This window comes from Budorcas taxicolor, chromosome 18 (genome assembly GCF_023091745.1).
Source record: "Budorcas taxicolor isolate Tak-1 chromosome 18, Takin1.1, whole genome shotgun sequence".
Taxonomy (NCBI): domain Eukaryota; kingdom Metazoa; phylum Chordata; class Mammalia; order Artiodactyla; family Bovidae; genus Budorcas; species Budorcas taxicolor.
In genome coordinates, this window is record NC_068927.1 from 65,087,012 (window position 1) to 65,201,310 (window position 114,299).

Consider the following 114,299-nt stretch of genomic DNA (forward strand, 5'->3'; position numbering starts at 1 on the left):
TAAGTGATATCATGTGATATTTGTCTTTCTCTGACTCTTCTTCATCTGAAATTATTTCATGACTGTGAGTGGAGACTTTGCACACACAACACTCTCTCTGTTTCTCTCTCTTACTCCCTTTCCAACCCAAAGACCACACATGTACACAAAGATAACTTGTGTAAAGGTGACTGTGGTGTTCTTTTGGGAGGGGGATTTGTTCTGCCTAAACAGGTGGACCACCTTGCTTCCTAGATACTCAGATGAACACGAAATATGTCAAGTGGAGACTTCCAAGCTCCAGGATGCTTGAGTAAGGGGCGTGTCCACAACATCAACTCCAAACTGGAACACAATGGCCCAGCTGTTTCAGGACGCCAAGGGCAGACATACACCCAGTTCAGCTGTTGTTCATAGACAGGAAAGAACCTCAGTAAGGGCAGCGATTCCACACCATTGTGCTGGGGGTGGGGGTTGTTAACATTAGTGATGCTCCCTAAGCAATAAATCAGGTCTCCTCTTGATCATTATGTATGCAATGGAGTAACAGTACAGTCACCCGTCTTAAAATGTCCTTTTATTTCCTTAATATCATGTTTCAGAATTGATCTGTATTCTTTGTCATTTCAGTTTGTGCATTTTTACTGCCATGTAGTGTTTCATTGCAGACATATAAACCACAAATTTTTTAAAATATAAATTTATTTATTTTAATTGGAGGTTAATTACTTTACAATGTTGTATTGGTTTTGCCATACATCAACATGAATCTGCCACAGGTATACACGTGTTCCCCATCCTGAACCCTTCTCCCTCCTCCCTTCCTGTACCATCCCTCTGGGTCGTCCCAGTGCACCCCTCCAAGCATCCAGTATCATTCATTGAACCTGGACTGGCGATTTGTTTCATATATGGTATAATACATGTTTCAATGGCATTCTTCCAAATCATCCCACCCTCGCCCTCTCCTACAGAGTCCAAAAGACTGTTCTAGACATCTCTTTTGCTGTCTTGCATACAGACTTTTAAAAATTAAAAAAATGTATTGAAGTGTACTTCATTTCTGCTGTTCAGCAAACTGATTCAGCCCAAAATGTATGTTCTTTTCCATTATGATTTATGCCAAGACATTGAATAAATTTCCCTGTGCCATACTGTAGGACCTCATTCTTTATCCATTCTATGTATAAATAGATTTTGTCTGCTAATCCCAAGCTCCCAGCCCTTCCCTCCTTGGCAACCACAAGCCTGTTCTCTATGTCTGTGAGTCTGTTCCTGTTTCAATGATATGTTCCTTTTAGATTCCACATACGGGTGATATCACATGAAAATTGTCCTTCTCTTTCTGTCTCCTTCCATTCATATGTTAATCTCCAGGTCCATCCATGCTGCTGCACATTGCATGATTTCATTCTTTAAATGTCTGAGTGGTGTCCATTCTCTGTGTGTATAAGCATATACATCTTCTTTATCCATTCATCTCTAGATGGAAAATTAGGCTGTTCCCATGTCTTGGCTATTGTAAGTTTTGCTGCTATGAACATAGGGGTGCATGAATCTTTTCAAGGTATAGTTTTTTTCCAGATAAATGCTCGGGATTGGAATTGTTGGATCATATGGAAAGACTACATCATGAGGAACGCTGGACTGGAAGAAACACAAGCTGGAATCAAGATTGCCAGAAGAAATATCAATAAGCTCAGACATGCAGATGACACCACCCTTATGGCAGAATGTGAAGAGGACCTAAAAAGCCTCTTGAGGAAAGTGAAAGAGGAGAGCGAAAAAGTTGGCTTAAAGCTCAACATTCAGAAAACGAAGATCATGGCATCTGGTCCCATCACTTCATGGGAAATAGATGGGGAAACAGTGGAAACAGTGGCAGACTTTATTTTTTTGGACTCCAAAATCATGGCAGATGGTGACTGCAGCCATGAAATTAAAAGACGCTTACTCCTTGGAAGAAAAGTTATGACCAACCTAGATAGTATATTCAAAAGCAGAGACGTTACTTTGCCAACTAAGGTCCGTCTATTCAAGGCTATGGTTTTTCCTGTGGTCATGTATGGATGTGAGAGTTGGACTGTGAAGAAGACTGAGCGCCGAAGAATTGATGCTTTTGAACTGTGGTGTTGGAGAAGACTCTTGAGAGTCCCTTGGACTGCAAGGAGATCCAACCAGTCCATTCTGAAGGAGATCAACGCTGGGATTTCTTTGGAATGAATGATGCTAAAGCTGAAGCTCCAGTACTTTGGCCACCTCATGCGAAGAGTTGACTCCTTGGGAAAGACTCTGATGCTGGGAGGGATTGGGGGCAGGAGGAGAAGGGGACGACAGAGAATGAGATGGCTGATGGCATCGCTGACACGATGGACATGAGTCTGAGTGAACCCCGGGAGATGGTGTGAACAGGGGGGCCTGGTGTGCTGCGATTCATGGGGTCACAAAGAGTCGGACACGACTGAGCGGCTGTACTGAACCTAACTGAACTGATGGAAGGTGTTTTTAGTGTTTTTGAGGAACTGTCATACTGTTTTCCACAGTGGCTGCACCAGTTTACACTCCCCCAACAGTGTAAGAGGGTTTCCCTCTTCTCCATACCCTCTCCAGCATCTATTATTCATCAAGTGTCTAAATATGGCCATTCTGATCGTTATCAGGTGGTACCTCCTTGCAGTGTTGATTTGCCTTTCTCTACTAATTAGCAATGCTGAGCATCTTTTCATATGCCTGTTGGCCATCTGTGTATCTTCTTTTAAACCACAGACATCAATTGTGAGAGTGACATCTATGGATTTTGTCTAAAATGAACGACACCTCTGCTAAAGTTTCACGAATGTGCTCTGAGTCCAACCTCACATTGTTTGTCAAGGGACAGAGTGATGAGGTCTTTAGGAAAGGAAGAATGACTTTATTTGGAAAGCCAGCAGACCAACGATTTTGTGAACTTGTGCCCCAAAGAATCATCTTACCTGAGTTAGATGGGCTTTTTGGGGATGGAGAGGGATAGTCAAACAGTGTTTGCTGACTGTAAAATAACCCTAGCCCATGGGGAAGAAAATTCCAAGGAGAAGAGGGAACAATACAGATTAAGCACCCACGTGTGAACTCACACTTTCACACTTAAACACACACACACTAAAAGGGGAGGAAGTGTGGCTGGTTGTTGCAGTGCCTTAATTAACTAGTTAATGTCTGTGCTGGCTCTTCGTCGCTGTGCACAGGCTTTCTCTAGGTGTGGGAAGGGGGCTGCTCTTTGCTGTGGTTCAGGGTCTCTCATCGCCGTGGCTTCTCTTTTTTGAGCACCCGCTCTAGGCACATGAGTTTGTGGCCCACGGGCTTAACTATCCCGAGGCATGTGGAATCTTCCCGGTGCCAGGATAGGGCCTGTGTCCCCCACATAGGCAGGCAGATTCCCAACCAGTGGACCACCAGGGAAGTCCTGTTGCAAGCTTTTTTTCCCCTTAATTTATTTATTTTTAATTAAAGGACAATTGCAGCACTGTGATGGCTTCTGCCACACATCAGCATGGACCAGCCATTGCTGTACTTACGTCCCCTCCACTGTGGAATCTTTAATCCTGGAATCCTTTTTCTTGAAGCTGTCCATGCAGGTCTGGTCATAATGTCCCTTTAGGCCCCTGACAAGACAAAAGGTTCTGTCTGTTCTGCCACTTTTTATCTCTATACGAATAGAAAAGTGTTATACAAGTTCAGAGCCTTGAGAATAGCTTAGGCCCTCAGTCGTGTCTGACTCTTTCTGTTCCCATGGGCTGTGACCCACCAGGCTCCTCTGTCCCTGGGGGTTCTCCAGGCAAGCATGCTGGAGTGGGTTGCCATTTCCTTCTCCAGGAGATCTTCCCAACCGATGAATCGAGCTCAGGTCTCCTGCGTTGCAGGCAGACTCTTTATCCTCTGAGTTACCAGGTATGCCCACCAGTAACATAATATGATTCAATATTTCCTCCCTCAATTAACATTGCCATTGTTTTCCATTTCCTTTAACATGGACATGGTGGGATTTGGTATCATGTTTTCCATATAAGTGTACCAAAACACTGATGTGAAATATACCATAAATTTAAAAATAGAAGTATGAATACAATGCTAGATTTCTAATTTTAAAAAAAGATATGCCATATGACACAGCAATCCCACTGCTTGGCATATACACAGAAGAAACCAGAATTGAAAGAGACACATGTACCGCAATGTACACTGCAGCACTGTTTATAATAGCCAGGACATGTAAACAACCTAGATGTCCATCAGCAGATGAATGGATAAGAAAGCTGTGGTACATATACACAATGGAGTATTACTCAGCCATTTAAAAGAATACATCTGAATCAGTTCTAATGAGGTGGATGAAACTGGAGCCTATTATACAGAGTGAAGTAAGCCAGAAAGAAAAACACCAATACAGTATACTGACACATATATATGGAATTTAGAAAGATGGTAATGATGACCCTGTATGTGAGACAGCAAAAGAGACACAGATGTGTAGAACAGACTTTTGGACTCTGAGGGAGAGGGAGAGGGTGGGATGATTTGGGAGAATGGCATTGAAACATGTATACTATATATAAGAAACGAAGCGCCAGTCTATGTTCAATATAGGATACAGGATGCTTGGGGCTGGTGCATGGGGATGATCAAGAGATATGATATGGGGAGGTGGGAGTGGGGTTCAGGATTGGGAGGTCGTATACACCCGTGGCGGATTCATGTCAATGTATGGCAAAACCAATACAGTACTATAAAGTAAAATAAAGTAAAAATAATTTTAAAATAAATAAATAAATAAAAAGAACAAAAAAGATATTCAACAAGCAGCAAAGATTTACTGTATAGCACGGGACTATAGTCAATATCTTGTAATAACCTAAAATGGAAAATATTCTGAAAAATAATGCATGCATGTTTGTATAACTGAAAATCACCTTGCTGTGCACCTGAAACATTGTAAGTCAACTACACTTCAATAAAATATGTATATGATGAGATTAAAAATGGAACCAATGAAATAAATAAATTTCAAAATGAAATGAAAGAAAATGAAGTCACTTAGTCGTGTCTGACTCTTTGCAACCCTATGGCAGGCTCCAATGTCCATGGGATTTTCCACGCAAGAATACTGGAATGCATTGCCATTTCCTTCTCCAAACAGTGCAGGCCAACTGCAGCATCCTCCCTGATGGTCTGTGTGCTCACTCTCACATTCCAACTCTGCATACGGTGTATTCACATGGGCACCCTGAAGAGTCTCAGCCCAGATGGTGAGTTTGTGGAAGGTCCCTGGAAGGAAGTCAGAGGCTGAGTCCCAGGACCTCCCCACCCCTCACTCCCCAGCTCAGCTCAGGAACCCTTCCAGGTTTCACCAGCATCACTCTAGAATCCCCGTGCCCCGACCTTTCCCAACACCAAGTTCCTGGGACTCAAGAGAGATATGGGTCCCAGGAGACCCGGGAGAACACACCTGCATGGTTCAAGGTCCCTTGGCCCAGACTCAGCCCTGGAAGTGAGAGATTTGCCACTGAAAGCTTGGGCTGATTCTCTCCCCATCAGGATCCCTGGCCCCTCCAGGTGCCCGAGCCCTGTGGTTCCCCTGACCTGGGGGCAGAGTGGGCATCCCGTGCCCTCCTATGGTCCTCTCACTGCCTTGCCCATCTGGCCTAGGAAGAGAAGCTCAGAGTGGATGGAAGGCATGTCTGCAGCTCTGAGTGCCCAGCTGTCCCCGCCCCCATTCTGTACAGATGAGGAGGCCACAGGGCCCTAGAGGAAAAACAGGATGTGGTCCCTGGGGGGCTGCCGCCCTTCGGGGTTCCCACGGCCGTGGACTCGAGCAGGGGGCGGCCCCTCAGTGGACCCGGTGCCCATGTCTCCAGGCAGGGCTCAGGAAGCATCTCAGCCCAGACCTGAGGTCTCAGCTCTTTCTCTTTCTGCCCAGTTGGGGGCCTGTTCTAGAGGGTGGGACCCAGGTTCTTGTCCTTAGTCAGCCTGGACAGTCTGGCTCCAACTAGGACTCAGAACTTTATTTTCCCAATTCCCTCCAGAAATGGAATTTACTTCTCATTTTCAGTCAGTCCACAAATTTTTTTTTTGGAAATTTTATTTATTTTTTAAATTTTTTTATTTTATTTTTAAATGTAAATTTATTTAATAGGAGGTTAATTACTTTACAATATTGTATTGGTTGTTTTTTCCATTTACTTAGATTTTATTTGATTTTTTCCCACAGTTTCATCATCTTCTAGACATAGATATGTACATATTGTGTTAGATTTATAGTTAAGTATTTCATTTTTTGGTGCTATTGTAAATGGTATTTTTAAAAATTTCAGTTCTAAATACCTGAAACCAACTTAATATGTTTCTTTCAACTTTACAATGTTGTATTGGTTTTGGCAGACATCAACATGAATCTGCCACGGGTGTACACGTGTTCCCCATCCTGAGCCCCCCCTCACACTTCCCTCCCCATACCATCCCTCTGGGTCATCCCAGTGCACCAGCCCCAAGCATCTTGTATCTTCCATCAAACCTGAACTGGGGATTTGTTTCACATATGATATTATACATGTTTCAGTGCCATTCTCCCAAATCATCCCACCCTCACCCTCTCCCACAGAGTCCAAAAGACTGTTCCATACATGTGTGTCTCTCTTGCAGACTCACATACAGGGTTATCGTAACATCTTTCTAAATTCCATATATATGTGTTAGTATACTGTATTGGTGTTTTTCTTTCTGGCTTACTTCACTCTGTATAATAGGCTCCAGTTTCATCCATCTCGTTAGAACTGATTCAAATGTATTCTTTTAAATGGCTGAGTAATACTCCATTGTGTATATGTACCACAGCTTTCTTATCCATTTGTCTGCTGATGGACATCTAGGTTGCTTCCATATCCTGGCTATTATAAACAGTGCTGCGATGAACACTGGGGTACACGTGCCCCTTTCATTTTTGGTTTCCTCGGTGTATATGCCCAGCAGTGGGATTGCTAGGTCATAAGGCAGTTCTATTTCCAGTTTTTAAAGTAATCTCCACTCTGTTCTACATAGTGGCTATACTAGCTTGAATTCCCACCAACAGTGTAAGAGAGTTCCATTGTCCTCTGGAAGATAATCCCTCAGGGATTACAACAATGGAAATCAGTTTTTAACCTACAGGAAGTGAAAACGCCATTCTCTGCTATGAGCCCACCTCCCCCTGGGTCAGATGACGCTGTGCTTCCCTCCTTCAGACTTACGATTGTGGGTAGAACACCAGTGACAGCTTGGCTCTTCATACTTTGTGGGTAACCAGTGATAGACAAGAACAGCGAGGAAGATGCTGGTATAGATGAAGGCTACGGAGAGCCTAAGGAGAAGGTGCAGCTGGCTGGAGTGGCCTTGAGGAAGCCATGCTTCTGCCAACAAGCCAATGTAAGAAGGTCTGCTTTCGTTGCATACACCCTGCCCCTACACACAGGAGTTACTGTATCCTTGTGTCAAAGTGTGTCAGCATTTCTCAACCTGATCAGTATGGTCTCCACTTCCCAGGATGCCGGGGTCCAGCCCCAGTGGATCCAGGGAATTCGAAGGTGGGGACGGCATCGGTGTCCTTGGAAAAATACATATTTAATCACAGATATATAGAGAGATTAGAAACGGATAGTAAGTAGGAAAATTAGTGGAGAAAAAGAGGCTGAATAACTTGGATTACGTGGAATAGCATCCATGCTCCAGATGGGAATTCAGCCAGAAAAACAGGGAGCAAGAAAGAAACGACATGGGGGAATCAGTCTTTCTGGAAACTGATCCAATTTCTTTATTTTGGGGTTTGCTTATATACCTTTTGTTACACATAGGGATGAATACAGAGTCACGTGGGGATCAGCAGTCCTGACCTTTATCAAAATCAGGTGCTTCACATAAATGTATAAAAATAAGTCTTAGGGATATTACATCATCTTCTGGCCATGAGTGAGACCTGCTGACATTTTATGATCCTTTCTTTCTGATAACCAAAAAACTTATTTCTTCCAAGGGTGTTTTTTCTTAAACCAGGCACCACCCTCCAAATAAAGTTACATTCCTATAGGGTGAGGGTGTAGTGAGTTACAATCAAGAAAGGAATTTATTTAACCCAAGGTTAACATGATTAATCTTAAAGGTTAATACTTATTTCTCCTATATGCTTAAAGGTTAATACTTATTCCTCCTATATGTTAGTTATGCTCATTATAAGGGCAGGGAACATGGAGATTTAGCAGCAAACATCAGCCCAACAAATGAAAATCCTTTCGCCAATGCTCCCCTTAAGATCTATTTAGTCTTAAGATAGTGATCAAGTTACATTTTTACATAACAAGGACACAGTGATTTATAACAAAGTACAGTGATCTATTACAAAAGAGAAAATCCATTAACTCAAAAAGTCTAGTATTGCTAACATCAAAAACTACTATATTTCCTTTTCTATATTCCAAATACATTGATTAATATATTCCCAGGTGCCTAAGGATATGGAGGCCTGGCGGCAATCATTGACTCAACAATGAGAAAAGCCCTATGCTAATTAAGACTCTGAAAATACTCCAAAACTCTCTGTGCTGTTCATGGTTACACACAAGCTAGTCTGTCAGCAGAGAGGTTTGACCTGAGACATCCTTGTCCCACCCAGGGGAGGGAATGAGCAGCAATTATTGACACAACAAATGAAAACCCCTTCACCAATATAATTCCTAACCAACCCACTATACCAATAATTTCCAACTCCCCCAAAGAATTTGCCTTTAGTAAGTCTAAAACATCTCATGCCTCTCAGATTGGGAGGCTGTAAATAATCACACGTGGCCGGACGAACCTATACAGGCGGGCTAGATAACCTTCAGAGGAGTCCGTAAGCTGAAACACTCCTGAAAAATTCCTGTCACGCCCAGGAATTTTTATTGCATTGGAGCTGCACGTTTACTCCTTCTCCAAGAGAAACGGTTATGGGGGAGAGCCCCCCATAAAGTCAGAGGTATAGGTGACAGCATAAAACAGACTCTGGTTTTGGGGTAGATGCTCGGGAACAGGGGGTTTCCTGAGGCTTGATCACTCCTTCGAGTATGCCAAGCCTCCTTCCTCATGACCTTTGCCATGGGCGGAGTTCCTCACGCTGGCCCCCGGCACCAGGAGGCACCAAGGCATCCAGGAGAGATGCTAGCAGTGGATGGAGTAAGGAGGCCATGCAAGACCAGCAGCAGCCTGAAACCAGGTCCCCCAGGCTCCCATGCAGCTTTTCTCTGCTACCCCGTATGACAAGGCATGGTGCTTTTGCATGAATGGGGACTGCTTTAATCCTCCATACATTTCCCCCTCCACCCACATATGCCTGGAATGGAATCCTCAAGAAGACATGACACTTCCATTTCTGAACTGTGGAATGTTTAGTTCATAAAACACTAGCAGAGGAATAGGGCATATTGAAGGTGCTTCTTAAAATCCTCCCCTTGTTCCTCCATCCTTCCCCAAAGATCCTGGTGGAGGGAGGGTGAGCAGCTCCCTTAGCATGGGGTCAAGTCACTCTGTCTCTCTTTGTTCAATGTAGAAATTCCCAGTCCTAGAGAATCAGAAACTCAATGTCCCCTCTGGTTCTAATACAGACCATGATCTCAAATGCTGACATGACAGGGACTTTGAGGAGCCCAAAGTCACAGAGCTGAGAGGTGGGAGAACCAACACTCACACAGGAACCCTCTGTCTTCTCAGAAATTTGCTGAGATAGGAGACCGTCTTGCTTACCTTCTGTGGTGTGTGGATCCGTGGTTGATGGGCAAGTACTTGTAGAAGATCCTAGGGGAGAAAAGCCAGAAGGGGTGAACAGTAACCTTCCTCGCCCCACCAAAGGAGGACTCTTGTTTGTGGAAGGTTGACCTGCTGCCTGTCCTGACTCTGTCATCCCTCAGAGCACAGATGGGGTAGGGGAGAGCTTCTCATCCCTCACCGTGAATGCGTTGAGTACACCCTCCATCCCAGAGAAGAGATGGTGGAAGGAGGTAGGAAGGATATGCCTGACAATGGACGACAGCTGTAAGCAAGAGATATCCTCTCTGTTCCGGGAATGAGTATCAGTGCTCCTCAAGTGGAAAATCACCTGTATGTCAGAGGTGCTACTGGGAAAACATTAAAAGAAAGTGTACAATGTAATCTCAATCCTCCCGAATAAGCCCAGCCTCTCCTCCTCCTGGGTCTACCCTGACCCTTTTCTTTATTTGTCAGGAAAGATAGGACTCTAATGTGGAGCATCCATAGTGGTGGTGGAAGAGGGTTGAGATGCCACATACCATCTGTCTTCCTCTCTGGTTCTTATTGCCTTCATTTCTCCAGAAGCCCTAAGTTCCCCTGACATCAGCACAGAGAGCTTGAGAAGGAGCTCAGTGATATAGGAAGATATTATGGGAAAAGCCAAACGGCCTTTTGGGCCACCGCAATGTGATTTAGAATGTCAAAGCCTTTGCTGTGTGGATCACAATCAACTGTGGAAAATTCTGAGAGGGGTGGGAATAGCAGACCACCTGACCTGCCTCTTGAGAAATCTGTGTGCTGGTCAGGAAGCAATAGTTAGAACTGGACATGGAACAACAGACTGGTTCCAAGCAGGAAAAGGAGTACATCAAGGCTGTATATTGTCACCCTGCTTTTTTAACTTATGTGCAGAGTACATCATGAGGAACGCTGGACTGGAAGAAACACAAGCTGGAATCAAGATTGCTGGGAGAAATATCAATAAACTCAGATATGCAGATGACACCACCCATATGGCAGAAAGTGAAGAGGAACTAAAAAGCCTCTTGATGAAAGTGAAAGAGGAGAGTGAAAAAGTTGGCTTAAAGCTCAACATTCAGAAAACGAAGATCATGGCATCCGGTCCCATCACTTCATGGGAAATAGATGAGGAAACAGTGGAAACAGTGTCAGACTTCATTTTTTGGGGGGCTCCAAAATCACTGCAGATGGTGATTGCAGCCATGAAATTAAAAGACGGTTACTCCTTGGAAGAAAAATTATGACCAACCTAGACAGTATATTCAAAAGCAGACATTACTTTGCCGACTAAGGTCCGTCTAGTCAAGGCTATGGTTTTTCCAGTAGTCATGTATGGATGTGAGAGTTGGACTGTGAAGAAGGCTGAGCACCGAAGAATTGATGCTTTTGAACTGTGGTGTTGGAGAAGACTCTTGAGAGTTCCTTGGACTGCAAGGTGATCCAACCAGTCCATTCTGAAGAAGATCAGCCCTGCTATTTCTTTGGAAGGAATAATGCTAAAGCTGAAAGTCCAGTACTTTGGCCACCTCATGAGAAGAGTTGACTCATTGGAAAAGACTTTGATGCTGGGAGGGACTGCGGACAGGAGGAAAAGGGGATGACAGAGGATGAGATGGCTGAATGGCATCACTGACTCGATGGACGTGAGTCTGAGTGAACTCCAGGGGTTGGTGATTGACAGGGAGGCCTGGGGTGCTGTGATTCGTGGGGTTGTAACGAGTCGGACACGACTGAGCGACTGAATTGAACTGAACTGAACTGAACTGAAAGCATGGGACTCTTCATAGGTTATCCAGGCAAGAATACTGGAATAGGTTGCCATTTCGTCCTCCAGGGGACCACATTTTACCAAGACTCTTCACTATGAGCCTTCAGGCTTGGGTGGGCCTGCACGACTGGCTCATAACTTCCCTGAGGTATGAAGGCCCCTTCACCACTACAAGGCTGTGATCCATGAGAAGGAGATAGTGAAGGACAGAGGAGTCTGTCGTGCTGTAGTCCATGGGGTTGCAAAGAGTTGGACATAGCATAGTAACTGAACAGGAACAAGAAAGCATGGGCCAGGAAGAGGTTCCTCACCTGTGACAGACAGGAACAGTGGGTCGCTGGAGTCTGACCATGAGTAGGGAGAGCACGTGAAGAGGCCGTAGCACCTGTAGACCCCGCTGTGGGCTGGGTTCCCAGGACCCAGAGGGAACTCTGCCTGGAGTGCTCCATGGGTCCCCACCCTCCAGTGAGTGGGCACCCAAGGTTATCCCCATCCCTGAGCAGATGGAACTGGTCAAAGGCACTCTCGGAGCTGCGGACCAAGGTCATGTTCTCTCCTGACGTCACCACGGGGCCCCCCTGGGCTGAGATTGAGTGTTTCCTGGACAGACCTGGAAAGAGGAGACCTTGATCTTAGAGCACAAAGTGACTCGAGTCCTAAATAGAGGACTAAAGCCCGAAGTGTGCGACAAGAGAGGCACTGCAGTGAGAAGGCCGCCCACCACCAGGAGAGAAAGCCCCACAGCAAGGGATACCCGGCACAGGGAAACATTCAGAAATACCTTTAAATATGGGGTGTCATTTAAAATCCTCTTGAACAAATTAATAATTTTTAAAATGGATTGTCATGTACTGTCTGTTTTAAAGAAAGAGTAAATATCTATATGAATAAATGAATCACTCTGTTGTACAACAGGAATTAACAACATCTTAAATCAACTAGACTTCAACAAACATAAATAAAAAATAAATTTAAAAAATCAAACATGCGCGGTTCTCTTGAAATAAATAGAACTTACTAACTTCTGCTGGGATGATCAGAAAACACGGCATTGACCCAGAAGCAGAGATTATGGAGTGGAAATTGCCAGAAAATCATTCGATCTTTGGCCATCTCATTCTTCAGGGCGTGTTCAGGGCTGCCATGCCCACCCCCAGGGGCTGGAAGGGACTCCTCAGTGGGAGGGTTGAAGGGACCTCTCTCCCCTCCTCTTTGTGCAAAACGACATGTTAAACCAAGAGGCTGAGCAACGTCAGGGTGTCGACCTCCATCTCGATCACCCAGGGCCTGGACTGCAGGGCGTCTGGTACCATATGTGCTGCTGACAGAGGAAGGGAGCTCTGACAAGAAAGCGGGAAACCAACTGCTTAACCACCCATCGGTGGCGGCCTGAGCGGGGAACTGCCCACGTCCCTGCTCTGGTACATTTTTCTCCGTTGGTTGTTCTTTCACGTTCTGGCTCCTTCGCTCTGTCACCGGCTCTGTCTTCCCCTTAGCACACGGCAGGGACTCTGTTCTCTTTGCCCTTCTGTGTTCACACCTCCTCTCTCTCTGCTTTGTTCCCTCTCCCGAGTTTGTGAGTGTCTCTGCACGCCTGTCATTCCCTCCCGGTACTGATGCTGGACTGGACACCAGACTTTCTGTGACACAGAGAGCAGAAGGGACTGGTCTGGCCACACTCACCTGTGATGATGATGTCCACGGAGTCGCTGGGGGCTGACCACTCATAGGGGGAGTGTCTGAGAGAGCCGTAGCATCTGTAGGTGCCCGCACTCGCCAAAGTCATGAGGCCAAAGGAGAAGTCAGCTGGGGCATGCCCACCAGTGAACGTCTCTCCACGTCTCTGGAAATGCCCTGTGCTGCTTTTTCTGTGCAGGATAAATTTGTCAAGCAGCATCGATGAGTGACAGCGGAGGGTCACATTCTCTCCTGCACGAACGAGGGGGCCTGGGTGGGCTGAGATGGAGGGTTTTGTGGACACACCTAGGAGCAAACAGCTTGTGAGCTTCAGTGAGTCACCACACCTCAGCGCTACCCCTGACATCTTAAGGTGTGAAAAACCTCCCCATGAAGCAGCAAAGCCAATTACCCTTCCTGTGTGTTCTGTTGCATTTTCTTCAGCCTTGTTCTCGGGCTCTGGCTCACGCTTTTCTGTTTCTCTTTGCTCAAGACCTCCAGCCTCCTCTGTGTTTATTCTAAGCTCTTGAGCTGTTGGATCTGCTCTCAGCTTCATGCATGCATATTCGGACACTTCAGGCCTGTCCAACTCTGCAACCACATGAACCATAGCCTGCCAGGCTCCTCTGTCCATAGGATTCTCCAGGCGAGAATACTGGAGTGGGTTGCCATGCTCTCAGCTTCATCCTGTCCCGAATATGTGTGGTGGGGAGCTGGGTGGTTCTGACGATGCATTCCCTGGCTCCGTTCACACTCATTTAGAATGTGAGTGATGACTGGCAGGAGATTGGAAAGGAGGTGGAGAAAAAAAGGAACATTTCCCCATCTGTGACCATCACCACATGCCTCTGGAGACATTCCTGGGACTCCTCCCTGAGGCTCCAGCTCTTTCATATGTGATTACAGCTCCTTACTGGGTGGCAGGTGCTGGATCAGGGTAATTCCCTATCCTCCCTGCTGGCAGGCAGCGGCAGCATCCTGTCTAACTAATGCCTAGGGAGGCTCCTCCTTCCTTTGCCAGAGCACCCCATCTATTCAACACCCTGAGTTTAAGCTCTCAGAGTGGGTTCTCTTTCCTGGTTCCTTCCTGACTGGAAATCCTGACTGAATCTTAGACCTCATAAGGAACTTGGACCTAGGATGGGATTGCCTGTATAGATGGCTGTCCCAGGCTGGGCTGGACCCCTGCTACCAGTGACCACAATCTGCAGGGGGTCACTGTGTCTGGATAACCCAAGGAGAGACCTGGAGAATCCGGAACATGTGTAGGACCTGGCATGTTCTTTGGTCACTGGGCCAAGGGTGAAGGTGTTGAAATGATTTCCATGAGGCTCAGTCAATCTGGCCCCATCTGTTTTGAACAGTCTGAATATCTTAAATGGAGAACGGAAGTGACACTGAAGAGTCACAGTCTGTCCTAAGGGAACCATGGGGCTTGGCCAGGCTGACAAAGAGGGCTTGTCATATTCACCTAGGAGAGAAGGAGTCACAGGTTTTGAGAGGAAACTAGGAATGGTCCCCTCTCCCCACTGGTCTTGTTGGAGTGCTTCCCCTTCAATTCTTCCAAAGCACCAACCCTAAAGTGTATCACCGTGATTCTCAAGGACACTTGGGACTTCAGGTCAGACAGAGACACAGTCAACCCAGGACAGACATCTCGGAGATCCTAAGAATATAATTCTCAGCAGCAATTCTTATCAGGAGAAGAACAACTCCTTGGGTTGACAAAATGTTGAAAACTCTCTCAAAACACAAAACACTGTGGATTCCTGGGTGGTCCGGTGGTTAGGACTCAGTACTTTTTCTGCAAAGGGCGCGGGTTGGATCCCTAATCATGGAACTGAGATCCTGCATGCTGTATGATGCAGGCAAAAGAAACCTCACCAAAAAACTGATGCATGGAAAAGAATGTAGAGGGCTTCCCTGTTGGATTTGTTATAGCTCACACGGTAAAGAAACTTCCTGCAATGCAGAAGAGCAGGGTTCAGTCCCCAGGTAGGGAAGATCCCCTGGAGTAGGAAATGGCAACCCCGTCCAGTATTCTTGCCTGGAGAATCCCATGGATAGAGGAGCCTGGTGAGTTACAGTTCATGGGGTCACAAAGAGCTGGACACGACTGAGCGACTAACAGTAACAGAGGTAACAAGTGAAAAAGCCACTTGACTGAAAAGAAGGAAATAAAGCTTGAACCTGGCTCCTTTGTTAGCTACCCTACATCAAATGTGTGACAAGGTCCAGGTGGCCCTGCCTGAGAAGCAGACCCTTCCTTGGGCTCAGGTCCAGTGGGCTTCCTGCAGACCCTGTTGTTAAGGCCCAGCTGGAGATGACATGAGCCAGCTTGTAGGGGAGGGTCTGTGGGCTGCAGCCCCCTCCTCCCCTCTCATGATAGAAATGGCCCTCAGTGGGCCTAACTCCCAGGTCCCAGACTTCACACTGTGCCTTCAGTTCCAGAGTCCAGAGCTGGGCTAACCTCTGGGGAGAGTGAAGATGAGTATCAAGGCCAATAGGAGGACCTGGGATCCACAGGGCACGCGGTTCTCAATGTACTGACAAGGGTCTCACCCTAGTCCCCCTGTGTCCTCTGCATCAACCGCTACTGCTCTGCTCAGCACAGAAATAAGGGATGGGGAGGACTCACCCACAGCTGCCCAGATCCTCAGACTCACACAGAATCCTAGAAGGAAAACCACGTCAGAGATGGCTTATCCCGATGGACCCTACACTCTTTGCACCGTCATGCAGGGAACCTGGTCAGTGGTGCAAGGACCCCCCGATTTCCACCATAACCCGCTTCAACCGTGTGTTTCTGGACTCACTGAGACTCAGGAGGCTGAGGAGTGTGGGGCACATGGCTCTGCTTCTGTGAGACAGGAGGCAGAACTGAGCAAAGCTGACAGAGTCACAGGATGCAGAAGCTGGGCAGTGTTGTTGGTACCGTCAGCCTGGTTCATGTCACATGGGAAGATGGCCAGCCTCTTCTCATGCTAGGGGTGGAAGTCTGACTAGAGCCGCATCATGGAGAGTGCCTCATGACCCGATCATCCATTTTTGTTTCCCTAAACACTATAAACCTAAGAGGATTCGAACAGATCTTGCTGCCTTTAGGAAGTAGTAACTCTGATTCAGTATATACCATGCAGGATGCTTTTCCCAAGCTCATGATAAATCTCATTCACCTTAACTCTTCACAGAAGAGAAACCACATGTTCCCACCTCATATGTCAGGCTCAGTGCAGGTTGCCAATTAAAGACTCATTAATACAGACTTTGATTCTGCATTCTTATGAGAGGAACAGACCTGTGTATTATGGCTCTTTGAAAATATGAAAAAATCCTGCACTGTAATATATGTGATTAAGGAACTAACTGTGTTAGTTTCAGGTGTACAGCAAAGTGATTCAGTTATACATATACATGCATCTCTTGCTTTTCAAATTCTTTTCCCACTTAGGTAGTTACAGAATATTAAGTAGAATTCTCTGTTTTATCCAGTAGGTCCTTGTTGGTCATCCATTAAAATATAGCCGGTGTATACGTCAATCCCAAACTTACAATATAACCTCCCCCTGACACTATCCCTCTTGGTAACCGTAAGTTCATTCTCTGTGAGTCTGTTTTGTAAATAAGTTCATTTTTTCAGACGTCACAAGTAAGCGATATCATGTGAAATTTGTCTTTCTCTGACTCTTCTTCATCTGAAATTATTTCGTGACTGTGAGTGGAGACTTTGCACACAGACACTCTCTCCGTCTCTCTCTTCCTCCCTTTCCAACCCAAGGACCACATGTGTACACAAAGATAACGTGTGTAAAGGTGACTGTGGTGTTCTTTTGGGAGGGGGATATGTTCTGCCTAAACACGTGGACCACCTTGCTTCCTAGATACTCAGATGAACACGAAATATGTCAAGTAGAGACTTCCAAGCTCCAGCATGCTTGAATGAGGGGCATGTCCACAACAATCAACTCCAAACTGGGACACAATGGCCCAGCTGTTTCAGGACGCCAAGGACAGACATACACCCAGTTCAGCTGTTGTTCATAGACAGGAAAAAACCTCAGTAAGGGCAGCGATTCCACACCATTGTGCTGGGGGTGGGGGTTGTTAACATTAGTGATGCTCCCTAAGCAATAAATCAGGTCTCCTCCTGATCATTATGGATGTAATGGAGTACAGTACAGTCACCCTTCTTAAAATGTCCTTTTATTCCCTTAATATCATGTTTCAGAATTGATCTGTATTCTTTGTCATTTCAGTTTGTGCATTTTTACTGCCATGTAGTGTTTCATTGCAGATCTTTAAACCACAAAATTTTTAAAATATAATTGTATTTATTTTAATTGGAGGTAAATTACTTTACAATGTTGTATTGGTTTTGCCATACATCAACATGAATCCGCCACAGGTATACACATGTTCCCCATCCTGAACCCCCCTCCCTCCTCCCTCCCTGTACCATCCCTCTGGGTCATCCCAGTGCACCAGCCCCAAGCATCCAGTATCATGCATCAAAGCATCGAACTTCGAATGGTGATTCATTTCATATATGATATTATGCATGTTTCAGTGGCATTCTCCCAAATCATCCCACCCTCACCCTCTCCCACAGAGTCCAAAAACTATTCTACACATCTCTTTTGCTGTCTCGCATACAGATTTTTAAAAATTAAAAAAATGTATTGAAGTATAGTTCATTTCTGCCGTTCAGCAAATTGATTTAGCTCAACATGCATATTCCTTTCCGTTATGATTTATGCCAAGATACTGAATAAATTTCCCTGTGCCATACTGCAGGACCTCATTCTTTATCCATTCTATGTATAAATAGATTTTGTCTGCTAATCCCAAGCTCCCAGCCCTTCCCTCCTTGGCAACCACAAGCCTGTTCTCTATGTCTGTGAGTCTGTTCCTGTTCCATTGATATGTTCCTTTTAGATTCCACATACGGGTGATATCACAGGAAAATTGTCTTTCTCTTTCTGTCTACTTCCATTAATATGTTAAGCTCCAGGTTCATCCATGCTGCTGCACATGGCATGATTTCATTCTTTAAATGTCTGAGTGGTATTCCATTCTCTGTGTATAAGCATATACATCTTCTTTATCCATTCATCTCTAGATGGATAATTAGGGTGTTCCCATGTCTTGGCTATTGTAAGTTTTGCTGCTGTGAACAAGGGGTGCATGAATCTTCTCAAGGTATAGTTTTTTCCCAGATAAGTGCTCAGGACTGGAATTGTTGGATCTTATGGAAACTCTGTTTTTACTCTTTTTGAGGAACTGTCGTACTGTTTTCCACAATGGCTGCACCAGTTTATACTCCCCCAACAGTGTAAGAGGGCTTCCCTCTTCTCCACACCCTCTCCAGCATCTGTTATTCATCAAGTGTCTAATGATGCCCACTCTGATCGGTATGAGGTGGTACCTCCTTGCAGTGTTGATTTGTCTTTCTCTACTAATTAGCAATGCTGAGCATCTTTTCATATGCCTGTTCGCCATCTGGGTATCTTCTTTTAAGCCACAGATATCAATTGTGAGAATGACGTCTATGGATTTTGTCTAAAATGAACGACACCTCTGCTAAAGTCTCATAAATGTGCTCTGAGTCCAACCTCATGTTGCTTGTCAAGCGTCAGAGTGATCAGGCCTTCAGGAAAGGAATAGTGACTTTATTTGGAAAGCCAGCAGACCAATGAGATCGTGAACTTTTTCCCCAAAGAATCATCTTACCTGAGTTAGAGGGGCTTTTTGGGGAGTGAGAGGGATGGTCCAACAGTGTTTACTGAGTGTAAAATAACCCTAGCCCATGGGGAAGAAAATTCCAAGAAGAGAGAACAATACAGATTAAACACCCACGTGTGAACTGACACACACACACACACACACACACTAGAAGAGGAGGAGGTGTACCTGGTTGTTGCAGTGTTTTAATTAACTAGTTAATGGCTGTGCTGGCTCTTTGTCGCTGTGCACAGGCTTTCTCTAGTTTTGGGAACGGGGCTGCCCTTTGCTGTGGAGCAGGGTCTCTCATCGTTGTGGCTTCTTTTGTTGTGGAGCACCCGCTCTAGGCACATGGGCTTGTGGCCCATGGGCTTAACTGCCCCAAGGCACGTGGAATCTTCCCATTCCCGGGATTGGGCCCATGTCCCCCACATGGGGAAGCAGATTCCCAACCACTGGACCACCAGGGAAGTCCTGTTGCAAGACTTTTTATTTATTTTTAATTTTAGAACAATTACAATACTGTGGTGGCTTCTGCCACACATCAGCATGGACCAGCCATCGCTGTACTTATGTTCCCTCCACTGTGGAAATCTTTTAATCCTGGAATCCTTTGTTCTTGAAGCTGTCCATGCAGGTCTGGTCATAATGTCCCTTTAAGCCACTGACAAGACAAAAGGTTCTGTCTGTTCTGCCACTTTTTATCTCTATACGAATGGGAAAGTGTTACACCTTTCAAGTTCAGAGCCTGGAGAATAGTTTAGTCCCTCAGTCGTGTCTGACTCTCTGTGTCCCATGGGCTGCGACCCTCCAGCCTCCTCTGTCCCTGGGGGTTCTCCAGGCAAGAATGCTGGGGTGGGTTGTCATTTCCTTCTCCAGGAGATCTTCCCAATCAAGGGATTGACTCAGGTCTCCTGCATTGCAGGCAGATTCTTTATCCTCTGAGTCACCAGGAAAGCCAACCAGTAACATAATGCGATTCAATATTTCCTCCCACAATTAACATTGCCATTGTTTTCCATTTACTTTTATCATGGACATGGTGGGATTTGGGCATCATGCTTTCACTCTCAGTGTAGCATAACACTGACGTGGAATACACCATAAATTTTAGAATAGAAGTATGAATACAATGCTAGATTTCTCATTAAAGATAAAAAGATATGCAACAAGCAACAAAGATTTACTGTATAGCATGGGGAGCGATAGTCAATGTCTTGTAATAACCTAAATTGGAAAATAATCTGAAAAATAATGTATGCGTATTTGTATAACTGAAAATCACCTTGCTGTGCATCTGAAACATTGTAAGTCAACTACCCTTCGATAAAATATGTATATGATGAAATTAAAAACAGAACCAGTAAAATAAATAAATTTTAAAAGAAAATGAAGTCACTCAGTCATGTCTGACTCTTGGCAACCCTATGGACTGTAGGCGGGCAGGTTCCAATGTCTGCGGGATTTTCCAGGAAAGAATACTGGAATGCATTGCCATTTCCTTCTCCAAACAGTGCAGGCCAACTGCAGCATCCTCCCTGATGGTCTGTGTGCTCACTCTCACATTCCATCTCTGCATGGGGTGTGTTCACATGGCACCCTGAGCTGCCCAAAAGAGTCTCAGCCCAGATGGTGAGTTTGTGGAAGGTCCCTGGAAGGAAGTCAGAGGCTGAGTCCCAGGACCTCCCCACCCCCAATCCCCAGCTCAGCTCAGGAGCCCTTCCAGGTTTCACCAGCATCACTCTAGAATCCCAGTGTCCCGACCTTGCCCCCCACCAAGTGCCCGGGACCCAAGTGAAATATGGGTCCCAGGAGACCTGGGAGAACCCACCTGCGGGGTTCGGGGGCCTCTGGCCCAGGCTCAGCCCTGCAAGTCAAAGATTGCCACCGAAAGCTTGGGCTGATTCTCTCCCCGTCAGGATCCCTGGCCCCTCCAGCTGCCCGAGCCCTGAAGTTCCCATGAACTGGTGGCAGGGTGGGCGTCCTGTGCCCTCCTGCAGTCCCCTCCCTGCCCTGCACATCTGGCCAAGGAGGAGAAGCTCAGAGAGGATGGACGGCATGTCTGTAGCTCTGAGTGCCCAGCTGCCCCCACCCCCGCCCTGTACAGATGAGGACATCACGGGGCCCTAGAGGACAAACAGGATATGGTCCCTGGGGGGCTGTGCTGCCCCTCGGGGTTCCCACAGCCGTGGACTCGCAGAAGGGGGCGGCGCCTCCATGGACCCGGCTCCGATGTCTCCAGGCAGGGCTCAGGAGGCATCTCAGCCCAGACCTGAGGTCTCAGCTCTTTCTTTTTCTGCCCAGTCTGATCACCTACTCTAGAGGGTGGGACCCAGGTTCTCATTCTGAGTCAGGCCCTGACAGTCTGACTCCAACTAGGACTCAAAACTTTATTTTTCTAGTCCCCTCCAGAAATGGAATTACTTCTCATCTTTGGTCAGTTCATAGATTATTGCAGACCACCTACTGTGTACCAGGCATTGGTGCCACACAGCAGAAATACATCCATGACCCAGGTAAACCCATCTTCTGTACTTGAAGAACTCAGATTGTGCAGAATGCAGGCATCAAATGCTAATAGTCAATCATTTTCTTAAAAGAAATATGAGAATAACTGGGGTTCATGTCTACACTGTCAACATTCAAAACAATGAAGATCATGGCGCATCTCGTCCCAGCACTTTGTGGCAAAAAAAAAAAAAAAGTGAAGAAGTGGAAACTGGCATAATTTCCTTTCCTGATTTCCAAAATCACTACTGACAGTGGCTGCAGCCATTAAATTAAAAGACACCTGATCCTTGGAAGAAAAGTTATGACAAACCTAGACAGCATATTAGAAAGCAGAAACATCATTTGCCGACAAAGTTCTGTATAGTCAAAGCTATGGTTTTTCCAGTAAGCATGTACAGATGGGAGGAAAGAAAAAGTCAAAGTGAAAGTTACTCAGTCATGTCCAACTCTTTGTGACCCCATGGTCTATACACTCCATGGAATTCTCTAGGCCAGAATACTGGAGTGGGCAGCCTATCCCTTCTCCAGGGGTCTTCCCTACCCAGGAATCAAACTGGGGTCTCCTGCATTGCAGGAGGATTCTTTATCAACTGAATGGTCAGGGAAGAACTACAGATGTGAGATTTGGTTGTAAAGAAGGCTGAGTGCTGAAGAACTGATGCTTTCAGACTGTGGTGCTGGAGAAGATTCTTGAGAGTTCCTTGGACTGTAAGGAGATCAAACCAATCAATCTTAAAGGAAATTGATCCTGAATATTCACTGGAAGGACTGATGCTGAAGCTGAAGCTCCAATAATTTGACCACATGATGCAAAGAGCCAACACATTGGAAAAGACCCTGATGCTGGGAAAGATTGAAAGCGGAGGAGAAGAGGGTGACAGGATGAGATGGTTGGATGGCATCAATGACTCAATGGACATGAGTCTGAGCAAATTCTGGGAGATAGTGAAGGACAGAGAAGCCTGGTTGACAGTCCAGGGGGTCGAGAAAGTCAGACATGATTTAGTAACTGAACAACAGCAACGTGTACACTGTAATTGAGGGAATAGCTGTTTGAAGAGGCAGAGAGCCATGAGGTAGGAGCGAGTACATTCTAGAGAGACAAGGACATTCCTTAGAACCCTGGGGACACAGGGACTTTCTGAGGGGGAGCAGGGGGACTTGGCGGTTGTCATGTCAGCTGTTATCCGCTCTGCAAGGCCGTTCAATTTTATTTTTAAGAGAAATGGAATATATAAGCAAAAGACTATGATAAAAATTTATGAAGGTCATATTATATTAGCTGCTATAGAGAAAAGGGAAGTGAGGGAAAATTGCTTGGTCGCGTCCAGCTCTTTGTGACCCAATGGACTATACAGTCCGTGGAATTCTCCAGGGCAGAATACTGCAGTGGGTAACCTTTCTCTTCTCCAAGGGATCTTCCCAACCCAGGGACTGAACCCAGGTCTTCCACACTGCAGGCAGATTCTTTACCAGCTGAGCCACAAGGAGAGCATAAATTAAAAAAAATTTTTTAAAGAAATAATGCTTGATCTTCAATATCTCAATATGGGTGTGTCAACCAGCATTCTAAATGAGTTATGTGGATTTTTCATATTAAAATTACCCCTTTGATAAGGCAAAAACCCATTAACAAGTGATAGAAATGATAGAGTTTACCTTTGTGTCTACTTCTGATTGGGAGTAGAAAAGGAACTTGAGTCTGAGTGTTCTCAAAAGAGCTGATATGAGAGAGCACACAAATGTTAAATGGCCCATTTTCTTAGTGTGTGTGTGTGTGTGTGTCTGTGTGTGTGTGTTTGTGTGTGGTGTAACTGTACCATTATCATTTGGAGGGAAGAAGAGGTGAGAGCTGAGGTTGGGAGGTTTACCTCTGGAGGACCATGAACAGGACTGAATTCAGATAGAAGAGTTTGGAGTTGGCCCTGAAGATGGTGGGCACCATGGAAGGATTCGGGGCAGAAAGCAGATTCTGAAATGGAAGTTAGAAAGATGAAATGTGGAGGGTGAACTGGAGATGAAGTGTGTCTCTGCACCTCAGAACCCAGGGAGGTTATGGCTGGGACCCAGGTGTGGCTGTGGGCTGGACTATGGGGGTGGAGAGGACGGCAGGGGTCAGTGGGACCCTGGAGGCTGAATTCTTTTACTGTGTGATTGAATACAAGATGTAAGAGTCGAGGAGTTGAGTGTGACCTTCACTCCCCACCTTGGTTGGGTGGAGGCACCAGCGATGCCCTCAGAGACCTGGCGAACCAAGGGGTGGGGGAGTGAGGAGGGCTGGGGAGTTTTGCAAAGTACACTCTGCTCTCACAAGAAAGCACAACTCTTCCTCTTGGGCCCAGAGGGCAGGCTTTACTTCTCCCAGTGACAGGCCAGTGTCTGTAAAAAGCAGATTGTGTCTCTGTCCCCTTGAGGGGAAGCATGTGAGTCATTTCTGTCTCTTCAAGGCATCCTGTGATGTTGCATGTTGCTCTCCTCTTCAACCAACGGAGACTCAGGGTTAGACAAGAATGGTCCTCGTCAGAGCTCCTGATCCAGGACAGACGCATATATTAATACATATGGTATACTTCCATGAAGTGACATAAGAAAGGAAGTAGCCTGCTAACGTCATCAACCGCCTCAGGAAGTGGTATTGCCACCACTGAAATCTATTGATCGATCGATCTATCTATCTATGCATCATGGAGAATGGAATGCAAACCACTCCAATATTCTTGCCTGGAGAATCCCATGGATAGAAGATCCTGGCAGACTACGGTCCAAAGGGTCACAAAGAGTTGGACACGACTAAGAACATGTATCATCTATCTACCCAGTTTCACTGAGTTATAATTGACTTGACTTACATATATTATGAAATGATTACACTTTCAGATATATTTATTGCACAGCAGTGTGGTATATGCTCACTCACAGTAGCAACAAGAAACGAAGCCCCAGCACGTCTTCATTTCTAGCGATCCTGACATTTCTCTTAGTAAAACAGTTCTTGGGCAGTTTAGTTCTAAGCCGGGAGGAAGATCACACACAGAGAGGTCAATGAGCAACGAAGGCTCCGTGGAGCTTGATCTTCACCCCACTTGCCAGCTCAGTTCACACCGGGGGCCTCATGGTGTTATCCTGTTCAGCCCTCTGCTTGGTTGAGCCAAGCCACACTGTGCCACTAGTTGTTAATTTAAAAGATTCTCAAATCCTTTTTTCAGTGAAAACAAGCAAAAATAAACAATAAGCCCAAATATCTATGGATTAACTTAGCACATGCAAAGACTCCTTGGGGCAAGTGTTCCCTCTGCAGCCCTCAGTGATCTGGAGTGGAATGTGCAGTAGAATTCTCTGTGGTGAGGGGACTTTTTAAACATCTGCTCTGTCCAGCACCATGGCACCTGGCCACATGATGCTACTGAGCACTTGAGATGTGGTGGGTGATTCGCTTCATACATGATATTATACATGTTTCAATGCCATTCTCCCAAATCATCCCATCCTCCTGGTCCGATGCATGATACTGGATGCTTGGGGCTGTGCACTGGGACGACCCAGAGGGATGGTATGGGGAGGGGGGGAGGGAGAGGGGTTCAGGATGGGGACCACGTGTATACCTGTGGCAGATTCATGTTGATGTATGGCAAAACCAATACAATATTGTAAAGTAATTAGCCTCCAATTAAAATAAATAAATTTTAAAAATAAAAAGAAATGTGGTGGATGTGACTGAAGAACTGAATGCTTTACTTCATATACGTGTAGAGTCATTGTCTGTACTGTGTGGCTGGGTAACTACTTTATCGGCCAGCGCAGACCCAGACTGAGGGAGATCTTGTTGTCCTGTTTCTACCCCTGGAACTCCAGCACCCTCAGTGCACCTGGCTGGGTAAGAGCATAAAGAAGCACGCACTAGCTCTTTAAGAGGCCAGCCAGGAAGTGACGCATATCACCTCTACCGGAAGCCTATTGGCCAGAACAGACACGCGGCCCCGCCCACCTGTAGAACCTGCCTGGGGACTGTGGTCAGGAAGAGGAACAGAGCTGGAAAAAGTGGTAGGCACTAGAAAAATGTACCATAATCCTTTTATTTTAATTTTACCTCTTCATGGGGGAGAAAGTTCCATGATCCTAATTTGGCTTAGCTAAGAGAAGGGAATGGCAACCCACTCCAGTTTCGTTGCCTGCAGAATCCCATTGACAGAGGAGCCTGGCGGGCTACAGTCCATGGGGTCGCAAAGAGTCGGACAAGACTGAGCAACTAAGCAAGACAAGCCGTGCTTTCAAGAAAAGTAGAATTCAGCAAGAGGCGCACTGGACAGGGAATTCTTTCTAACAGCGACACCCTGTGGCCGACTGTGAGAACTGCATCTTACCCGATCCCCTGGGATCACCAGGAATCAATGCGGGACCCCAGTGTGTACTCACGGAATCGCTTCCCATCTCTAAGATTTAGCATAGTCAGGTGAATCACCATCTTGGGCTTGGTGACAGGATACTTGTCAAAGAAGATAATTCCCTGTGCTATACAGTAGGACCTTGTTGTTTATCCATCCTGTATATATAATAGCTTGCATCTGCTAACCCCAAACTCCTAGTCCATCCCTCCCCCGACCCCCACCTTGGGAACCATAAGGCTGTAGAGAACTGCTTTTTATGGCTCTCTGACCTTCCTCATTTCTTTCCATCCAGGGAAAAGACTGAGTCCTCCTCTCCTTTCAGCCAGTCCCCTAGCAACTCCACTTCGTGCAACCTCGTGACAGGCAGCTCCTCCCATCTTTTTTTTTTTTTTTTTTTTTTTTTAGCTTCAAGGACATTTATTGTTAAGGAGTCTTGTGGTTCAGTCAGCTCAACAGTGTAATCAAGGTCTTAGAATTTTTCTGTTTTTTCATTCTCTCCTTTCTTTAGCTTGTGGAATCTGCTTGGTTTTTTGCCTCATGGTGGCAAGATGGCCATTGCAGTTCCAGACATCACATCTTTGTTCAAAACAAGAAATAGGGGAAAGCCACCCTGTCTGTACACCCAGCTTTAGTGTCTGTTCTCATGCCGTTTTGTAAAATCAAGGTAAGATACACAAAACATAAAATTTACCATTTGAACCATCTTAAAGTGTACAGTTGATTCAGTGATATTTTGTATATTTCCAATGTTATGCAATGTAGAGTTTCCCAGGTGACGCTAGTGGTAAAGAACCTGCCTGCTGATGCTGGAGACATAAGAGGTGTAGGTTCAGTTCCTGGGTCAGGAAGATCCCCTGGAGGAGGGCATGGCAACCCACTCCAGTATTCTTGCCTGGAGAATTCCATGGACAGAGGAACCTGGTGGGCTACAGTCCATGGGGTCGCAAAGAGTTGAACACAACTGAAGTGACTTAGCACAGCAACACAATGTTACACAACTACCACCACTGTCTAGTTCTAGAACATTTCATCACTTCCTAAAGAAACTGGGAACCTGTTAAGCAGTCAGCCCCAATTGTCCCTTCCCCGCCCCCCGCCCCCCGCCCCCCAGCCCTGGGCAGCCATAAATCCATATTGTGTCTCTACAGACTTGGCTATTCTGCATATTTCATAGAAATGGAATCATACACTGTGTGCTCTCTTGTGTCTGGTTTCTTTCACTTGGCATGTTTGTTTTTAAGGTTCATCGTGTTGTAGCATGAATCAGTGCTTCACTCCTTTTTAGGGTGGAATAATATTCCATTGTAGAAATGTACCACATTTTGTTTATTCTTTCTTCAGTTGGTGGACACCTGAGATGTTTCCATCTTTTGGCTATTATGACTAATGCTGCTATAAACATTCATGTACTTTTTTTTAATTATTTATTTTAATTGGAGGATAATTACTTTACAATATCGTGGTGGTTTTTACCATGCATCAATATGAATTGGCCATAGGCATATATGTGTCCCCTCCCTCCTGAACCCTCCTCCCACCTCCCTCCCCTCCCTATCCCTCCAGGTTGTCACAGAGCACCAGCTTTGGGTGCCCTGTGTCATACAATAAACTCACACTAACTATTTTACATAGTGAAATGAAAGTCTCACTCATGTCTGACTCTTTGTGACGCCACGGACTATACAGTTCATGGAACTCTCCAGGCCAGAATACTAGAGTGGTTAGCCTGTCCCTTTTCCAGGGGATCTTCCCAACCCAGGGATTGAACCAGGTATCCCACATTGCCGGCAGATTCTTTAACAGCTGAGCCACAAGGGAAGCCCAAGAATACTAGAGTGGTGTAGCCTGTCCCTTCTTCAGGGGATCTTCCCAACCCAGGAGCCAAACCAGCATCACCTGTGTTGTCGGCGGATTCTTTACCAACTGAGCTATCAGGGAAACCCGTCTATTTTACATATGGCAATGTATTTTTTATCTCATTTATTTTGGCTGCATTGGGTCTTCCTTGCCATATACAGGCTGTCTGGCTGATGCGTGCGTGGGCTTCGTGCTGTGCTGCATGTGAGATCTTAGTTCCCTGATCAGGGATTGAGCCTGAGGCCAGTGCATTGGAAAGCAGATTCTTAGCCGCTGGATGGCCAGGGAAGGGCCAGTGCTTCTCCCTCTTGGTTTCCTTTCTCTGCTCCTGTCTCCTAGGTATGCTTCTATATTTTTCCCAACACGTTCTGTTAGAGAAGCAGGAGCCGCTGCTGTTATATCCTGGTAGCCGCCAGGGCTGCCAACACTCTCATGTCTGTCCACCCTTGCCACATCTGTGACCTGTTATGTGTCTCCCTTCCCTCCCTCCAATCTGATCTAATTCTCTCTCTGCTCAGCTGCGGCTTTGCTGGCTTAAGAGGATTGGAGCATTTGCTAAATGGGACCAGGGCAGGGTCAGAGAATCAGCTGCGGGGAGGCCCTGGAGCCAAGATGGTCCCAGAAGACAGCCGAGAAACTGGAGACAAAGGAGCATATAATTGGCGCAAGGATACCAGACCATCAACCCTAAATGCAGACTCTGTAGACACTAAACCCATGCATGAATGGATCTTTGATTTATGACAAGTTAACCAGTCTCTCCATACACTGACAGCAGTAGATTCATGAGGATAAGTGAGAAAGGAACCCCTGCCTCACACCACACACACACAATCAATCCCAGAAGTCTTAAGACCCAAAGTGCCCACAGTGCATGAGACCCAGGTTCAATCCCTGGGTCAGGAAGATCCCCTGGAGAAGGGAAGGGCTACCCATTCAAGTATTCTTGCCTAGGAAATCCCATTTCCAGAGACGTTTCCTCTCTCTTGGCTCCCCAAAACAGAGCCTGGCAGGCTACAGTCCATGGGGTCACAAAGCACTGGACCTGACTGAGCAACTAACACTTTCAATAAGACCTAAACATGGGAGATGATACTGGTAAGATTTTAGAGAATACAATATGTTTATGACCAATATCTTTCTTATGATAATGAAAGCTTTCTTAAACAAGAAAGATAAAAGAAAAAGCATGACCTGTAGAAGGGAATAGTTAAAACAGAGTCCTCCCCAGTCCCCTGCTGCCCAAACCTTGAGGTGGATTGGAAGTAGTAGACCAAGGGCGCAGAACTGATACCCCCAACAGTTTTCAGCCTGTGCTAAGGCAAGTTGACACTGAGTGTCAGGTTTTCTGAATTTTTATGTCAACTTGAGAATGTGGCTTCTGAAGGTTATTTAAGTCTTTATTAATAAATACATTTTGTTTTACAGCATGTTAGTGTGCCACTGATGGAGACAAAAAAAAATAACGAAAACACTGGTTAACCACAACAGATAAGGAGGGGCACTGAAATAGACAGGAAAGTCAGGAAATTCTACTTCCAAAAAACACCAGTGGGGAAAGAAATGTTTGCAACACTTTAATTACCAAAAGGGATAAAATGATACATTCAAACAAATTAAGAAAAATTAACAAAAAATTTCAAAAAATAAAAATAAAGGGCACTCTGCAAGTATTCCTAACGCCTAATAAACAGGAGTAGGGCTCAGCTTCTCTCTCATCGGGGAATCAATATGAAAAATCACAGGGAAGTCGCCAGACAGCAGATGGGCAAACGTCACAAAGGCTCACATCCTAAATGTCCCTGGGGATCGGCAGGAGCGCTGCGCGATCGAAGCTGGTCAAGTGTCCCCTGGGAAGTTCCCGCGGGTGGCACCCACCAAAGCCGAGCGCACACCGGGAGCAGCAATTCCATGGCTGGCTTAGGAACCAGCTGAACTGCCCGTGTGCGCCCTAAATAAAGTGGTGGGGACACTCAGAGCAGCGCGACCCCCGAGGGCCGCTTCTCGGTGAACACAGATGACCCCCTCCGCAGGCTGGATACACGGAGGTGCAGTCTCTCCCAACAGTGACCAGCCGTTACTTGATGATTGGCCAAGCCGCCAGGGTTTCTGCGCGCCAGCGCAAGCCAAGGTCTGCTGGACTTTGCGGAGACAGATGACTCTATAAACTCAGACACTGCCGGGGGCTAGAGTCGTTCGCATCCGCAGACTCATCTCCCTTTTGGTACTCCGAGAACAAGATGGAGGGAGGTTCGTGAGAGGGTTCTTGGAGAGGGAAGAGGTCTGCGAAATCAAAGATGACAACAGAGTCTGGCCAGGAGTCCGAGGCGGCGCAGGGATCCTGAACCCAGTCTGGAGTCGGGGCTGAAGTTGGACCTGCAGTCGAGGCTGGAGCTGCCGTAGGGAAGCCGTTCTGGGCGCCCTGCACCGGGGCGCAGCTGGCCTGGCCTTGGCTGGGGACGCCTCCGGGCGCTGGTGTGCTGAGCATGCCGGCGGGGCTGGGCGGAGAGGGGCTGTGGAACCCCGGGCCCTCTGGGGGCGCAGAGCCTGCAGCCGCGGCGGCAGGGATGGAGGCAGTCCCGGGAGCGAGGGCGTCGGGGACTCCGCCGTCAGTGGAAGCGCTGCGGGGACCCTGGCCAGGCCCCTGGGTCAATCGCTTCAGCCGAGCCTTTTTGGCCCGGCGGTTCTTGAACCACACCTGGGAAGACAGAGGGGCCGGGGAGGGGACGTCAAAGGAGGGGCCGTGCGCATCTACGGCCGCCGGGGGTGGGTGCGAGGCTGCCCGCCCCAGGGGACTCTCAAGAGTCTTTTCCAACACCGTAGTTCAAAAGCATCAATTCGTTGGGGCTCAGCTTTCTTTATAGTCCAACGTGTTGCAGGGGAAGCCGGCCTCGGTCCCCCCAGGCCCAATTAGAGGCTCCTGGGGTTTTCACGAGGCCTCAGAGGAGACCTGAAGAGGGCGGGAGTGGCCGGCCTTGGTTACTCAGGAACTCGAGCGCCAGAAGGGGGATCTGCCAGAGGGGCTCCCGGGGTTCCCAGAGGCCCTGACATCCGGACCCCAGCAGAGCCCTTGCTTCCTGAGTGACCCAGGACCACGCTCGGGCCCCTTGGACCTCGGAGGGGCGGAAAGCTGGCCCCCGGATGCGGCGCATGGTAACTGCCAAGGTGGGAGCTGGCCCTGGTACGGCTGTGGGGACGGGGAGTGGGATCTGACCTGCACTTGGAACTCCTCCAGGTTGAGCCTGGCCGCCAGGTCCTCGCGGGCCCGGTAGCTCGGGTACTGGTTGTTTACAAAGTGTTCCTCGAGCTCACGTAACTGTTCTTTGTTGAACACCGTGCGCTGCCGCCGCTGCCTCTTTGCGGGTCCTGAGAGCCATTGAGGGAGAAGGGTCAGACGAAGCCCACCTCCAGACGGTCCCCAGCCCGCCTCCCCGCGCCTGGCTCAGGTCCTGGTGAGCAGATGGGGGGTTCATGCTTGCCAGCAGAGGCCGGTGCAGGGTTAAGTGTCTGGCATCCGGCCTGGCTGCCCCTGGTGCCAGCCTGGCTCTTCTCCCACCCCAGCCCCGACACATCTCTGGGCCTCAGTGTCCACACCCTTGCGATGTGCCTGATCTCAGCCCCAGGGCCTCCAGCCTGGGAAGGCAGGCAGGACGGGCTCTCCTGGGCGGCAGATTCCCCCACTATCCAAGGGCTGAAGCGACCCTGATGTTTGCAGGGGGCCGCGATGGGCCGGCTCTCTGTTCATCTCATCCAGATAACGTAATTCCACCCCCGAGACTCTGCAGTGTCCTCCCCACTGCAGGAAGCCCTCTCCGACAGCTGGGCCTTCCTCTGAGTCCCCAGGAGGCCTCCAGCCTCACCACCCCCAGCCTCTGGCCCAGGCCTTTCGCCCTGGCCCGTACTCACCCATGGTAGACTGAGGTTCTTAGTTCCTCGCTGCTGCTCTGCTCTCTGCCTTTGGGGCTCTGCAGGAAGATCTGAGGCCAGGGCCCTACACCCCAGCTTTATATACTGTGCCCACTTTGACACACCCTACAGGACCCACCCTCCTTTGCCCCACCCCCTCGCAGGAGATGCAATTATCGATTAATCCTTTCATTGCTGAGCAATCACTGCTCACTGAGTGCTGTCCTGGGGGCTGCCAGGAAACCTCTGGGGTCCTGCTCCCTTTCCCTTGTAAGTGAATGAAGTGGGTGTCCATGTCTGACTCAGGAGCTTAGGTCCATGGAGTCCAGCCCCTCCTGGACTCCACAGAGTGCATAGACCTGGGTCTAAACATCAGGTTGAACTCATGGCTTGTGCCAGGGTTTCCTGGGAATTCCTGGACACTCTCTCTCCCGGTCAGAGGAAAGCACAACTTAGGATGCCCATTCCCAGGGACTTATACTGTCAGCGGTGGGATGAAGTTAAATGGGTGGTCAATACAACATGAACCACGGCAAAGAGATCTTATTTGATTTATGCCACTGTGAACTGTCACTCGGGGTTGCATTCCACTATAAGTGGACATTTACCTGGCTTCGTTTTTGCCGACATTCCGCCATAACTGGACATCTTTTCTGCTTCTTGGGCACCTGGAAACACACTGGTCACCAGGACAGTTGATGGCGGTACTGTCAACAGGGGAGAATCCAATAATTTCCTTGGTGGATAAGATGTGACCAGAGAAACCATCTTCTGATGATTTCTTAAAGGAAATTGAGTGTAGTTTGTTGATTAGATTGGCAAAGATTGAGAAGAGGGTCCTTGCCTGGGATTGGTAGGGGAAGGTGTGGGTATCTGGCTTTCTCATACTTTGCTAGTGTGGGTTGGTGTTTGGGGTGGACTTGATGATATCTTGGTGATATGTTGCTGTTTAGTCTCTAAGTTGTGTTCAACTCTTGGTGACCCACCAAGGCGCCTCTGTTCATGGAATTTCCCAGGCAAGAATACTGGAGTGGCCTGCCATTTCCTTCTCCAGGGAATCCTTCCAACCCAAGGATTGAACCAGGTCTCCTGCACTGGCATGAAGATTCTTTACCACTGAGCCAGCAGGAAAGCCCAATATCTGCCAATACCCTCAGCCAGAGGTTATCAGGAAGATGCCGGGGGTGCCTCTGTTCTGTCCAGACAGCCGAGTGGGTGCTTTCATTCTCTTGTGGCCAGACCCTCATGGGGTCAGGGGTTAGAGGAGAGCATGGCTCACAAAGCTTACAGTCCAGAGTGCTGGAAATACATGGGGGATCAAATTCAAAATTAAACATATAGACATCTTCAGACTTCCCAGATGGTGCAGCAGTAAAGAACCTGCCTACCAGTGCAGGAGATGCAAGAGACGTGGGTTCGATCCCTGGGTGGGGAAGATCCCCTGGAGGAGAGCATGGCAACCCACTCCAGGATTCTTGCCTGGAAAATTCGATGAACAGAGGAACCTGGCAGGATACAGCCCCACAGAGTCACAGAGAGTTAGACACGACTGAGCCACTGAACGTAGATGTCGTTATTATAGGTCTTACTCATTGTTTTGGTGGCTACTTTGGGTTGGATGTAGGGAAGTTTCGTAGTCCACCAGCTAGCTCTTTCTCATCTAACATATTTTAATCCACATAAATATGCCAGTGGAGAGCAGGAAAGTGAGGTCCTTGCCCTCAAAGGTTCTGCGATGCAGCATTTATCCAGCCAAGAAAAGCATGAATAGATGGAGAAACTCACTGATAGTCCCTGATGAAATGATATAATTTATTTATAATATTTATTAACTTGGCTATGCTGGGTCTTAGTTGCAGCGTGCAAGATGGTCTTTGCTCATGTGGGATCTTTGGTTGCAATGCACAGACTCTCTAGTTGCGTTGCACAGGCTTCAGTAGTTGTGGCACTCAGACTTAGTCACCCTGAGGCGTGTGGGCTCTTACTTCCCTGACCAGGGATCGAACCCACGTCCCCTGCATTGCAAGGCAGATTCTTGACCACCGGATCATCAGGAAAATGCCAGAAGTATATAATTTAAAGTTGGAAAAGTTGATGGCTGCATTACTCACAAGAGCCAAAAGTAGAAGCTGAATGGAAATGACCCCCCATGGATGAAGGGACAAGCAAAACATCATACACTCATACAATGGAATACTTTTTAATCATAAGAAGGAATGAAGTACTGACAGAGACTACAACATGTGAGAACATTACACTAAGTGAAAGAAGCCAGACCCCACAGGTCACGAATTGTATGATTCCATTCGTAGGTGGTGGTTTAGTCATTAAGTCGTGTCTGGCTCTTGTGACCCCATGGACTTTTGAGCCTGCCTGGCTTCTCTGTCCATGGGATTCTCCAGGCAAGAACACTGGAGCGGGTTGCCATTTCCTTCTCCAGGCGATCTTCCCAACCCAGGGATAGAACCCTTGTCTCCTGCATTCCAGAACAGAAAAACCCAGGGAGAAGATAGACTGGCCGTTTTCAGGAATTGGGGATGCTGGGGGGCAATTGGGATTCCCCAGTGGTGGGTATTGGGTTTCTATTTAAGGTGATGAAAAGTTCTAAAATGAATTGTGGTGAGGGATACACAACTCTGTGAGTGAAGTGAAAACCATGAAATTGTATACTTTAAAAGTTTTATTTAGTTAGTTTTGACTGTGCTGGGTCATCGATGTTACACGCAGGCTTTCTCTAGTTACAGCCAGCGGGGGCTGCTCTTCCTCGCAATGTCCTTTCTCATTGCTGACTTCCCCTGTTGCAGAGCACAGTCTCCCGAGCATGGGCTTCAGTAGTTTCGGCTCCTGGGCTCTAAAGTGTGGGCTCAGTAGCTGTGGTGCACGAGCCTAGTTGTCCTGAGCGAGGCGTTTGAAATCTTCCTGGACCAGGGATAGAACCCGTGTCCCCTGCATTGGCAGGCAAGTTTTTAACCAATGGGCCACCAAGGAAGTCCCTGAATTATATACTTTAAAGCAGTGGTCCCCAACCTTTTTGGCACCAGGGACTGGTTTTGTGGAAGACAGTTCTTCCCCAGACTAGGGATGGAGGGATGGTTTGCAGATGATTCAAGTGAATTACATTTATTGTGCACTTTATTTCTATTATTATTACATCAGCTCCACATCAGATCATCAGGCATTAGATCCTGGAGGTTGGGGATACCCTCTTTAAAGGGGTGAATTTTGTGTTATGTGAATACATGTCGATAAAAATATACAAATGAATGTAATGCTAATTTCATTGCCCACTGGATTGATCAAGACAGCTGGACACAGGAGGAGGAATTTGGCTTTCTCTTCCTGCTGATGGGATGTACACTAGTAAACGATTTTTGGAGGTGTTGAAGAAAGAATTGGTGACATTTGATAAGGATCAAATGAGCGCAGTACCCACTGACTCAGTAGTTTTTATCCTAAGAGATTTCTTCTGGGAGAATTCTTCACTACTGTGAACAAGCGTGAATATATTTGCTTGAACTATCAATCAGCCAAGTTGATTGGATTAATTCATGTCCGTGAATAAGAAAATGATTAAACATTCTTAACAACTTCAGAAATGCTAATTAACAGTTAAATGGAACGAGGGATGGAACTTTGAATAACAACTGATGATTTTCAGTGTAGTTTTTGCTCTGTTTACCTGATGTGTCTTCTTTCTGCTGAAATAGATGTGTCTGGAACACATCTTGTTAGACTTTTTTTTTTTGCTCCCAAATCTAGTCTAGAAAACTTGAGCTTTATGACTAATGATATGTTGCATGATTGAATAAAGGTGCAGTTTCTGACATGGTTCAGTTCAGTCGCTCAGTAGAGTCCAACTCTTTGCAACCCCATGGCCAGCACACCAGTCCTCCCTGTCCATTGCCAACTCCTGGAGATTACTCAAACTCATGTCCATCGAGTCGGTGACACCATTCAACCATCTCTTCCTCTATTATCCCCTTCTCCTCCTTCCTTCAATCTTTCCCAGCATCAGAGTCTTTTCCAATGAGTTAATTCTTCACATCAGGTGGCCAGAGTATTGGAGTTTCAGCTTCAACATCAGTCCTTCCAATGAATATTCAGGACTGATCTCCTTTAGGATGAGCTGGTTGGATCTCCTCGCAGTCCAAGGGACTCTCAAGAGTCTTCTCCAACACCACAGTTCAAAAGCATCAATTCTTCAGTGCTCAGCTTTCTTTATAGTCCAACTCTCACATCCATACATGACTACTGGAAAAACCATAGCCTTGACTAGACGGACGTTTCTTGACAAAGCAATATCTCTGCTTTTCAATATGCTGTCTAGGTTGGTCATAACTTTCCTTCCAAGGAGTAAGCACCTTTTAATTTCATGGCTGCAATCACCATCTGCAGTGATTTTGGAGCCCCCCAAAATAAAGTCAGCCACTGTTTCCCCTGTTTCCCCACCTATTTGCCATGAAGTGATGGGACCAGATGCCACGATCTTCGTTTTCTGAATGTTGAGCTTTAAGCCAACTTTTTCACTCTCCTCTTTCATCCATCAAGAGGCTCTTTAGTTCTTCTTCACTTTCTGCCATAAGGGTAGTGTTATCTGCATATCTGAGGTTATTGATATTTCTCCCAGCAATCTTGATTCCAGCTTTTGTTTCCTCCAGCCCAGCGTTTCTCATGATGTACTCTGCATAGAAGTTAAATAAGCAGGGTGACAATATGCAGCCTTGATGTACTCCTTTTCCTATTTGGAACCAAGCTGTTGTTTCATGTCCAGTTCTAACTGTTGCTTCTTGACTTGCATACAGGTTTCTCAAGAGGCAGGTCAGGTGGTCTGGTATTCCCATCTCTTTCAGAATTTTCCACAGTTGATTGTGATCCACACAGTCAAAGGCTTTGGCATTGCCAATAAAGCAGAAATAGATGGTTTTATGGAACTCTCTTGCTTTTCCAGTGATCCATTGGATGCTGGCAATTTGATCTCTGGTTCCTCTGCCTTTTCTAAATCCAGCTTGAACATCTGGAATTTCACGGTTCATGTATTGCTGAAGCCTGGCTTGGAGAATTTTGACCATTACTTTACTAGCATGTGAGATGAGTGCAATTGTGTGGTAGTTTGAGCATTCTTTGGCATTGCCTTTCTTTGAGATTGGAATGAAAATTGACCTTTACCAGTCCTGTGGCCACTGCTGAGTTTTCCAAATTTGCTGTCATATTGAGTGCAGCACTTTCACAGCATCATCTTTCAGAATTAGAAATAGCTCAACTGGAATTCCATCACCTCCACTAGCTTTGTTCATACTGATGCTTCCTAAGGCCCATTTGATTTCACATTCTAGGATGTCTGGCTCTAGGTGAGTGATCACACCATTGTGATTATCTGGGTCGTGAAGGTCTTTTTTGCACAGTTTTTCTGTGTATCCTTGACACCTCTTCTTAATCTCTTCTGCTTCTGTTAGGTCCATACCATTTCTGTCCTTTATCAAGCCCGTCTTTGCATGAAATGTTTCCTTGGTATCTCTAATTCTCTTGAAGATATCTCTAGTCTTTCCCATTCTGTTGTTTTCATCTATTTCTTTGCATTGATCACTAAGGAAGGCTTTCTTATCTCTTCTTGCTATTCTTTGGAACTCTGCATTCAGATGCTTATATCTTTCCTTTTCTCCTTTGCTTCTTGCTTCTCTTCTTTTCACAGCTATTTGTAAGGCCTCCTCAGACAGCCATTTTGCTCTTTTGTGTTTCTTTTTCTTGGGGATGGTCTTGATTCCTGACTTCTGTACAATGTCACGAACCTCCATCCATGACATTACATGGAAGTAATGTCAAAAAATGAACAAAGTCAGACACATTGTTCATTTCTGAGGATGTATACATTCAACAAGCAAAAGCTCTATAGCATGCATCTATAATACTTTAAAATTTACAGCAAAACATGGAGCAAAAGTGAATTACCCTGGGACTAGGCAGATGCTGGGCTTCCCTGGTAAAGAATCCACCTGCCAGTGTGGAGATGCAGGAGATGTGGGTTCATCCCTGGGCTGGGGAAGATCCCCTGGAGGAGGAAGTGGCACCCCACTCCAGTACTCTTACCTGGAAAATCCCATGGATGGAGGAGCCTGGTAGGCTGCAGACCATGGGGTGGTGAAGAGTCGGACACGACTGAGCGACTTCACTTTCACTTTTCACTTTCATGCACTGGAGAAGGAAATGGCAACCCACTCCAGTGTTCTTGCCTGGAGAATCCCAGGGACGGGGGAGCCTGGTGGGCTGCCATCTATGGGGTCGCACAGGGTCAGACACGATTGAAGCGACTTAGCAGCAGCAGCACCATTGAAGATGTTGGGCTTCCCTGGTAAAGAATCCACCTGCCAGTGTGGAGATGCAGGAGATGTGGGTTCCATCCCTGGGTTGGGGAAGATCCCCTGGAGGAGGAAGTGGCACCCCACTCCAGTGTTCTTGCCTGGGAAGTCCCATGGACAAAGGAGCCTGGTGTGCTTCAGTCCACAGGGCTGCAAAATGTCAGACATGATGGAGCAACTGAGCACACAGGCATGGGGAGTGTTAAATGTTCATCTTCTCTCTTTCTTATTGCTTAGTTATTATTATTTTTTTAATTTGGAAGGAAAACGAGAAAAACGTCTGGTTCTGGATGCTGTTGGATCATGTGGGTGCCCTGTCCTCTGTTCTTCTGACCTGATTCATCCCAGGGCCAGATGGAAATCCAGAGGGCAGAGCCCACCCAGGGACAACTGGGGAAGGATGTAGGGAGAGAGCAAGAGTTCCTGAGAGTTCCTCCTTGGGCTTCCTAGGCTGCTGTCCAATTCCTAGATTCAGATGGATAGAGAGGTTGCCTGTGGCCTGGAATCTGCTTGGGAAAAAGAGAAGGAGCTGGGAAGAGAGTTGGTAGAACTATGTGCTAAGAGGAAAAATTTAGTTCATTTGTTTTGATTCAATCAGAATGGAAACAATGGCTGCCTCTCCATCCATCTGTTCCTTGACTCCTGCAGCCCTCTCCCTGGCAAGCCCAGATTCTGGTCCTCCCAGAATGGCTGTTCTGACTCTGCCTCCAGCCTCAAGGATGTTCATGGACAGGGAGACTCCCTGCTCTCTCCTCAATGAGAGGCATCACTCCACATAAGGGATGAAAAGGAGAAAGCTAGGTTTTGAAGACAACACTGGGGCGACGGAGGTAAGATGGGAACAGAGAATTGGATCTGCTTTCTGGAACCTCTGGCCTGTCTTTCCATCATTGGGCTTCCACTTTGTGCCTCCAGACACTGCTCTCTACCTCCATCTTCATTCTTGAAATACAGTCCATTCCCCATTTCTTTTTTTTTTTTTTTTTGCAGATTCCATTTTTGCCAATTTGCCATACTCGTGTCCATTGATTCAGTGATACCATCCAACTCTCTCATCCTCAGTCACACCCTTCTCCTCTTGCCCTCAATCTTTCCCAGCATCAGGGTGTTTTTCAATGAGTCGGCTCTTCACATCATGTGATCAAAGCATTGGAGCTTCAGCATCAGTCCTTCCAATCAATATTCAGGGTTGATTTCCTTTAAGATTGACTGGTTTGATCTTGTCGTCCAAGGGACTCTCAAGAGTCTTCTCCAGCACCACAGTTTAAAAGCATCAATTCTTTAGTGCTCAGCCTTCTTTATGTCCAACTGTCACACCAATACATGACTACTGGAAAAACCACAGCTGTGACACCATGGACCTTTGTCACCAAAGTGATGTCTCTGCCTTCTAATACACTCTATATTTGTCATAGTTTTTCTTCCAAGGAGCAGACATCTTTTAATTTCATGGCTGCAGTCACCACCTGCAGTGATTTTGGAGCCCAAGAAAATAAAATCTGTCACTGAGGCTCTTTAGCTCCTCTTTGCTTTCTGCCATTAGGGTGGTGCCATCTGCATATCTGGGGTTATTGATATTTCTCCCAGCAATCGTGATTCCAGCTTATGCTTCATCCAGCACAGCATTTCACATAATGTACTCTGCATAGAAGTTAAATAAGCAGGGTGACAATAAACAGCCTTGATGTACTCCTTTCCCAATCAGGAACCAATCCATTGTTTCATGTCTGGTTGTAACTGTTGCTTCTTGACCTGCATACAGGTTTCTGAGGAGGCAGGTAAGGTAGTGAGGTATTGCCCTCTCTTTAAGAATATTCCACAGTTTGTTGTGAGCCACACAGTCAAAGGCTTTAGCTTAGCCAGTGAAGGAGATTCCCTTGGTGCCATTGACTCTCAGGCTCCTGGAAATCAGCACCATGGACAGAGGCTAGGAGGCCACCTTCACTGTGCCCTGCACACTGTGGGGCTGATTCCCTTGGCGCCCTGGACTCTCAGGCTCCTGGGAATCAGCACCACGGACAGAGGCGAGGAGGCCGCCTCCTCTTCTCTCCCTGCCCAGCTGGGTGGCTTCCCCTTAACACAGTTCTTCTCACTCTGAGCAGCCAGTAAGGACCTGTGAGCTCAGTTATACTTGGGACCTGAAGCCCCCCTCCCTTCATCCCCACTCCAACCTAGACCCTGTGGGAAGCAACCTATAAAGGTTTAGTGGGGAAGGGGGATCAGGAGGTCGCCCAGGGCCAGGAAAACTCCATCTCCTCTAGGCTAGGGGGACTCGGTTACTCAGCGGACGTGGAGCTTGCGCAAGTGGGTGGGGTCTGCAGGCCCCAGCTGCTCCCTGGAACAAGGACAGAAGGAAGGTGTGGGGGTGTGTCTGGGTCTTCATGCTGCTTTTAGCTCCATGTCTTCCCTCAAAGCCCAGAGCTTTCCACTCTCCAGTCCCCTCTCTGCACGCCTAGCACCGCCTGGACCCTGGGGAGGGGGTACGTGGAGTAGACCGAGAGGGACCCCCTCGTATTATCCATCCCTCCATGAGGTGGGGTCACCTGTGGCTGACGTCCCTGTGCCTCCCTTCTTTACAAGCATCCCAGAGCTCCCCGGGGGCAGGGCTGAGCTGTGGGTCTGACTCCTCAGTGGGTATGGGCAGGGGTCTCCTCACCTGAGACCAGGAGCTCCAGGGGGGTCGCTGGGGAGCGACAGCAGGTGGGGGGCGGTGCTGTGTGAGCTGTAGCACCTGTAGGTCCCACTGTGAGCTGAGGTCATAGCACACAGGGTGAAGTTGGCCTGAATGGGTGGAGCCGGGTCCTGCAGACAAAGGTGCTGGGGAGCAGCGAGCGACCCCTCCTTGGACAGATGGAAGGTGTCTGACTGGACTTCAGAGCGGCACTGCAGGGTCACGTTCTCTCCCTGGGGCACTGAGGCCCCCGGGCGGGCAGAGAGGGAGGGTTTCCTGTGCATTCCTAGGGGAGCATGGGGGTGATGAGTAGAGAGCCCCTCCCCACACCCCGGGCCCTGAGCAGGGGGCCTCCCTGTGAGCCCTCCCAGCTCCTCTCAGCCCGTCTATGTGGGTCTCCTTAATCTCCATGCCTCTCACTCCTGTTTTCACGTTCCCCGCCTAGACCCCTGCCCTACCTGGGCCTCTGCTCCAGGACCCTCTCCCTGGACCCATCACCACCAGGGCTGACCCTGGTCCAGCACCCTGAGCAGACAGTAGGGACCTGGGCCAGGACAGGGGCGCCTCACCCATGATCAGGATGCCCAGTGGGGCACTGGGGGCCGACCACGCATAGGAGAGGTTGTGTCCACTGTAGCATCTGTACTGGCCACCGTGGGTGCTGGAGAAGGAAATGGCAACCCACTCCAATATTCTTGCCTGGACATTTCCATGGACAGCAGAGCCTGGTCAACTACAGTCCATGGGGTCACAAAGAGTCCAATATAGCTGAGTGACTAACACTTTCACTTAACACTTTCCGTGGGTGCTGTTCACATGGCCCAGGGGGAAGTCAGGGCTCTTCTGCCCTTCTAGACGGAGGGGAGGGCTGAGCCCCTCATCCTTGGTCAGAGCAAATCTGCCAAAGCCGGCCTCTGAGCGACGCCAGAGGGTCAGATTGTCTCCGGGGAGCATGAGCGAGCCAGGCTTGGGGGAGAGGGAGGGCACCCCGTACACTCCTGGGGGGAGGGGCTGTGTCAAAGGGGGACCTCCAGCCCACTGACCCTGGGTGTGGGTTGGGAGAGGAGGGGCCCACCTGAGCCCACACTCTGCTCCTCTGCCCATGAGGAGGCCCCCACACTGGGAGGAACCTGGCCCACCCTCTTATCTGTCACTACCAGGGGCAGGGGGTCGCTCCACTCTGACCAGCCATTCCTACTCTGATGGGCACACTGACACTGCCCGGTAGTGCTCGAGCTCCTGGACTGATGGAGAAGCTGGCCTTGTTACTGGATTGCTGTGAGGGCCGAGTAACCAGGGGGCTGGTTGAGTGGAAGCAGGAGGTCTGGTGGGGACTCACCTGGTTGTACCTGGCCCCACTGCTCCCAACACAGCCCTGGAAGAGAGTTTCCTGCTAGCACCCATCCTCCACCACACACTGTAGGTGCTCCAGGTCTGGTGTGGGCCCGTGTGCTGCGGTCAGCTCTGGGGCTGAGTGCATCCCCCTTCCCCTGGAACGTCTGTCCCCTTTAAGACTTCTGTGTCCTGGGGTCTCTCAGGACCCAGGCTTGAGGACAGTAAGGGTCTGTGTTGTGGCACTGCCTCTCATGGTCCCTACTCTTCCCGTTGAATTCAGTTTCGGTTGCTCAGTTGTGTCCGACTCTTTGTGACCCCATGGACTGCAGCACGCCAGCTCTCCCTGTCCATCACCAACTCCCGGAGTTTACCCAAACTCATGCCCATTGAGTCAGTGATGCCATCCAGCCATCTCATCCTCTGTTGTCCCCTTCTCCTGCCTTCAGTCTTTCCCAGCATCAGGGTCTTATCCAATGAGTCAGCTCTTTGCATCAGGTGACCAAAGTACTGAAGTTTCAGCTTCAGCATCTTTTCTTCCAATGAACACCCAGGACTGATCTCCTTTAGGATGGACTGGTTGGATCACCTTGCAGTCCAAGGGACTCTCAATAGTCTCCTCAAACATCACAGTTCAAAAGCATTAATTCTTCGGTGCTCAGCTTTCTTTTTGGTCCAACTCTCACATCCATACATGACCACTGGAAAAACCATAGCCTTGACTAGACGAACGTTTGTTGGCAACGTAATATCTCTGCTTTTTAATATGCTGTCTAGATTGGTCATAACTTCCCTTCCAAAGAGTAAGCGTCTTTTAATGTCATGGCTGCAATCACCATCTGCAGTGATTTTGGAGCCCCCCAAAATAAAGCCAGCCACTGTTTCCCCTGTTTCCTCATCTATTTCCCATGAAGTGATGGGACCAGATGCCATGATCTTAGTTTTCTGAATGTTGACCTTTAAGCCAACTTCTTCACTCTCTTTCACTTCCATCAAGAGGCTCTTTAGTTCTTCTTCCCTTTCTGCCATAAGGGTGGTGTCATCTGCATATCTGAGGTTATTGATATTTCTCCCAGTAGTCTTGATTCCAGCTTGTACTTCATCCAACCAGCGTTTCTCATGATGTACACGGCACAAAAGTTAAATAAGCAGGGTGACAATATACAGCCTTGACATACTCCTTTTCCCATTTGGAACCAGTCTGTTGTTCCATGTCCAGTTCTAACTGTTGCTTCCTGACCTGCATATAGGTTTCTCAAGAGGCAGGTCACGTGGTCTGGTATTCCCATCTCTTTCAGAATTTTCCACAGTTGATTGTGATCCACACAGTCAAGGCTTTGGCATTGCCAATAAAGCAGAAATAGATGTTTTTCTAGAACTCTTTTGCTTTTTCCATGATCCAGCAGATGTTGGCAATTTGATCTCTGGTTCCTCTGCCTTTTCTAAATCCGGCTTGAACTTCTGGAAGTTCACAGTTCATGTATTGCTGAAGCCTGGCTTGGAGAATTTTGACCATTACTTTACTAGCATGTGAGATGAGTGCAATTGTGTGGTAGTTTGAGCATTCTTTGGCATTGCCTTTCTTTGAGATTAGAATGAAAACTGACCTTTACCAGTCCTGTGGCCACTGCTGAGTTTTCCAAATTTGCTGTCATATTGAGTGCAGCACTTTCACAGCATCATCTTTCAGGATTAGAAATAGCTCAACTGGAATTCCATGACCTCCATTAGCTTTGTTCTTAGTGATGCTTCCTAAGGCCCACTTGACTTCACATTCCAGCATGTCTGGCTCTAGGTGAGTGATCACACCTTTGTGATTATCTCAGTTGTGAAGATCTCTCTTATACAGTTCTTCTGTATATTCTTGACACCTCTTCTTAATATCTTCTGCTTCTGTTAGGTCCATACCATTTCTGTCCTTTATTGAACACATCTTTGCATGAAATATTCCCTTGGTAGCTAATTTTCTTTCTTTTTTTTTTTTTAGCTCTAATTTTTTTAAAGAGATCTCTAGTCCTTCCCATTCTATTGTTTTCCTCTATTTCTTTGCACTGATCACTGAGGAAGGCTTTCTTATTTCAACTTGCTATTCTTTGGAACTCTGCATTCCAATGGGTATGTCTTTCCTTTTCTCCTAGCTTTTCGCTTCTCTTCTTTTCACAGCTACTTGTAAGGCCTCCTCAGATAGCCATTTTGCTTTTTTGCATTTCTTTTTCTTGGGGATGGTCTTGATCCCTGTCTCCTGTACAATGTCATGAACCTCTGTCCATAGTTGTTCAGGCACTCTATCAGATCTAATCCCTTGAATCTATTTGTCACTTCCACTGTATAATTGTAAGGGATTTGCTTCTCTGGTGGCTCAGAGGTTAAAGTGTCTGCCTGCAATGCAGGAGACCCAGGTTCGATCCCTGGGTTGGGAAGATCCTCTGGAGAAGGAAATGTCAGCCCACTCCAGTACTCTTGCCTGGAGAATCCCATGGATGGAGGAGCCTGGTAGGCTACAGTCCATGGGGTCTCGAAGAGTCGGACACGACTGAGCGACTTCACTTTCACTTTCACTTGATTTAGGTCATAGCTGAGTGGTCTAGTGGTTTTCCCTACTTTCTTCTATTTAAGTCTGAATTTGGCAATAAGGAGTTCATGATCTGAGCCACAGTCAGCTCTTAGTCTTGTTTTTGCTGACTGTATAGAGCTTCTCCATCTTTGGCTGCAAAGAATATAATCAATCTGATTTTGGTGTTGACCATCTGGTGAGGTCCATGTGTAGAGTCCTCTTGTGTTGTTGGAAGAGGGTGTTTGCTAAGACCAGTGTGTTCTCTCTGCAAAACTCTATTTGCTTTTGCCCTGCTTCATTCTGTACTCCAAGGCCAAATTTGCCTGTAAGTCCAGGTATTTCTTGACTTCCTACTTTTGCATTCCAGTCCCCTATAATGAAAAGGACATCTTTTGGAGGGTGTTAGTTTTAAAAGGCCTTGTAGGTCTTCATAGAACTGTTCGACTTTAGCTTCATCAGCGTTACTGGTCCGGGCATAGACTTGGATTACTGTGATATTGAATGGTTTGCCCCAGTCTTTAGATGCCTTAAAAAGCCCACAGACCTGGAAGGACAGACAGACACATGGGGTGTGACAAGGTCCAGCCTCTGTGTTACACGTTGCAAGTTCCTCATCGGTGGCCTCACAGGAAGAAAAACAGCCCCAGCCCCACCCCGGGCCTGACTCCACCCTCCCTGCAGGATGGGGCCCAGCAGACAGCAGGCTCTGGAACTTTCCAGACCATATGTGAGTCTCAGCAGACCCCACACACTCTGCCTACACCTCATGCCAAATCCAAACCAAGACAGTGACAGGAGGCTGAGATGCAGGGCAGGGCCTAGGAGCAGCCCTAATTTGGTTCTAATTCTTTCATTTTCTTTCCTTCTTTCTTTCTTTTTGCTGTAAAAAACTTTATTGTTTCCATTTGGTCCAAAGCTTGGGAGAGGGCTCCAGGGTGGTCTACAAGCTGCCTCATGGCTGCAAAGAAGCTTCAGGCAGAAGTTGTGACACCAGAGGGTCTCCTCAAAGACCACTGGGACGAGATGGGAAATGTCCAGTTTTCCCAACACCACTTACTGAAAATATTGTTTTGTCTCTATTGTATATCCTTGCCTCCTTTGTTGAAGGTTTGACCACAGGTGTGTGGGTTTATTTCTAGACGCACTGTTTTGTCCCAGCGACATGTCTGTTTTTGTGCCAATACCATGCTGTTTTGATTACTGTAGCTTTGTAGTATTGCCTCAAGTCCAGGAGGGTTATGCATCCTGCTTTTTCCTCAGCATTGCTTTGGCAATTTTGAGTCTTTTGTTGTCCCATATAAGTTTTAGCATTATTTGTTCTAGTTCTGTTTTTAAAAATGCCATGGGTAACTGGATAGAGATTGCATTATATCTATAGATTACTTGGGGTTATAAGGCTGTTTTAACTACATTAATTCTTCCAATTCAAGAGTAAGGGATATCTTTCCATTTCTTTGAATCATCTTCAATTTCCTTTATTAATGTTTTATAGTTCTCAATGTCATCTTTCACCTCCTTTGTCAGATTTATTCTTACATATTTTATTATTTGTATGCAATTTTTAAAGGGGTTGATTTTTTACTTTCTCTTTCTGATATTTCATTGTTAATGTAAAGAAACGCAACAGATTTCTGTATGTTTGTCTTGTATCCTAATACCTCTTTGAATTCATTTATCAGTTCTAGTATTTTTGTTTGGAGTCTTCAGGGTTTTCATGATACATAGAGTATCATGTCCTCTGCATATAATGATATATAAGTCCCAGCCATAGCAATTAGATAAGAAAAAGAAATAAAAGATATCCAAATTGGGAAGAAACCTCCAATGCTATGTTAAACAAAAGTGGTGGTCATCCCTGACTTGTTCCAGGATTTAGTGGGAATATTTTCAGGTTTTCACCGTTGAGTATTACATTGGTTGTGGGTTTGTCATAAATAATTTCTCCCTCTATACCTGCTTTGGAAAGAGTCTTTATCATGGATGGATGTTGCATTTTATCAACTTTTTCTGCATCTGTTGAGACAATCATGTGGTTTTTCTCTTTTGTTGTGGTGGTATATCACATTGATTTGTGCATGTTAAATCATTCTTGTGACCCTGCAATGAATCCAACTTGATCACAGTGTATGATCCTTTTAATGTCTTGTTGGATTCAGCTTGCTAATATTTTGTTGAGGATTTTTGCATCTATATTCATCAATGACAGAAGTGAAGTGAAAGTCACTCAGTCGTGTCTGACTCTTTGCAATCCCATGGACTATATAGTCTATATAATTCTCCAGGCCAGAATACTGCAGTGGGTAGCCTTGGCCTGCAATTTTTCTTTTTTGGTCTTAGCTCTTTCTGGTTTTGGTTTCAAGGTGACAGTGCCTTCATAGCATAACTTTGGGGGTGTGTTCTCCTCTTCAACTTCTGAAAGAGTTTAAGAAGTATCAGTATAAATTCTTCTTTGTTTGGTAGAATTCCTCTGTGAAGCTATCCAGTTCTGGACGTTGGTTTGCAAGGAGTTTTTATTTGTAATATGATAGATTCTATTTCACTTCTAGTGACCAGCCTTTTCATATTACCCATGTCTGCTTGATTGAGTTTTGGCAGGCTGTATGTCTCTAGAGACTTGTCCACGTCTTCCAGGTTGTCCAGTTGGTTTTTCTTAATATTCTCTTATGAATTTTTGTATCTCTGTGGTATCAATTGTTATTTCTCTTCTCTCATTTCTTACTTTGTTTATTTGGGTCCCTTGTCACCTTTTGAATTTGATGTGATGGAATATGCTACTATAGTTTTATTTCACTTATTCACCGTCATGCTTGAAAATTGAACTGTGTTACTGTAGCAGTTTAACTTTGTGGATTTTTCTGTCATATAAAATTTTGTCATATATATACATATATATATATATAATCATTCATTTTTGGTGGGACTGATTTCTATAATTTTTTCCAGTGTGAGCAACCCATCTATCCGTCCATATGCTCCTGCTCATACACTCATGGTTATGCAGACATTTTCCTCTAGGTTATATAACAGTGGACCAGCTCTTCCTTTCAGCTGATAATTGTTATTGACTCTCCACACTGACTGGAGTAATTAGTACACCTCCTAGTGACGTGCCAGGATTCAGCATACTCAGCATTTTCTCCTACAATTGTTTTCTCTTCCCTCGTTTTATCTTTTCTTCTCTTATAGATGAACTGGATATTTTGGCATCTGGTTTCATGGAAACTGGGGCAAAACCTAAAGTGGAAATGATCTAACCATGGTGTTTAATATAAAGGACACATCTGTACACGTGGGGGTCATCAGTGAGGGCTGGCTGGATCAGACTCACTTCTTTGGGAAAGTCAGTCTGCTCCTTACTTCCCAGCCTGCCTTCAACACATTTACCTGAACACCTTCAGGTTGGCCACGAAGAAAGTGTTTACACTGAAGAAACAGACAAAAACCACACATCTGGGCTTTTTACAGAATGGATCTATTGTTAACACCATTTACCAGCACAACACCTTCACTTCAAACAATAAGGTGTTCGTTCACACTGACGGTGTCTGGAGAAACGACACCGGGTGCCATCTGACGAGGAGAGAGGGGCTTGAGGGGTCCAGAGGGGGATTCAGGGAAGAGTTTAGGATCTATCTGTTCCAAATGGGGCCCCACTTCCACCCATTTATTCAGTTACTTAAACGACGTTCTGTTTCTGAGAAGGGATGGAGGTCATTGCACACACCAGAGATGGCAGGCATGAACAATGAGGCTCACGTCCTTCATGAGACTGGACAGAGCCTGCAGGCGTGAAGCATGAGGACCTGCCCCTGCCATGTGAGATGCGCCTCGGGCTGCGGGTGAGAAGAGCTGGGAGTCAGGACGTTCTCCCTAGGAGGGAGTGGGCCCCCATGAACAGAGGCTGAGCCCCCCGGGGACGCCCGGGCCTCCTCCTGCCCCGCAGAGTGTCTCTCCCCTGGGGTCTCCGCATATAGTGCACCCAGCATGCGCTGCAGAGGCTCTTCCCGAAGCTCCCAGGCCAGAAGCTCATGTCCCGGGCTCCAGTGCCCCGGGCAGTGTGGGGTCCTGTTGCTCAGCTCTGGGCCGCATCTCGGGCTCCTCCAGGGTCGTGCCGAGCCTGGCAGAGCAGGACCCCGAGGAGCAGCAGGACAGAGGCTGCGAGGCCCATTCGAGTGAGATTCTGCACCGTGTAGTCTGGAGTGAGGGCACATGGGTCAGCCTGGCCTGTCACCCGGAACCGGGGTGTGCACCCAGGGTACCCGCCTTCCGGGAGAGGACATGGCCCCGAGCCCAGCCCTGTAACAGACTTGGTCTTACTCACCGCTCTTGGAGTCTGACTTGTTTTGTGGTGGGCTGATACTGTCAGCTGCTCCTGAGAAGCATAAAGTGAGGGGTGTGTGTGAGGAGTTGGGGAGACCCTTCTCTTGGTTCTGTCTTTCCCTGTGGAGCCCCCATCCCCATGCGCCCTCATTTTGACTGTCTCAGGCATTTCTGAGGACAGGACTCAGCTCAGACAGGACAGCGTCCGGCCCCTCGCCTGAGGCCACAAGGCCTAGGGGTCCCTAGGGTATGACAGCTCTGGCCACCATGGACCCACTACCTGCTCCCTCACTGACTGCTCTGGGGGCTTCCCTCCTGGGAGAAAGGAGCTGATCCTCAGAGCTCCTGGGGGTCAGGACAGGGGCGGCCCTCCCCCAGGCTGGGCCCCAGCATCCCCCTCTGCATGACCCCCACCCTTCATCCACGTCTCATTCCCGGGAGCCCCGCGGTCCCCCGGGACACCAGCTGAGCCAGGGCCTGTCCGCTCGCTCCCTTGCGGGCTGCAGGCTCTGCCAGCCCCTCTCCTGTGCTGCTCTCTGGGCGAGGGGCCAGGAGGACTGGAGACCAGAGGAGGGTGGGGACCGGGGGCTCTGGCCTTGAGTCCTGTGGTCGGCCCCGAGGCCTGTGTAGCTCTGCTCCATCACCAGGAGCGGGTCTGGACGCCCGGGATGAGGGCGAGGACGGGCAGGGAACGGGGGCCTCTGGCTCTTTCCGGCCTGTTCAGAGTTGATCCCCGCCTTCTGTGACCCCCCACCCCACACAGCCCAGAACTCCCCTGGGGCAGGGCCCTGGCCTGACCTGGAGATGCAGAGGACCAGGGCTGGGCCTCACCAGGAGCTCCAGGGGGTCGCTGGGGAGCGACAGCAGGTGGGGGGCGGTGCTGTGTGAGCTGTAGCACCTGTAGGTCCCACTGTGGGCCGAGGTCACAGCACGCAGGGTGAAGTTGGCCTGAATGGGTGGAGCTGGGCCCTGCAGACGAAGGTGCTGGGGAGCAGCGAGCGACCCCTCCTTGGACAGATGGAAGGTGTCTGACTGGACTTCAGAGCGACACTGCAGGGTCACGTTCTCTCCCTGGGGCACTGAGGCCCCCGGGCGGGCAGAGAGGGAGGGTTTCCTGTGCATTCCTAGGGGAGCATGGGGGTGATGAGTAGAGAGCCCCTCCCCACACCCCGGACCCTGAGCAGGGGGCCTCCCTGTGAGCCCTCCCAGCTCCTCTCGGCCCGTCTATGTGTGTTTCCTTAATCTCCATGCCTCTCACTCCTGTTTTCACGTTGCCCCCCCAGACCCCTGCCCCACCTGGGCCTCTGCTCCAGGACCCTCTCCCCGGACCCATCACCACCAGGGCCGACCCTGGTCCAGTGCCCTGAGCAGACAGTCGGGACCTGGGCCAGGACAGGGGCGCCTCACCCACGATCAGGATGTCCAGGGGGCCGCTGGGGGCCGACCATGCGTAGGAGAGGTTGTGTCCGCTGTAGCATCTGTACCGGCCCCCGTGGGCACGGCTCACGCGGCCCAGGGGGAAGTCGGGGCTCTGCTGCCCTTCTAGATGGAGGGGAGGGCTGAGCCCCTCGTCCTTGGTCAGAGCGAAGCTGCCAGAGCCGGCCTCTGAGCGACACTGGAGGGTCAGGTTGTCTCCGGGGAGCACGAGCGAGCCGGGCTGGGCGGAGAGGGAGGGGGCCCTGGACAGGCCTGCGGACGGGGCACAGAGGCACGCGGCTGCACGCCCGGCCTGCTCCCGGGGCTGCAGAGAGAGCTCGCCCTGCTCCCTCCCGAGGCTCCTCCCTCCCGAGGCTCCCGCCCGCGTCCTGCCCCAGGAGCCCAGTGTCCCTGCCCCCGCCTCCCCCAGGGCTCCTGGGCACAGGCTTAGGTCAGGGGTCTGTCTAGGAAATAGAGGGGCTTGGGGCCTCACCTGTGACCTGGAGACGCAGAGGGTCCCTGGGGCGCGACCACACATAGGGCTGGGAGTTGGGAGCGTCATAGCACCTGTAGGTGCCCCCGTGGGAGGCGGTCACGGGGCCCGCAAAGAACACAGCCTCTTCCCGCCCCTGGCTCCCATAGTTCCTCAGTGTTCTGTATCGGAGCAGCTCAGCGCCTCCCTCCTTCAGCAGGTGCAGCGTGCCCCCTTCATACTGTGAACTGCACGTGAGGGACACGCTGCCTCCTGCGGCCACCACAGGGCTGGGCTGGGCGGACAGGAAGGGCGCCTTGTACACTCCTGGGGGCGAGGGGCTGTGTTAAAGGGGGACCTCCAGCCCAGTGACCCCAGGTGTGAGCTGGGAGGGCAGGGGCCCCCTGAGCACACACTCTGCTCCTCTGCCCATGAGGAGGCTCCCACGGTGGGAGGGACCCAGAGGGACCTGCCCCACCCTCTTACCTGTCACCACCAGGGGCAGGGGGTCACTCAGCACTGACCAGCCATGCCTGGTGTGATAGGCACACTGATACTGCCCGGCCGCACTTGAGCTCAAGGATGCAAAGTGGAACCTGGCTTTGTTCCTGGAGCCCTGTGGGGCGTTAACGTCCCGGTATACAGAGCCCCTCTCTTTATACAGACGGTAGACATCCGCCAGCGGAGACCCCTGACACCAGATGGTCACCGGGCTCCCCTGGGCGACCATGGTGCCTGGGTCGGCCCGGATGGAGGGTTTGGGGAGAACCTCTGGAAAGGAATCAGACCCGAAGAGTCAGGGCGCCTTCTCCCCCAGGTTCCCCAGCTGTCACCCAGGCCCCTCCCATATAGGCCACCAGCAGCCCCGACCCGCTGTGCTCCCCAGTGACCAGGGGTGGTGGGTGGAAGCAGGAGGTCTGGGGGCTCACCTGGTTGTCCCTGGTCCCACGGGCTCCAGCACAGCCCTGGAAGAGAGTTCCCTGTGAGCGCCCAGCCCCACCACACATCCTGGACACTCCAGGTCTGCTCTGCGCCCTGAGGGCTGGGGTCATATCCGGGCTGAGGACAGTCCCCTCTCCCCCAAGAAAGTGTGTCCCCATTGAGCCTCCCGCGTCCTGGGGCCTCTCAGGGAGCAGATGTAGGAGGAGAGGGGTTCCCACCCCCACCCTTCCCTGAAGCTCACCGAGGCAGAGAAGGGCGGTGAAGGTCAGAGTCGTGGCGCTGCCTGTCATGGCCCCCAGCAGAGCAGGTGACTTACAGAGACCTCAGAGCCCACAGGACGGACAGATGCACTGGGCGTGGAGGTCCGGGCTTGGTGGGGTGTGTCTCGGGTTCCTTGACTTACAGAGACCTCAGAGCCCGCAGGACGGACAGATGCACTGGGCGTGGAGGTCCAGGCTTGGTGGCGCACGTCTCGGGTTCCTTCCAGAAAGAGGAAGAGCCCCACCCTGCTCACTCTGCTCGCCCAGCCCAGTGGAGCCCAGCAGACAGCAGGCTCAGGAGCCTTCCAGACCATGTGGGAGTCTCACCAGACCCCACCCCAAAACCCAGAGAGTAACATGGTCCCTGGACAGGATGCTGAGATGCAGGGCAGGGCCTAGCTCAACATTGGTTCCATTTTGTTTTTTTGGAAAAGGCTTTATTGTTTCCATTTGGTCCAAGGCTTGGAAGATGGTTCCATAGTGGTGAACAAGCTGCCTCTTGGTTGCAGAGAGAAGCTTCCTGGCAGATGCCCTGACCCCAAAGGGGCTTCTCAAAGGCCGCTGGTCTCCAGAGACTCCTAGCGGTGCTTTGGAGGCTGAACCTTTGCAAGAGAAAGCCGTCCAGCCCTGTGGGGGACCAGCCGGCTTGTGGGGCTGGTCAGGTGGGCTCCCACCATCATGATGAGTTTCACCCGCTTGTCCAGGACGTGGCTGCAAGAATTCACGGAGGTGGAGTCAGTTGGTGAAGGACCTGGGGCCTGTGGATCCATGAAGGCTGGGCTTGGGTTCTTCTCCACGAGCAGGGCGGCCCCATGGCGTCCGAGGTCTGACCCCCTTGTCCTGCCTTGGACGGAGGTCCTGGAAAAGCGTGCGGTCACAGTGCAGGATCTGCAGGTTCCATGGAGCTCGGTGCTCCCTCGCCTTGGTCCCCCATTTCTCCCTCGATTCGCAGGGAGATGGCCCACCCTCCAGAGCCGCGTGGTCCTAGTGGTCGGAGAAGCCCAGAGAGAGGTTGGGGCAGGAGGCGGAGGCTGCACGTGGACCAGGTGTCCGGGGCGCCTCCGCCTGTGGGAACAATTCTCAGGACTATGGGAGCTCACGGGTAGCAGAGACAAGGAGCCGAGCTCTGCAAATGGCGTTGGCTGGGTCCCGGGGGCCAAGGACAGCTGGTTGGTTCCAAGCCACTGGAAAAAAGGTTGGAGGGTAGTCGGAGGCTGGAGGAAGGGGCGTCCCTGCGCCTGTTCTGTCCAAGCACTGTGGAAGGAGAGACACATCCACGGTGCTGCCCAGCGCACTGCCTTGGTTCCAATTCTGATTCTGCTTTTCATGGAAACGGTGTGACCTTGAGTCACTTCCCTTTTCTGAGACTGAAAATGCAAAGTTCCTCCCTCCTTCCCTCCCTTCCTGTCTTCCTTCCTTCCACCCTCCAGGCCGTCAGCCAGTGTTTACTGAGCAGTTACTATATCCAGACATGAGATTCTTTGGTGAAAGTGACCAGTTCCTTCCCTGGACTCAGTGAGTTCTGATGATGATAACCAACAGTGTGCACATTTAGACAGTGAATACGGTGGCTCTGGTTTCGGTCGGTTGTAGAGAAGGGGAACCACAGGCAGTGAGACCCAGTAACTGGTGGAGGTCCAGGAAGCTAGTGATGGCAAGTGGGGGCTTCCTGGAGAAGGAGAGACCCAGACTGCTAGCGGGAGCACAGGAGTGGCAAGGGGCCGGGAAGGAGGAGTGGGTTTCCCTAAGAAGTGGAGCCATCCAGATGCTGCACCCTGGTCACACAGGGCCTCATGCTCCCTGCAGGTGTGCCAGGATTATACCCCTGAGGCAGCAGGCTCATTTTCAGGGAAGGGAGGTGTGAACACACAGCTGTCACTGAGACGGTCACCATTGAAGGGACTGGAGTCTGGGAGGATGGTGATGGTGACAGACGGTGATACAGCGCCAGTACCAAGTCCACTGGCGGGGGATGAGTGGGTCGGTCTCTAAGAGGCTTATGGGGTTTTCTCACGCAAGCCATCCACAAACCCTACAACAAAACATATGCACAGTTAAATGGGATGAGTCAGGAAGACTTGCTTGTCATTATATGGCTTAGAAGAAGTCTTGTTGGAAATCAGCTGGTCATGTGTATGGGTTTATATGTCGGCATTCCAAGCATCCATGTGTCTCTTCTCAAGCCAGCACCACTCTGTTTTGGTTCCTGGAACTTTGTAGCAAGTGTTGAAATCAGAAAGGGTGCAGTTTCCAACTTTGTTCTTATTTTTCAAGATTGCTTGGCTACTGTGGGTCTTTCTCAATGACCTTGACCTCAGGAGAAATGACTTTCTTTTTTCTGCAGAAATACCCTTTGGGATTCAGATAGGGGTTGAATTAATTCTGCAGGATGCCTTGAGAGTATTGTCCTCTTTACAACATTAATCTTCCACCCTACTATCCTGGAGTGTCTTCCCATCAATCCAGCTCTTTTCAGATGTTCCTCATCAGATGAGAAAACCTAGTGTGTAATTATTGCACCTCCTTCGATAAAGTCATTCCTGTGTATATTTCTCTTTCAGAGGCTGTTAATTTTCACCTAAATGAGTATGTTGAAATCGGCAGCCTCACTTCCTGGGGATGCGGCTTTTGGGAAATGGGGTCTTTGCGGCATCATCACGTTGAGATCATACTGCCGGGGGGGCGTCCTCATGTGATTTTAGGTGCTCCAATCCAATGAATTGAAGAGGCACGCGGAGAGGCCTGCCAGAGTCAACAGAGAGACACCAGGAGCTGCAGCCGCGTAGAGTGCAGGAGAATGAGGAGAGGGTCTGCCCCAAACCAGGGGGTGCCTTGGCCAACAGACCCTGGAAAGAGGCAAGTCAGTACTGTCCCCTAGGACCGCCAAGGGACACCCTCATGGTGGGCTTCTCCTGAACTGTGACCGAATCCTCCCAGATTGTGGCAATGTCCCCCCGGCCCTCAGACACTAGCGCAAGGTGGAAGAATACTGTGCTGGCAAGACAGGGCTCTGAGGTCAGCAGACTGGGCTCCTTCCTGGACCTGCCCCACTCTGCAGCTCTGAGCCTGCTGCCTGTTCTCCGAGCCTCAGCAGCAGAAAGCCTCAAGTGAACATGCAGGTGACGGTAGTCATGTCTTCCTGAAGCTTACGAGGGGGACCAGATTGTCCCCCACCTTGAACACTCCACACAGCTGCAGGTCACTTTGGCGTCTGAAGGAGATCACACATTGCCATGGGGCATTTCCCCGGGGATCCTGGGAGACTCAGCAACACGACCCGGTCCTGGTGCCTACAGTACTTCTAGGGGACATGGTTTGATGGGATCTGTGGTGGTGGGGGGGGACACGGGCCCCTGTCCAGCCTGAGGACAGAAGCAGAGAGCGGGGGAATGGGCTCGGGGGCCCTGCCCTGTTCGCGCTACCTCCAGTGACACTTTCTGTTGGGGCACTGGCAGTGCCAGTGCTTCAGGGACCGGGGCGGCTGTCCTGTTCAGGGGGCTCGGGGTGCCTGCTGCTGCTGGAGCTCAGAGCGCCCCTCCTTCCCAGGCCTGAGTCGTCACCTGCTCTGCTGCGCCACATGTCGTCCGAGGCCCCGTCTCGCCCCGGGCAGCGGCTCATCGTCTGGCTGGACTCAGTGATGCCGATTGGGCAGCTGAGGCCATGGTGTGTGGAAACATGCTGAGCATGTGTGGAGTGTTTGCTGCAACTGGTGGACGGCCACTTTGCTGTGAATCGGCCCCTACGCGGGGGTTGGCTTTCCCCAGCCTGCTTCAGCCCCGCCTCACTCAGGGGTGAGAAGCTAGGGAGGGTGATGGAGGAAAGGGACGCTCCCCAGTAAGCAGCCACAGACAGGAGTCAGGACCCGTGGGTCACGAGGGACAGGACCCCATTCCAGCAGCCCCTGAGCTTCCCTCTGACAGCGCCCCCGCCCCTCCCCAGTGTGTGAGGACCAGCAGGTCACATGGGAGATTTCCGTCCTCTAGTCCTAAGATTTGGCAAAGTTCTGCCTCCCCAAGTAACACGTTTTGTCTCCTTTTGCCCGTGTGAAGTTGCTTCAGTCGTGTCTGACTCTTTGCAACCCTATGGCCCGTAATGGGCCCGGCCCCGCTGTCCATGGGATTTCCCAGACAGGAGTACTGGAGTGGTTGCCACGCCCTCATCCGTCACCCTGACTTTTATGCAATGGAGATCCTCGTGCACACACTTACAGCTTTCTTCACTCACTGACTAACATGTCTGAAAGCTGGTCTGTATTACTGTGGTAGTTCAACTTTTCTCTCACACAGAAGTCCTTGGCAGGGCTTCCCTGGCAGAAGGTGGTTAAGAATCCACCTTCCAATGCAGGCAACGTGGATTCCATCCCTGGTCGAGGAACTAAGATCCCACGTGCCAAGGGGCAATTTAAACCCGTGTGCTGTGACTACTGAAGCTCGCGCTCCCTGGAGCCTGCCCACCACAAGTAGGGTCTGCAGTGAAAGATGCCACATGAGGCAGCAAGATCTCACATGCTGCAACTGGAACCTGACACAGCCAAATAGATCAATAAAATACTTTAAAAATTAAATTTTAAAGTCCATCGCATGTATACACCAAAGCATTCCTGTTTGAGAGGTTGTTTTCTGTGATCTGTCTGATATGAGCGGCCCTCTGTCCTGCGTGTGTACCGGTGGTTATGCACAATTTCCCCCTCGGTTACATAACTCTGGGTGGGGGCTGTGTGTCTCTCCCTTTTAGCTGATGGTTGTTATTTCCTCCTGCCCCCTTGGAGGCGATTTGCACTCCAAGCTGTAAGGTATTGGAGCCAAAGTGCTCTGTTTTCTCCCCCAATTGATACTTGCACTGTTTTCTCTTTCCCTCTCGTCTGAATGGACTAAGGTTTTGGCATCTGAATTCGAGGAAAGTGGGGCTTGAACCTGACATGGAAATGATCTAACCGTGCTGTGATGCAAAGGACACATCTGTGCGCGTGGGGCCATCGGTGGGGGCTGGCTGGACCAGACTCCCTCCTGTGGGAAAGCCAGCCTGCTTCTTCCTTCCCACCCGGCCTTCAGCGCGTTCACCCAGGCTCCTTGAGGTTGGCCATGGAGAGCGTTTGCACCAAAGGAGACACACAGTTCACACACCTGGGCTCTTTATAAAATGTTGTATTCCTTAGCCGTTTACCAGCACGGCACCTGGCTGTCACTTCAAATGTCAGGGTGTCCCCTCACAGCAATGGTGTCTGCAGAAACGACACCGGGTGTCATCTGCCGAGGAGAGCAGGGCGTGAGGGGTCCGGGGGGTTCAGGGAAGAGTTCTGGATCCATCTGTTCCCAATGGGGCCCCACTTCCACACATTTATTCAGTTATTTAAACGACATTCTGTTTCTGAGAAGGGATGGAGGTCATTGCTCACACCAGAGACGGTGGGCATTAAAAACGAGGCTCACGTCCTTCATGAGAGTGGACAGAGCCTGCAGGCGTGCAGGGTGAGGACCCGCCCCTGCCATGTAGGATGTGCCTGGGGCAGCGGGTGAGCAGAGACAGGAGTCGGGGCGTCCTCCCTGGGAGGGAGGGGCCCCCGGTGAGCAGAGGCCGAGCCCCCAGACCCCCTCCCCCCCGGGGTCAGAGGCTCTTCCCGAAGCTCCGGGGCTGGAAGCTTGCATCCCGGGCTGCAGTGCTCCAGGCGGTGCCAGGTCCCCGTGCTCAGCTCTGGGCCGCGTCTCTGGCTCCTCTGCGGTCATGCCGAGCCTGGCAGAACAGGACCCCGAGGAGCAGCAGGACGGAGGCCGCGAGGCCCATGCGGGTGATATTCTGCACTGTGTAGTCTGGGGTGAGGGTGCACAGGTCAGCCCGACCCCGTCACCCGGAACCGAGGAGTGAGCCCAGGGCACCCGCCTCCCAGGAGACGATGTGGCCCCAAGCCCAGCCCCTGACGGGGACGGTGTCCTCGTTCACACTCGCGGGTCTGACTGCAGTGATGGGGGAGGGTGTCAGCGGGGCCTGAGGGTCCTGAAGGGAGGCTGTGGGTGGGCCGTGTCCTCCTCGGGAGCCTCCCGGGGCCTCTGTATCTTACTGTCTCAGATGTTCCTGCTCAGGACCCTTAGCTGCCGGAGCTCAGAAAGCACAGGGTGGACCCGCCCCTGAGTGGTGGTCTGCGGGGTCCCGGGGTGGGGCCTGCCCCTGAGCAGTGGTCTGAGGGGTCCTGGGGTGGGACCCAACCATGGCTCCTAGGGACCCACCACTGCCCCCCACAGGCGCTCGCTCAGCCCTCTGCGTCTGCCAGCTTGACTCTGCCTGGGGGAGGGGGCGATCCCTGCAGCCTCCGGGGGCAGGATGGGGTGGGACAGGCCTGCTCCTCCCCAGACTAACCCCCCCCATCCAGCAGCCTCAGGCCCCTGTAGCCTGTGGTTCCCGCGCCATCTCTGCCCGACTCCCCCAGCCCTTGATCTGAGGGGCCTTGTCCTCCCAGAGAATCTCAAAGCGCCTTGGGGTGGGCTGTCTCCCCTGAGTACAGAGCCCCAAGACTCCCCAGATTCGGATCTGGGTCTGTGGCTGAGAGAATGGGGCCTTGGGAATGAGCCCAGGAAGGGGTGCGCCAGGCTGACCTGGGGTCCCCACCTCACTCCCCTCTGCCCTGCCCCTCTGGCCTCCCCAAGACCCTCCCACTGCCCACCTCCTTCTCAGGGACCCCAGTGCGGGAGGAAGGGGCTTGGGGCAGGATCCGAAGCCCCTCCCTCAGAGGGCCCCTCCCTCAGCGCCCCCTCCTCCACAACCACCCTGGGCTCCCAGGGTACACAGCCCCGAGCTGCTGAGTCAGAAGGACAGACTGGGCCTCACCTGAGACCACGAGTTCCAGGGGCTCACTGGGCTGGGACAGCAGGTAGGGGTCTGTGCTGAGTGAGCGGTAGCACCTGTAGGTGCCCCCGTAAGCTGAGGTCACAGGGCTCAAGGAGAACTCGGCCTGGTACCGCCCGTCTTGGTCCTGGGAGCGCAGACGCAGGGGGCGATGGGCTGCCCCCTCCTTGGACAGAAGGAAAGTATCCGTCCTGTCTCCTGACTGACACAGCAGGGTCACGGTCTCCCCCGGGGCCACCGAGGGGCCAGGCCACACCGAGAGGGAGGGGCTGTCTCTGAGCCATCCTGCAGAGGGGAAGGGGGTGCAGGCGCCGGGCGGGTTCTGAGCGAGGCTCCGCGGGCCTCTCTGGCCCCTCAGCGCTGTCTCTGTTTCTCCCAGTCTCTCCCCTCCCCCACCCTGTCTCTCTGTCCCTCCCTGGGACCCCTCCCCCTGGTCCCAGCATCACCCCTGGGGCTCCCCGGTGGGGCCTGTGCAGAGTCTGGTCCCTGAGTGACCCGCTGGCCCCTCACCTGCCACCAGCAGCTCCAGGGGCTCGCTGGGGGCGACCACTCAGAGGAGAGGCCGTGTCCACCGTAGCATCTGTACCGGCCCCTGTGGATGGTGCCCACAGGGCCCAGGGGGAAGTCGGCCTGAGAGAGCCCTGCCTGGAGCCTCCGGGCAGGGCGCTGGGGGAGGTCCTGTCCCCCTCCTTGGACAGAGTGAATCTGGCGTAGCCGCTGTCAGAGCGACACTGGAGGGTCAGGTTCTGTCCAGAGGTGACGACGGGGCCCTGCGGGGTCAGGAGGGAGGGCTTACCAGACAGCCCTAGGAGAGACACGCGCTGGGTTGTTGGGAGCGCTTCCCTCGTGGACCCCCGCTCCCGGCCCGGCCCCAGGCCTCCCTGTGTCTTACTCTGTGTGTCTGCCCTGTGAGCCCCACGCTCCTCTCCCCACCCTCTCACAGCAGCTCCCCTGGGAGCAGAGACCCCAGTACATTGTCTTGTCTGCACAAATATATGGGGTCAGGATGGGACTTCCTCACCTGGGACCAGGAGCTCCAGGGGGTCACTGGGGGCTGACCACACCCGGGGGGTGTCCCTGTAAAAGCCGTAGCATCTGAACCTCCACCCGTGTCTGGGGGTCACGGGGCCCACAGGGAACAGGGCCTGGGTCTGCCAGTCAGGGCGTCGCTCTCCATCCAGGGTCCAAGAGGCCTCGTCTTCTCCTTCCTTGGTCAGAAGGAATCTGTTAAATCCATGATAGGAGGCACACTGGAGGGTCACGTTCCCTCCCGAGGTCACCGCAGGGCTCGGCAGGGCTGAGAGGCTGGGTTTGCCGGAGGGTCCTAGGAGAGAAGGAGGCAGCTGGTTCCCTGGGGCTCCCCCTCACCCCCCAGGGCTGGGCTGGGAGAGGGACACCCCCTGAGAGCAGACCCCCTCCCGAGGGCAGAGCCCGAGGCCCCCGAGTGTCCCTCACCTGTCACCACCAGCTCCAAGGGGTCACTGCGCTCTGACCAGCCAGTGAGGGTTTTGTAGTAGCAGCGATAGCTCCCTGCATGGTCCTGTCCCATATGTTGGATGGAGAACCTGGCCTTGTCTCCGGGCTCCAGGGGTTTATGTCTGTGCCAGGGAACCAGGCTTCCCTCTTTATCCAGATGGAACTCCAGGGCCCCTGGGGTCCCCTGACACCAGATGGTCACGGGGCTCCCCCAGGGGACCAGAGAGCCCAGCTCAGCCCAGATGGTGGGTTTGGGGAGGGTCCCTGGAAAGAAACCAGAGACGGGCTTACCAGGCGACACCCCCTCCACAGGACTCGGCTCTCAGCCCAGACCTCCCAGACGCCCCCTCTGTAGCCCCGAGCTGCCCTCCCCCTGCCCGAGGCCTGGGGGACACCCTTGTCCCCACAAGAGGAAGGAGCTGGGCCCTGGGACAGACTCACCGGCCTGCACCTGGGTCCTCAGGCCCACACTCAGCCCTGGAAGAGAGCGCCCGGTGAGAGGTGTGCCCTCAGCCCTGAGCAGCGCCTCTCCTCCCCGGGAGCCTCCTGGGCCCTGAGGTCCCCTGACGGAGCAGGCTGGCTGGTTGGGGGGGGGGGGGTCCCTCCAGACCAGGGCTCCCCCCACCCCTCCCATCTCACCGAGGCAGAGCAGGGCGGGGAGCGTGGGGGCCATGGCATCTCCTCCCTGCTGTCCAGGCTGTGAGGATGGAGGAGACCTGGGTGTCCTGCGCACAGACAGACCACAGGGTGTGTCCTCTCAGGGGCTGGTGCTTCCTGACATGCGATGGTCACATCAGCGTCCCCGCAGAAAGGGGACCAACCCTCCCCAGAGCCGGGCCCTGGTTTCTGTAGGCTGAGGCTGGAGTGGGCAGTGGGTTCGACAGACATTTCAGACCACTTCTGAGGCCTCCCATGACTCTAAGCTGCCCTAAGTCTTCCTGGTCTGATGGCTTTTCCCCCCCAAGCATCTGCACCTATTTCTCGGTGTTGGCCATGTGCCTGGCTTAGAGATACGTCTCTGGGCATGACAGATTCAGACGCCGAGCTTGCAGAGTTCCGACGGGCAAACAAGCAGCGACGGCCACCGAAATCCCCTCGGATACTCAGTGTGTTTGCTTCCCCTGGCTGCAGAGCAGCTGCTGGAAGTCACCGCGTTAAACCGACACAGTAATTACCTTCTGTTCTGGAGGTCAGAAGTCCAAACTGGAAACTCCGGCATTAAAACCGCAGTGTTGTCAGGCTGTGTTCCTCCCGATCGCTCTCCCCTCACCTTCTCAAGCTTCTACAAAGGAGCCTCTCCCTGGCCTCACCCTTCCCATCTTCAAAGCCGTCAGTCACAGCTCTCCAGCGTCCGCTTTCAAGTCACATGTGCTCTGGCTGTGTCTTCCCTGCCTCCTTGTTTCACCCATAAAGACCTTGGTGGTGACCCCTGTTCCCCGGATAATCCAGGACTGTCTCCCCACCTCCACCACTGAGAAGGCGTGTTAGGGGATCTGAAAGGGAAATTCAAGGCTCATCCTCCAGTAACTAAATGATGATAATGGACATATGACTTCCGCTCCTTCCGCGTGGAGGGGGGCTGAGCAGGGTGATGGGTGCTGAAATCACAGCGACTCTCCTGCCCGCCCCGGACTGAGCAGAGGACGGCAGAGCCTGGGAGGCCACGCTGACCACGAGGATGCCATGGGCAGGTGCCCGTCACCCCCAGCATGCGTTTCAATGCTGAAATGTTCAACAGAAGCAGAGCAGCTCTTCCCCTACAGGTCAGTCTCCAAGGCCATCCCACAGAAGATGTAAGAATCCTTTTTGTTCAGCGAACAATTTCTGCCCCTCATAAACCCAGACGTGTGCTCCAGGCATGGTCCAAATGCGCCATCAGGAGATGAGAGCCCGATGCCAGGCTTAGGGCTGGACGGTCAGAAGATCAGCAGCTCCTGCCCAAGGTCTGAGCCCCTCCTGGCCTTGAATGGCTCGTGTCCATCTCGAGTCTCCAGCTCAGGGCCGCCTGTCTGGACTCAGTGAAGTTTCCATCAGTCTCCCGACCAGAGACCCGGGGCTCCTCCCCTCACAGGGGTGATGAGAGCGGTGCCTGGCCGCTGGGGAAGGGGGAGCCGCCGAGAAAGGAGGTGCACACAGCACCGGAGCCAGACCGCTCTGGTCAGATGCGGGCTGTGCACGGGGGCGGAGTGCCAGCCAAGCCCGCTGTCCTTGCTTCTGCTTATCGGTGATTGCGGGCAAACTCGGCATGCCCCGGGCTTCCCCAGAGTGAAGCTGTGGTTTGCCCTTTGTGATCAGTCACTGCGGTACGGGGAGATATTGATGCTCTGAGAGTGTGAACATACCACGTTCCCCGTTAAACATTCACTTAATAATTTTAGCAGCTACTGAGAAGGCAATGGCACCCCACTCCAGTACTCTTGCCTGGAAAATCCCATGGACAGAGGAGCCTGGTGGGCTGCAGTCCATGGAGTCACTAAGAGCTGGGCATGACTGAGCGACTTCACTTTCACTTTCCACTTTCATGCATTGGAGAAGGCAATGGCAACCCACTCCAGTGTTCTTGCCTGGAGAATCCCAGGGACGGGGGAGCCTGGTGGGCTGCCGTCTGTGGGGTCGCACAGAGTCGGACACGACTGAAGCGACTTAGCAGCAGCAGCAGTCCTGGAGCTGTAGCCACACGTTGTCTTCTCCCAGAAGTGTCCGTTTGCATGTAAACCACACTGTGTGTAATAACCCACTGCTTTGAACGCCTGCGGAATACGGCTGGTTCTTTCCTTTCTTTTCCCAGAGTAAGGAGATGCACCTAGGCTTTCTTACTGCCTCATGACTCAGAGGCTCTATGGTGTATGTGCTATTTTTTAAAAATTTTTTAAAAATTTTAATGTAAACCGTTTTAAAAGTCTTTGTTGAATTTGTTGCAACATCGTTTCTTTTTCTGTCTTGGCTTTTTGCCTGTTGGGCATATGGGATCTTAACTCCTCAACAAAGGATGGAACCCAGGGCATGGGAAGGTGAAGTCTAACCACTCAGCCAGCAGAGAAGTCCCTGTGTGGTGTGCTTTAACTTCTGGTTGAGCTCATCCCCTCTGCCTGCATACTGCTTCTCTTTGGGTGTTTCCTAGTTGTTATTTTTCCATAAAAAGATTAGTATCAATTTGTCTAGTTTTTGAAAAACTGCTTGTTGGTGCATTTTGAGGACTGGGGCTCATTTATAAATTAGCTGAAGAAGAACTGCCATATTTGTGATGTCCAAGGATGCTGTCCACAGGTCTGATTTTTGTGCCACTCAGGAATGTTTGAAAGATAGACACTCACACGGGCTCCGTTCTGCACAGTTTGTATTACATTCATCCCTTGGAAGTTTCCTCTGCTGCTGTTTGGTTGTTCCTACTCAGGGGAAGCTGGGATTTCTTTGTGGAGCTGAAAGTGGTTGGTTCATAGAAATTAATTCTATAGTGACTACAAGTGTGACTTTTTGATGGCTGAGTGACTCTCACCGTTGTGTCTCAAGGACTCTCCAGTCTGCTTCCCTCTGCTCCCCGAGCACCACGCACCATTCTGCCCCCCTCCCTCTTCCCTTCCCCTCCCCCCTCCCCCCTCTCCGTCTTCCCCTGGTGGCCCAGCTCCCCGGGGTCCTCACGTGCAGGTTCTCCCTGCTGTCCGCGGTCCTGCAAGAACCGTCTCATCCCGCCTCTCCCACTCTGTTTGCCCCTCAATGTCCCCGTCAGAGAAGAACACATAGAATTCATGTGAGGACAGGGCCTGCACTGCCAGAAACTCGGTGAAAACAAGCAAACAAAAACAGCTGGTGATGGGCCTGAGTCTTCTAATATTCCACCTATTCTTTTGGTTGTTTGTTTTGGCAGGGAGGGGACAACTGGCCTGGTTTCCTGGCACCTAGAGGAGAGTGAAAATTCCGTGTAAATGCAAGAGTTGTAAAGATATGTCTAATTTGGGGAGCCTGTAACAGTACAAATAAGAATCTAAAAGTGTAAAACTGTCATGAAAACAACAGGAATGAGCTCTTTCTCTGTGGCCAGGATTCAGGATGTTTCTTTCAGGGCTGATGGAACCAGATGACGCCCCGACAGGCAGCCCTTTGGTTACCGCCCGTCTTCCCGTTGGCCTTCCGGGGCAGGGGCCTGGGCCACTCCCAGCACATTAAGCCTCGGGGCTAGACTTTCAGCAGTTCCAACTGGTACAGCCTGAAGTGACCTAGAGTTGTGGTCTGATCTAGGAGGTTAGTAACCATCGCTCTGCTCTGTTCTCCTCAAAGGGTGAGAAGACCGTCTGACCTCGGAACTGAAACGCTGGCTGGGAGGGAAAAGAGGAAGCAGGGATTGAAAGAGGAATTGTCTTCTGGTCCAGAAGGCAAAGACGCAGAGGCTTTTGGAAAGGGTGAAGTCAAGTTCACAGACTGGATTCCATCCGTTGAACAGAGGTTTTCAAGCATGTGTTTTTAGCCTCTGGTTCAGATCCCTCTGGTGACCTGCTCTTTCATTTTCGATGTGGTTGATGGCTCTGTAGGTGTCAGAACCACTTTCAGCCCTGACCTTGAAGAATGTAGCCATCCCTGGGACAATTCCAAGCAGTGGGGAACAGAAGCCCATGGGTACATTGCCAAGTGTCACCACCTTTGGAGGGAAGACCCTGCAGGGCGTTCTCTACACTCTCTGAGGTCCTGGTGGGGTCCCATGCCATCACCTCCTGCACAGACCTCAGGCTTCTCTACCAGGGATTCCTTTCCGTCGCACTCTCCCTGCCCCACTCTGCCTTCTTGCTTCTCAGATAAACCACCTACACTTCCATCCTCGTCTTAGGCCGTGACTCCAGGGTAACTCACAGTAATTCGGACACTGGAAAATGCCATGAGGTGTTTTGGGTTTGCTTTTTTCCAATGACATCATCTCTTTTCTGACTGCTCGAGATCACTCACCTTAACCGCTCCATGACTGCTTGGACTTGCCCACTTGTTCATCCATTCATCATTCAGGAATCTTATCCCTGTTCACTAAAGAAATATTTAAGCATGTCAACCTGTGGCCATCCCAGGAAATGAGGAGATAAAATTGACCAAAACTCATGTATTCCCTGCCCTCAAGGAAGGTCTGGTATCATAGAAAAACTTAATGAACAAAACAATTACACATATAAGTGTTTCTAGCAAGATTTGTCGTAACCAGACTCAACCTGAGTCTGGACGAAGCCGGCATAGTATTAAGTCATAATAGATAGAAACATGATAGGTAGATAAATAGGTCAATTGATTGAGAAGTAGCTGGATGATACATAGACAGATACTTAGATATACAGATAGTTACATAGACACATAGGTAAATAGCTACATGGATGAAATGAAGTCGCTCAGTCGTGTCCGACTCTTTGCGATCCCATGGACTACAGTCTGCCAGGCTTCTCTGTCCATGGGATTTTCCAGGCAAGAATACTGGAGTGGGTTGCCATTTCCTTCTCCAGGGGATCTTCCTGACCCAGGGATCGAACCCAGGTCTCCTGCATTGCAGGCAGACGCTTTATCCTCTGAGCCAAAGCTACAAATGGCTACATAGATACATACATAAATATGTAGGTGAATACACAGATACATGGCTACATAGATCTATAGAAATTGCATAAATAACCGGACCACAATGTAGCGTATTGGTGGAGAAACTTCCCTGCACTGCTTCTGGTCCTAACAGGCTGACAGTACACAAAGCGCTCATTTCCTCGCTCAAACACTTAGATTTCCCAGCACAAAAGGAGAAAGAGAGCTCTCCTGTCAACGCCACGTTGTTCCATCAGGAGGCGCCCAGACAGGCTCTCGGTCCAGCCTCCCTCACTCCCTCCAGGGTAGGTGCACGCCTCAACTGTGAAGCTTGGTCTCTGCCAGCCCCCACCCACCCCACACCCCTTATCCTGTGACCCTGGGCTGGCTGTGCTCTCCACACTCACCCTGCCTCCCAGCTGGCTCAGATCACTTCTAAACGGAAAGCCTTCAGTCTACAGGTGTGGGTGCACTAAGGAAAAAATTCCGTTGGTCCAACGCGGGTGGGCGGGGCTTCTTGGACCTGTGAGTGTGCAGAGAACCCGACGGGTCTGGGACGGTGGCTGGATTCTTGCCTACACCCCATGGGGCTCACAGGACACGGGCCCTATGATGAGGCAGGAGTGGTCTGGGGGCCCCGCTCCCTGAGTCCTACCTTCACGACACCCAGGGGAGGGGCCGGCCTTGTGAGGAGGAGACTGGGGAGAGGGGTCCGATGCGGAGGGAGGGAGAGACCTGGGGTTTCTCAGAGTCACAGCCCCAGAGAGGGGCTGGTTGAGCCCTGGGCACCAAAGCCAGGCTCACAGAGCTGGGTGTTCAGGAACGGACCTCCTCAGGATGCTGGGGACAGCAAGGTGAGGTCTGATAGAGATGAAAGGCAGCGGTGTCCTGTCCGAGGGGTCAGTCTGTCCGAGCGCTCAGACCTGTGGCTGGTCCCAAGCCTTGCTGTATTCAAGCCCGCGAGGCCCTCAACCCCAGTGGTTGCTTCTGTTCAAGGAGAAGACAGCCAGGCTGTTGCTGTCTGAAATCCTTCCCAGCATCAAGGTCCTCATGCCTTAGGAGTCTTGACCCAAGCCCCTACATCTGCCCAGACTGCCCCCTTCGTGCCCCCAGCCCAGCTGACCAGCTCCTTCAAGAAACAGGAAGTGCAGAGCCCCGAGCTCTGTGCCAAAAGGGAACCCAGGAAAGGGGCAGTGTGGCTGCCACCGAGGGCCCCCAGCGGGCTGCAGGAAGCCAGGCTCTGTGGTCAGTCACTCTCCTCTGAAAAGCACTTCCCTTTCTGCATGAAAACAGCCATCCTCCTCATTTCCTCCCACAAATCAGGATTTGATCAGCCACACACCCTGTGTTGAAACTCACCCATGTGCAGACACTCAGACAAGGCAACCCTGCCCACCGTTTACTGCCGACCAGATCTGTCACTCATTTTTAAACCATGTCACCCCAGGTAGGAAAGTCAGTGGAGGGGGGGAGGGGCATTATTGGCAGAGGGCAGGGCCCAGTGGAACCTGCCACAAACCTATGAGTGTTGTCATGGAAGGAGCATGCATGCAAGGGTGCTGTGGATGGATTTTTAGGTGGCAAAGCAGTAAACGTGGCCTCTCAATTATTCTTCTTGTTGGGAAAGAAAACAATGATACATACGTTCAAGAAAGTGCGATGCATGCATGCTAAGTTGCTTCAGTCCGACTCTTTGCAGCCCCATGGACTGTAGCCCGCCAGGCTCCTCTGGTGAGAATCTCCAGGGATTCTCCTCGAGGGATTCTCCTCCACGGGATTCTCCAGGCAAGAATGCTGGAGTGGGTGGCCATTTCCTTCTCCAGGGGATCTTCCTGACCCAGGGACTGAACCTGCATCTCTTACATCTCCTGCATCGGCAGGCAAGTTCTTACCACTAGCGCCACCTGGGAAGCCAAAAAAAAAAGGGGGGGGGGATAAATAATAACAAGAGTTTGCATTTGTCTAGCTCTTTCTCCACCCGCCGCCCCCCCCCACCCCCCCCAACCCCCGGCCCCGCCGCCTTTTTTGGCTGAATGTTGTTACCTTTGCTCTGTGGTCTGGTTTGGATTCAGATTCAGGAAGCAACCCAACCTCACTGTCACCCACATTCTGCCCCCAGACCACCTGAGCAGGTTCTGTGCTCACCAGCTCTGAGAGTCCAGACAACATGGTTGCTTATTCAACAAGCCCTGTTAGAACATGTGTTTCTGTTGCTAAGTCATGTGCGACTCTTTTCAACCCCATGGACTGTAGCCTGCCGGGCTCCTCTGTCCATGGGATTCTCCAGGCAAGAATCCTGGGGTGGGTTGCCATTCCCTTCTCCAGGGGATCCTCCAAACCCAGGGATCGAACCCATGTCTCCTGCATTGGCAGGCGGATTATTTACTATCTGAGCCACCAGGGAAGCCCTTCTATTATTAAAACTGGGTGTCTTTTCATGAAGTCATTCGGGTTTTGAGTAATTTGATTCTAAACTAGCCATTAATCACTAACACTATTTTTTAATTGAAGTTAACTTGCAATGTCATGTCAGTTTCAGCTGTTACAAAGTGAACACCTGAACAGTGACTCGGATGTGTATTTTTTCAGGTTCTCCTCCGTCATACATTACCTCCAGATATTGAATATAGTTCCCTGTGCTCTGCGGTGGGTCCTTGTTGCCTCTCTCTTTTCTACAGTCTCATCTACTGATCCGTGGCTGCCCTGGGTCTTCACTGTAGTGCCGGCTTTCTCTAGCCGCGGTGAGCGCCGTCTCTAGTCGTGGTGAGCAGGGCGCCCTCTAGTGGCGCGCGGGCTTAGTTGCCTTGCCGCACGTGGAATCCTCCCAGACCAGGGATGGAACCCAAGTCCCCTGCACTGGCAAGTGGATTCTTAACCCCTGGACCGCCAGGGAAGCCCCAGATATCTATTTTATAGAGTAGTGTGTGTCTGCTAATCCCAGTCTCCTATTTTACCCCTCCCCTAATCACTAGTTCTTTATCAGGAGGCTCCAGGTTTTGATAAGAGATTCTGTCAGTGAGCGCTCGGAACCATTAGAACAAAATACAAACCCCTCTGGAAAAGGAATTTTTATACTATTTTCTATGATTCGTTACTTTTTTATAATTCAGAGAAATCATTCATTTTGACTATTTTATCGTTTTATCATATTATGAATCAACATACCACCTTTCTGGAATCAGTAGTTTCCCACTGATGGGACTCTGCTCTGTAAAACCAAAATGCTGTTAGAGGCCTTAGGGGGATGGCATTCCTTAGGAAATTAAAATGTGGAGACGTTAGATAGTACTGCATATAAATGAATGTATCATCATTGGCATGTATTAGTTTTGGGTGAGTGTGCATATGTGTGCAAGCCCATGTGCATGTGTGTGCATGTATTTGTGTGCCTGGGTGTGTACACATGTGTGCATGTGTGTGTAGATTATCGGCAGTGCAGCTCAGTACAAGAAATGAAATGGCTTTTTTAAAATTAAATGTATTTGTTTTCAGTTGAAGGATAATTGCTTCACAGTACTGCATTAGTTTCTGCCAAAAACCAACAAGAATCAGAGTAATGGCTTTTTTAGTATTTATATATCTGGTTGCGCCAAGTCTTAGCTGCAACACGAGGGATCTTCGGTCTTCTTTGGGACACTGGGGATTTTTGTCTTCTTGCAGCTTGCGGGACCTTTGACTGTCCCACGTGAACTCCTAGTCTCGCCATGTGGGGTCTAGTTTCCTGACCAGGGGTGGAACGCGGCCCGCTGCATCGGGAGGGCTGAGTCCTACCCGCCAGACCAGCAGGGAAGTCTCTGAAACGTCTTTACTTGTCTGGCACTGATCTGGTCCCTGGAGCAGCCCCCGCTTAATGGCCGCGCACACACACGCACACACACACGCCCTGCCAGAGTTTGATACTCAGCCCCTGCCAAGCAGTATAAGCACACCCCGTGGCATTTATTCCGCCTCAGTGTTTCCCTGTCCACGCTCCACCAGAACGGCACCCAGGGGAGAGGGAGCAGTCCTTCGCACTCCAAGGAAGACTCCAGGCCCCCGCTGGCGCTGGGTCTGAGCTGACCGGCCGTGCGGGCCTCGCTCACAGGCTGCTGGAGGCTGACGTCTGCGGGCGGCGGTCGAGGGGGTCCATCCTCGCTCGGCTCCCTGGGGGCCTGGGGACCCTTCAGGTCATCGAGGTGAGCTCTTCGTCCCCAGGAGCTCAGCGTCTCAGCATCTGTCCCTGCCCCCTCACACTCAGGCGACATCTCTCCTCCCACCAGGACGGGGCCCACTGTGACCCCCATCACTCACCCGCGTGAACATACCAGAGCGGGCAGGGTCGGAGTGTGAGGTGGAGCCTCGCTGCCTGACCACACAGCACTGCCCGGCTCGTCCTCCAGGTGGAGCCTGAGGGCCTCAGGGCAGGAGGGGCCGGCCTCAGGGCAGGAGGGGCCGCCCTCCCCGCGGGAACGTCCCTGCACCGCAGGGCCCTGAGTCCATCCCCAGGCTCGGGAAGCCACGGGGTCAGGAAGACGAGCCTAGCCATGACTTCCTGTTTCCTGTCCTCTCCCTGGGCCCGTCTTCTCTTCCCACCTGCTCCCCGGGTGGGAAAGGTTTTTCTTTTACCTTTGTCTTTACTTCTTCTAAACCTGTCTGCTCCCCGCTGTGGGCTGGACTCATAAAAATCCTTTTCAGTGGGGCAGACAGCACCATGTCAACCATCTATGAACCGGGCGGGGGCATAGAATATTCAGGAATGCCTCCAGGAATGCCAGCCCTCCACACTTCCCTCTGCTAAGCGCCCACCTGTCCGCGTGTCTGCCTGGGGTCAGGGTCAGGCCATGTTTTAAGGGAAATGCACCATTCTAACTGTGATCATTAACTTATGTGTCAACCTGCCTGGGCTAAGGAACCTCCAGTGCTGGTAAAACAGTATTTCTGGGCATGTCTGCGAAGGAGACTCTGGAAGAGATGAGCTGAGAGAAGGGGTCCACCCTCACAATGTGGACAGCTCCACCCTATCCCCCGGGGGTGAAGCCAAGAAGGGGCAGGGGGTGAATTCCCTGCCTCTTCTTGTGCTGGGACGTCCGGCATCTCCGGCCCTCAGACTCAGAGACCCTGGTTCCTGCCTCCTCAGCCCCAGGCTGGGCCTGACACCGCCGCCCTCCTGGTCTCGGGCTTCACACCCACACTGACGCTGTCACACACGCACACTGATACTGTCAGCCACTCTCCTGGGTTTGCAGCAGGTCCTGGGGTGGACTCTCCACCTCCTGAACCCAGAGAGTCTGTTGCCGTGATGGCCTCCTCTCAGAAATCCCCATACAACCGTGTGATGACCTGAACATCCCAGAGAGTCCTGAATAATACGGTAATAGTGGGAAAATAACAGACAGGGACGGAGAGGAACACAGAGAGAGAGGCAGAAGGAGAATAAAACAGAGAAACCGAGCGGAAGAATGGAACCGGAGGAAACGAAGATGAAGACGACCGAGTTAGGACGCAGGTCTCGGCAGGAACTAACCGCGAGTGTAAATAAGAAAGGAAAGGTCAGGACTAATAATGAGTTGGGGGCTGGGCACTCTCCTCGAGCCAGGACAGTAACCTCCAGGCTGGTGAGACACAGCCCGCCCTGAGGTCAGGGCAGGGCGTCAGGTGTCCTCCTGGGTCTGTGGCCCCGACACTCAGAGCTGGCCGACCTTGGGCAAGTCATCTAATGCTTCAGTCCCTGGTTCTTGCAGGAAAGGGGAGAAGAGGGTAGGACATTCTGTGGAGGGTTCCTGCCAGGGTTAAATGTGCCAATGTTTGTGTAGAACTGAAATAGCCATCGTAGGACCTGGCTGAGGAGAAAGACATGGCAACCCACTCCAGTGTTCTTGCCTGGAGAATCCCGTGGGCAGGGGAGCCTGGTGGGCTGCTGTCCATAGGGTCGCACAGAGTCAAACACGACTGAAGTGACTTAGCATACATGCGTACATTGGAGAAGGAAATGGCAACCCACTCCAGTGTTCTTGCCTGGAGAATCCCAGGGATGGGGGAGCCTGGTGGGCTGCTGTCTATGCGGTCGCACAGAGTCGGACACGACTGAAGTGACTTAGCAGCATCAGCAGGACCTGGCTGAATCTAGGATGAATTATTAAAATATGCTTAAGATGTATAAAGACATTTAAAAATACCAGGCCTGTAAGAGGCATGCAGGTCTCTTATGTTTCTGCTGCTGCTGCTGCTGCTGCTGAGTCGCTTCAGTCGTGTCCGACACTGTGCGACCCCATAGATGGCAACCCACCAGGCTCCCCCATCCTTGGGATTCTCCAGGCAAGAACCCTGGAGTGGGTTGCCATTTCCTTCTCCAATGCATGGAAGGGAAAAGTGAAAGTGAAGTCGCTCAGTTGTGTGCGACTCTTTGCAAACCCCATGGACTGCAGGCCGCCTGGCTCCTCTGCCCATGGGATTTTCCAGGCAAGAACACTGGAGTGGGTTGCCATTGCCTTCTCCGTCTTATGCTTCTATTAAGAACGAAAAACGAAAATATTGATAACTGGATGCTGCCGCCCTCTAGCGGGATTTTGGGATAAAGTTTCTGTTTTAATCCAAGTGGGAACGACAGTCTGACCCCCTTAAGCAGGGTGGTGACCACGCACACCGCTCAGTGGAATCGCTCTCCTGGCTGGTTCTGGGGTGGAGGGGGTGTCCCTGGCTAGCCTATACCTGGACCTGGGGTGACAAGGGCAAGTGGATAATGGCCCAGATTGTGGACCCCCATAAAGCAGGTGGTTAGGGGTGTGGACCCTGGATTGACTGGTTTGTGTTTGATATGTGCGCCAGGGGAAGAGGATTCTTGCTCAAATATTGGGGGAGGGGCACAATGAGAGAGGCAGGAGACCTGTACAGTTGGCTCAGGCTTATTATCAGCTCATCCAGGAAAAGAGATATCCTGTGTCAACCTTAAAATTCAATGTGCAGTTTTCGGTTGTTGTTTTAACCATTAGTATGAGTTTATTTAGGAATGGCACAGGGATTGCAATTCAGGACGTTCGAACTATGGCAGACCACAGTCAAATTCAGAGAACAAATGAGAGGAATATTATTTAACAGAGAAAAAGGAGGAAGCTCGGTGGCTGCTTTGAATCAAAGCCCCTTGAAGAAAAGCAAGCCTTCAAAAGGCAGTGATGGTTTCTCATTGGCTGGGATGTGGCTGTTTCTCATTGGCTGAGCTGTGGCCGCTTCTCATTGGCTGGGCTGTTGGTGGGTAAGGCGAAAAATCGTCCTTCCGCAGCTGTCTAGTAAGGTAACTGCCTTCCTGCCCAGAAATGTAAAGTAAGCTGCAACAGAGGGGGGAGGCAAGACAGTGCCCCTTTAGGGTTCCCAACTGCATTTTAAAGCTTTCCCTTTATTAATGTTCACACCAGAATATGCCTGTATCACACACGTTAAAGCATCAACTTTACAGAAACCTGACACAGGACTACTACAAGAGGTACAGAGCTCCACGCTCAGTGTGTGCCGCCAAGGTCCCCCAGGGCATCCGCATCCACCGGCAGAATGACCAACAGAGGGGATCTTGTGAGGGAGGGTTTGGGCCCAGGCCTGGAAGCAGCTCCGTGCATCCTGCTCACTGTGAACATCATCCTAGGACACACATAACTGCAAGGAGGCTGGGAGATCATCTCGCTGGGAGCCCAGGAAGGGAGGACACGGTGCTGTGGGCAGCCACAGTCCTGTCGCACAGGGGCCACCTGTCCCTGTGGGCACCTGGGGTCACACGGTGGGGGTGTTTCTAGTCTCCACTGCTTCCTACCAGACCTCCTCTTACACAGAGGTTCTAGGACACAGGAAATAGACTCTGAAGAATTCGTTATTTCACCAGCTAGTGGAAACAGAAGGAAACAGCCCTGCAAGGAGGTGCGTAGGATTCAGAGTGAGGCATTGAAGCCCAGAGGAGCCCACGAATGGAGGTGGTGCTGCGGATGGACACCCACTCAGGGAGACAGGAACCAGCTGCTGTGTTACCTTAGGTGCAAAAGGGGTCTTTGCAGGTGTGGCTGAGTTAAGGCTCTTGCAAAGGGGAGATGAGCTTGGATATTCTAGGTGGACCCAGTGTAATCACCAGAGTTCTTATAAGAGAAGCAGGCGGGTCAGAGAGTGAGGAGATGAGACGTGACCGCAGAAGCAGGAGCCCTAGTCAGAGGGAGGATCCGAAGGTGGAGGAAGGGGCCACGAGCCAAGGAGTGCGGATGGCCCCAGACGCTGCACAAGGTAAAGGAAGGATCCGAAGGTGGAGGAAGGGGCCACGAGCCAAGGAGTGCGGATGGCCCCCAGACGCTGCTCAAGGTCAAGGAACAGAGCCTCCCATGGAGCCTCCAGAAGGAACACAGCCCTGCCCGCCCCGGGTTTCAGCCCCGGGTAACTGATCTGACTTCTGGCTTCCTGAGCTGTAGGGAAATAAGCTGCGCTGTTTGGTGCTGCTATGTGAGTGGTAATTTGTTACAGCAGCAGGTGTATGCTTGTTTGGATGAATGGCCTCCAATCCCAAATCTGATGGGCATTAGCCCAGTGAGGGGTAAAGGTCAGGTCAAGGACAGTGTCCTACAGCTGCTGGGCCCTCTCGTGCCTGGGGAATGCATGGCGTCCAGTGGGGATGAACTGGGGTGGGATGGGAGATGGGGGCCTGCCGGTTCCTCGGGGTGGACCTAAAGCCCGAGGGGCCCTCCCTGTGCAGTCATGGCCAGCCCACCGTGCCCACGCGTGTGCATGTCTGCATGCGTGCATGCGTGTGTACAGTGTGTGCATGTGTGTAAGTCTGTCTGTGTGTGCGTGCCTTCATGGACCTGTGCGTGCGGGGGATGGGAGCTGTATGCAGGTGGGGCAGCTCTGCGCCTTCACCCAGACACAAGTCCCCACAGACACTCTGGGGTCAGAAAACACTGATTGTCTTGTTTTTGTCTTGTTTCCCTCACTGAGTTTTGGGGGATGGTGGAGCAGAGACTGGGACCTAGAACCTGTGTACCCAGCGCCACATGCGGGGCTGACGCTCTTGGACCTGTGAGAACACTGACTGATGAACAAGGTGGAGTGTGATCCAGCAAACTGGGTGTCAGCTATGAGCTGCATGCGTGCAGCCCAGATTCAAGATCACCACCCGCACTCTAGGAAGGTTTGCAGAGTCAGCTCAGAAGACAAAATGGTTCTCCAGGGGCAGTGGAAGATTCACAGGACACGTCAGGAATCCACTGGGCAACTGTAGGAACATAGCTGGGTCTCTGGAAACAGCCAAGCACCATAGCTGGGTCTCTTGAAACAGCCAAGTGCCAAAGCTGGGTCTCTAGAAACAGCCAAGAACTAGAGCTGGGTCTCTGGAAACAGCCAACAGACACCATAGCTGGGTCTCTTGAAACAAGTGCTACACCTTCTCTCCAAGGAGCTAGTTGGTTGTGGGAGGGATCACACAGTTAATGAATCTCCTAGAAGGTAATATGGGATCTTGGGACTTCAGCTCTTGACTGCAGGAGGATCGACTAGATGTCTTTCCAGAAAGGAATGATTCCACAGGGAAACCCAACGTCCACTTCGGGCTTTTGCAAGTGTGACTTCCTGCATCTTTAGTGCAGAGGCCAGGTGGGCATGCGGTCAATGTCTGGCAATGGTTGCATACGTGCTGGACTCAGCCATGGGCTCTGAGGACGGCGGGGATACAGCTCTGGCCACTCTCTGGGTGAGGAGCTTGTGGTTCAGCTGGGCATAGGTCACCTCCTGGGGGCCTCCTGCAGCAGGGGTCTGGGGATAAAGACGCAGGGTGAGTTTGGGCGGCAGAGTGAGGGCATGTCACCTCCACAGTGAGGACACAGAAGACATTGTGGCTTCTGTCCCTCTCTCTTGGGGTCCCTCCCTCTAGGGGAGTCTGACCACCATGAAAAGCCCATGTGGTGAGGATGTGAGATCCTGCCTGCTGCCAGGGGGCTGAGCATCATGGAAGTGGCTCTTCCAGCCCTGGTCAAGCCTCTGATGAGTGCAGCCCTGCTCAGCATCTTGATGGCAACCTCAGAACAGACCGTGAGCCAGAACTACCCAACCAATCCGATTCCAAGTTCCTGGCCCAAGAAACTGAGATGATTTTGTTAAGCTGCTAAATTGCAGGGGCTTTGGTTCAAAGCATTAGCTGACGAATGCAAACACTTACCAAGGCGCCCACCTCTCCATCCATGTCAGGAAATCTGTCAACGCTGGCCACATCTGAATGCGAGGAGGACCAGGGCTTAGTTCTCTGAGGTGGAGCTTAAAAGACAAACATGCCTGACCTCACAGATTCATATTTCGTCTCCACCCCACCTGGAACGTCCTGGAATGCTTCACTCCAACACTGCTTCCCTGAAGTGTGGCTGAACCCCTGCTTCCCCTCCCAGACTTGTCCCCCCTCCTTGTCTTTACCTGCGGTCCCATCTCGGACATCCACAGCTGGGCTGAGCCTGAGGAGAAAGAACATGTGAGCCCTGAGGGCTGCCTGGGGGCAGAGGACGGGCAGGCTGGGAGGTCATCCCCAGGGTCCTCACCTCCCCTGGAGTCTCTGCTCCTCGTCTTTGCTTCTGGGGGGCCCTGAGGAGAGTCGGGTGTGAATTAAGAAGAGAAGGCTTCTTTCCAGCACCCCCAAACAGTCTGCCTGGTCACCCTGCCCTGTCCCCGAGACCTACCTCGTTTTCTCTGGAGCTGACGATGGAGGAGAAGGACCAGGAGGGAGAGACAAAGGAGAAAGGCCACAGAGACCCCAGTGAGAATATAAACCTGCTCTGTCGACAGGCCTGAGGGAGCTGGGAGGGTGGAATCAGATTATCAGCAGTATGCCTTTATGGAGCACCTGCTGCATACCGCCCCCCCCCCCCCCCCACACACACACACATGCTGGGTGCTTATGGTGTTCACACTCAGATATAAAGAAAGCTCTCACATGCACACCAGTCCTGTGGCTTGGGACTTGCTCTCCCCCGCTTTACAAAGCCAGGTCTGAGCGCTGACGCCCTGGGTCCACAGCGCATTGGCAGAGCTGGAATAATACCAACACCAAAGCCCATTCTCTCCCTCTTTCCCCGAAGAGCACACTCCACGAGGAGGGAAGAAAATATTTCCTCCTATGAATAAGATCAATGCTTCTCCAGGCTCAGTCAGTGCTGCGGGGTCGGTGCATTTATTACTGGTTTTGTACACGAGTAACGAGGAACGTGGAAGGATTGGGTGATTTGATTTGCTCCGCGGCGCAGAGCTGGGGAGGGCCGGACTGGATCCAGGCAGTCTCGGTGATGGGGCCTTCTCTGGACATGAGTCTCCACGGTATGAAATAGGAGTGAGGGAGCGAGATGGGAGGGGGCTGAGCTGGACTCCTACCCCCGGCGGGTTCAGGGCCTTCCGAGAGGGCAGCTCTGCTTTCTAGGCTGCTCAGGTGTAACCATCAGCTGTCCCTTCCCTTTGGCTCCCAGCCCACCCCCCCACCGCCGTCCCTCTCTCCGCGCGGAGCCGGGCCCGCCGTGGACCCTGACCGCAAGGGGGCGGTGCGGAGCTCCGGCCAAACCCCCGAGTCTGGGGTCCAGTCTGGCTGCCCTGGGCTGGTTCCTCCCTTCCAATCCCTGCCCCTTTGGACAAGAACCTGTAAGCTCTTTTCTGCATAGGAAAAGGGGCGTAGGCTCTGAGAAGGTCCTGGAAGTGCTGCCCACGATGGGCCGTCCTGGCATTACTGCCATCGGGCGCCTGGTGCAGGGTCATCTATCCAGGTGGGTGCTGTTCCCAGGGTCCTTATGAGTGTCAGAGACACCCCGGTGCCCTGAGCCTGCCAGCCCCGTGCTGCACTCTCACAGTCCCTGAGCCAGGTCTGGGAGAGGGCTGTGCCCTGATCCCAGCACAGAGCCCCCAACCCACCCCGTGCCCCGATACCCCTCCAGGCAGGGGTCAGCTACTCACCAGTGGAGGAGCAGCACTGAGTGGTGGGGGAGCTGACGCCTCCAGGGGGTCCTGTGATGGTGGGGGGACAGGAGAATGACTGGTGCTGTGTAGGGGCTGCCCAGGGTCTGTCCCTCTCAGCCTGGCACCTCTCCATCCTGAGCATCCGACCGCAGGCCACTCATGGCCTTCACTCAAACCGGGACACCACCAAGATTCCTGAGAAAAGGGGGCTGGGGCCAGACAAGGCGGAGCCCCCCTGCTCCATCATGCTGGGGTCACACCCTCAGCACCTCCCAGAGCTGTGCCCCACATCACTGCCCAGACTCTTCATGGTGACCTTCTCTGGGGGTGGGGGGGTCAGAGTGTGCTGGACTGACCCTGACTCCAGGACACCCTGGGGGCTGACCACACACAGGACAGGCATGGCCTCCCCCCAAAGGTGCCCTGAAGCACCATCCAGCTCTGGTCAGGGGTCCCCTGGACCTTGTGACTTGCCTGGTGAGACCAGGCTCAGGGAGCTGAGCCAGGCAGGGAGGCAGGGGAGGCATGGGCAGAGGCGACAGAAGCAGAGGGCTCCGGGGACGGGGGTGGGGGCCAGTGGGCGGAGGGCACAGCGGGGCCCAAGCACACCTGCAGGAAGGGCAGAGACGGCCTCCGCGGTCCCCTCAGGCTTAGGGCCTCGCTGAGCGCCGACCAGGCGGACTCTATTTGATAGATGCAGCGATAAGGCCCGACGGCGTCTTCACGCAGAGTGGTGATGTGGAATCTGGCCTCGGTCTCCTGTTCACCTCGGGACGTGACACCCACATCCTCATAGTCCTTCCTATTACCCTTCTCCAGGCGGAAGCTGGTAACCCCGCAGGGCCCCGGCACACGATGCTCACCGGCTGCCCCCAGGGCACCACGGAGCCCGGCTCAGCTGAGATGGAGGGTCTGGGCAGGGTCCCTAGGAGAGGAGAGCAGGGCCCCAGGGTCTGTCCTGAGGAGACCAGCACACGATGCAGTTCTCTCATCTTAGTGGAGAATCACCACACACACAACCCACTCATCTTAGTGCAGATCACCACACCACACAATTCTCTCAGAGAAGATCACCACACAGTGCAATTCACTCTCTCGCTTCTTTTTCTTGTTGGAAACTTGCAACGTTGTACAGCCCTGGCCCCATCCAGTTTGGGACGCCCACATCGCCCCTGCAGAGGACAGCCCCACCCCCTGCCCATCCCAGGGGCAGCTGAATCCCCGCCACTGCAGTTAGCCTCCCCACTGATGTAAGGACCCTGAGGCTCAGTCACAGCTTGCTCAGGGTGACATGGAGGTGACAGAGAAGCTGGGGGCAGCTCCCTCCTGCCCACGGCCACTCAGGGAGAGGGGCAGGGGGACACAGCGGGGGATGCCCGGGTCGTTCCTGGGGCGAGGAAAGCAGGGCTCTGAGTCAGGGGGAGTGACCTGTGCTGGGTCTGAAGGAAGGGCCGCTGCCTGTGCTGGGAGAGATTGTGTGGGAGGGGTAGGTGTATGTGCAGGTATGTGTGTGGGGGGGGGTGTATATATGTGTGTGCATATGTGGGTGGGTGTGTGGGTGTATGTGTGTGTGTGCAGGTACATATGTGTGTGGGTGAGTGTAGGGAGTGTGTATGTGGGGGGGTGTGTATGGTGTGTGTGTGTGTGTGGGTGTGTGGGGTGTGTGTGTATGTGTGTGGGGATGTGTATGGGTGTATGTGTGTGTGCGGGTATATGTGTGTGTGGGTGTGTGTGGGGTGTGTGTATGTGTGTGGGGATGTGTATGAGTGTGTGTGTGTGTGCGTGCAGGTATATATGGGTGTGGTGTGTGTGGGGATGTGTGTACATGTGTGGGGGTGTGTATGGGTATGTATGTGTGTGTGTGCAGGTATATATGTGTGTGCATGTGTGTGGGGAGGGTGTATGTGTGTGTGTGCAGGTGTGTGTGGGGGATGTGGGTGGGTGTATGTGCATGAGTGTGTGTATGTATGTGGGGGATTGGGATGTGGGTATGAATGTGTGGGGGCTGTGGGTGTGTGTGGGGGAATGTGTGCAGGTATGTGTGTATGCATGTGTGCAGGTGTGGGGGGGTGTATGTGTGTGTGTGCAGGTATATATGTGTGTGCATGTGGGGTGGGGGAGGGTGTATGTGTGCATGTGTGGGTGTGTGTGGGGGATGTGGGTGGGTGTGTGTGCATGAGTGTGTGTATATACGTGGGAGGTTGGGGGTGTGGGTATGAATGTGTGGGGCTGTGGGTGTGTGTGTGGGTGTGTGTGTGTGTGTGTGCAGGTATGAGTGTATGCATGTGTGCAGGTGTGTGGGTGTGTGTGTGGGTGTATGCAGGTATGTGTGTGCATGTGTGGGGGGTGTGTAATGGGTGTGGCTGTGTGCAGGTGTGGGGGGTGTGCAGGGGTGTGTGTGTGTGTGCAAGTATGTGTGTATGCATGTGTGCAGGTGTGGGGGGTGTGGGTGTGTGCAGGTATGTGTGTGCATGTGTGTGGGGGTGTGTATGGGTGTGGGTGTGTGCAGGTGTGGGGGTGTGCAGGTATGTGTGTGCATGTGTGTGGGTGTGGGGTGTGCGTGTGTGTGCAGGTATGTGTGTGCATGTGTGTGGGTGTGGGGTGTGTGTGTGTGCAGGTATGTGTGTGCATGTGGGGGGGTATGTGTGTGTGTGTGTGCAGGGATGAGTGTATGCATGTGTGCATGTGGGGGGGTGTATGGGTGTGGGTGTGTGCGGGTGTGGGGGGTGTGCAGGGGTGTGTGTGTGGAGGACATGGGGCACAGATCTGGCCCCACAGACTCCAGGGGCTGAGGGTCCTTGTGTGCACTCCGCAGCACCCGGGCGAGCCCAGGGTCGGACGGGTGGGCGCCAACTGGGGGGCGGGAGAGCTGGAGCTGCAGCTCAGGGTTAGAGTCTGCGGGCGCAGCCCCTCGTGCAGCGGGAGTCAGTCTTTGGCCATCAGCGGGTGTGTGAGGCCCACCCACATTGTGGAGGACAGTCTGCTTTGCTCAAAACCCAATGATTTAAACATTGATACCATCCCAAAACATCCTTGCAGACACACCCAGAATGTTTGACCATGTAAGTGACCATGGGCCGGCCGAGGAGACACAAAATTAAATTCCACAAATTCCACCACCCCCACAGCATCAACTTGACACCTGCTTGCACGTCCTGAAACCACAGCTAACCTCCAGATAAAGACAACAACGTGAGTGAGTGAGGAGCGCCCTCTGCTGGCCCCTGCCTCTGTGGGGACTTCACGGACTCTGAAGCCAACTTCCTGCTTCAGGGCTGCAAGCCCTCCCGACCCCCCGACCGCCCACCACCACCCCCACCGCGCCCCTGCCTAGTTGAGACACGTGGGGTTTCCAGAAGCCTCAGTGACAAGGACACGGAAATACACTGGGATGGAGGAAGAGAATACTGGGAAAACCCAGGGATGGTCTCTGCAGACTCACCCTGGACACAGCGACCCTCACCCGCCAGGGAATGCGGGACCAGACCTGTGCTCCAGCTCCTCCACAAACACACACACACACTCATGCACATACATACGCACACACACACACATGCACACACCCACCCACATATACACATGCACATACACACACACCCACACATCGCTGCACACACACGCACCCATGCACATACACATGTGCACACAAATATACAGACACACCTGCACACACACACACCTGCACACATATACACACACTCATACACACACACATGCACCCACATTTACACAAACACACATACACACCACACACACACCTACATACACACCCGCCCAAATACACACACACATATACACATACACACCTGCCTACATACATGCGCACACACATGTGCACACATGTGCACGCACACACACCTGCACACACATGCACCCATGCACATACACATACACACATACACATGTGCACACACATATACAGACACACACCCACATATACACATGCACACACACACACCTGCACACACACACCTGCACACACACACACCTGCCCACATACACACACACACATGCACCCACATATACACATACACAATACACATGTGCACACACATATATAGACACACCCACATATACACCTGCACACACACACCTGCACACACACCTGCACACACCTGCACACACACCTGCACACACACACCTGCCCACATAGACACACACAGGCACCCGCATATACACAAACACATATACACACCACACACACACCTGTATACACACCTGCCCAAATACACACATACATATACACGCACCCACCTGCCTACATACACACACACACACACCCTTCACTTCCCCGTTCTGCAGACTGCTCCCCTCACCTCACACTTTCACACCCAGGACAGGCAGCTGCCTTTGAGACTCAGCAACACAGACTGGGAGAGCTCCCCCTCCCTTACCCCTCACCCCCTCATTCCCTCCCTCTTTCTTTCCACCACATCTAGGTCCCATCCATCCATTTACTGAGGCCTCCATGTGCCTCTGGATCCACAAATACGGGAAACAGCCCGACGCCTGCCCCCTTGGGGCTGACAGTCCAGAGGGACGACAGACGTTCACAGACAGTTGTGCAAACCCACGGGTATGGGCGGTGACGTGTGCTCTCTCGGGGTGAGTATGGGAATCTCAGGGAGGGGGGCAGCGGGAGGCCAAGCTGCCCCCTGGGGTCAGAGGGAGGGGGTTCCTGAGCTGAGAGCAGACGTGGAGGATGGTCCCTGGGCTGAGGGGCAGGGCTCAGGAGTCACGGTGGGGAGGGCCGGGCTGGGTGGTGAGATTCAGAAAGTGAAAGAAAACCCAGGGAGTGGCCGGCCCGCTTCACGGGGGAGTGTGCAGGGGAGGCTGGAGGAGCCGGGCAGCCTCACGGGGGAGTGTGCAGGGGAGGCTGGAGGAGACAGCCGGCCTGGTCCTGGGCATCTGCCCCTGCCCGGGGTGAGCGCTGTTCTCTGCACGGGGCTGCGGGGGTGGTCTGGGCTCGTGAGGGTGCGGGCTGGTGGGCTCAGCCCGGTCCTGAGAGTCGGGTCATCCCCGCAGAGTCATCAAGGGCAGAGCGGGGACACGGGAGACCCGGGCCAGGGTCCCGCACTGGGGCTGTTAGCAGCTCAGGGCACAACGCAGGGCCCCCAGGCCCCCAGGTCCGCTCCACTCTCATCGAGGTCCGTCTTGGGGAGATGGGGGTTTGGGGGAGACTCACCCTGCTGGGTGCGGGCCGTCTGGGCCAGACAGAGCGCTGGAAGAGAAGCTCTAGTAAGAAGACGCCCGCCTGACGGTATCCTCACGGGCTGCAGTCCCGGGGCCCTCGAGGAGCCGTGGGGTGGGCGGGTGTCTTCCCGTGATTTCCCAAACTCCCCCCCCTCAAGCCCCCCAATATTACATCTGAGTGCAAGCCCTCTCCTTGCTCTGAAGTAATCTCAGACAACCCTACCCTCTCCTCCAGGCCAGCCCGGCTCAGTCTGCACACACCCCACACCCGGCCGGTGTCCAGGACCAAAACTTCCCCGTCACTTGGGTCTGGGCCAAAGCTGAGGGCACAGCCCCGGGGATGGAGGGGGAACCACGTTGCCCCCTCCCCCAGGACTCCGGTGTCTCCTGGGCTGGAGTCAGGGCTGAGCAGAGCCCCTCTGCCCCTGGAATCCGGCCCGGCACCCCCAGACTCACCCAGGCTCAGGAGAGTGGAGGGTCCGGGCGCCATGGCCCAGCCCTGTCCCAGCGCGCCCTGGAGTCGGTTCTGAGGGACGGAGCCTGCAGCCCGCGCGGGAGAAGGGATGTACCCCAGGCCTTTATGGGGCGGTTTCCAACCAACAGCCTCACACAAAGGGGAAGAGCGCCCTCCCCGCCCATCACACACTTCCCGCTAAGGGGCCTCAGGGCCGGCTCCCAGCTGTTCCTCCCTCTGGGCTCCCACGAGGCTCAACTGCTCTCCGGGTGCACCCCGAGGGGGGAGCCCCATTCTCCACCCAGAACACCGACTTGACCGTCAGTCCCGACTCTGTTCTTGGGCAAGGAGTTACATCATTTATGCCAACGTTCCTCGTATTGAAAGTGGAAAACCCCGAAATCCTCCTCTGAGTGTTTAATATTGCGATGTATGTTGCATTCCTGGGAGGTGTCAAGTCCATTAAAAATACCTTATCCCATGGGTTCTCTTCCCCTTTCCCCGGGCGGCGCTGGAACCGGGGGAGGCGGGGCTGGCCGGGGAGCACACACAAAATCCCAGAGCTGAGTGATGGGGAGACAGACCTTGGGACCTGGGCCTGGGCTTGGGACCCGGTGGGGCCCCCAGCTGGGAGCTGAAATGAGAGCAGGGCTGGGGGGTGGGAGGGCATGTGTGCACACGGAGCCTGCAGGACAGGAGCCCCGTCATGGAATCCCTGTCCTCTGTCCCAGAGTCCAGGGAACAGCTGCTTCTCCCGGGAGGAGCTCTGCCAGACGGTGATGGCGGGCTACACAGCAGCCGGTGCTCAGTCTTCCTATTAACAGAAACCTAGTTCTATCCAAGGGGCTGTGTTCCAACCCTGGATGGGGAAGGGGAGTGGAGAGGATGCGGTATGGGGCTAAGGCAATCCAACAATCCCATTTGCAGTGACTGGACCGTGGATGGTCAATGACACTTAATGTGGAATATATCAGGGTTTCTGGAATCACATTTCTTTCTTGTTAACAGAGGGTCTCATAAGACGTTTGGCTCCTTTAATCCTGTCCATGGGCAGCTATATTATGATGATGTGATATCTGGAGCTGCAACAGCCATCTTGCAACCATGAGGCAACAAGCTTGACTACAATAGCAGAGATACTGAACATACTGAGGTGAAAGAACACAAGATCTAAGGTTTGTAGAAACTCCTGGAATTGCTGAAAAAGCCCTGTGACTGCCCACCCCTGGAGTTCTTAATAAGTAAAGAATAACTGTGCTAGATTTTCTGTCAAATATCAGACTAAATCTATGGACCACACTGCATAAAATAATAACTGTCTTAAAATAATAACTGTTTTATTGATAGCTCAGTGGTAAAGAATCCACCTGCCAATGCAAGAGACATGGGTTCAATCCTTAGGCCGGGATGACCCCACATACTGCAGAGCAGCTAAGCCCATGTGCCATTACTATTGAGCCTGTGCCCTAGAGTCTGTATTCTGGAACAAGAGAAGCCACCACAAAGAGTGCATGGCAACTAGAGAGTAGCCCCCTGTTGCCGCAACTAGAGAAAAACCCACACAGTATCAAAGACCTAGCACAGCCAAAAATGAATAAATGATTTAAAAAATAACAATAACTACCTTAAAAAATAAAACTGTTTTATAGCATATTTTAAAGGTTGTCTTAAGACATTTAAATGCCTCAAAGAAATGAAAACTCAGCAAAGGTCATATGGCCAAAAATGAAAAGATGAGATTCCCTGGAGCCAGGCTGAATGCTGAACATGGCTGTCACCTTGACAATGATGAATCAAGTTTTAGTTTCACAGCCTGATCGAGGGTAGCAGCTAAAGGCTAAAGTGTGAGTCTAGTAAAGTCAAGGCTAGAGTCAACCGGGGTCACCCTGGCTAACTAGGACAAACACCAACACAGCCCCGTGTAACCACCCATCTGACCTCTGTGTGTGTGTGTGTCTCCCTCACTCATGGTCACTAGTGGCTTTTATCAGCTTTATTAACAGATAACTTGCAGACAGTTAACGGCAACCATTAAATATGGGCGTGTCCACTGTATCTATGGACCTACAGTACAGAAAGTGAGTCAACAGTGCCGACGTGTCCGAGGGCATGCTCCCTGCTTCCAGGAGACTCTGCTGCAAAGCTCACCTCAAGTTTTCCAGACTAGCCCACACCTCTGTTTTCCCTTCAGGGCTTCCCTGCTGGCTCAGACAGTAAAGATTCTGTCTGCAATGCAGGAAACCTAGGTTCGGTCCCTAGGTTGGGAAGTTCCCCTGGAGGAGGGCACGGCAACCCACTCCAGTATTCTGGCCTGGAGAATCCCATGGACAGAGGAGCCTGGCAGGCTACAGTCCATGGGGTCGCGAAGAGTCGGACATGACTGAGCGACTCAACGACAACACATCACAGGCAGAAACAAAGCAAGCTGAAAAATGCACTGTCTGTGGTATGTTGGACCAGAACACAGGCCGACAGTTCTGTATCTCAGCGAGTACGTAGGACCAAGCAGTTTTCTTTCTGCTCTGTGTGGGTCTCTCTGTTCTGCCCCGGGCTGAACTCAGAAAAGAACAGGGCTTTCTGAAACTGTTCTACAGGAAACCTGATGCTATATTAGGCAGCCCTCATCCCCTAACTACTCCCTGACATGAACTACACACCTTGGCCCCAAGCCTCCTATCCAAACTGGCCAAGATTTGGTTTTACAAGTGCTAAACTCATATCAAAGCTTTTAAAAACTCTTTTGCTTTTCTTCTTTCCTCAACTACCAGGTCTTATGATGATGGTGATATATAATACTCCTTACCTACTAATACATAAGTATATTATTCTTGCAGCTTGAGCCTGCCTGCTGCAACTCCTGAAACCCAAGCATGCCTAGAGCCCGGGTTCCATAACAGGAGCAGCCACCGCAGGGAGAATCCCGCACCACAATTAGAGAGAGCCTGCACCGCAACCACGACCCAGGGCAACCAAAACAAGCGACACACAGAGACTCACAGGAGTGTTCCAAGCAGAATTTTGACTCAGTATCACAGAGATAACAATTTCCTTGGTGAAACTCAGTGAGTTGTTGAATGTATCTTGCAATTCTGTATAATGAGCAATGTAAGATACATATGAAAACTATTTCTTGAGGGCTTTATCTAAAATTCTCTTATTTGTTGACTGAATAAAATTTCTCTCTGTATTTCTGTCTCTGTTGGCGTCTGTCTCTCCCTGTCTTTCTGTCTCTCCTTCTGTCTTTGTCTCTGTGTCTTGATCTCTCTGTCTCTGCCTCTCACCCTCCTGCCCTCTGGCTTGCTCTCTCTTCCTCCTAACCCGTCCTGAACTTTACTTCCTTAAAGGCAGCCCTGCAGCCCTAGGCCCCTGGAGTCATACAATCTCACTTGACAGCTGTACTCAGTGGTGTGTGGAGCAACCAGCTCAAGCCGGTTCCTGACGCCTGACTGTGAACATCCCTCCCCCATTGCAGGCTCAGTGATCTCACTTTAAAAAAAAAAAAAATATATATATATATATATATATATATATATATATAAGTGGTTTTTTAAAAAAAATTTTAATTGGAGGCTAATTACTTTACAATATTGTATTGGTTTTGTCATATATCAACATGAATCCACCATGGGTATACACGTGTTCCCCATCCTGAATCCCCCTCCCACTTCCCTCCCCATACCATCCCTCTGGGTCATCCCCGTGCAACAGCCATGAGGATCCTGTATCCTGCATCGAACCTGGACTGGCAATTTGTTTCATATATGATATTATACATGTTTCAATGCCATTCTCCCAAATCATCCCACCCTCACCCTCTCCCACAGAGTCCAAAAGACTGTTCTATACATCTGTGTCTCTTTTGCTGTCTCACATACAGGGTTATCATTACCATCTTTCTAAATTCCATATATATGTGTTAGTATACTGTATTGGTGTTTTTCTTTCTGGCTTACTTCACTCTGTATAATCTGCTCCAGTTTTATCCACCTCATTAGAACTGATTCAAATGTATTCTTTTTAATGGCTCAGTAATATTCCATTGTGTATATGTACCACAGCTTTCTTATCCATTCATCTGCTGATGGACATCTAGGTTGCTTCCATGTCCTGGCTATTACAAACAGTGCTGCGATGAACATTGTGGTACACGTGTTTCTTTCAATTTTGGTTTCCTCAGTATGTATGCCCAGTAGTGGGATTGCTGGGTCATGAGGCAGTTTTATTTCCAATTTTTTAAGGAATCTCCACACTGTTCTCCATAGTGGCTCTACTAGTTTGCATTCCCACCAACAGTGTAAGAGGGTTCCCTTTTCTCCACATCCTCTCCAGCATTTATTGCTTGTAGACTTTTGGATAGCAGCCATTCAGACTGGTGTGAAATGGTACCTCATTGTGGTTTTGATTTGCATTTCTCTGATAATGAGTGGTGTTGAGCATCTTTTCATGTGTTTGTTAGCCGTCCGTATGTCTTCTTTGGAGAAATGTCTGTTTAGTTCTTTGGCCCATTTTTTGATTGGGTCGTTTATTTTTCTGGAATTGAGCTGCAGGAGTTACATGTATATTTTTGAGGTTAGTTGTTTGTCAGTTGCTTCATTTGCTATTCTTTTCTCCCATTCTGAAGGCTGTCTTTTCACCTTGCTGATAGTTTCCTTTATTGCGCAGAAACTTTTAATTTTAATTAGGTCCCATTTGTTTATTTTTGCTTTTATTTCCAATATTCTGGGCGGTGGATCTAGAGGATCCTGCTGTGATTTATGTCGGAGAGTGTTTTGCCTATGTTCTCCTCTAGTGGTTTTATGGTTTCTGGTCTTACATTTAGATAGTTAATCCATTTTGAGTTTATTTTTGTGTGTGGTGTTAGAAAGTGATCTAGTTTCATTCTTTTACAAGTGGTTGACCAGTTTTCCCAGCACCACTTGTTAAAGAGATTGTCTTTAATCCATTGTATATCTTGCCTCCTTTGTCAAAGATAAGGTGTCCATAGGTGCATGGATTTATCTCTGGGCTTTCTATTTTGTTCCATTGATCTATATTTCTGTCTTTGTGCCAGTACCATACTGTCTTGATGACTGTGGCTTTGTAATGGAGCCTGAAGTCAGGCAGGTTGATTCTCTAGTTCCATTCTTCTTTCTCAAGATTGCTTTGGCTATTCGAGGTTTTTTGTATTTCCATACAAATCTTGAAATTATTTGTTCTAGTTCTGTGAAAAATATGGCTGGTAGCTTGATAGGGATCGCATTGAATCTGTAGATTGCTTTGGGTAGTATACTCATTTTCACTATATTGATTCTTCTGATCCATGAACATGGTATATTTCTCCATCTATTAGTGTCCTCTTTGATTTCTTTCATCAGTGTTTTATAGTTTTCTATATATAGGTCTTTAGTTTCTTTAGGTAGATATATTCCTAAGTATTTTATTCTTTTCGTTGCAATGGTGAATGGAATTGTTTCCTTAATTTCTCTTTCTATTTTCTCATTATTAGTGTATAGGAATGCAAGGGATTTCTGTGTGTTGATTTTATATCCTGCAACTTTACTATATTCATTGATTAGTTCTAGTAATTTTCTGGTGGAGTCTTTAGGGTTTTCTATGTAGAGGATCATGTCATCTGCAAACAGTGAGAGTTTTACTTCTTTTCCAATTTGGATTCCTTTTATTTCTTTTTCTGCTCTGATTGCTGTGGCCAAAACTTCCAAAACTATGTTGAATAGTAGTGGTGAAAGTGGGCACCCTTGTCTTGTTCCTGACTTTAGGGGAAATGCTTTCAATTTTTCACCATTGAGGATAATGTTTGCTGTGGGTTTGTCATATATAGCTTGTATTATGTTGAGGTGTGTTCCTTCTATTGCTGCTTTCTGGAGAGTTTTTATCATAAATGGATGTTGAATTTTGTCAAAGGCTGAAGCTTGCAATGAGCCACACTGTATTTACTCCCCAGAAACTGGCGAGTGCTACAGATCTGTTGCTCTCTTTCATAGATGTAACTGTTACATATTTCCCATCACACTGCTGGGCGATTTCCAAAGGCCACCTTAAAGAAAGTTAAACAGGACAGGGAGGACTTCCCTGGTGGTCCAGTGGGTAATGAACCTGGCTTGCAATGCAAGGGACATGGGTTCCCTCCTTGGTCCAGGAAGATCCCGCGGGCAACTAAGTCCATGGGCCACAACTAGTGAAGCCCACATTCCCTAGAGCCTGTGCTCCACAGCAAGAGAAGCCACTGCAATGGAAAAAAAAATAAGAACAGGAAAGAAACACTCTGTGACATTCCCATCCGAAAGGAAAACTGACAAAATCCTGTCTATATCCATGGTGTCCTGCAGCAGGCTTCATTCCTTCACCACCTAAAGCAGCCAACATCTAAAATTGCCTGTCCAAGTTTCTCTTGCATTTTTGTAAATACAGGGTGACCACATATATACATATTTGCATGTGTATGTATGTACATATGCGTGTTCATTGTTGTTTTTAACTTTATGACCCAATAGAGTTTTGAAAATGATTTTTGAAATCAGATATGGAGTAAGCATGGACTAATGTTCTATTCTTTGGACTACAAGATGGCAGAGTAGAAGGACATGTGCTCATCTCCTCCGAGAACTTCACAAATTACAACTCACTGCTGAACAACCATTGACAGGAGAATGTTGGATCTCACCCAGAAAAGATGCTTTGCCAACAAAGGTCCGTCTAGTCAAGGCTATGGTTTTTCCGAGAGTCATGTATGGGTGTGAGAGTTGGGCTATAAAGAAAGCTGAGTGCTGAAGAATTGATGCTTTTAAACTGTGGTGTTGGACAGAACTCTTGAGAGTCCCTGGTTGCAAGGAGATCCAACCAGTCCATCCTAAAGGAGATCAGTCCTGAGTGTTCATTGTAAGGACTGATGTTGAAACTGAAACTCCAATACTTTGGCCACCTGATGCAAAGAACTGACCCATTGGAAAACACCCTGATGCTTGGAAAGATTGAGGGCAGGAGGAGAAGGGAACGACATAGGATGAGATGGTTGGGTGGCATCACTGACTCAATGGACATGAGTTTGAGTAAACTCCAGGAGTTGGTGATGGACAGGGAGGCCTGGAGTGCTGCAGTCCATGGTGCTGCAAAGAGTTGGACACGACTGAGTGACTGAACTGAACTGAATGTTCTATTCATTAATTATGTAACCATCTTTTGAAATTCCTGTCTTCACTCAAGTATTACCTTTCCATTGTCCTTTGTTCCCTCCTGCATGTCTTTCCACTGGTTTTATTTTCCTTTTACCTGAAACCACCTACAATGCAGAAGACACAGTTTCAATCACCAGATTGGGAAGATCCCCTGGAGAAGGGCACGGCTACCCACTCCAGTATTTTTGCCTGGAGAATCCCAGTGACAGAGGAGCCTGACAGGCTATGGTCTATAGGGCTCGAAAGAGTTGGACACAACTGAAGTGAATAACACACTTCCTTCTTTTGGTGCCCATCTGTTGGTGAAGAATTCAGTTTTTCATTGCCTGAAATTAATGTCTTCATCTCACCTCCAATTTTGAAGTTTTCTCCTGCTGTAGAGTTCTAGGTTGGCATTTATTTTTTAGTGATTAAATCTGGCATTAATCATTTCTGTTGCAAATGAACTGCAGATCTTCTCATTGCTCCTTTGAAAATAATCTGTCCTTTTTCTCTCAGTGCTTTTAAGATTTTGCCTTTGAAGTTCAGCAATTTTCCTCTTCTCAGCATGTGTGTGTGTTGAATTTTACTGAAGTGTAATAGATTAAAAGTGCACATATCAAATGCACAGCTTGACAAATCCTCAGATTGAGCACTCTTGGGTTTGCCAGTAACTTCTCTCCAAAGGTAATGACTTTGCTGACTTCTAACAGCATGGGTTAAATTTGCGTGTTTTGGCTCTTTATCTCAGGGTGAATATTCTCTGCAGCCTCTTTGTGTGTGTGTGTGTGTGTGTGTGTGTGTGTGTGTGTGGCTTCCTCTGCTCAACCAAATATTTTAAAATTTGTCTAACACTCTGGGTGCTGTGGAGTATTTTATTGTGTGAATCACCACCATGCGTACATCCCTCCTAGTGTAAAGAGCCATTTGCTTAGCTTCCAGTTTATGTTAGGATGGAAAGTGTTGCTTTGACTGTCTTAATTCATGTCCAGTGATGAGCGTATATGTGTGTTTCTGTTGGAATAAACCTCGGGGTGTAATTGCCATGTGTTGTCCTGTGCATTTATTCAGTTCTAGTAGGTACTTCTGAATATGTTTTGAAGTGATGGCATCAGTTCACACTCTGAGCATTCTGGTTACCTCACATCCTCACCTGCCCCTCTGCTTTCCCACCTTCTTATTTTTGCCCCCCATGTGAGGGGTGGTGGTTGGTACCTTTGTGGTATTACTTTGCATGTCTCAGGTAACTAATGCATTTGGAAACATTTTCCTATGGCTTTTGGTCATTTGAATATTCATCCAATTTTGTGAAATGTCTGTCTGAGTCATTTTTCTCATTTCCTCATTTAGAAAATTGAGTTGACTTTTTTTTTTTAACTAAACAGGAGGAAGCTTTCTCTTTTTCTTATTATGCTCGAGTCCTTTGTCAAATGCGTTCCTTTTGAATATTTGTTCCTCGTCTAGCTGAGGGTCACTCTTTTGTTGCTGCATTTTGGAAAAGATTATTTCTGAATCTTATTAGAGCCCGTTTATCCAATTTTATTCTATGTTTATTGCTGCTGCAAAGGGTGAAGAAATTTTCTGTATGTTCCTCCCAGAGCTAGGGATGTACTTTTTGGATTTATACCTTCAGTCCTTGGGACACAATGCTGTGTGTGTGGGTGGGTGGGTGGGGGTTGTGTGCTCATAGTTCACATGCATTTTTCATATGGAAATCTGATTAATACAGCACAGTTTATTGGAAGGACCATCCTTTCCTCAACTGAGTTGTGGGATATCCTGTGTTGTATCGCAGGAGAGCGCTCTGCTCTAATGATTAGTGTGTGTGTCTGTGCCCAGTAACACATGGACCAGACACTCTAGCCCCATAGTGAGGCTTGACACCTAGGAGTGTGTGTCTTCCAGCTTTGTCTTTCTATTTCAAGGTATCATTAAATAATTTCGGCCCTCAGTATGTCTAACAACAACAACAAACCTCTCTGTTTTGTTGCTGTTGTGTTGCTGTTTATAGAGCAGTTTGTATCTGCTGGGGCTTCCCAGGTGGGGCGGTAGTAAAGAATCCGCCTGCCAATGCAGGAGATACAGGAGACCCAGGTTCAACCCCCGGGTTGGAAAGATCCCCTGGAGAAGGAAATAGCAACCCACTCCAGTATTCTTGCCTGGAGAATCCCATGGACAGAGGAGCCTGATGGGCTATGGTCCACGGGGTTGCAAAGAGTCGGATACAACTGAGCAACTAATACTTGACTTGATAAATAAATAGACAAATAAATACATAGGATATAAGTTATAGTCTCTTTTTCCTCAGCAATGTGTTTTTAATAATATTGTTGTTATTTTTCCTTTGTAGTTTGGATGAATTCACTCTGAAGTACTGAACACTTTTATTTGTACTTATCGTGGGTTTCTCTGAGCTTCTGGAAGCAGTGACTTGAAGGCTGATCCAACTTGCGAAACAAATATGGATCACATTGGATAATTAGAAGCCAGATACAATTCAAATTGGAGTATGACAAAGGGGGCACAGACCAGGGCTCTGTGACAACCTAGAGCAGTGGGATAGGGCGGGAGGTGGAAGGGAGGTCCAAGAGGGAGGGGACGCATGTATACCTGTGGCTGTTTCATGTCGATGTATGGCAGAAATCATCACAATACTGCAATGCAATTATCCTTCAACTAAAAATAAATAAATTTTAAAAATAAAAATAAATTTTAAAAAAAGATGAAGTCACGCAAAAAATTTAAATTAGACAAGACTGGACAATTTCTAGGTCACGATTTCCTCAAATATTGCTCTTCCTTGGTTCTCTCTCTTCTTCGCCTTCAGACTGCCAATTAATCCACATAGAAGCTTCTTTCTGTGTCCCACAAGTCTCAGAGACTTTCCCCTATGGGTGTTCCATTTTTCTCTTCTGCGGACTTCAATTTGGGTATATTTTACCTTATGTCCAGTTTATTGTTTTTGTCTTCTGCACTGTTCCAGCCCCCCATGACTATGAAGTCAGAGTCCAGAAATCATTAGGATCCAATAACATGAGAGGTCATGGTCAGAAAAACCATCTTGTCTGAAAAATGTCTTCAGTGACTGAAATCACAAATTTCAAGGGAAGTCAGAAAAGCCACCGTCTGCTAAGCAAGACTTGGAAAGTTAGCTCATCTCTCTGGGGACAGAAAGAATAGGTCACACCAGGTCTCTGAGTAATGCCGCTTGGCCACATGCTCTCTGGAGATTCTATCAGAGTCTGCTTAAGGGGGAATGCCCATTTTCTTCTGAATCTCCTTTGCAAAGACTGTGGGTTGTTAAAGTGGCCAGTCAGCTTTCTAAATCAGCACGGTCCAGCAAAGACACAGCACAAACCACAAATAGTAGCCACTGAGGCACTTTTACACATCTACACTAAAAAAAAAAGAAAGAAAGAAAGAAACACAGAAATTAATTATACTTATATTTCATTTAACCCAATCTATTTTTTAATTGAAGGATTATTGCTTTACAGAATGTTGTCCTTCTCTGTCAAACACCAGCATAACCCAGTCTATTTTAAAATGGTGTCTTTTCAGCATAAGAAATGACCAACAAGATAGCTCACACTCTTTCTCATATTATGTATTCAAGGTCCAAGGAGTATTTTATCGCTGAAGCTCATCCTGATTGGGCTTCCCAGGTGGCTCGGTGTTAAAGAACCTGCCTGCAAATGCAGGAGCCACGGGGGACGTGGGTTTGATCCTTGGGTCGGGAAGATCCCCTGGAGGAGGGGATGGGAACCCACTCCAGTATTCTTGCCTGGAAAATCCATGGAGAGAGGAGTCTGGTGGGCTACAGCCCATGGGGTCGCAAAGAGTCGGACGTGACTGAGCGTGCACACACACATGTGCACTTCCCAATCAAGACTGGCTTTATGTCAGTTGATCAACAACCTCCTGTGAGTAGCAGCCACCACTCTGGGCAGAGCAGCTGTAAGCCCACCCTCGGTATCCGAGGTAAGCTGGGGTCTCCTTCACTCAGCACGTCTGTCCCTGTCTGTGCCTCTTCGTCTCTTCTGCTTCGCTTAGTCTGACTTCACGCAAATTCTCTGTCTCCTTTTTTTTCTCTCTGTCTCCATCAATGAGTCTGGAGGGCCTCTGTGTGTCACTATGTCCCCAAGAACCCCAGAGGCACCTCCCATATATGTCACTCCCTGGATTAAAAAGCTTAAAACAGGACTTCTGGGGTGGTCCAGTGGTTAAGAATCCACCAGCCAGTGCAGGAGATGCGAGTTTGATCCCTGGTCCGGGGAAGATTCCACATGCTGCAGGGCAACTAAGCCTGTGTCCCACAACTACTGAAGCTTGTGTGCCTAAAGCCTGTGGACTTCCCTAGCGGTTAAGAACCCACCTGCCAATGCAGGGGACCCGGGTTTGATCCCTGGTCTGGGAAGATTCCACACGCCACAGAAGCTACTAAGCCGCAATTACCAAAGGCTGCGTGTCTGGAGCCTGCTCTCTGCAGCGAGAGAAGCCCTTGCTTGCCACAACTAGAGAAAGCCTGCAGCAACGGTGAAGGCCTATCGCAGCCAAAACTAAATAAATTCATTAATTTTAGAAAAAAAGCTTAAAACCGCCCATCTAAGCCCCAAAGAGGACCAGGGCCAGCCGGACATGCTCACACGTGACCACAAGCCCTGGGAACATCAGCCGGGTACATTTCCACGTGATCACAAGCCGCGGGGGTCAGTCGAGCCCATCCCTGATTGCTCCCCATCAGTCGGGAGCACCTGGAAGTCCTTGCCGGGGTGGCTTCCCAGAGCCCGGGGAGAAGCCAGCCCAGGATGCATGCTGGTCCCCACGGCTGGGCTCTTGGAGGAGGAGGGGCGGGGGCGGGGAACCAGGCCAGGCACGTGCGTCCCTTCCGGGCCCGGGCGAACAGAGGAGCCAACATAACCCAACCGGACACCAGCTGTACAGGAAGCGGAGCCCAACTCCACAGACAGACATGCAGGGCGTGATGCCCAGAAGCTTAACCCAAGTCTGTTTCAGTTTCCCTGTTGGTTCTGTGGCAGTGAAAGGAAGAGAAGTGACTTTTTCCCTCTTTTCCCTTTCCTGAGAACAAAGATAAAGAGAACAGTGAACAACAGGCCTGAACATTCCTAGTTGTGTTGGTTTTGTTTTTTTTTTTACTTTGCTCCTAACTCTGAGTGTCTGTAACTAAGTTGGCATCTCTGCCCCCTAACTCTGCAGTAGCTATGCTTCACACCTGCTTTCCTTGGACTCTGTGCTAAATACATCCCCTAGCTGGTGCTTACCCTCGCAACACCCTGCCCCTTGTAGTTACATATCAGAAAGAAGACGGCAGAGCCTCCAAGCTGCCAGACTCCATTACTGGGTTACTGACACCCGTCGATGACTGTCTTTGAAGCAATGCAAGAGGAAGAGATCAAGACCCTATCATCTTCGCTCCTCATCACCGACCCCTGCAAGCCCTTGTCTTATATAAGCCCCTAGACGCCTCATGGGGGTGAGGGGGGCACAGTTCTTGAGGCAAAAGCCTACCCCTCTCTGCCAGCTGAGAATAAAAGCCACCTTTCTATTTCCTCCAAACTGTCTCCACCTTTGTTCATTTGGCTTTGCTGGGCCGAGAAGGCCAAGCTTTTGGCCAGCAACAGTTTTCTCTCGAGAAGGGAAGTAACTCCTTTCCTTGAGGTTTTGTTCCTCCTCACTGCCAGCCCCGTCCACGGGGAGGGAACGTTTCATAGCAGATGTTTCAGCTGCTTTGCAAGTAAACTGCTGCTCACTTAGCTGAGAGGACTTCCCTGGTGGCTCAGCGGTGAAGAATCCACCTGCCAATGCAGGAGACGTGGGTTCAGTCCCTCGGTTGGGTAGAGCCTCTGGCGAAGGAAATGGCAACCCACTCCAGTATTCTTGTCTGGAGAATCCTACGGACAGAGGAGCCTGGCAGGCTACAGTCCATGGGGTCACAAAAGAGTCGGGCATGACTGAGCGATTCAACAGCAACATGCAAAATGGTTTGGCCGAGGGTTAGCACTGAGGGCTTCCCTGGTGGCGCAGATGATTAAGAATCTGCCTGCAGTGCAGGAGATCTGGGCTCAACCCCTGGGTTGGGAAGATCCCCTGGAGAAGGAAATGGCAGCCCAGTCCAGTATTCTTGCCTGGGAATCCCCATGGACAGAGGAACCTGACAGTTCCTGGGGTCACAAAGAGTCTAGGATACGACTTAGAGACTAAGCGACAACGTTGTCTGAAACACCATCCACCACCTGTGGGTAATTTGGGTTTTTTCGTAAGTAAATTTTATTTCCTAGGCTAGTTTTAGGCTCACAGCGAAACCGAGCAGAAGAGGGATTCCCTGGAGGTCCAGTGGTTAGGACCCTGCACTCTCACTGCCGAGGGGCCTGGGTTTGATCCCTTGCTGTGGAACTAAGATCCCACAAGCTGCACAGTAGAGAAAAAAGGGGGTGGATGATCAGAAGATGCCAAGGTTTCCATACACCTCCTGCCCCACCCCCGACAGGCACAGCGTCCCCCATTACCAGCAGGCTGGCACCAGGGTGGTGCATGTGTTACAGCTGATGAATTCACACTGACATCCGAACGCCCCGAAGCCCGTGGTTTACATCAGGGCTCACCCTTGGTGGACCTTTTATGGGTCTGGACAAATGCGTAACACCATGAATCCACACTACAGACCCATATACGGTAGCTTCACTCTCCGAAAATGCCTCTGCTCCATATGTTCATCCCCTCCCCCTCCCTAACCCGGATCCTTTTACCGTATCCATAGTTTTCCCTTCTCCAGAATGTCGTGGAGTTGAAATCATACGGCGTGTAGCCTATTCAGAGTGACTGCTTCCACTGGGTAACAAGCACTTAAAGTTTCTCAGTGTCTATATGCACACTCTGCTATCTTAACAATGGATGACCAACAGGGACCTACTGTGGAGCCCAGGGAACTCTGCTCAGTGTTAGGTGGGAGCCTGGAGGGGAGGGAAGCTGGGGGGAGAATGGACACCCATATAAGGATAGTGAGTCCCTTTGCCATTCACCTGAAACTATCACTGCATCGTGCATTGGCTATACCCCAATACAAAATAAAAATAAATTTAAAAGTTTTTTTAAAAAAATAAAGTTCCTCCATCTTTTTTCACGAGCTTGCTAGCTCCTCTTTTTAGCACAGAATACTATACTGTGGATGGACCTCTGTTTATTCATCTGTTCTCCAACTGATCAGCATCTTGGTTGCTTCCAACTGTGGGCAGTTATGAAAAAAGCAGCTGCTCTACACATTTGAAGTTGAAGCTCCCATTCTTTGACCACCTGATGCAAAGAGCCGACTCATTGGAAAAGACCCTGATGCTGGGAAAGATTGAGGGCCTGAGGAGAAGGGGACGACAGAGGATGAGGTGGCTGGATGGCATCACCAACTCGATGGACGTGAGTTTGAGCAAGCTCCGGGAGTGGGTGATGGGCAGGGAGGCCTGGTGTGCTGCGGTCCATGGGGTCGCAAAGAGTCGGACTCAACTGAGTGACTGAACAACGACAATACACGTCTGTGTTCAGCTTTTTTGTGCAGACATAAGTTTTCAGTCCATTTAGGTAAATACCAAGGAGCACAATTGCTGGATCACATGGGAAGCAGGGCTAGTTTTGTAAGAAACTGCCAGTCTTTCATCGAACCGGCTGTCCCATTTTGCATTTCCCACCAGTGAAGAATGAGAGTTTCTCTCGCTCCACATTTCTCACCAGCATTTGGCTTCCTCAGCGTTTTGGATTTTGGCCACTCTGAGTAGGTGTGTATTGGAAACTTGTTCCTTGAAATATTGAAAGACGTGCAGAGTGTGGGCTGAGAAGTCAGACGGAATAAGATTTTCCTCTGATTCTGTCTCCACCGTGACCTTGGACGTGTTGCTTCCCCCATGAACTTTCATAAATGTGAGCTCATTAGTTCCCTTTCTTCAGAAGCCAGTTGACCACTATTTACACACTGCCTGCCACATGCTCGGCGTCTGGCACACAGGAGCAAATGAAGCAGATAGGGTCCCTGTGCCCAGAGCTCCCATCCAACCAGGGACAGACTCAAAGAATTAACCATCAATTGTTTAATGGTGCTGTGATATCAAACAAATAAACGGAGAGTAGCGCTCACTACTGTAACTGCAGGTCAACCCTGAGACACCAGTGTCTTAACACAACGGAAGTTTATTTCTCACTTATGCAAATAACCAACGTGGGTTTTCCTGGGTGAAGTTCTAATTTCCTCCCTAGGAGTTTTCAGGAACTACAGTCACTTCCATCTGTGGCCTGACCATCTTCATGGGCAGTGGTGCCCTCTGCCTCCAACCAAAAGCAAGAGAAAGAGAAAGCAGAGAGGATGCAGCCACCTGTAAAATGGCTGGCCCAGAAAGGATACGTTATTTCTGCCCAAATTTCTTGGCTGTAAATGCTTACTACGGTCACAGGTGAATGCACCTGAGACCGGACAGCAGATTCTTCCCTTGTGAGTAGCCACCTCCCAGAGAGACCACAACACTGTGAAAGGGGGGAACGCTTTCCTGGGAACGGCCAGATGAGCTCTGCCTCGTGTGGCAAGTAACCTAAAGAAGAAACACACGGGAGGCTAAGTGGCAAAGGAGCGTGTTATGACCCCTCCAACCGAGGCACTGGGCTTCCTTGGTGGCTCAGATGGCAAAGAATCCACCTGCCAATGCAGGAGACACAGGTTTGATCCCTGGGTCAGGAAGATCCCCTGGAGGAGGGCGAGGCAACCCACTCCAGAATTCTTGCCTGGGAAATCCCATGGACAGAGGAGCCTGGTGGGCTGCAGTCCATGGGGTTGTAAAGAGTCAGACACAACTGAGCGAGTGAACAAAAGCAACAACTCGTAGAATATGGCACCTTAGGCGAGTTACCTCCCTAGGGAGGCGTACCTGGTGCCTCTCTTTCATTGCTGTTGCTCAACCAATCGGGTGTCTCTTAAAGACCCGAATCTTTTGAAACATGCAAATTGCTCAAGCTCGCAGCCTAGTCAAGGAGACACACATCACAGCTCTCCGGTAGTCACCTGATCTCAGGGGTGCTGAACAACCGCTAGGAACACTCGATTTTTTTTTTCTTTTTTTTCACGCATCAACCTCAAAACCTCAGTAATGTGTCTCAACAAGATGTCTATTTCTCACTCATGTGACCCTTCCTTAGGGGTGTCTCCAGGTCTGCAGTTGGGGTCCCTCCCACGGGGTGACCCGTTCTCCCAGGATTCTTCCAAATTTGGGGGCTTCAGCATCCACTAAGACCTCTCTGCTACCAGAGAGGTGAAGGAGAATGAGAGAGTGAAAATGACGCATCCATTTCCGGAAGAAGGAAAGAACACACACTGAGTGGCAGGTATCCCGTGTGCTCTGGTTTCAGTGATGAGAGTCAGTGAGGGGTGGGGCTGGCTTTCAACCCGGAAGATCCTTTGTGGTCACCTATTGTTGTGCTTCTCTATTTAGCAATAATATACAATATCAATGTACATTTTGTGTTTATTAAAGAAAACAAAACTTGGATGGATAGACTGACTACTTAAGAAGCTCTTGTCCTCCAGGAAAGAGATGAGTGGCTTGGGGTAGGATGGTGACTGCTAAAATGCCAGGGATTCCCAGGTGGCTCTAGGATAAACAATCCACATGCCAGTGCAGGAGAGCCAGGTTTGATCCCTGTGTTGGGAAGATCCCCTGGAGAAGGAAATGGCAACCCACTCCAGTATTCTTGCCTGGGAAATCCCATGGACAGAGGAGCCTGGCAGGCTACAGTCCATGGGGTCACAAAGTGTCGGACACAACTGAGCTACTGAGGACACAAACACACACTCAAACACACACACTCACACACATGTGCACACACACTCAGACACACTCTCAGACACACACACTCACACAGTCACACACACTCACACACACTCTCACTCACACACATGTGCACACACACTCAGACACACTCTCAGACACACACACACTCACACAGTCACACACACTCACACACACTCTCACTCACACACACACACACACTCACACACACACACACACACAGGGATTTGAGACTGGGAAGTAAGCTCAAAAGAAATGCTGATAGAAGTTTGGTTTCCAAAAATGACTGACTAGGTTGTTTTGGGTTAAACTTCCCACTTGCAAAAGAAAAAACGAAACAAAAGAACAGGGACAAACCATAAGGAACATCTGCTTGCCGGCCCTGGAGCGTTTCCAAGGCAGGAGAGAATTTTTGGTTCCAAATTGCGAAAAAGAGAAGGAAACCAAGCCAGCGGGATTTGTCACGGGTGCACAGTCCTGCATCGACGGCCTGCTGCATCTAGACAGCAGAAGCATGGAGAAGAGAGCGAAAGCGGGATAGAGGTTTCGGCCATCTCATTGAACAGGACTTTCAAGGTGGGGTAGCAAGCAGAAGGCTCCATCTTGGAGAGAAGACCCCATGAACGTCCACCAAGGGCCACATCCTGGGATGAAGGTGGACTGGGCGTTAGCAAGGCTCAGAAGGATAGAAACCCCAGTTTTAAATGATGAGGAGGACTGGTCTCTAGCCCCTCTTCCTGCCGGAGGCAAACATCTATCCTCTCTGCTAATTTTTTGCTTCATTTTGGTTTTTTTACAATCTTTTTTACCTTCTTTTCCATCATGGTTTGTCCCATGAGATTGCGCATAAGTCCCTGTGCCCTACAGCAGGACCTTGCTGTTTATCCAGTCTATAGGGAACAGTTTGCCTCCACTGACCCCAAACCCCCAGCCCGTCTCTCCCCCAGCCCCACCCCGCTGCAACCACAGTCCCTTTGCTGTGTCCGTCAGTCTGTCTGTTTCTGTAGACATGTTGATTGGTGTCATATGTTAGGCTTCACATATAAGCAATGTCCTATGCTGCTTGTCTTTCTCCCTGCTACTTGTTTTTAACCTCCTCACCTTTGATGTAATCTCAACTGAGCAGCAGCGTCACCCCGTTAAACATAACAACTCCCCCGCCCCAGAATCAAGGCTAAGCCCAGCAGATAGCGGAAGACGGGCGCAATCCTGGCTGCCAAGGCACTGAGAATGCCGGCCCAGCTCGTGTCTGGAGCTTGGGCCGATCGACATGCGAGAAAACGACTTGCCAACATTATGGCTGTCATGCTGGGAGCTCACTGCCTTGCGAGGAAAACTCTGTTACAAGAAAAAGGTGGATCCTATTTAAAAAATGATGAAGGGCCCGCCAAGGACCCCCCCTGCTGGCACAGTGGATGAGAGCCTGCCTGCCAATGCAGGGGACACGGGTTCGATTCCTGATCTGGGAAGATTCCACCTGCCACAGAGCAGCTAAGCCCGCGTGCCGCAACCACTAAGCCCACACCTGGAGCCGGGGAGCCAGGACCGCAGACGCCTGCATGCCCTAGGGCCCGCGGGCCACAAACTACTGAAGCCCCTGCGCCCTAGAGCCGGTGCTCCGCAAGGAGAGAGTGGCCCCCACTCCCTGCAGCTAGAGAAAGCCCACACGCCGGCTGCAAAGGTGCAGCGCAGCCAAAAATAAATAAAATAAAGAAGAACTAAAGAGCAGTGTGTATGTCTCAAAAAATAATAATAAAAGAAAAAAGAAAAGCTAGTCAAGAGCTGATTACTATGGAATGTTTTATGATTCCTGGGAAATTATGGGATAAAATAGGACTCTGGTCTTGGGTAGAGGCATCTACTGAGAAGACTGTGGCTCCTCTGCCCCTGGGTTTTTCAGGCAAGATTCCTGGTGTGTGTTGCCACTTCCTCCCCCAGGAGATCTTCCTGACCCAGGAATCAAACTCGCGTTTCCCGAATGGCAGGTTCTCTACCTGCTGAGCCATGCGGGAAGCCGTATGTGTCTGGCTGCCGATGCTGCTAAGTCGCTTCAGTCGCGTCCGACTCTGTGCGACCCCACTGATGGCAGCCCCCCAGGCTCCCCCGGGATGTGCGACCCCACAGACGGCAGCCCCCAAGGCTCCCCCGTCCCCGGGATTCTCCAGGCAAGAACACTGGGGTGGGTTGCCATTGCCTTCTCCAAGCCCTGCTACTGCTGCTAAGTGGCTTCAGTCATGTCCGACTCTGTGCGACCCCACAGACGGCAGTCCCCCAGGCGCCCCCAGCCCCGGGAGTCTCCAGGCAAGAACCCTGGAGTGGGGTGCCGTGTCCTTCTCCAATGCATGAAAGAGAAAAGTGAAAGTGAAGTCGCTCAGTCGTGTCCGACTCTGTGCGACCCCATAGACGGCAGCCCGCCAGGCTCCTCCGTCCGTGGGATTTTCCAGGCAAGAGGACTGGAGTAGGATGCCATTGCCTTCTCCTTCGCTAGGTGTCTGGGGCTGCAGAGAATTAACTTGTATCTTGGGCTCCCTCTTGCGACCACAGAGAAGAAGTTCCCTTCCGAAGGGAAGGGGAAAAAAATTTTTTTTAATCTGACAAATTCATTTCTCCATTCAATAAGGATTTGTTGATCCTCTGTGTATGACTCTTCAAGGCTCTTGAGGTGCATCAGAAACCAGAACAGAACCCGCTGCCCTCGAGGGTCTTTTCTTCTTGCGAAGAGAGTGCTGTGCAGTCTCTTTGTGAGTCTCTTTATGACCCCGGGGACTGCAGCCCGCCAGGCCTCCCTGTCCAACACCAACTCCCAGAGCTCGCTCAAACCCATGTCCAGTGAGTTGGCGATGCCATGAAACCTTCTCATGCTCTGTCGCCCCCTTCTCCTCCTGCCCTCTATCTTTCCCAGCATCTGGGTCTTTTCAGCGACCTGGCTCTTTACGTCAGGTGGCCGACAGATTGGAGCTTCAGCTTCAGTCCTTCCAATGAATATTCAGAGGTTGATTTCCTTTAGGATTGACTGGTTTGATCATCTTGCTGACCAAGGGACTCTCAAGAGTCTTCTCAATGAGTAAATTCATCCCTTCTCAAAGAGGAAAAGTGATTTGGAAAAGCAAGAACGTGGAGGGAAGGTCTGGGACATCTGCAATGCCTGGGGGTTGGGGGGCAGGCTGAGATGTTTATAAGGTTGTCTGAGGAGGAGGAGCTGAGGATATGCATTTGAGCAAGGGTTAGAATGAGAGACGAAGTTGGTCACTGTTCATCCAGGAGAGCACAGTGAGAGCAAAGGTGGGGGGTGGGCCCGTGCAGCAGCTCATTCAAAGACCAGCAGGGAGCCCAGCGTGGCTGCTGGGGAGAGGGAAGTGCAGGGGTTAGTTCAGAGAGGTAAGGGCTGGAGGCAACAGTCACAGAGTCACTGCAATCAACCCAAAGTGAGGTGGAAAGTGACAAGGGTGACTCTAAACTGAAGACACCCTGGAGTGTGGAGTCAAGTGGGCCTTAGGAAGCATCTCTACGAACAAAGCTAGTGGAAGTGATGGAGTTCCAGTTGAGCTGTTCCAAATCCAAGCTGTTAAAGTGCTGCACTCAGTATGCCAGCAAATTTTGGGAAACTCTGCAGTTACCACAGGACTGGAGAAGGTCAGTTTTCTTTCCAATCCCAAAGCACCAGAGTGCTTCCTTTGAGAGATTATCCTTCAGGCCAAAGACGAGGACCACGTTGTGGGCTCAGAGTTCCCATCCATTCCTCCCCCACATCGGTTCTGGTTTCTCTTCTCTCTGCTTTGTCTTCTGCGCAGGATTTCCTGTTAAGCATGAATTGAGTTGCACTCCCTGCCCTCCATCCCCCCAAAAGAGAGTGAGTGTAAATACCAAGAACTAGGGCTTCCCTAGTAGCTCAGCTGGTATAGAATTCACCTGCAGTGCAGGAAACCCAGTTTGATTCCTGGGTCAGGAAGATCCCCTGGAGAAGGGATAGGCTACCCGCTCCAGTATTCATGGGCTTCCCTGGAGGCTCAGATGGTAACGAATCCGCCTGCGATGCAGAAGACCTGGGTTCGATGCTCGGGTTGGGAAGATCCCCTGGAGAAGGGAACAGCTACCCACTCCAATATTCTTGCCTACGGAGAATATTGAATCCCCACGGACAGAGTTCGCAAAGTGTCAGAAGTGATTGAGCAACTAAGCACACACACAGACACAAGGAAAGAAAAAAGGAAAGAGGAAAGAGGAAAAAGCAAAGTGAAAATCCCTGCCTGTCCAAGTGAGACATACCCGCTCAGAGGGCATCCCGGGAGCCTCGAGGTTATGCTGTCTTCCTAGCTGTGTGGCTTTCATGCAGTCAACAAACTGGCTTGACTTTGTCCCCACCGGCTAGATCAAAACACATCTCTAGCATCTGGACACACATACCATTTCCCGTCAAACTCCATTCGCAGCCACAGTGCCACGCCCAGGTTTGCTTAAACCCCACCCCTACCCGTGGCTCTGTTGCCTGAAACTAAGCTCTAAGATGCCTCTCGGACTTCAGACCCTGGGAGAGCTGGCCTGCCCACCTCTCCAACCTCGTTCTCCAGAACACCCCTTCCCTTGCTCCCACCAGCCACCCCACACACACACGCACACACGTATTGGTTCTGCGTGCTCCTCCATGTCTAAGCTTGTCTCTGCCTCAGGACCTTTGCACGGGCTGTTATTTCTGCCTGAGACTCTCTCCCCACAGCGTCTTCTCACCCTTCAGGGACCATCTTCTATCACTTCCTCCAAAATGCCTCCCCAGCATACCAAATAAAGCAGGTTTCTTGTTGCACCCGACGGCTTCCCTGCCGGCTCAGTGGTAAAGAACCCACCTGCAATCCAGAGACTGGGCTTTGATCCTGGGCTGGGAAGATCCCCTGGAGGAGGAAATGGCAGCCAACTCGAGTATTCTTGCCTGGGAAATTCCATGGACAGGGGAGCCTGGAGGGCTGCAGTCCATGGGGTCACAAAAGAGTCGGACACAACTTAGCGATTAAGCAAGAAAACTCTGGTTATGTAAGATGTTAACATCAGGAAGCTTAAGCAAAAGGTCTATGTACCACCTTTACAGCTCTTCTGTAAATCTAAAGTCACTTCAAAATGACAGTGTAGGGAATTCTCTGGCGGTCCGGTGATTGGGACTGCACACTTTCACTGCCAAGGGTGAAACCCTGGTCAGGGAGCTAAGGTCCTGCATGAGGCCAGAAAAATAAAAGAGAAAGCAATCTCAAAGGAGAGCATGAAAGGGTGTTACAAGAGGGAACCAGAAGAGCCTGGGAGGTGTCAGAAATGTACATTACCTTGATGGGGGTAATGCTTTCACAGGGTTTGCTTTTTTCCAAAGTCAGCAAATGGCACAGATTAAATATGTGTGCTTTCTGTATATCACTTCTATCTCAGTAAAGCTGTTCAAAACACAGCAGGGGGGGGTTTCCTCTATTTCCACAGTTTGAGGCCCCAGGGGGGACAGCCCATGGACGATAAACGCACACGTCTCCTAAAGAGTAGCTTCATGGGACCTCCCTGGGGATCCAGGGGTTAAGACTCTGTGCTTCCACAGCAGGGGGCTCAGGTTCCATCCCTGGTCTGGGGATTAAGATCCTGCAAGCTGGTGGTTGGAGAAGGAAATGGCAACCCCCTCCAGTACTCTTGCCTTGAGAATCCTATGGACAGAGCAGCCCAGGGGGTTGCAAAGAGTTGGACACAACTGAGCAACCAGCGCACAAGCCGGTGGTGCGTCTAATAAACACACAGAAGCATCAGACACGCAGCGGTAGCCTGTGCGGCAGCCTGTATTCTAAGACATCCCAGAGCCTCCCCCGGTCGGAGATGCAGCGCAGTGGAAGAAGGCTGATCCTCCGAATTTCGGGGGTGTGAGGTTGAGGTGTTAGTCACTCAGCCGTGTCCGACTCTTTGCAACCCCATGGACTGTAGCCCGGCAGGCTCCTTTGTCCGTGGGATGGTCCAGGCGAGAATACAGGAATGGGCTGCCATGCCCTCCTCCAGGGGATCTTCCTGGATCCAAGGATGGAACCCCGGTCTGCATTGCAGGTGGATTCTTTACCGACTGAGCCACCAGGTTAGGGTGAGGTAAAGCTGAGCGGCTGGCATGCACGTGCACACACACACACACACACACACACACACCAGAAGTAGGTGTGAAGCTGCGGGCGCCGCCAGGCAGTCAGAACACCCCAGGGGCCTGCCCGAGGGGGCGAGGGCCCTGGAGGTGCCCTGGTGGAGAAGAACAGGGGCCAGCAGGGCCAGGGCAGGACAGGAGCCAGCGAGTGTGAGGGACAGGTGCGGCGCGGGTGGCTTGGGGTGGAACCGCGACAGGCAGACTCCCACCACGGAGTCTGTCACCGTCTAAGTTACTTCTCCCTCATGTCCGGGTCTGCTGCGGGCCTCCCCAGACCCGTGGGGGCATCCCACACAGGACCCAGGAGACACGGGCCAGGCCTGGAGGAAGGTTAGTCAGGCTGGTCGTCTCTGCAGATACCGCACTGGTCAGAAGCGATCATGCCCATCGGGGTGAAAAACGCCGGCGCCTGGTGGGAAAGGTTGCGCGGGAGGGATGTGAGGCTCCCGGGCGGGCCAGGACCGGCCCGCGGAAGGCGGACAAGCTGCACATCCCGCCTCGGCCAGGGTCAACCGCAGCCGCAGCACACACGCTTTCCCGGTGACGGGAGCCTGCTTTCTCGCCGGGTACCCGGTTAACTTTGCTCTCCTCTGCCCTCCTGCAGACAAAATGTCTTTCTTTCTTTCTTCCTTTCTCTTTTTCTTTCTTTCTCTCTCTCTCTTTCTCTCTTTTTATATGTCAATTTTAAAACTTGGAGGGTTTTCATTGATTTACAGTATTGTGTTGGTTTCGAGTGTACAGAAAATACCGGCGTCCCTGGTGGCTCAGCGGGGGAAAAAAAAAAACCCGCTTGCAATGCAGGAGACCTGGGTTTGATCCCTGGATCGGAGAGATCCCCTGGAGAAGGAAATGACAACCCGCTGCAATATTCTTGCCTGGAAACTTCCATGGACAGAGGAGCCTGGCAGGCTACAGTCCATGAGGTCGCAAAAGAGTAGGGCACAACTTAGAGGCTAAATAACAACATTCAGTTCAGTTCAGTTCAGTCGCTGAGTTGTGTCCGACTCTGCGACCCAATGAATCACAGCACGCCAGGCCTCCCTGTCCATCACCATCTCCCGGAGTTCACTCAGACTCGCGTCCATCAAGTCCATGATGCCATCCAGCCATCTCATCCTCGGTCATCCCCTTCTCCTCCTGCCCCCAATCCCTCCCAGCATCAGAGTCTTTTCTAATGAGTCAACTCTTCACATGAGGTGGCCGAAGTACTGGAGTTTCAGCTTTAGCATCATTCCTTCCAAAGAAATCCCAGGGTTGATCTCCTTCCGAATGGACTGGTTGGATCTCCTTGCAGTCCAGGGGACTCTCAAGAGTCTTCTCTAGCACCACAGTTCAAAAGCATCAATTCTTCGGCGCTCAGCCTTCTTCACAGTCCAACTCTCACATCCATACACGACCACTGGAAAAACCATAGCCTTGACTAGACGGACCTTTGTTGGCAAAGTAGTGTCTCTGCTTTTCAATATGCTATCTAGGTTGGTCATAACTTTTCTTCCAAGGAGTAAGCGTCTTTATACATATATATATATATATATATATATATATATATATATATATATATATGAATAAACAACATTTTGTATAGAGAAAGAAAAAAGTTCTTTTCCATTATAGGTCATTATAAGATGAATATGGTTCTCTCTGCTATACAGTAGATACATTGATCTCTCTCTTATGTGTAGTAGCTGGTATCTGTTAATCCCGCACTCCTAATTTACCCTTCCCTGCCCCTCCCTTTCCCCTTTAGTAACCACAGCCTGTTTTCAATGTCTGCGAGTCTGCCTCTGTTTTGTATATGGACTCATCTGTATTATCAGTAATTTTCGGAGTCCACACTGTGATGGCATATATGACTTCTCTTCCTCTGTATGAGTTCACTTAGTGCGATATTTCTAGGTCCGCCCACGTTGGCATTTTTCCCCTCTTCTTTATGGCTGAGTGACGCTCCATTGTATACGTCCGCCGCATCTTCTTAAACCAGCCCTCTGCTGACGGACGCTTGGGTTGCTTCCACATTTGGGCTATCGCATATGGTGCTGCTATGGACGCTGTGTGTGTGCTCAGTCAGGTCGACCCCATGGACTGTGGCCCGCCAGGCTCCTCTGTCCCTGGGATTCTCCAAGCAGGAACACTGCCGCGAGTTGCCTTTTCCTTCTCCAGGGCATCTTCCTGACCCAGGAACGGAACCCTCATCTCTTGCGTCTCCTGCATTTGCAGGCAGATGCTTTTCCACTAGCGCCGCCTGTGGACACTGGGGTGCATGAATCTTCTTGAATTAGAGTTGCCATGTTTGGTGTGTATCTGCCCAGGAGCCGGAGTCCATGGGGTCACGAAGAGTCAGACACAACTGAGTGACTTCGCTTTCACTTTTCACTTTCATGCATTGGAGAAGGCAATGGCAACCCACTCCAGTGTTCTTGCCTGGAGAATCCCAGGGACGGGGGAGCCTGGTGGGCTGCCGTCTATGGGGTCACACAGAGTCGGACACGACTGAAGCGACTTAGCAGCAGCAGCAGCAGCAGCATGACAGCTCTATTTTCAGTTTTTGAGGAACCTCCACACTGTTCTCCATAGTGGCTGCACCAGTTTACATTCCCACCAACAGTGTAGGAGGGCTCCCTTCTCTCCACACCCTCTCCAGCATTTATTGTTTACAGACTTTTTGACAATGGCCATTCTGGCTGGTGTGTGGTTTGCCATGAAGCTGTGAACCTCACTGTGGCTTTGGTTTCCGTTTCTCTGATAATCAGTGATGCTGAGCATCTTTTCCTGTGCCTGTTGGCCATCTGTATGTCTTCCTTACAGAAATGTCAGTTTAGGGCTTTTGCCCATGTTTTTAGATTGGGTTTTTTTTATATTGAATTGTATGAGCTGTTTGTGGGTAAGATTTCTTGAGACACCCAATCACAGGGTTTCCTCGGCTTCCTGACAACACCCAAATCCAGGGCAAGCTCTCTTCCTCTGACCCTGGTCAAAGTGAGCCAGTAAATCCAAAGCCAGTTGTAGCCTCTTTCTCACACCCTCTGCCTCATTTCCTGGCCACCGTGGCAAAGAACCACAGACTCAGGCGCTTCAACAACAGAAGTTTATTTCCTGACCGTCCTGGAGGCTGAAAGTCTGCGACCAAGGTCCCGGCCTGTTTAGTGTCTTCTGAGACTCCTCTCCTTGGCCCCTAAGCGCCCTTCTCCTCACTGTGTCCCCAGATGGCTGGCCCTCTGTCATGCGTGTGTCCTAATCTCCTCTTCTAGTGAGGGCAGCAGTCATATCCCATTAGGGCCCCCCTCTAATGACCTCACATTAACTTCATTACCTGGTCAGAGGCCCGTTCTCCAACTGTAGTCACATCCGAGGTGCTGAGGATGACGACTTCAATGTGTGAATTTGGCGGGGACCCTGGGCAGCCCGTGGACTTCCCTGGTAAAGAATCCACCACCTGTTCGATCATTGGATTGGGAAGACTCTCCTGGAAGAGGAAATGGCAACCCACCCCAGTGTTCTTGCCTGGGACATCCCATGGACAGAGGAGCCTGGCGGGTTGCAGTCCATGGGGTTGCAGAGAGTTGGACACAACTGAGCGCTCACAGTGCAGTTTGCAGCGCCCTGTCCCTTGGTCTGTGAATTTGGCGGGGACCCTGGGCAGCCCGTGGACTTCCCTGGTAAAGAGTCGCCTCTCAACCCATGGTTCTCTCCCACTGTGATGAGTGGCAAACCCAGCTCATTCAACTGCGAGCAAGCGTGTTCCTGGCGGTCTTTGGCTGGAGAGCATCATTAACAGCAGAAATCTGGTGCTGAGGAAGGGCAGCAGGAATTCTTGGTGGGCTTGAGGGAAGGAGGGAGGGGGATTCCCGTGAGACAGAGAGACATCAGCTGAACGCCTGGCACAACACGGGAAGGAGTGTCTGTCTCAGACCTGGACAAAGAGGGCGAGGTGAGCAGGCAAACCAGCCATGGGCCAGCCCCCTTACCCCCGTCTTAGCTCAAGCCTCCCCTTGGAAAACAGGGAGTGACCGAGCTGGATGCCAGGGGGACGTTCTGATATTAAGTCAGGCTGGACGGTTGACTCCTTGAAATCGGGACAGGTGGAAAACCCCCAGATGGCAAGAAAAATGTTGAGTATCTGCTCCTCATATAGCGACGGGGGAGGAAAAGGGGACTCAGGCAGATGGAGTGTGAAGGCAGACAGAGAAGGAATGGAGCTGCTTCCTGTTCGCACCAAAGCCTAGACTTTTTTTTTTTTTTACTCTATCATTAAAAAAAAAAAAAAATGGGATTGCTTTATTTAAGTCCATCTTTTATTTTAGAACAGTTTTGCACTTCCAGAAAAGTTTGCAAGGATGGTACAGAGAGCTCCTACCCACCCTTGGCCCCCGTTGCCCCCACCGCTAAGATCTGACGTGGCGTGGCTATGGCACCCCCGTCACAGCGAGTGAGCCTTGGTTCAGGCACGGTTGTTGCCCAAGGCCCACGCTTCACCTGGAGTGCCGCGGTTTCCACCTCATGTCCTTCTTCTGTTCCAGGCCCCCATCCAGGTGACCACGTGGCATGTAAGTCACAGAGTCTCCTGAGGCTCCCCTGGGCTCCAGTGCTTTCTCCCCTCTTCCTTGTTTTTGGATACATGTTGAAGGGGACCTGTCCAGTGTTTTGTAGGATGCTCCTCCCCCTTGGGGTTTTAAAAGGTAACTTTATTGATTCCTTTGTGGCTGTTGGTGGGTCTTTGTTGCTGCGTGAGCTGTTCTCCAGTGGCAAAGGACTACTTCTTACGTGCAGTGCGTGGGCGTCTCACCGCGGTGGCGTCTCTTATTGCAGAGCTCGGCTCTAGGCCACGTGCCTTCGGTTGCAGCTCCCGGGCTCCAGAGCGCAGGCTCAGTGGCTGTGGTGCTCGGGCTGAGTTGCTCCTCAGCACGTGGGATCTTCCTGGATCAGGGATCCATGGAAAGTTTCAAATGGTCTCCTGCATGGGTAGGCAGACCCTTTACCACGAAGCCACCAGGGAAGTCCCTCCCTTGGGGTGTGACTGATGCTTTTCTCATGATTAGCCTGGGGTCCAGGTCTGGGGGAGGAAAACCACGGAAGTGTGAAGTGCCAGTCTCCTCAACCCCCATCAAGGCTACATGCTATCAACAGGACTGTGGATGCTGACCTTGAATTCCTGGCTGAGGCAGGGCTTGTCAGGTTTCTTGACTACAAACTTACTCTTTTTCTCTCACTTTCATGCTGTTCCTTTTAGAAGGATGTCATCTCGCTGAACCCACACTTAAGGAGTAGGGAGTTATACTCCACCCTTGAGGGTAGAGATTCCACATCAATTATCTGGAATTATTCTGTGCAGGGAATTTGCCCCTTCTCTCTCATCTATATATTACTTTATTTGATCAATTGTTTATATCATTCTGGGATCACAGCCATTCATTTCTTATTTGGGTTATAATCCAATACTACTTTATTCTGTTGCTGTAATTACAGCCCTGGGCTTCTCAGGTGGCGAAGCATTAAAGAATCCGCTTGCCAATGCAGGAGACATGGGTTCGCTCCCTGGGTTGGGAAGATCCCCTGGAGGAAGGCATGGCAATCCACTCCAGTATTCTGGCCTGGAGAATCCCATGGGCAGAGGAGACTGGTGGGCTAAAGTCGATAGGGTCGCAAAGAGTCAAACAGGACTGAGCGACTAGGCATAATTATGGCCTTGCCCTTTTATTTCCGCAACATTTTATTATGAAAAGTTTCAAATAGACAAAAAGGTTGAAAGAATGTTACATTGGGAAAAAAAACACACACACAAATAATCTACCTTCCATGGGATTCTCCAGGCAAGAGTACTGGAGTGGGTTGCCATTTCCTTCTCCAGGGGATCTTCCCAACCCAGGGATGGAACCCAGGTCTCCCGCATTGTAGACAGACGTTTTAACCTCTGAGCCACCAGGGAAGCCCAAATATTTCTTTGAGCCACTTTTTTTTTGGGGGGGGGGGAGGGATGGCGGAAAGAATACTGGAGTTGGTTACCATTCCCTTCTCCAGGAGATCTCCCCGACCCAGGGATTGAACCCGGGTCTCCCGCATTGTAGGCAGACACTTTACCATCTGAACCACCAGGGAAGTTATAAATTGAGCAAAGGACCTGAACAGACAAGTTTCCAAAGAACCCTACACAGTGTTACATATCAACAATATCTCAATAAAGATGAAACACTAAAGAACATTACACTGAATAGATAGACACCCACTACCTAGATGCTACCATGAATATTTTGCCTTATTACCTATCTATCCCCCTGTCAATCCACCTTATTTATTTTTTGATCCATTTCTGACCCATTTCAGGCTTCCCTGGTGGCTCAGAAGGTAAAGAATCTGCCTGCAGTGCAGGAGACCTGGGTTCGATCCCTGGGTTGGGAAGATCCTCTGGAGAAGGAAATGGAAACCCACTCTAGTACTCTTGCCTGGAGAATCCCACAGACAGAGGAGCCTGGCAGCCAGGTGGTCTCGGAGAGTCAGACATGACTGAGTGACTAACATCCACTCTGATCCATTTCAAAGGAAACTGTAGACACCGCTAAACTTGCCCCCACACTTAAACATGCATATCATTAAATGGTTCTTTTTTTTTTCCCTTGGGGTAAAATTTGCAGCGAAATGCAAAATTTGCACAAATTTCAAGTGTGCTGCAGAGGAGAAGCCACCCTGTGCAACTCGAAACCTTATCAAGGTATAGAGAAATGACAGCATTCTCAGAAACCCCCCTCCACCCTCCTACCCGTCAGCCCTGTCCCCACCTCTACAGGCAACCGCCGTTCTGATGGCTGTTGCCCCCAAAGCTTAAGTCCGCCTGTTCTTGAGCATCATCTAAATGGACTCGTAACCATATGTACTCACAATCAGTCCATGAAACAGAAGAGTCTCCCAGAGTTTAAGTCACAGAGAGCACAGGCTAAACTCTTTAGCCAGGACCTGTCCTTGCCTTTCATCAAGACAGGCTGATCAGGAGGCCTTCCTGGAGGAGGTGGCATTGCTGTCTCCCTAGGCTTCCTGCCTGCCTCTCTGAACTGCTCCTTCTCAGCCTCTTTGCAGGCCCATTTCTCTCCGCTTGCCCCTTCCACAGAGATGATGCTCAGCGTCTGGCTAGACCAGAGCTTACAAAAACCAGCCAGCTCCAACCCACGGACAGGTTTTATTTGGCCCACACAGTATTTTTTTGTATTTGAATTAGCTTTAACATTTAAAAGCTGAGGGATTTTGCTTTTAAAAATATCCGCGTTTCTGTCGTCTCTTGAAAATTTGGAACATCTGGCGGTGAGGTGCCCCGCTCCCTACACGGCAAGAATTGGCTGGAACAAAGTAGCAATGACCTATGCTCTGAACACTCCCCCAATGGTGGGTCGGGGGCGGAGGCAGTCCTTACGCACCCAAGCCCTGAATTAGATGCCTGTAGAGTCTGAGATGGTACTGGGATGCTTTTTCAGCCTAGGAATGCTCGGGGACCACCCTGGAATAACCATAGTCTTTCCCAGAAGAAGCAGACCGGGAGAGCAATGGCAGGAGAAGGTCAAGGGGAACAAGTCTCTATCAGAGGGCGTCTCAGATTGCCCATTCATCAACGTGTTCACCATCCTCACCTTCATCAGCACCATCTTCATCACCACCTTCATCATTTTCCTCGCCATCACCCTCATCCTCACCATCTTCATCCTCACCATTATCACCACCTTCATCACCACCTTCATCCTCACCACCTTCATCCTCACCCTCACCATCATCAACAGTCACTATTATCCCACCCTCCTCATCCTCAGCATCCGCGTCACATCAT

The 114,299-nt window shown here is 50.5% G+C and overlaps 3 protein-coding genes and 3 pseudogenes across 3 annotated transcripts; all 6 read right to left on the bottom strand.

Moving 5' to 3' along the window:
• Positions 1-7,203: 7,203 nt before the first annotated feature.
• On the bottom strand, positions 7,204-16,078 carry LOC128064086 (putative killer cell immunoglobulin-like receptor like protein KIR3DP1; annotated as a pseudogene).
• A 13,785-nt stretch (positions 16,079-29,863) lies between these two features.
• LOC128064087 (tetrapeptide repeat homeobox protein 2-like) lies at positions 29,864-32,238 on the bottom strand. Its single transcript, XM_052656888.1, has 3 exons — positions 32,217-32,238; positions 30,917-31,068; positions 29,864-30,400 (listed from the first exon to the last, which is right to left on the bottom strand). The coding sequence occupies exons 1-3, from the start codon at positions 32,236-32,238 to the stop codon at positions 29,864-29,866; spliced, it is 711 nt and encodes a 236-aa protein (XP_052512848.1).
• An 8,003-nt stretch (positions 32,239-40,241) lies between these two features.
• LOC128064088 (leukocyte immunoglobulin-like receptor subfamily A member 2) lies at positions 40,242-47,323 on the bottom strand. The gene is made up of 6 exons (XM_052656889.1): positions 47,318-47,323; positions 44,984-45,062; positions 41,429-41,630; positions 41,202-41,293; positions 40,618-40,918; positions 40,242-40,296 (listed from the first exon to the last, which is right to left on the bottom strand). Exons 1-6 carry the CDS (start codon positions 47,321-47,323, stop codon positions 40,242-40,244), a joined length of 735 nt encoding a protein of 244 aa, XP_052512849.1.
• A 1,259-nt stretch (positions 47,324-48,582) lies between these two features.
• Positions 48,583-55,546, bottom strand: LOC128064090 (leukocyte immunoglobulin-like receptor subfamily A member 6; annotated as a pseudogene).
• A 2,067-nt stretch (positions 55,547-57,613) lies between these two features.
• LOC128062809 (leukocyte immunoglobulin-like receptor subfamily A member 6) lies at positions 57,614-60,914 on the bottom strand (annotated as a pseudogene).
• A 14,477-nt stretch (positions 60,915-75,391) lies between these two features.
• LOC128064091 (leukocyte-associated immunoglobulin-like receptor 1) lies at positions 75,392-83,393 on the bottom strand. The gene is given in 11 exon segments (XM_052656891.1): positions 75,392-75,538; positions 75,942-76,036; positions 76,190-76,227; positions 76,312-76,354; positions 76,450-76,566; positions 77,708-77,758; positions 78,320-78,358; positions 78,361-78,549; positions 78,552-78,769; positions 80,473-80,563; positions 83,360-83,393. Coding segments are annotated over 11 exon segments (1,062 nt in total).
• Positions 83,394-114,299: the final 30,906 nt, after the last annotated feature.

What these genes read in the sequence shown, in the direction of transcription:
- LOC128064087 (XM_052656888.1), bottom strand. Translation starts at nt 32,238, where the DNA reads ATGTCGGCAAAAACGAAGCCAG. An exon ending in GTCGGCAAAAACGAAGCCAG is followed by an intron (nt 31,069 to 32,216) that starts GTAAATGTCCAC and finishes AATGGCTCTCAG; the next exon opens with GACCCGCAAAGAGGCAGCGG. An exon ending in TGGAGGAGTTCCAAGTGCAG is followed by an intron (nt 30,401 to 30,916) that starts GTCAGATCCCAC and finishes CTGTCTTCCCAG; the next exon opens with GTGTGGTTCAAGAACCGCCG.
- LOC128064088 (XM_052656889.1), bottom strand. An exon ending in CCAAGTCTATGCCCGGACCA is followed by an intron (nt 41,631 to 44,983) that starts GTAACGCTGATG and finishes CCCTCCCCCCAG; the next exon opens with GAGTGTACGGGGTGCCCTCC. An exon ending in GTGAACAGCACCCACGGAAA is followed by an intron (nt 41,294 to 41,428) that starts GTGTTAAGTGAA and finishes TTCCTTCTCCAG; the next exon opens with CACCCACGGTGGCCAGTACA.